Source organism: Mesocricetus auratus, unplaced genomic scaffold (assembly GCF_017639785.1).
Source record: "Mesocricetus auratus isolate SY011 unplaced genomic scaffold, BCM_Maur_2.0 Super-Scaffold_100013, whole genome shotgun sequence".
Classification (NCBI taxonomy): domain Eukaryota; kingdom Metazoa; phylum Chordata; class Mammalia; order Rodentia; family Cricetidae; genus Mesocricetus; species Mesocricetus auratus.
Window position 1 is genome coordinate 25,746,419 of NW_024429196.1, and position 144,179 is coordinate 25,890,597.

The window sequence follows — 144,179 nt, forward strand, 5'->3', positions numbered from 1 at the left end:
TATCTATTAGCTATTTTATTTATTTCAGTGGTATAACCTTTCTGTAGCCATCAGACAGCAATTAAATCTCCCTAGTCCTCAATAGCAACTTCCTTGTGTGTTGCAATTCTCCACTTCCACATTCTTCTCTACAAAAGCATTAACATGCATTTTAGGGAGTTATTATGGTAGAAAATAAACTGAATTCTGTCATTGTTCTCTGTCAAAATAAGTGATTTTTTTTGAGAAACAATGAAAATGTGTAACATAGATCACCTTCTAACTTATAAGTGTTTTCTTAGGCCTGAATTTCTGGGACCATTAGTACACACACACACACACACACACACACACACACACACACACACTCACTCACACCCAACACCTCACACTGATTCATTTCTGAAACTATACTCTGTATGGAACAACTCCCTTTTCTTTTGTCTTCCTCTTCCCAGTCCCTCGATACCATTATTTTACTATATGTAACTCAAAGCCCGTAATGTATAAGGCATGAATACTGTGACCAAGCTTACTTATTCTAGAAATAGAAGCTTGACTTGCTTTTTCAAATAGTTATTTACAGAGTACAACGGAAAATGACCGTCTTATTATGCACACATAAAGTTTTGAATTTTAATGAAAATATAGACATTTACAATTCAAAGATAAAGCACTGGAAACTGAGGATTTAGAAATTTTGCTTTGGGATTTCTGAGTCAAGATTCATGTTTAAAGACCCATATATTTAATGGTAAGGCATGAAAAGAAACAAGACAGGAATCTCCTCATCATTTCTATTTATAATGTGCTTTACTGTAGCAGCTTCAGTGACATACTAATGCCCAGGTAAGGAGACAACACAAAGGCCATCAACACTAGAAAATAAAAGAAGAAGCTTGCATTATTTGTAGATTAAAATAATCAACTCTGCATAAACCAAAAGAAAGTCTGAGAAAATTGGAAGATTAAATCCTGTAACAAAAGGAAGAAAATCCTATCACATACTACAACATGGATACAACTTAAAGATGTCATAGAAGTGGCATAATCACACAAACAAGCACACACACTCATAAGCACACAAATCACACGCACATGCATACAGAATACCCATGCATTCAAACACAAACACACCAAATAGGGTATATTCAGGACTGCCTACCCCCACCCCCATATATCTTATCCACTAGGACTCACCTTTAGTTCCACTTCAAATGCCTCTCTACAGAGTGGACGAACATTTTTTTCAACTTCCATCCTGGTTACATAGATTTGCCCACACTAGGGATTTTATTTAAATGGAGTCAAAAATTATGTCATGTTTTATGACTACCTTCCTTCCGTTTCTGCTTTTTCAAGTTCTTCCATTTTGTGTAGACACAGAGACTTCTTCCCCTTTCAGTATTAATACTGCTTTACTCCATTAATAGTAATTTCTTTGTCTACTTAGCATTTATGGCATTTAAATTGATTCTCTCTTTTCTAAAATTAATTTTATTTAAATTAAAAACAATATTATTTACTTATCAATCCCAGTTCTCTCTTCTTACAGTCCTCCCATTCCCCCCATCCCACCCCTGCAGCATCTGCTCCTCAGGGAGGGTGAGGACTCCCATGGGGGGTCGTTAAAGTCTGACACACTCTTTGGGGCAGGACCTCGGCCCTCCCCCATGTATCTAGGTTGAGAGAGTGCCCATTAGTGCACCAGGGGTAAATTAAATAATGGTTCTACTGCTACAGGTCCTATAGACTTCCCAAGTCTCCCAGCTGACTCCCACATTCAGGGGCCTGATTCAGTCTCATGCTGGTCCCCAGTTATCACTCTGGGTTTCATGAGCTCTCACTTGCTCAGTTCAGCTGCTTTTGTGGATTTCCCCAGCATGATCTTGACCCCTTTGCTCATCACTCCTCCCTCTTTATAACCGGATTCCAGGAGTTTGGTGCAGTGCTTAGCTGTGAATCTCTTCTTCTGCTTCCATTAGCTACTAGCTATGATAGCATTTAAGGTAGTCATCAATCTTATTGTAGGGGAGGACCTTTAAGGTAGAATCACCACTATTGCTTAGATTCTTAAATGGGACCATTCTTGTAGATCCCTGGAGATTTCCCTAGTGCCAGCTTTCTCATTAAGCCCATAATGGCTCCCTCTCATTCAACTCTCATTTTCCTTTTTGCCTGCTGAAAGATAACATGAGCAGAGGGTACATGAAAGGGTTTTTAAGAGAACTGGAAAGGAGGAAATAATATAATTATATTGTTATCTCAAAAATAAAAGGATGAAGAAAAGTACAGTGATGGGGGAAGTCCTGTACATTTGTTAATAAAGCACTGTTGGCCAATAGGAATCTATATGGGTGGGACTAGGAGTCCAGGAGGATTCTGGGAAGGAGAAACACAAAAGAGTCGACATGTAACGCCATGGGGGTAGGAAGCCCGGAACCATTCTCCGGTAAGAGAAATACTTAGATTAACAATTATGGGGTAATTACTTAAGTCAGAGGTAGCCAGTAAGAAACAAGCAAGGCCAACAGCTTCATAATTAATATAGCATCCTGTGTGTTTATTTGGTACGGATGCGGCTCTAGAACCAGGCTGGCGGGAAGGTTTCTCTCAAAGAAAAAGCTTCTCTTAACAGAATGGTGATCAGGAGTGGGATCATGAATTTCCATGCAAAATAACAAAAGCTTTCAAGGAATTTTAGAAACAGAAGAACGGAGAGAAGCACAGATTTTTGGTAGCAGCATTTTTCTCAGGTGTGCTCTGTTTTGCTAGCGACAAGCCGAGATTCATGTGGCTCGCTTACAGGAGTCTTCCTGACTCGGCATAAAAAGAAAAAAAAAAACAGCAAGGTTGTTTTAAGAGACTCTGCTAACAATTGAAAAGTTGTACGTACAGCTGGAAGTGGCAGCTTTTGCTGGAGGTCAGCATGGACTGAGGCGGTAAGCTGGGGTCACGCTTACGCCCGCCATCTTGACGGAAAAAAAAAACCCGGCAGTTTAAAACAGCCGCGGTTTTACAGATAAGACACGTGGCCAGAAAAACATAAACATTTACAGTAAAGTCAGACTTGGATGAAGAAAAACCTCAAAAGGTTTACAGTGTGTTAAAAAAAATACGTAAGATCGAGAGAGAAAAAACCAACAAAGTGGTAAATAAGTAGAGAAGCCAGCTGTGGTGGCGCACGCCGGTAGAAATTGCTCCAGAGGCAGAGGCAGGCGGATTTCCAAAGAGAAACCCTGTCTCAGAGAGAAATAAAGTAAAGAAATAAAATAATAATAATAAATAAGCCACGTAAAGATGGAAAATACACAGAGAGTCTGGATACTGTACGCTATTGTGTTTTTCAGTTTTTTGATTGCTAAGGAAGGAACAGCTGCTAAAGTACACTTGATTATAAATGCTGCTGAATTAATCCAACTTCTATCTTTTGACAATGCCTTGACTTCAAAATTTAAGTATATGGATATGTTACTCGGAAAAGGAGTTTTAGTTTATGTTTCCACAGAAAATGAAAAGCTGAGGATTCCTTCCAGGCTTCTGTGGTTTGACGAACGAAGACCCCCGGAAGCAGTGGGCCAGGCGTTTCAACAATTGAGACAGCTAAGATGATGGAGCTTTACAGACCATGAAAATAAGGACTTATACAGGTTTCTGAGTTTTGTCATGATCCCCATGGTATAAACAGCGCCTCCTTCCAGCCAGGAAAAACACTGCTCTACTCTCCAAGGTTCCACAGATTGCCAAAGCCTCCTCTCTGTCACCCAGGTTCAGTGGGAGGGATGTCTGGATCAGTCCTATGCTGGCTCCTCAGACATCAGTCTGGGGTCAGCTGCTTCTGTGGGTTTCGCCAGCCTGATCTTGGTTCCTTTGGTCATCATTCCTCTTTGCAACCATCTCACTCCCATCAGAATGGCTAAAATCAAAAGCACTAATGACAATTTATGCTGGAGAGGATGTGGAGAAAGGGGTACACTTGTGCAGCCACTTTGGGGATCAGTATGGATATTCCTCAGGAAAATGGAAATTAGTCTACCACAAGATCCAGCCATTTCTTGATATTCTGGTTTTTATTCTTTAAATTAAAGAATTAGCTTTGTGGATACACAACCAAATACCCAATATTTAGTACTTCCATGTCACATGTAGACATGACAAGGTGACCTTTTATATGTTTAGGGTTTATTTTAGATCTCTATTTCTCCTGGCTTGGCCAGAATTAATCTACACAATACCATTTTGGTTTCTATTTTTATTTCTTTCTTTAGCCTAGTATGCTTTTGAGAATCTGTTGGGTGTCCTTTCTACTCTGTATTCTCAATTCTGCACTCTTGTGAGATCATACACTCAGATATTTATTAAGATGGTGAAGGTAAAATTCACATGTTGATAATTGTGTAGAAAATGCATCTGACCAAACCCCAAAAATAAAGAGAATAGCAAATAACCATTTACACCTGAAATATACATGACTTAGTCTAAGACACAGTGTTGGGGAGGTCCTGTGCATTTGTCAATAAAGCACTGTCTGGCCTATAGGGAATCAAGATAGGAGGGACTAGGAGACCAGAAGGACTCTGGGTAGGAGAAACACAAGAGAGTCAACATGTAACACCATGGGGGTAGGAAGCCCGGAACTATTCTCCGGTAAGAAACATATTTAGATTAACAATTATGGGGTAATTACTTAAGTCAGAGCTAGCCAGTAAGAAACAAGCAAGGCCAACAGCTTCATAATTAATATAGCCTCCTGTGTGTTTATTTGGGGACTACAATGCGGCAGAGCCCAGGCGGCTGGCGGGGGATAAACCAAAGCGGCTAGCAAAGGAAAAGCTTCTCTTTACAACACAGAACATAATTTTAAATCAGCAGATGCCCTGTTTCAAAGTTCACAAAATATGAAGCATTAAGCTTTATTTTACACAGTTATACAGATTCTATGATAGATGCCACCACTGTGTTTGTCAAATAAACTCATACTCCTTTCATATCTTGTCTCTCCGGTTACAACAGTTATAATTGGCTTATTGTAGCTTTTATTTCTTCTTGTTTGTCAAGATCCTATTTCTTTTTTTCCTGCTAAAAATATCTTAAGATACTTTATTAAGAACAGGACACTAAAGAAAATCTGACTGAGAATTATTTGAGGTAGTTATGACTTTAGCTAGTTTATTATTAATGTAATGTGAATATTTGACAGGTTATTTCTTATAGCACCTTTGAAGTTAAGAATATATTATAATTATTAACAGGTGTCTGCTTCTCAGGTGTGGTTTAATTTCACTGGTATTTGGATACTCTGCCTTTTTTACGTGATCTCTAATCCTTATGGCTCCCAGTCAAGATATGGACTGAGGAACAGTGTTGCCACCCAAATATCCTGCATATGGCTTTACTTTGTCTTAATTTTTAGTATACTCTTCTTCCATATTTCCTTATAAACCTTCTCTATATACACCAAAACCTTAACATTGTTTACCAGAAAACTTCAATCTCCTTGCAAAGGACTAGCCAGCTGGTTAATTATTGGACATCTCTAGTTTCCAACCCTTCCATTTTCCCACCTTACTGCTCTGTTGTAAAGTCAATCTTAAATTCCTCAGCATCAAAGTAGATCTATGGAAAAATGGATTCACCTCTTGCTGTCACCTTCTGTAAGCCAAAGTATGGTCTCTCCACCAACTGTGATCATTCTTCCACAATATTTACTGACTATAAATCACTAAATTCAGTTCTCTGCTCTAATATCTTCTACTGTTTTGAGTCTGTGGTTTTATGGCCAAATTATTCTTATTTTAATGGAATTCATCAACATGGATGAAATGAAAATGGATAGTGAAGATGCTGTGTAGATGGGGGACACCATTTGTACCTTGATATTGCATTTGCATTATTTGTCTGTGACTCCACTGAGTACCTGTGCAGCTGACACTGTGTGGCAAGGAAGGCTGATTAACTCTGATCCCCCTCAATGCATCTGAACACTTCAGTTTAAAATAGACCAAGTGCTAAGAAAATCTTAACATTCCATGTGTGAGCCTATTATACTTTAATTATAAATTAAGCCATGCCAAGCCTCATGAATAACCTAATCACTGATAAATAATTGCATTTTGCCTTCAAAGGAGCAAGTGAACTTCAAACAGTCACTGATAAGGCCATGAGTCCATTTTGGAATAAATTTATTAAATGAGAAAAGACATAAAACCATGACTTACTAATCAATTTTGATTTTTTTTTTCTTTTTCATAGGAATGAGGTAGAGTGGAGTGACTAAAGTTTTTTCTAGGGTTCATTTTTTGGTTAATAGTTCTAGGTCCTCTTATTTTATATGTGCACCATCTACAGCACCAAAAATACTCATTATAAATTGGAGTTCACTGATTTGCATATTGTACTATATTTTTTCTAGTTCTCACTAAACTGTAAATTCAAATGTGCCTTTCTTTTTTCCTACAACACTTTGAGTGTAGTTTTTGCTATTGTTGATTGTGTGAATGCATGGTGTGTGTGTATGTGTGTCCATGACCATGGGTACAAGACCCACAGAAGCCAAAAGAAGGCATCGTGCCCCTTACATGTGCAGTTACAGATGGTTGGGAGTCATCTAATATTGGTGCTGGAAACTGGACTTTGATCCTTTGCCACTTTAAGTCAGCGAGCCATCTCTCCAGCCCCTCATTGACATTCTTAACTGCAATGCTTAGAGTTTGCCCTTACCGCTTTTCCCTGGTTGCTTAAGTTCCTGCCAATCTCTTTAAGAATTTGTAGGCTACTTAGGAAGCTCAGTCACTCACATTCAAAACTTAGCATAGAAGACTTCTGTTCCTTTCCCTCAGTATTACCTTTCCTCTGCACAATCTTATTATCTGCTGATGAAAACTTGCTTTTGACTAGTGCCCAGTCTGAGATGCCAGCAGCTACTCTCATTTCAAAGTCTTAGAAACTTGCTACCAGCACCTTCTGTCTCCTGTGTCACTGTCAATGCTTCTGTAGCGCTGACTCGCTGCTGCTGATTATTGTGGTGGCAGCGGCATCAGGCTCTATCCTGAGCCACCTGGCAGTTCTGTAGCCTGACAACCCAGCAACGTGTACCTCAGCCGATCTCAGTGCTCACCACAGCTGCTGATTCCCAATCAGTCTGTGTGAAATGAAAAGGGAAATGAATGCTTGCATATGCATTCAGCATTTTGAGATTTCCACGGGAAGGTTCTTTGGGTTCAGGTTGTTACAATGTTCTTATTCCAGGCAAAGCCATTTCTTTCTGTATCATATCCTCTCTCCTTGCCACCCGCCTATTATAGTTTCAGAATAGAATTAGAACCCAGAGCCAACATTTTCATTGATCCTGTTATTCACATAGTGGTATTTTTCAGATGTAGATTGTTTTCCTTCCCAGGAAACTTTTCTCAGAATCCTGACATTTTAGCGGTTGCCATAACATGGAGGTTGGAAGAGGCATTGATTTACTTCTGTAATTTCATCATACAAGAGGATTGTAGGATTGAGGTCAGTTTAGGCAACATACTGATTTCAAGCCCAGTCTGGCCTACAGAGTGTAGTTCTGTCTCAAAGAAAATAAACAAGATTTCTATTAAATAGCTAAACTTTTACCATATTGTAATGACTAATATGGATCCTTTTGGCTTCACAGAAAGACGCCAATATTTTACAAGGGAGAAAATAGATACGAACACTTGGGAAAACACTAAGAAAACCTGATGGTACCATCAAAAAGGGACTCAGTGGGAATGGGTGGGGAATTGAAGCAATGTTATGTGAACTCCATGGAAGGTTGAGACGAATGAGTTAAATAGTCTGTGACTGCTTCCTTCTGTCCTTCCTTCCTTCCTCCCTTTATTCCCCCTTCCTTCCTTCCTCCCTTTATTCCCCCTTCCTTCCTTCTTCCCTTTCTTTCTTCTTTGAAATGGATTTAGGATATCAACAAGCAGAAATAAAATAAATTTACATTCTACTCCTACCCCATCTACATGGAATAAGAACTTGATCATGACAAACATGGAAATGTCTTTGTCTACAGTCTCATCTCTACTTATTTGACTCTTCTTATCTCATTTCCACTTGTAAATATATCATAATGAGATGAAGAAGTGGTGATGACATTTTTATGAAAAGTATACAGTCATGTAAATACCTAAGCAATGCATGTGTCTTCATTTGTTTTTTGTTACTCTTGAACAACAAAAGTATATGTCATGTTGCTGCATCTTTGTCAAAGAACTTGGAAGTGTGAACCTTAGCACATTTTAGTTCAGACTAAAATATCACATTCAGTGAATCTCTCCTTGGTATTATAAATAGATTAAATTAAGGACAATTGCCTGTCTGTGTCAGATGATAGAAGGACAATCCCAGCATATGTAAGTAAGCAGTGAAGAAGGCTGGCCATTAAGATTATCAACTTGTCTGTGTCATGGATTATAGGATTGTTATCCTGTTCTTTATAGCTAACATCCGCTTATAAGTGAGTACATGCAAAGCAGCAACCTACAGAATGGGAAAAGATTTTCATCAACCCAAAATCAGACAGAGGATGGATTTTCAAAATATATAAAGAACTCAAGAAACTAGACATCAAAAAACCAAATAATCCAACTAAAAAATCTAAACAGAGAATTCTCAGCAGAAAAACTGCAAAAAGCTGAGAGATACTTAAAGAACTATTCGACATCCTTAACCATCAGGGAAATGCAAATCTTTCATTGTGTTAAATTTGTCCAAATATGGTAAGTTTAACTGGGTTTACTTTATGAAAATGCAGATGTTAGAGCTGCATTCTTTCTAGAATCTCTAGAGAGTAATCTATTGCCTTGACTAAGATTGGCTAGTTTTGTGGTTATTTCTTTGTTCTTGTCTTTAGCTAGCCATCCTTGCCCATTTTCCTCTTTAAAAACTCTTGAATGTACATTGGGCATAAATCTAGCCATCCTAAATAATTTTTCCATTTTAAGGTCTTAAATTTATTCACATCTCAACACCCTTTGCAACATGAGGTCATACAGTTATAAATACTAGGTATTGAGTGAGACCTGAACATCTTTGGTGGAAATGGTGCACTATTTTTCTGACTATGCAACACTACACATAAAGATTTCTACATGAACAGAAACTCTGCATTTTCAACATCTAAATTATCTTTCATGAAGTTAAGACTAGGAATTTATTTCTACCTCTCCTTCTTCCAGAAAACATATAGAAATTTTCACAGTGACTTTACACTGTTATTCTACTATTCTACGTGATACAGAAGTGCTGAACTATGGAATGCTTACAGATAGATCCTAGCAATGATGCCTTGTAGACTGAGATCATCTATTTATTTTCCATCTTTTTATTTAATTAGAAACAAGCTTGTTTTACATGTCAATCCCAGTTCCCTCTCCTTCCCCTCTTCCCCTGCCCCCCACCAACCTCTAATTCCCATCCCCTCAAGGCTCCCCAGGAAGGGTGAGGCCTGGGTTTGAGTTGTACCTCAAGGTATAACAAAAGACCTGGCAGCTTCACTTCACCCATATACTTGCTATGTCTCTTTTTATCTGCCTTGACTTCAGATTCTCTGATAATCACATTTGTGTCCCCCCCCCAGCTTAATTTCTTTTGTTATTTTTCCTTCAAACACATCTAGTCCAGCTCCATAATTAATGATAAACTCTACTTTTCATTAACTATTGCTTCAAATGCATTGTATTAACTGTTTAAACCACTTAGGAATCCTATACAGTTGCCACATTTATTTTAACCATGGTCACTCACTCTTCCCCTGACACAACTCAGCAGGGAGGTCACTTAAGTTTGTGCTTGATACAAAAGGGCAAGATCAGGCACCAGACAGATCTTCAATGCACTATAAATAACTAAAGAAATCACTGTTTTTATTTTCCTCTTGATAAGATAAGCATGGTGAGCCAGAGTACTCCTGTATCAGTTAAAATCCTTATCAGTAGTTACCATTAATCAGGACTAAAAAACGATTTTGACACTGGCAAGCATCCCTGTGCAGTAAGAGTCTTTATGGGTCACTTTAATTGATATTGGTCAGTATCTACACATTCCTATGTGAATTTTGAAGCCTTTGAGAGATAATTGCATGGTCTAGAGAAAAGATACTTCTTCTAGACAAGTAAGTCACAACATTAGATTTTATTGTTCATTTTCCCATTAGTTCTTTTCCCCCCACTAATGTACAGAAAACTTTAGATTCTGGTTATCTATTTAATTCCATGCTGCACATCTGAGAGTACATAGAATAAATTCCACTTTTGTGTAGACCGACTTAGGTCCCAGTATTGATCTTGTCTACCACTGAGTACCTCAGATACTACACAGATAACTCTTGTAGGCATTTGTTTTCCCATTTGCTGAAGGGAGAGAAACAACATATCTCAATGACTCATTCTGGAGAATATGCTGTACTGTTGGGTAGATAGAAAACAAATGCTAAATCAGTTTTACAATATCACTCTCATTATTGATATGATTAAAATGAAAGAATCACCTTATTGTGTACGAGGATATTGCAAGCAAATGTGACAGAATTTCTTACTCTCATGGCCCTCAAAAATTTTTGTAAAGTAAATTCTACCATTACTAATTATGCGTATTATCAAATTTATTATCATAGATTTATCTTTATTTTACAGTTTTGCCTGTTTTCTAAACCAAAATTTCCCACTCTCTATCTAAGCAAATCATCCCAGCTTTAAGTTCAGTCTCCATCTTTGTGTCACTGGCTTGCTTCTCCTGATATTACTTAACACCCTTGACCCTGACCAATTCCATGTAAGCTCATAATATCTAAAAACCCCCTCCAATCTAGATAGCTGCCTGGAATTAGCTTGGCCTTTCTGACTTTCCTTTGTTCCATGGCAATGAACACCCCAGTGTGACAATACCCCAGGCCCTATGAATATTATGAAACCATAAAGCCAACATGTTGTTTGATCAGTTGTCACTGCCTGAGCTGAAACATTTCTCTGCATCCAATTTTGAATCCTGATGATACAGAGCAAAGCGTGATTTCTTTTTTTCTGTAAAAAGCCAGGTAGTAAATTGGACAGGCTTTGAGGTCCAGATAGTCTCTGTGGCAATTGCTCTGCAGACATAACACACAAGAGGCCATAAACAATGTGTAAGTGATTGCATACAGATATGTACAAATAAAACTATTTACAAAATCAAGTGACAGACCAAATTTGACCTCTGGGACCTACTTTGCCTACCCTTCTTTTAGATCATATTTAATGATATGGTTTTCAGTAAATGTGAAATATCCAAAAGAGAATACAATCTGGATCTAGGGAGAGAAAACTGTAAAAAAATAGTTTTAAAAACAGAGCATATGTAATGTGTGGGGGGGGTGTGAGAGAGAGAGACAAAAACGAGATAGTGTCATTTTCCAGAAATTTGATGTACAACCAACTTAGAAATAGGGTTTCTGCAAGTGGAGTCAAGAAAAGATGCTGGATTAGATAAACCCTAATCCAATGACTGGTAACACACACACACACACACACACAAAATTTGACCACAGAGACAGGCCGTGAGGATATGTATAGCTTTGACAGTTAAGAAATGTTGAGGTTGCTGGCAATAATTAAAAACATGGGAAAGGAGAGAAAGGACTTTGAAGAAAGCTGGGGACAATTGCTCGAAAGCTGTGGCTTAAAAGTGAGAATTTAGAATATCAGGTTGACAAGGAGAGGGATTTGTGATGATGAATCTTGATCACTTGGTGAGGTTTGCATCACTAGGAAGATGATTCTCTCTGCCAGTGCAAGATCAGGTTAACAGAGGTAGGAAGACACACATGAAATGTGACCAGTACTATTCCATCAGATAACATGCGCAATGAATGAAAAAGAAGAGAGTGGTTTAAATTAAGAGAAAAAGGCCAGCATATTTATAATCCTTTGTCCTCTACTAGAAATGAAGAGGCTGTCAAAAATCTTGCCTTGCATTGGACAAAAGAAGATCACTTCAGATGAGTAACAAAGCATTCCATGTAGTGTTATTGATAATTTTAAAGACATTACTATGTAGTTGTATGTTCATATGCACATAGGAATTTCCTACACATACTTGTTTGTTAATTCTTATTACTAAGAAAATATGCATCTGAATAAATTAACATGTTCATTTTTCAGATAGACACTCATATTGAAGAGCTGGTGAAATTGAGAGTCTCAAGTTTCCTTCTTCATTGGGGCTTCATCCCATATTAGTTCAGTACTTAGAGATCCTCAAATATTGACAGAGGAGGAGCTAAGACAATTTTGAATGTTTATGCACCAAGACTAGCATAAGGAGAAGAAAAGTGGATGGTTGAAAGCTGAATCTCCTATGCTTCTGTGACAGGGTTCAGAGCAATAGCTGTTTAGGAACTAGCTTCTTTGCACCTGGTTTTCCCATTAAGCATCCTGCCAGCCCTCCAGCTCTCCTCATTGCTCTGCTTTCAGTAGAGTGGTGATGAATGAGAGAACTTGTAGGAGGCATAGGGTGTTGTATATTTTCTTAAATCCTCAAAGTAAACATTCTTACTTGCCAAACACAAAAACATAGGAATTTGATGTTCATGACAGAAATATACTATGCAATAACCATTGGTTCTTGGCTTCCTGCAATACTCCTTTATGCATACAGTAAATTTAAATAGAAATTGTGCAAATACCTATATAAAAAGATGCCAAAGTAAGTTCCATGGTGTTTCTTGAAGCAAAGCAGTGTAAGAAAAGACATGTCTTTTCATTTAATTGAATTGATTTTATTCATGCTGGGCACAACAAAAGATGAAAAATCCTATTTTCCTAATTTTATTTTTGCTAAAAATTCGTGTTCAGGAAACAATTTACCACTCATGAAGAAAATCAACTCAAAAATATTTTGCAGATATTGAATATAAAAAGATCACTCTAGGTTTTATAAAATGATCAATGAACATAATGGGGGATGGTATAATTATGACTTCTACCAGTTGAGTAATTATGCCTTCAAATAAATGCTGTAATTGTTGCAGATGCAATGTGCTCATTTAAAAAGTGTAAAAGAGAATTAATCATTGCTTATGGGTCCATGTTACTTCTCTGATCATTGGTAATTTTTTTCTTCAGTATACTTGTCTCTACAAAATGTGTATTGGACATAATGCTTTCCATAGGTGGATCTGAACATCCTGATACTACAGTGCATACAACTTTGCAACTTGCCAGACTGCGGCAAAAAGGCAATTTCATCTTAACATTTTATGGTCTATTTCTGCTACTGTGAATAAAGACATTTTTTCTAAGCCTTTTCCAAAGTAGTTGTCCGTAATGGTACAAGTCTATCCAGGAAACTCATGAGCAAATGCCAACAGCATCAAAAGATAAGAGTCATCTTTTCCCTTAACACATTTAAAAAACTTTCGGCATCTACAAAATAACATCTCATAAAGAATGCAAATGCAGTGCCTCAAGAAATGGATTACAGTTTTGTTCTTAAAACACACACACACACACACACACACACACACGCAAACCTAGCATACAAATTTAGTAGCGAATATTTATCCTTAAAACTTGGTAATGTGATCCTATTTAATACACACACACACACACACACATACACACACACACACACACACATGCAAGAATATACAGTCACACATACTAGCTGAAATTTTAGGCTATGAAATTGTAAACACTTTTGCTTGTTATAATATGAAGTAAAGGACTAGGAATGTATTCTATTTGGTAGAATGGTTGCTTAAAATACAGGAGGCCATGATATTGGTCTCCAGCATTGCCTAAAATAGTGTGGAGACACTTGCCTGTAATATCAGCACCTGGGAGGTGGAGACAAAAAGAACAGACCTGCAAAATCATCCTTGACTACACAGAAAGCTTGAAGCAAGTCAGAGTTACATGAGACTGTCTAAAAGAAAGCAAAAATTAAAACAAATTTATACCAACTTCAATATATCCTTTTTCTTAAGAAAAAGAGTTTTCTTCTTTTTATAAATTAAAATTGGATTTAATTAGGCATTAAAATACAAGCAGCACACATGTGTGCACATGTGTAGGCACACACCCCCCCACACACATACGTATACACACACCCCAAATGGTAACAATGATGGCTATTATGTTGCTTTTATAAAACCATCTGGTTTGGCCTCTTCTTTTTTAATATAAATTTTTTATTTTTAAATTTAAATTTAAATTAGAAACAAGGTTGCTTCATATATCAATTCCAGGTCCCTCTCCGTTTCCCTCCCCTCCTCCCGTGCCCTCCCCCCAGCTCCCCCCAATATCCCCTCATTTCCCCAGGGAGGGTGAGGCCCTCCATGAGTGTGTCCATAGTCTGTCATTTCATCCAGGGCAGGGCCCAGACCCTCCCCCCAAGAGCTCAGGGTGAGAGTGCATCTCTCATTGTTGGATGGGAGTCCAAAGTCCATTTGTATACCCGGGATAAATACTGATCTACTACCCAAGGCTCCATAGATTACCTAGACCTCCTCACTGACACCCACGTTCAGGGGGTCTTGACCAGTAACATGCTGGATTCCCAGGCACCAGTCTGGGATTCAAGAGCTAACCCTTGTCAGGTCAGCTGATTCTGGAGGTTAAACCAGCCCAGTCTTACAGCCTTTGGTCATCAGTCCTCCTTCTCTGTCACTGGATTTCTTGAGTTCAGCTCAGTGCTTAGCCGTGGGAGTCTGCCTTTGCTTCCATCAGCCACTGAATGAAGGTTCTGTTTCCCACACTCTCTGCTGGTTTGGCCTCTTTTAAACGGTGTGATGTCAACAGTGAATGCATGACTCTGCATGACACTGTTCAGCACGGAGTTAAATGAAAGAAACTTTTTCCTACCGTATTATTGTGGCTTCAAAATACATTTCTAACCTTTGAAATTAAAATAAAAATGTTCTCTCTATTTTGTATTGTCAGGGAAACCTGTCTGCAGCCACATATATCGCTTTTGGTGCTGCTTCTTGTGACAGGGTCTCTGTGACGGAAACTTTCTAAGTATATCGGAAGGCAGACCCCTAAACCGTTGTGATCGTTTGCTTGGTGACCTCCCCTCAGAGGAGTGCAATGAATTGCTTATTACTTTTCAAGTTTCTCAGAGACAGGGAGAATTTTGTAAGCTCTCAGGAGATAGTTTTCAAAAGGATTGTTTTTAGTTCACTGAAAATAATCAATGGAAGATGACTTCTACTTAATTGCATTGGTGGCAGCTAAATAGCTGGTGTCAGTTTATCAAGTGGAAAATTCATGTGCATACAACTGGGTATCACATGTGCATATAGCTTTGGTTATCAGTGCTTGGATATGTTACAGAAAATAGTAATAAACTATACGGAAATGATGTGTCAAGCAATAATTTTCAATTGGTAACTGGGATCATTTAAGAGTGGACAGTGTTCATTATGTCACCACAGGAATAATAATTTCAGAAGAACAGAAGCTACCAGAAACCAAGGCTTACTCTTGTTTTCCAGAAGAAAAGGAGGTGAGGTAAGATAGAAGACATATCAGGAGGATTAGGTTCATTCTTAATAGCCTCTCGGGCTACTAATGCCAAACTAGTTTCCTAGCATTCCCCTCAAACTTTGAGGCTCTAAAATCATTTTGGAGATGGGCTGCTTCTGGATTGTGGGTAAGAAAATGATTCATTTTCAAAGTCTCTATCCTAAAGCTGTCTGACCATTATATTTATGTACTTATTCATATTTTTTATATAATGGCCCTATATTATCATATGGGAAATTGTCACTGTTCCAAACATTGTCTGATTTCTCTTAAAGCCACCTGCTCCTGGAAACCCAAACCCTGGAAGCCACTCATCTTTTCACTGACTCCAAATTGTTGCTTCTTTGAGGACATTAGTTTGGATTAGGCAGAGTGCATACCTTTTATAGATGTCATACAGGCCTGGGTATTCTTTTTTAATTATTTTTTTTTCAGAGTTGAGATCTATTTTTTATATAACAAAGTCATTTCCCTTATGAAACATATTGCCCTTGGATTTAGCAACCCTATATTTACTGTTATAATATGCTTGTTGTTGTGTTACAAAAAAGCATTCTCACTGTTTTTGCCTTGCCAAATTGTATTCCCTGTTCAAAATGTTCTGTTAGTTTATCCCTTTGTTATATCTACAGAGAACAGACTGTAACTCTGGTTTCTTCTGATCTCATTATGCATCTCTTTACTGTTGTTGGTTTTCACAAATATCCTATTGATGCAATAAGCTGCCATCATAAATATAGCTTATTCTGAGCCACAGAAATCGTTCTTGTAACACATTCAATCTGGTGCCTGTCTTGTTGATCTAAGTCTTTCCTTCCTGATGTATTCAAACTCCATCTTCTCTCAGCAGGATTGTAGAGAGAACTTCCTTCCACAGGACTCTGTTTCATTGTCCTCCATGCCACCATTTTGGTCCCAACACAACAGTGTAATCTTCTAAAATATATAAATGTAAGTCAGAGACTTACATTTTTAGCTACTAGAATTCACCTGTATCCAATGAGCAAAGAGAAAATATGGACAAACTATGGGAGAGATAAAGTTATGGCCTCAAAGTGCTTTAAACAACAGTAATTAAATGAACAGATGCGGAACACGGCGAGGGGAGGCCCTGGGAAATAGAGAGGGGAGAAGTGGAAGAGAGAGTAGGTCGTGGAGGAACAGGAAGGTTGACTGGGGGAGTAGGATAGTGGGAAGAGGGAATCATAGGTTAGAAGACAGATCAGGCACCATTGTGACCACTAGTGATCTAAAGGGATGACACCAATTGTCAAGCTAAGCAATAGTGTAGAGAACACCTCGAATGACCATTCCTGATAGTGAACTTGATGTCTATAGCCATCCTGGCCCAAAGCACAGGGATTACAAGAATGTGCCACTTATCTCAAGTTTCAGACTCAGATTTATATGACAAATGAGATAGAGATTCCATCTTGGCTTTTAGCCTCCTTTTACTTCTTGTAGTATATAGAAGCCTAGAAATTTAAATAGAGAATCTCTTCTGGTGTTGTCAAATGATGGGAAAGGAAAATCAATTAGTTGGATATCAGAATCCAAGAGCTAAGCAACAAGATGAATTAAATCTTAAGCTAGTTGATCAGTTGGATACATAAAAAACATGGAAAATATATCAGGAATATTAGACAGTTGAAGGGCTCAGAGGAAAACGACATACTTCAAGTGGTAGTGAGAATTCTAATTGGTCTTAGTAATAAAATCTGGAGTCAGATTTCAGTTGGAAATTTCTTTTGGATCTTATACTATATGTAGATTGATTTGCACTAAATATAGCCTAAACTTTCCTAAAGTTTACAGCTGTCCTCCTGTCTTCACCTGTTTAGTGCTGGGATTAAAGGTGTGTGATCCCAAGTGCAAGGACCAAAGGAGTGAGCTGTTTCTATTTTAGGCTGATTCAATCTCCCGTAACCCAGCAAGTCCTTAAACTCATAGAGATCTGTCTGCCTCTGTCTCCTGAGTGCTGGGATTAAAAGTGTGTGACACCACTGCCTGGCCTTTATGGCTAACTAGTGTGGCTGTCTCTACACACACTCTCTCTCTCTCTCTCTCTCTCTCTCTCTCTCTCTCTCTCTCTCTCTCTCTCTCTCTATATATATATACATATATATATATATATATAGTATGTTAGATATAAACAGCACCCTAATACATGGATTATGAGAACATAGAATATCTCCTAAATGATAAATTAAAGTCATAATAATGCCAAGCAGGTAAGAAGGAAGCTATAAGTTGCTTTGAAAGATTAATTGTGAAAGCATAGCCAAGTTCAAATAAAACAATAAAAATAGATTAGGTGGAAACACCAATTTAGTAAAAGTTGTTAATACTATCTTAAACAAACATCTAAGACATTTAGACAGGGAGAGATGAAAGGAAACATTCCCTGACATAGAAGACCTAAGCCAGTAAAAAGAAGACCAACTACAACCTTCCCTATACCTTCACAGCATATTTCCACATATAGCTTAACAACATATAAATTCTGTCAGGGACTGAATTGTATCCACCTCCAAACATATGTTCAAGCTCTAACTCCCAATGCAACTATATTTGGAACTAAAACCTCTAAAAAGGTAATTAAGTAAAATGAGGCCATTAGGACGGCACTAATCCAGTATGACTGATGTCTTTACTGGAAGAAAAAGAGACATCAGGGATGGGACACATAGTGAAAGCACCATGTGAAAATTCAGCAAAAAGGCAGAATACAAACCAAGGAGAGATGCCTCATTAGAAACCAAATTGATAACTTGACTTGGACCTCAAGCCCTCAGAAGTGTGGAAAGATATACTTACATTCTTTAAGCCACCAAGCTAGTCTTGTTTTGACACAGTAGGCCTAATATACTAATGGCGCTCTATATCATAAAAAAGTAACAATTAAATAGTCAGTCAGTCAGAGTATCCTGCTCTGCTAAGCCATAAATTCTCTCTATTGAATTAAACAAAGATACAAAGGAAAATATTCGAAGCAGAAAGTAGATACCCAAATGAATGCTCTAATGATTTCTATTTTATAATCTGGCAGTATAACAGGAAGTCAAAAAATTGTAGATAAAGCTGTAATTAGAAAGTGAGTGTACCTTAATGCTATTAATCAGAAATCATGCTATTTCTATATCGTAATAACACAATGAATATAATTTAAAACAAAATCTATTTCTAGATTTTTGACTAAAAGAGAAAGCAAATTAAAATTATATCATTTATAATTATTCTTTGTTATCAAATATCTACATAGAAATATCAGAACATCTGTAAATAAACAACAAAAATTATATAGGTCTACTAAACACTATTGGAAGGAAATTTTAAATTACTAAATAAATTGAAAGATTTATCATGAATTGAACAACTAAATTTTTCTTATATATAATGCATTTCTTTTTATTAATTAAATTTTTTCATTTGTTTTACATGCTGAGTGCAGTTTACCCTCTCTCCTCTCCTCTCTTCTTCCCTAACCCCACCTCTCCTCTGCATCCCCAAATATACTCCTCCTCAGTTTCTGTTCAGAAAGGGCAGACCTCCCATGGGTGTCAAAAAAGAATGGCGTATAAAGGTGAGGTAGGACTAAGCAAGGTGAGGCAGCTCATTATGAGGGATAGGTTCCCAAAGTCAGCTCAAGTGTTTGTGATAGGCCCTGATCCCACTGCAAGGAGTTCCACAAATAGACCAAGCTACACAACTGTCCCTGTATATACAGGGCCCATGTTTTTTTGGTTTTTACGAGACAGGGTTTCTCTGTATTGTTTTCGAGGCTGTCGGTCCAGCCCACCCTCGAGCTCACAGCGATCCGCCTGCCTCTGCCTCCCGAGTGGTGTGCCACCACCGCCCGGCCCATGTCAGTCTTATGAAGGCTCCTTAGCTGTCAGTCCAGAATCTGTGAGCTACTATGAGCCAAGGTTAGTTGTTTCTGTGGGATCCCTTGTGATAATCTTGACCCCCTGGCTTGTACAGTCCTTCCTTTCTTCAGTGAGATTCTCAGGGTTTGACTCAATGTTTGGCTATGGATCTCTGTATAAATGCAATTCTTGTGTATATTCTGAAAAACACATAAGCACAAAGAAAAGTCAACATGGTATTAAGGAAAATGGACCATGCACAGTGATTCTATAATGCAGCAATGTAAGACTAATGAAGCAATGGAATGATAAATCCAAGGTAAATAGGCAAATGAAGTTAAAAGAGATTCATACATACACAGATTCTGCTGAAGAGATATTCACATGGAAAAAAAGAATTTTGGCTTATACCTCATACTATACAGGAAAAAATCAGATAGTTGTCATGTAGATGTGAATGATAACTTGGTGGACTTTCAACATAAATCAGAAGAAAAGCTTTATGATCTTAGAGTAAGAAAAGTCTTACAAGGGAGGATATTATGATAGAAAAGAGAATATGATCAGGAATGATTATCAAAATTTAGTGAAAGGAAGGCAAAAGAAACATAAATAAGGGAATAGAACAAAGGCATGAAAATGAGCAATAAATACATACTTTCAGGAGAAGACAGAGACACCAAGTCATAATAATATGGTTCTGCAAAGAAGGCATAATGATTTGAGTTTGGGAACAGTTTAGCAGTGTGTGAAAGGGTGAGGATTAGTTTACCTTTTGGCTAAGCAAATAACAAATATATCTAACAAGATTTTATGCAGAAAGAGGTACTGCCCCTAGAGACCAAGCAGAGGTCCTTGGCACATGATGATTCTGGAGACAATGTGGTCCATGATGTGGCCAGAAACAATGTGAAAGTCCAATATCTATACTCCTGCTGACTTTAAAGGGCAAGGAAGCTACTTTTGCGATAGTATTGATTACTGTAAATGCACAGTTGAGAGAAGAGGACATAAAAGGCTTATGTGATAACCCTTCCCCCACCCCCAAACTTCCCACCATTTAAGGTAACAGCCTAAAAAGGAGAACTCTTAAATTGTGATAAGGATGCCACCATACATATACACACTCAAATACATACACACAAACAAACCTGACACAGACATATGCACAATTTATAAAGAGTGAAAAATAAAATAGTATCATGAGCCAAAATCTATTATTCCTTCAATATTTGAACCATGACAAAATTTATTAATTTTGCATATGGTGGCAGACTACTGCAAAATGTGTCTTCTGAACATAACATAACTATCACACTTGGGAGCTCAGGGCAGCCTCAGATCCGGAGCATCATCCTCCCAACACAGAACAGAGAGAAGCATGCAAGTCCCCAATCCTGGCTCAGAAATATTGACAGTCGATAACTGGTGAGGACAATCAGTTTTCTCTAGAGATGTGGACCTCTCACATTAGTTGTCCATGCTCCACTGTAAGGGCTTACACTCATGTGCATACAAGTAGCAGTAACTAGACTCACTGGGTTATAAAGAAAACATAAAGATGATAAGAATCTTAGAAGGGAGTTAGAGGATCCAGGAGAAGTTTGGAGAAGTGGGGGAGTGATCAAAATTTTATATATATCTTATTTTTATTTATATGTATGAGGAATTATCAACGAATAAACAGTGTCATGCTAGTCAAAAACAAGAAAAGTGGAAATATAGTTGCTTTTCATTCATCCCAAGGATACTTACTGAGCTTTTCCCCCTTCTTTTATTTAAATTAGAAACAAGCTTCTTTTACATGTCAATCACATTTCTCTCTCCCCTTTTATACCATGCCAAGTATATGTACATATGATGCAAAAATATCAATGAACAAGAAAGATTCACTAACTCCATTAGGGTTTCCATCTGTGAGAGATTACAGAAATACCAATACGCTGGTGTCTTTGTTGGTGTTCATGCACCTCTCTTTCCCCCAACATAATGTTTTTATTGATTATTTGGAAACTCAGAAACAAAGTACCCATGGCCATGAAGGGGTATGACACCCTTAGCATCATCTCTGGTAGTTCTTAACACACAGAAAGGACAGATGATTTTATAGCCATAATAAAACATAAAACCAAGAGCAGCAAAGAGTGGGAGTATCATCACTGGCCATTCCCATATCTAAGTATTTATTGTGTGACTGAGAAAGCATTTTGGTGGTCTGATAAACTACTCCTCTTTTCTCCTTTTTCTCATAATGTGACATTGAAATTGGTCCCAGAATTCCTCATGTATTCCCAAGTCCAATATTGCCTTTTCTGAGAAGTGACTCTAGCCACAGTCAGGTGCCTGCCTTCCTGTGAGATGAATCACTCTTAATAACACATTTCCCAACAGAAAGAAATCTTATTTCACTAGGCATTACACAAACAAGTCATTTCTAATTCTCTAAAGTGAAAGCACCATAAAGGATCTGTGCAAATCCAGCCTTTGAGCTAAGGTGGTGCCATAAAGCTGTGTTATAGATGTGACGAATGTGCTTGCAGTGATGTTTAGGGCTACACAAATACCATTTAGAGACATTTTGCTACTTTCTACCTTTGCAGGATGCAGCGCTAAAAGAAATCATTACTATATATTACTGAAGATAAAACTGTTAGGCTGTAACATTTTTAATGTGGTGAACCTAGGCCAAATATTGAAGCTGGCATTTGCTTTATTGCTTTTGATGTCTCTCATTTGAAGGCCTTCAGAAATGAAAATTCCAATGAAAGTCATACTGATCTTTATGAATGTAATCTCAATAAAGTAAAACCTCAATAAAAATTTGTGCTACTTTATTTAATGAGAAGGCAGGAAATGAAATCATTCCTTAAATGGCTAATCTAGTGTAATTTAACTATTGTCTTGATATATTTATGGTATTGGAGACTGCAATGTGTATTTTGAGAAATGTTTTGAGAATATTTTAGTCTACAGAAGACTAAATGGTGATGATTATAACATAAGAATATATTTATTGTGCCCAAATAATTCTAGAACGAACTGTAGGATTTCTAAAGAATATACTGATCTGATTCTCACCCTCCATATGTCCCAGTGTTTCCCTCCAAATCTCAGTATGTTGGCAAAAATATTTGGTAAGAATATGGATGGTTTATTAAACTTCCTTGAGAGAGATGTTGTTTTCACCCTATTGAACATTGCATTTGAATGATACTGAATTGCATCAAAAGCCGTTTTGAGACATAAGCAATTAATTCTTGCTTTACGTGTCCCTTTGTTCTGGGGAAGTGTGCTTATGAATTTAGAAACAAAATCTCATGTGTTCTCATTAGTAATAGAAGTTGTTTATCCTACTCACAAAAGGATATCTATACTTTATCACAAATAATTTGGGAAATACATGCATTCATATACATATATATGTACATACACACATTCCATATACTAACTAATCTAAAAGATATGTTATACTTTTATATGACAAATAGTCTTAAATGTAAATGTGTTACATATGATACATATATCTATGCATGATCTACTTTCTATATTGATATGTATATTCCTAAGTATGCTAATATTACAAACAAAATTAAATATCAGTGCTTGTCCACTGAAATTTTAGAGAATTTTTCAATTAACAATTAAGTTTTTGTGCATTTGTTAATCAAACTGATGACTTGATTTACACTAATTACTGGTTACCATTGTACTGTAAGGGCCTGCTCAGTAATATTGGTGCTCAAGAGGAATTTTATTTGTACCTGTGGATAATCTTTCTATGTAGTTAAATCCCACATTCTATAACTAGACTTTCATCATGAAATACAAGCACTTCTAGTTTAACTTCAGTGAACAACACATTTTGGGCGCTTTATTAGCACATCAGATTTAGTCATGTGATGCCAAGTTTATTAAGGCAATCATTGCTTAGCATAGATGTCAGAGTTGATTTCTTTAACTGGCAGTTGATTAGAAAAAGTCATCTCACCCAATCTTCCAAGAAAGATGGTGCCTTTTTGTGCCTCCATCTATGGCACTAGAATATAATCATCGTAGAAGCTTTTATACCTACAACCAGGATACAGATTTATCAAGTAAAGCCTGAGATTCACATTCAGCTTTGGATATACATTTATCAGACGTCCACATGTCTGTTTGGCTGCTTGTCTGACTATTGTTAATACATATCACAGGATATTTGAAAAATACACTAAAATTATTACTTCCAAAATTCATGTTTAGTCAAACATTCTTATTTTATCTGGAGATCCCAACTCCAGTGTGCATAGTCTCTCAAATTGGTGGATAACTGAAGGAGGAGTTGAGACATTTGTTTGAGGTATTAAGTTTTGTGTCTTATGCTTCAAGCCTGGTTACTTGACTTTGACTAACGATATATTGCTCATGTTTCACTAATTTAGCTTGATAATAATTTGGATGGCCACAATGAAAATTATATATGAGATCACATTCAATTATTGGGGAAGGAATTCCAGTTTCTCTTCCAAGTATATCACAGAGACTTTCTAGTTCATCCAGGAATGTACAAGTAAAACTTCCTCTCCCCGATTAATACCTACTTTACCTCCATCACGATAGATAGTTATTTCACAAACAGAAATCAAAAAGTTGAAAGTAGGATCTCACCAGGTAGTGGTGGCACATCCTTTTAATTCCAACACTCCGAAGGCAGAGGCAAGCAGACCTCTGTGAGTTCAAGGCCAACCTGGTCTACAAAGTATGTTCCAACACAGCCAGTGTGGTTACACAGAGAAACCCTGTCTCAAGAGACTAAAAAACAAACAAAAAATAGAATGTGAATATGTTAATTGTCAATCTTGACACTCAGATGCTGTCCATGCAGCAGCAATCATTATGGTAGGAACTGTTGACTTCAAACTGGATTGTATCAGTTAACATAAATGTTTAGCTTAGGTTTCTTTCATGTTCTGTTTTGGTTTGCTATTTCATTTCCTTAATGATGAGCCACTTGTGAGTGCATCATCATTAGTTTTTCTACTTTTTGTCCCAAGGTTTCTTCGTTTCTTCAACATTGGTGCTTATGAACAAATCTGCTAGAAGCAATTTGTGTATTCGTGAGTCTTTCCCTTAACTGAGTCAAGTTCTTGGTACAGGATTGATAGATCGTATGATAAAGAAAATAACAAACTTTGCTTCGAATCGACAGTTAACAGCCAAGGCTGCAACTCTGCTTTTTCTAACAAGCAGAACTTCAACTTCCCACCAATAGCAACAAAATTATTTGCTAACTGCTCTAGACAATCAGAGTTTCATAGCATCATTTTACTCCAGTTATAACTTTCAGTGGCCTACTTACACAGGGGTCTTTCCATAGTATGACAAGATTTCTTGCTTTTGTGAGGTAGCCAGGTTTCCTTTTAATGACTTCCAATTTAACATGGAAGCATTTGAACAATGGGTTAATTTTTATGTTGCTTTTTATGATTTGTTCATAGATGCTACATGCTGATCTTAATCTCATTTTGAAGAAATTTCCTTCTTCTCTAAATCTGATGGGTTCATTTACTTCAGCATCTTTTGTTAAGGTTTCAATTTTACATTAGTCATGCTTTTATTATTAGGTGGAAAAGCTCATTATCAGAATCAGACTCAATTTCTTCTAGATTTTCGTAAAAATTTTAGTATTTTACATTTTATACATGGGTCTGTGTTCATTTTGAATTTGTGTATGTGTGTGTGTGTCTGTGTGTATGTGGTATATTGACTATATGTGTATATGTTTATGTGCATATATATTTGCATGTATGTGGTATGTGTCTATGTGCAATATAAACATTATTCAACTTCATAAATTTCCTCACAGTATATCTAGTCATCACAACACAATCTTTAGAAGACAATTTTTTTCCTATTGGGTTAGTTTTCTTTTTGTTAAAAGTCAGTCATAATAATAATTAAAGAAATAGAGGCTCTGCATTTGAGAGAAAATAAGAGGCTTGTATGAGGGGTGGGTTGGAGACAGGAAAGGGGAAAATGATGTAATTATATTTCGATTACATAAAATAAAAATACCACACACATATACCTATGAGAAATTTCAGTTGACTTCCTGTTTAACAATGTATTTCTGGGATCAATGAAATGAATAGAATATCTGTAGGTTGTTTATTATTTCTATATCCTAATTTCTCTATTTAACTAAGTCTTATGTATCTGTACAGTATGTTGGAGTTGAAGAGTAGCAGCTCTCTAGACTAGGCTTTTGTATTTTGATTTTTATTTAGGCTTTATCGCAGGTTTGCAAATATGTATGGATTAATATGCTGTGTCAGATTATATTTGATTCACTCTTTCAATGCTGTATTTCAATAGTCCACTGTTGATTGGATGGAGAGTTCCCAATACCTCCAACTATAGTTTATTATTCGATTCTCAAGACTCAGAAAGGCTATTATAATAATTATGGTGATAGTTTATCACAACAAAATGATATAGAATAAAATTAGTAAAGGACAGAGACACCAATGACAGGATCCTTGGAGAACCTGGTACCGTCTTATATGTCTTCTTTAATGGAATCTCACAGATGAACTTAGTTTTCCAAGCAGCACTATGTGACATGTGACAATATTTGCTGAGTGTGAAATGACGTCGGATCTGTGGTATCCTGCGACTTTGGTATGAGTCATATTGTCATGTAGCTCCTACAGACTAACTTAGCTCATGACTAACTTTAGCCAAATGCCCATTCCCTGAACAAAAATTTGCTCATCATAAATCATATTGTAAGCATGAATTATGTAATTGATTTGGTACCAAGGAGGTTAAGGACTCAAGAACATAAGTATTGTTATTTACTATAAACACATTTTAGCATAAACTACCTAATAAATATTTGTTGCATAGCCCCAGGTCCTGGCACTGAAAATTAATCTCATTAAGGACAATATTCCAAGAATTCAGCACTCATCTCCTAGAAGACAGTCAATTGCCTGTTTCTAATGATAATCCTTTAGAATCCAGCACCCTAGGCCCCTTGAATTAACTTCTGCCCTGTATTAGTCTTCTGTAAATCACATCACATCCTGTAACTTTCCAATGATTATTAGGTCCAAGAGTGTTTTTTGTTGATACTTTTTGGTTTTTGTTTAGACTCCTGAGAACGAGCCCTTTAATTAATTCCTGTCAATTTTGTCTTTCTTGAAAGTGTTGTCTTGTACGTCTAGGATTTCTAGAATATTAAATGGGAGTGGTATGTATGCATTTCACCTCAGTCCTAGTTCAGAGGACAAGTATTTAGTTTTTCACTATCAATTTTTTAAAGTGGGATTTTGCAAGAGATGTTTATCAAACTTGCTAATTCTAAAAATTATTGTTTTTTCTTCATGATGCCACAGACTAAACTTGGGATTTTCGGCCTGCTTGATAAAGGTTCTATGACTAAGCAACACTGCCACCCCTAATCACAAAGCACTTAAGCATGAATGAAGGATGAAAATTATTAACAACATTTTAAAATTCATATGTGTTAGTCTTAAATTTAGCTTGTTGATATTGAAAGACCCCTACCCAGGGCCCCCTAGGAAAAGAAAAACAAGGCCAAGCCATTGCCTAATGGAAAAACCCAGATCAGGTGCCTCGCCCAGCTGGCGCTTCAAACAGGATGTCAAACAGGATGTCTGTGGTCACCAGAGCAGTCATAGGACCCGGATACTTGTGTCTGTGATCACCAGAGCAGTTATGGGACCCGGATAATAATTGCTGAAATGTGCCGGGGTCTTTCATATGGTAATACCAGGAAACCCAGGCCTTAGCAACTACCCCTGCCGCCAAGAGGAACCAATGAAATACCTATTGCTATGCTGATACTTATGTAACTATTAAAACTCTATAAATATTGTGCTTCCCGCAAGCCTGGTATGCTCTGCACCCGTGTTACAGTACCATCCGCAGGCGCCTGTGTACTCAATAAACCACCTCTTGCATTTGCATCCAGTGGTCTGGCCCCTGTTCTTGGGCAGAGGGTTCGGTTTGGTGCCTGGTGCTTTGATAATGAGGTCTTTCAATATCATGATTGCATCAATCAGTCATACACAAAAATGTTGACATGCTCTTTTATAAAGCTGGAATGAGTTTTTGGCCATGGGGTATAATTGTTTATCATGCAGTCAGATATGAATTGTTAATAATTTTAATTTTATTTTTGGGGTGCTAATGATTGAATCTTTAGCCTTAACCATGTAAATGACCTATGGAAAACTATATTCACTCTTCCCTTATAATTCTTTATTTTGTTTTGGTTTTAAAGAAATTCTTATCCTGGGAAACATGTTCCCTAGGGTTTCCTTGCCTTCTCTTTTCTGGAAAAGTTTACTTTTTTTGTTTGTTTGTTTATGTAAATCTTTGGGAGATTCAGCAGTGAAATTTAGCCTGGTGCTCCCTTATTTTGTAAGATTATTAAGTATAGATTAACTAGATCTTTAAAGATCTTTAATAGGTGAGACCTTACTCATGCTACTTTTTTTCTCCTGTTTGGGTTTTAACAAATTGAACCTTTAGAAGAATTTTTTCTTTTTTTTCTGGATTAAGAAATATGTAGACAATGAAATGTTCACAGTATTTCCTGATCATCTTTCAGGTTTTCCAGAGACTGTAGTGACTGTATGGCCCAAGTTTATTTTTAATACAGGTAATATTTTTATTCTTCTTCTAGGTACCCTGGCTAGAGATATATGACTTTAAATATACATTATACTGACCTATTTTATTCATGTGTTGTGTGTGTTTGTGTGTGTGTGTGTGTGTGTGTGTACGTGCTATGGTGTGTGTGTTGGTCAAGAAAATATTGGATATCTCATAAAACTGCACAGAACTACACATGTATACATGCAAATGTTCATACATATAAAATACAAATAAATAAGTCTCTTTTAAAAAGTTGTGGTTTTATGTTAGAGGGAGCAATTCTGTTATATAATATGGGAAGAATATAAAGGAAAGTTAACATTATGGTTTGGACTTAAAATATTTCCTAAAATATTCCTATATTAAATTAAAAGCTAAGTTTCCTACTTGAGGCACTACTGGGAGGATCTCGGATCCTGACTGCTATATTTAACATGGATTAATCTTTGTTTTCTTATATTTATTTTTTGTTAAAAGTGTGAACACTATTTTAAACAAAATAAAATATAATTAGATAAAACAAAAATTTCAACAAGACAAGCCAACAGAAGCAGACCCATAATAAAGTATGAGAATCAGAGGCTTATTCCTTCACACATTAGCAGTCCCATAGTACTAAACTGAAATGTATAACATATATCTGGTGCAGACTTATGTAGGCACAGTTCGTGCTGCTTCAGTCTCTGTGGATTCATATGAACTTTGTCGTTTGATTTAGAGGGCCTTGTTCTCAATCATCTCTGTCCCCTATAGTCCCCTTCTTCCCCCTCTTCTTAAGGGTTGCCTGAGCTTCGAAGGGAGGGATTAAATGGAGAGCTCTCATTTAGAGTTGTGTGTTCTAAGGTCTCTCTCTCTCTCTCTCTCTCTCTCTCTCTCTCTCTCTGTCTTGATGCATGTCTGGCCATAGGTCACTGTATTTGCTCCCATGTGCTAAAGGAGTGTAAAGGAAACCTTTTCCTTGAGAGAAGCCTTCCCGCCAGCCTGGTTCTAGTGCCGCATCAGTCCCAAATAAACACACAGGACACAATATTAATTATGAAGCTGTTGGCCTTGCTGGCTAGCTCTGACTTAAGTAATTACCCCATAATTGTTAATCTAAGCATGTCTCTTACCGGAGAAGTTTCCGGGCTTCCTACCCCATGGTGTTACATCTCGACTATCTTGTGTTTCTCCTTCCCAGATTTCTCCTGGATTCCTAGTCCCACCTAACTAGATTCCTATTGGCCAGCAGTGCTTTATTGACAAATGCACAGGACTTCCCCCCAACATCTTCTCTTTTCTGTTTAAACAAAAAGAAAGGTCTTAACTTTAACATAGTCAAATTATATATAAAGGAAAAGTTATCATGTAAGAACATAGTTACAATATTTTGTCTATCAACATTTAGCAAGATTTAAAGAAAATATCATCTATCACATTCTTGTGAGTCCAAAGTCCTGTATGTAGCTTATCTTTTATCATAACTAAGAAAAACTATAATTATAACTATCTGTCTTCAACTCCATCAAAGACCACAGAAGGATAATATATAAACACTAGGATTGACAGAGACATCTTACTGCCTGGACAGTCACCCGAAGTTCCTCTGTAACGTTGGGGCATCCATCTTCAGCCCATAGGCCACAATGTGTCCAGAAGATTTCTCAGCAAAGCAGGAAATTTCAAACTCTCCATCTGCATTGGCAGTCTGTCAGTCATTTTTCTTTGTCCTGCAGAAAGTCTCTTAGACTCTTCCATGAAGCAGGAACCCTGTAAGACCGAGTTCAGCAGTCACTTTCCTGTGGGTCCTGCATGTCCAGATTATACAGCAACAGTCAAGCATTACAGACAAGAGCAGTTTCTTGCCCAAATGGCTAATCTTGCCATGTTGAAATCAAACTCCATAATGAGTTTCTCTGATGCCCATCTTCCTCTCAGACGTAATAGGTGTTGCCAGGAGCAGACATTTCTCATTGTCACGAAAAACCCTAAACCATTTTAAATGCCATTTTCTGAAGGTCTTTGAAAGGTTTGAAGACTGCCTATCTATCTCAAATATATTTCTGTATATCTAGAAAACCTAACTTACCTAACTATAAGTTCTATTATAAGTAACTATCTATAGTCTGTATTCAATTATGCATTATGTTTTAAAAGATCAGTATAAGCACAATACTTAATCAAGAGGAGAAATATACACATCACAAAATTGACCTTGAATTTGTATCAATAAATGAAAAACAATACCCATACCATAATTCCCCTTTTTACCATCAAAAGGAGATTGGTTGTGATCATTAACCAATTATAAACAATCCCATTTAAATGAAAACAAAGGTTTATAAACAAGATGGGAATTAGGACGTTGCTCATTCCAAACTGCTTCGTGCTGGAAGGGGGCGCTGTTCATACCATGGGGATCATGACAAAACTCAGAAACCTGTATAAGTCCTTATTTTCATGGTCTGTAAAGTTGCATCATCTTAGCTGTTTCAGTTATTGGAACACCTGGTCCACCGCTTCCGGGGGTCTTGGTTCATCAAACCACAGAAGCCGGGAAGGAATCCTCAGCTTTTCATTTTCTGTAGAAACATAAGCAAAATCTCCTTTTCCAAGTAACATATCCTTATACTTAAATTTTGAAGTCAAGGCATTTTCAAAAGATATGTTGAATTAATTCAGCAGCATTTATAACCAAGTGTACTTTAGCAGTTGTTCCTTCCTGAGCAATCAAAAAACTGAAAAACACAATAGCATACAGTATCCAGACTCTCTGTATTTTCCATCTTTGTGTGGCTTATTTATTTATCTATTATTACTCTATTTCTTTTACTTTTATTTATTTTTCTTTGAGACAGGGTTTCTCTTTGGAAATCTGCTTGCCTCTGCCTCTGCAGCAAATTCTACCGGCGTATGCCACCACAGCCGGACCGCTTCTTTTTCTCTCAATCTTATGTATATTTTTAAACATACTGTAAACCTTTAGAAGTTTTTCTTTATCCAAGTCTGACTTTGCTGTAAATCTTTTATGTTTTTCTTGCCACGTGTCTTATCTGTTAAAACCGAGGCTGTTTAAACTGCCTTTTTTTTTTCCAAGATGGCAGGCATAAGCGTGACTCCAGCTGCCGGCTTGCAGATGTGGTCACTGCCACTTCCAGCTGTACGTACAACTTTTAAATCATTAGCAATGCCTCTTAAAAGAACCTTGCTGTTTTTTTTTTGTTGTTGTTGTTGTTTTTTTTTTTTTTTTTTTTGCTGAGTCAGGATGACTGCCTTAAGCAAGCCGCGACTCTGCTCGCTGCTAGCAAAAGAGCCTACCTGAGAAAATGCTGCTACCAAAAATCTGTGCTTCTCTTTGTTCTTCTGTTTCTAAAATTCCTTTAAAGCTTTTGTTATTTTGCGTGGAAATTCAATCCCGCTTCTGACAACCATTATGTAAAGAGAAGCTTTTTCCTTGAAAGAAGCCTTCCCACCAGCCTGGTTCTAGTGCCACATCAGTCCCAAATAAAAACACACGAGGCTATATTAATTATGAAGCTGTTGGCCTTGCTGGCTAGCTCTGACTTAAGTAATTACCCCATAATTGTTAATCTAAGCATGTCTCTTACCGGAGAAGTTTCCGGGCTTCCTACCCCCATGGCATTACATTTCGACTGTCTTGTGTTTCTCCTTCCCAGATTTCTCCTGGATTCCTAGTCCCACCTATCTAGATTCCTATTGGCCAGCAGTGCTTTATTGACAAATGCACAGGACTTCCCCCCAACACAGGAGGAAACTTCTCTTATTTTGGCAAGAAAGTAGATTGATATCCCCAAACTGATAACAGGGCCAAATTGCTGAGGACAACATCCACACAACTCAATGAACATGGAAAGTTTAAGCTGGTCCCTAAAGATATATATATATATATATATATATATATATATATATATATATATATCATCGATCTATCATCATCATCATTTTCCTAATCATCATATAAAAAGTGTGGAAGCAGAAATAAGACTCTAGGTAAGGAGGAGATCCAGAAGAAAATAGAAATTGGAAAGTGGGAGATTAAATAGTGAATATTTGCAAAAATTGTTTGAAAATGCAACAGTGAAGTCTAGTATTTGGTTTCTTAACTAAAAAGTAAGAATAAAATTTTAAGAACTAGAATATTTTTCATATAATTAGTATGTTTATATTTAATTAAAAGTTCCTATAAAATCAAAAGTTTCTAAGAAATAAATGTTTTTGAAACAGAATTCAGTAACTTTAGTATGTATGGGATCATTGTGTGGGTAATAATTTTCATTTCAATGATTCAAATATAAATGATTTTACAAAGTAAATATCGTTGTTTAAAGTGTGTATGTGTGCATGTCTGAGCATGCGTGTGTGCTATGTGTCTGCAGATGATAAAAGAGGGATGCAAATCCTCTGGAGCTGGAGTTAAGATGATTGTGAGAAGTCAGACATAGGTGTTGGGAATTGAACTCCAGTCTTATTGAAGAACTCTCTTAACTGCCAAGCCAGAAATTACTGCAAGTAATTTCAAGAAATATACAAAAGTTACTAAGATTAGATAACAATCCATAATGAATGGAAAGGTTTTACCTTGTCAGTTTTCTTAAAATGATAGCAAGCTGTGACACAATGGTAACATAAATATCATCCTAGTTTTCTGTGGAATTTTATAAGATGGTTGTACGATGTTTATGGAAATATAAAATTCTAAACACTTATACCCTCTGGTAGAATAGGTTGAATGATCTTGTTTCACAGCTAATGATAAAGCTGAAGCTGTGAAGAATGTTAAAAGCAGTAGTGTTTTGTGGGAGTTAAGTGGCTAGAACTCAGAACACTTCAGAAAACTCTCAAATAAACCACTGGATAATTTTGATTTATATTTTGGAAAAAACAACATTTTAGACTAAGAAGGGAAAAGGCATATGCTCATGAATATTTCTGAAACATTGATTATCTATGGAAAAATATGAAATTGAATCTCTCCCACAAATTATAACCTCAAACTAATTTGTGATAGGTAAGAATGACTTATATATTAAAACATATTGAGGAAAACTCAGGATAGTAGTTTCTCCACACTATCAAATATTGTCTCTCAGGATGAAAACTGTAGTCATACACCTTAAAAAACATTATCAAGAAATCTTTTAATATAAGAAAAATAGAACAGTATCCAAGCAGAGAACTTTATAGGAAATGAAGTGGAAATATATGTAAATGTTAAAGGTCAACTTGATGAACAATCTGAGATATTTTAACTTGTACCTTGTTTACTAGTTCATGTCCATTAAAATAACAAAATTAAGTTCATGATAACAGGAAGTATTGGATAAGATGTTCAAAGTCAAGAACACATATTGAGAGCATAAATCGGATGATCCCATTCAGAATACAGTTGAACACTATTTTCAGAAGAATACCCAGTAAGAAATAAACCAACTCTTGGGGTTATCCTCAAAATTGATTTTCATTTCCTTTGCAAGACAGGCTGGAAATTGTACATTATCCTGTCTTTTCTCTTTTAAACTTTGTTTTTAATTTATTCTTTGTCTTTCATGTCAAGTATATCCATCCCATTAATTCCCCATCCATTCATATCCACCCTTTGCCTTTACAGCCCTCAAAATAAAATAAAAATTAAGAGTAAGAGAAAGAAAATGAAAAATCAATCTCAGCTGTAGTGTGACACAATCAGTCACTCAGTAAACACTTTTATCCATATATCTTTACCTCCAAGTGTTCATTGCACTGGTCTAGTTTGAGGCTTCTGGTTTCTGCTACACTATAGAAGTCCTCTTGGTTATCCTGTTGTTACCCAGTGTTGTGGGGATCCTGTAGCTTTGGGTGGGCTAGACTGGTCCCTTCATGTGATCCAGGAGAACACAGATGGGGCAGATGTTGGGGTGGACTAACACATAACCCTGGCTCTGGGTCTGGATAGTTGCAGGGCTAGTCAGCCTACCAGTTCTCTCTTGTCCTTACCACCAGGGTGAACTCTTCCGCATTGCTCTGGATAGTTCACCCCTTGCAGAAATAAGCAATGGGTAGGGCCAGTTCTCCTGCTTTCATGACCTCAGGGTTGGTTCTACCATACCTACATTACTGTGATGTTCTTTGGGTTCTCTCCTGATTCTACTGCAAGAATCTGTCAACTTTTATAATGGCATTTCCCTTGTAAAACCTTATGTATTTTTTAACTCTCTTAATACATTTTTATTTTATGAAAACTCTTGCTTCAAACATAGTGGTCCCTGAAGGTACTTATCTGTCATTCTAGAAATCTCTGTCCTGAATTATTAAATTATTTTTCTGTAAAGGGGCAGACAAATTCCAAGGAAAATGGCATGCACTCTGAATCCAGAGATGTTTGAGCTAAGAATCCCAGATACTCCATTGCCAGCAGAGCTGGGCTCAGTGTGTTCATTTTGTAAATATGCTTTATTATTTTCTTGGTATTATCCAGTTTGCTTAGGTTGATTAAAAGTTTGAAAGCCATGATCTTTAATGTTTTGTTTCATATCCTTGTATATGGATACTTATATCCAAATTAGCACCAATGCTCTCTCTCATTTTCCTCACCTGGAACAGAAGGGCAAAGAGTGTCACATGAAGATTTAAACTCAAAATTCTGAAGTTCTTGTAACATCTTGGAAATTCCCATAAGAGGGATATGACCCACTGGAGTGAGTATAGTATTAAGGGTGTTAGTATCTTTTTACATTGTATGATGAGAAGATTCAGGATAACCCATTTTCTCTCTTTCTATACAGTGTTTGTCTGTGGTCAACCCCTCCACCATTAAGATCTGTAGAAACACAGCAACATGTTTGTCTAGAATGGAGTTAGATGAGTTCATACAAATGTTATAGATACCTCATCTCTGATTAAGTAGGTACAACCATTATTTTAAAAGCTCCTTAGGTAGCCATGAATGGAGCAAAGAAGAGGCTGGGTTTGTTCAAAGTGGGAGACTTGGAGGTAAGTCTTCAGAAACAGCAGAAGTAATAACTAAATCATAACTGAAAACTGTGACTATAGTCTTAAAGGGTCTCAACTATCACCCAACTCTTCTAGAACTTTGCTATGCCTCCATTCAGATGTTGGGTCTAAGTCTTTTCTCTTGAATCCTGCATATACTTTATTGTGCCCCACTTAGGGTTGCTGGGTCAGTGCTAGTGTGTGATTTAAAGATGAGGTTTTAAGAAAATAAATAAATTGACATCTATCTGTCTATCTATCTTTCTATATTGATCATCATCTAGCTTCTATATCATCATCCATCCATCTTCATCATCATCATCTGTATTCTCTATCACCTATCTGTAATCTATCATTATCTGTATGTCATCTATCTATCTATCTATCTATCATATATTCACCTATTTGTTCATCTACATTTTACCATCATGATGAATTCAAATTCGAAAAAAATCATGTCTCTAAGAAAGGATTTTTCATCACAAAGCAAGAAGGGAAACACTAATATATTGTACCAATCAATGTGACTTAGTGGAGTAAAGCCGTGATGATAAATAATTTAGTGAGACATATAATTGGTTTACTTTACAGCATTAGATGTTTGCAAGTTAATTTAAAAAAAAGATTTTTAAATTTAAATCTATGTATTTTGTTGTTGTAAATTTATAGAATGAATACTTTGAAAATTTACTGACTTAGAAGAGAAATTATAAGTATTCAAAATTGAGAAAAATACATAGGATATTAAACAATGTATAAACTAAGCCGGGGACAATGCATTAGATATTTATCATACTCATGAGTACATTTTATTTCCTAAATTTTTGCCAAAATTAATTCAATAAAAATTTATTTATTTTTCTTTATTTTCAAAATCAGTTGCATTAAAAAGTAGTTTATATTTTTCTGCAGGTTTCCAAAAGCAGAAGGTGGCTGATTTATTTGAGAAATGTTGAAGGAAAACAAACATATTCCCAAAGTGATGCTAATTTTAATTAAATATACATAAATAAATCCATGCAATTCTGGGAACAAACTAATTCTTAGTAACACATGGAATTCATTATGAGCCATTAACAAGGTATTCAGTAATTACTAGCAGTATGAAAAAATCATGAAACACATTTTTACTTTGTTTTAAAATGATTAAATTTACCTATATTTTGGGTAATTCAGTTGTTGTTTTCAGGACATTCTTTATAGAATAATTTCAAATTTCCTGCCTTTATTATAGAAAAAGTACTGAAATTTCAACATACAGCAGTTTGAATAGAAATTTTGACAGAAATATTGAGGCTTGAAGCTGCCATATATATTTAATAATCTAAGCCTTTTTCTACTTAAATTATTAAGTCACTTTCATGATCTTACCTAATAATACACTTTGTTCTATGGAGAATATTGTACAATAAAACTTAAACATAGTTTCTAATGATAGCACTATTTATTATCTACAATGTCAGTTATGTCAGTCAACTACTCTGACTTCAAGTCCAACATATAAATTTTCCTTCTTCATCTTTACAGTTGAGGTGGTACAATAATCTGCTCATTGTCATCTCTTGAATAAAGTTGATCTGAAGCATAAACGTGGCAACCCCCTGTTTCTATGAATAAATTTATTTTTGAAAATAGCTATGTCCAGTCCTTTACATACTGCCATGGCCCCTTTTCATTATGGCAGAAGTGAATTTCTGCACCTGAGTCTATACATCCAGCAAAGGAATTATAATTACTTCCTAGCTCTCAAGAAAAGATACTGAGTCCTGCTCTGGGTTTCCTGTTGAGAACTGCCTTTCAAATCCAGGATTGTCTCCTGCTAAAATGTGACATTCCCTGTACCATAATGCATATCAAAGGAAAGGAAGGAAAACAAATCTAAGGAAGATATCAACACTAAAATTGCTCATTAAGAAAAATAATAAAATACTATTTAATTTAATAATTTGCAATAAAATTAGGTCTTAGGAATATATTACAATCATGAATGCAAAGCACGCATAAAAATTCCCATGGACTCAGCTACATCACTTGAAAATTGAAACTAGCAAAATGTGACCTTTTTATGCACTCAGGTCACTGAGGGTAACATTTTCTATCCAAGTCTATCATCTGTCATCTATTATTCTGGAATTCTGATTACCAAGGCATACTTTTGCTAAATCTCATTTAATTAGCTGGAAATGATTTAAAGTGGTTTGCAATACAGTTTTCAAAAGATGATGTAGATAAATTATGATTAAACATATAAAGCCTTCATTTATATGATCCATAGTAGTTCATTTTAAGCCATTGTTAAATATACCACATAATAATTTAATTCAGTATACACTCCCCATGATTTTTGTGAAGTCTTTCTGTGGGTCATAGTAGATTTGTGTTTGCATAGCTATTGATTTAATGTTAGCATCACTTTGACAGGTATGGATTCTTTTCAGGTAATCATATATATAAACATGCATAATATACAAATAAGAATGGCATATTTACTCTAATTGAAAATTACTAAGGAGTTATCATATGCAAATTACTATAGTAAGTGCTAGGCTTGGAATGCTTATATTCTTGAGTAGAAAACAGATTAGGAAACAATCTTAAGTGCTAGTTACATGAAAAGTTTTACAAATAAGATAATGAGGGCCTATGACAGACACATTTTAAACACATGGATTCCGACTTAGACAGGTAGATACAGTGGAATTTTGTTGTTTCTGGGTACTGTAATAATGCTGGCATATTAGGCAGGAAGAATTATCCAGCTGTCTTATACAATCCAGAATATCTAGCAGTATTCCTGTCTTCTTTTGCCCATTCAGTGTCCAGAATTGCTTTGTGATGTCAAATTTAACAACCTAAACTATATCCAGATGTGGAAATGTCACCTGGGGTGCAAATTTTCCTTTCATGAATTAATACTATGCAAATGAATGGCTCCAATTAAGCAAGGTTAAAAACCAATCTAGGCCATGAAAATGGATGAGATGCATGCATTGGTCATGTGGATTTCAACAACACAGAAGAGGTCATGAGAGAAGAGGATATTTTTGAGAGAGAATACTTAGAACTTAAAAGACAATATGGACTGCAGAGGGCTTTAACAGCTCCGTTGGAAAAAAGAATCATTAAGGAGTTTGTTAAAAAGTCTACATCCTGGCATTTGTGATTCTCTTGTTTTGAATTGATTGTATACAATGGAAAATTATGAGAAGAGAAATTAAATTTATGAGAGTAACTCAATTAATGGCAAGGTGTATCTGGAATGGTTAAAAGAGAATATGTAGAATAGTCAGATGCACCAAGTGTGGGAACTGGAATAAGCCTTGATTTCTCCATATAAATGGGAAGAATGTTTTGGCGCTGAAGCTCACTGAGCAAGGAAAGACACTGACATACCTCTCCTTCTCCTTCTAGATGTAATGGCTTGCAAGGCACATCTGGAAAACCTTTAATATTATACCATCTTTATATCCTTCAAGGATTTTGCAGGTCTTGGTTCCTGGATCAATTTTATTGATTTTGTAATTTTAAAATTGTAACCTACAGCTTTCAAAATGATTATATTTCCACAGAAAATTATAATGCACACAGTTATTTGCAAAAACATTTCCTTTTCTTAATCTGTAAGGGTGGAAGTTTCTGTTTTGAAAGGGTGGGAAAGTGAAGAGTTCTTTGGATGGGTTAGTGGAGTGATGCAGTAGTTCCCTAGGTCCTTTGTCATCTGTGTTCATTGAGGTGGAAATTGATGAAGGTGATTTGTTTCTCTGGAAAAACATCCTTGTCATTACTTTGCTTCCCAGGACTGTCCGTGCTTTATGACACATGGTCAAGGGCCTTTTTATTGATATTAATGAAATGATGACTCTGTAGAAGTATACATGATAGATATAGTACTAGAAATCAGATACTAAGGACCTATGATTTCAATTCTTGATTTAATGTTTCAACAAGCATTCACATAGAATTTGCTCCCAAATGCTAAAGATAAAACTTTTACACCTAGTAAAGAGCAACAAGTTATTACCTGTACATATTAGCTTCAATAAATGCAAGGTACGTAGATATATAAAAATGGGTATATGCACATGGGCATGGATGCATGAACATGTGGTGATCATTAGCCAACAATAGTTATCTTCTATTGCCTCCTTCTTCTTTTGAGTCAATATCTCTCAATGTCCCTCATCAGTTCAGCTAGGCTGAACTCAGGCCAGTGAGCACCAGAAATATACCTGCTCCACCAACACCACACAGTGGTTACAAATGCATGCTGCTGTGTCTGACTTTTAGTGGGTATTGAACAAGTACTAGACTGTGTGCTAACGTGGAAGAAACTTTACTGTTTTGGAATATTAGTTTAGCTATGTATATAATGTGTTTCATTTGTTCATGTTCTGGTATATTACTTTGGCTATGTAAAGATGTGTCACATCTGTTTATGCTTCATTTGTTTAATTATATGTTGTTTCACATTGCCTGCCTAAAGCACCTGATTGGTCTAATAAAAATGGCCAATAGCTAGGCATTAGAGGGATAGATGAAGCTATTTTGCAGAGATAATAGGTAGGAGGAGAAGGCTAGGCTTCTTAGAATGAGAGAGAAAGAGAGAGAAACACCCTGGACCAGGCAACTGCTAGCCAGCCATATATAGAGCAGGACATAATGTATGAAAGACAGATAAAAGGCTCCAAGGCAAACATAGATGAAGATAAACAGGTTAATATATTATAAAGTCTAGTGGGACAAGCATAAGATAAGGGCGAGCATTCATAATAATGAGCCTCTGTGTTATGATTTGGGAGCATGTTGGTGGCTCAAAAGAAAGCCTGCTACATTTGGCATTCCACATAGGACCTCAGAAAACTGAAAAAACAAGCAAACAAGCAAGCAAAACTGAAACAAAACTTTTTTGGCAATTATTCTTCTGCTTCTATTGTGTGGAACAATTTGAGGAATATGGGTTTTAGCACTTCTCTGAATTACTGGTAGAATTCAGCACTGAAATCATCTGGCCTTGGGCTCTTTTGGTTGGGAGACTTTTGATGGCTGATTCTATTTCATTGGGGGTTCTAGGTCTATTTAAATTGCTTGTATGCTCTTGGTATAATTTTGGTAAGTGATATATATCCAGAAAATTGTCCATTTCCTTTAAATTTTCCAAATATGTGGAGTACAGATTTTCAAAGTATGACCTGATGATTCTCTGAATTTCCTCAGTTTATGTTGTTATGTCCCCCTTTTCATTTCTGATTTTGTTAATTTGCATGTTCTCTCTCTGACTTTAGGTTAGGCTGGATAAAGATTTGTCTATCTTGTTGATTTTCTCAAAGAACCAGCTCTATGTTTCATTGACTATTTGTATTGCTTTCTTTGTTTCTGCTTTATTGATTTGCTTATTTCCTGGCATTTACTCCTCCAGGGTGAGTATGCTTCTTTTTGCTCTAGAGCTTCTAGGTGTGCTTTTAATTCACCAGTTGTGTGGCTATTCTCCAGTTTCTTCATGTGGGCAATTAGTGCTATGAGCTTTCCTCTTAGAACTGCTTTCAGAGTGTCCCATAGGTTTGGGTACACCTATGTTGTGCCTTCATTTTCATTTAATTATAGGAAGTCTTTGATTTCTTTCTTTCTTCCTTGACCCAGGAGTGATGCAAGTGAACATTGTTCAATTTCCATGAGTTTGTAGGGTTGCTGCAATTTGTGTTGTTGTTGAATTTAAATTTTAATCCATGATGATCCAATAAAATCACTCCATTTTTTATCTGTTGAAGTTTGCTTTATTGCTGAGCATGTGATGATTTTAGAGAAGGTTCCATGTGGCAATGAGAAAAGTTATATGATTTTTTGTTTGGATGGATTATGTATAGATGTCTGTTGAATCCAATTGGGTGATAACTTCTGTTAGTTCCTCTTTTTGTTTGTTAAGTTTTTGTCTGTAGTCCTGTCTAGTGGTGAGAATAGGATGTTGAAGTCTCCCACTATAAGTGTGTGGGGTTTAATGTGTAATTTGAATTTTAGTAATGCTTCTTCTATTAATGTGGTTGCCTTGTTATTGGGGCATAGATGTTCAGAATTGAGACTTCATCTTGATGGACTTTCCCTGTAATGAATACAAAAAGAACATCTTCATCTCTTTTGATTAATTTTAGTTTGTAGTCTAACTTTAAGATATTAGGATAGCTGCACCAGCTTGCTTCTTAGGGCCATTTGATTAGAAAATATTTCCCAACCCTTAATTCTGAGGTAATGCCTGTCTTTGAAGCTGATCTGTATTTCTCGTATGCAGTAGAAGAATGGATTCTGTCTTCATATCGATTTTGTTAGCCTGTGTCTTTTTATAGGTGACTTAAGACCATTGCTATTGAGGGATATTAATGACCATTGATTGTTGACTCTTGTTTGTTTTGGATTTTTTGTGGTGGTATTGTGTGTGGATTTTCTCCCCTTTTTCTGACATTTGGTAAAGTGGAATTATCTATTGCCTATGTTTTTCTGGTTGTGGTTAGCTTCCTTGAGTTGGAGTTTTCCTTCCAGTACTTTCTGTAGGGCTGCATTTATGGATATGTATTGTTTAAATCTGGTTTTGTCATGTAATATCTTGCTTTCTTCATCTACAGTGATTGAAAATTTTGCTGGGCATAGCAGTCTGTGCTGTCATCTGTGGTCTCTCAGTGTTTGTAGAACATCTATCTAGGACATTCTGGTTTTCAGAGTTTCCATTTAGAAACAGGTATCAATCTGATAGGTCTGCCTTTATATGTTATTTGACCTTTTTATTTGCTACGATTAATAATCTTTCTTTATTCTGTATGTTTGGTGTTTTGATTATTATGTGGAAAGGGGACTTTTTTTGGTTCAGTCTATTTGGTGTTTGGTAAGCTTCATGTACTTTCATAGGCATGTCCTTCTTCAAGTTGGTAAAGTTTTCTTCTATTATATTGATGAAAATATTATGCACTTTTGAGCTGGGCTTCTTCACCTTCTTATATACCTATTATTCTTCATTTTGGTCTTTTCATGGTGTCCCATGTTTTCTGGATATTTTGTCTTAAGGATTTGTTGAACTTAAGATTTATTTGGTCGATGAGCCTATTTCCTCTAGTTTATGTTCAGCACCTGAGATTCTCTCCTCCATCTCTTGTATTTCTTTAAGAGGCTCTACCATACAGAGAGCACTTGAGTCACCAGCACATTAAGTAAAAGCCAAAAGCTAAGTAAAAATGCCTGCTCCCTTGCAAGTACCAGATTTCTAGAGCTGAATCAATTAAATGCAGCTACTGTTTTAATGCTTTAACAGGTTTAAGGATTGACTCTCAGACTCAAGGAGACGTGGAGCCAGTACCAGAGCTGTGGTGGATGGTCTAGCTGTAGCATAGATTTTTAAGGATTGATTCATTTGGTCAGAAAAGACTAAAGATATGCAGCAAAAATAGGTCCAGATTGCAAAATAAACTCTGAACAGTTTACAATGTGTTTAAAAATGTGCATGGGATTAAGAGAAGAAAATAGGTATAGACAGACAGTCATAGGAAAAGGTTAATAGCTTTAAAGTAATAATGTAAAGTCTGTAAAGAGAGAGTGAAGTAATACAAAGGTAAAAAAGTGACTTGAAGATGAAAAATACACAGAGAGTCTGAATCCTGTATGGTGTTGTGTTGATTATGAATTTTATAATGCAGACGAGCAAATAATAGCTGGTAGGAGATATGGGACTGTAAAAGGGACTGATTAATTAAATTGACCACATACAACAAGGAGCAGTCTAGGGAACACAAAATCTATATTCTCAAGAGGTGTGGTCCGTGGGTTTTGGTTTTTTGGTGGGTTATGGGTGTTTGTCATTCTTTGGGAGGTTAGTTTCAAATTGTTACTGACCATGGTAAGGGAGGAAACTAAGCAAGAAATGCTGGATTTAAGGATTTCTTTCTGAGTAGAAAAGGGGGATATGGGAAGGAGAGGACAAAAGGGCTGATTATTGAATCTACTTCAATCTAAAAATATCTATTAATCTCATATATTTTACATTGATATGGATTTTTTATATTGATACAAATTTGTGGGTTTTTGTTATAACATACTGTATATATGTTTCTACTCTTGTTTAACATTTTTTTGTATATAGATACAAATTTAAGGTTATTTTTGTTACAACAGACTATGTTTATTCTCTTGTTTAAGATATTGTATCTATACAGTTCATTTAAAAATGCAAGGTACAGCTCTAATTCTTGCAAGCTATTATTATAAACTATATAGAATAACTAAGAAATGAAGGTTAGTAGTTAGTCATCTATAACAAACAAATTTGTAGTTATGTTAGGTATGTTTTCAAGATCATGCAGAGATATATTTTAGATATATAGATGGTCTTCAAACACTTCAAAGACCTACAGATATGGCATTTAAAATGTTTTGTTACCATAAGGTCTTTTGTGATGGTGAAACACATCTGCTCCTAGAAGCACCTATCTACCTCATAAAAAGATGATGCACATCTAAGAACCTCTATATGAATGTTCCTTTAATTTTGGCAAATCTAGTCATTTGCACAAGAAACTGACCTTGCCTTGACTGCTGCCAGCATGCTATACAAATTGGACAAGCAGGACACAAAGGAAAATGTTTGCTGAACTTTGCCAAAACAGAGTAAAACAGTCATTCAAAATTCCTGCTTCACAGAAAAGTTTGCCAGATATTCTAGGCCTGTAGGCCAAAGATGAATAACCCAAAATTGTAGAAGAAACTTGGGGGTGACTGTCCAGAAAGTAAGCTGTCTCTGTCATTTCTATAGTTTTGGAATTCACTTATTTTGTATATTCTGCTTACTCGAGTATTATTATATCCTTCTGGAGTCTTTTACAGAGCTGAAGACCATACAGCTATCATTACAGTTTTCCTCCGTTAAGATAGATGGAAAATTGGGTGCAAAACTTTGGACTCACTAAGATAGGGTAAATAATGGAGTATTTTCTCTGAATTTGCTAAGTACACAAGGACTAGATATTGTAATGTAATTCTTACTTGATAACTGTTCTTACTATATATAGTTTTACTGTTGTAAAGTTAAGACCTTTTTGATTTAGATAAAGGGTAAAGTGTTGTGGAATATTACTTTAACTATCTAATTGTATTTTACATTTATTTACGTTGCAGAATATTACTTCGACTTATGCAAAGGTTTGTTAAATTTGTTTGTGCTGTAATGGTTTGACTAGGCAAAGATATGCTACAATTGTTTATGCCAAATTTGTTTAATTGTATAAAGATGTCTTGCTGTTTTACCTTGCCTGCCTAATGCTCCTGGTAGATCTAATAAAACGCTAAAAGGTCAATAGCTAAGCACTAGGGGGATAGGTGGGGTTTGTGGTCAGACAGGCTTGAGAGATGAAAAGAATAGAACAAAGGGAAGGAGGGAAACAATTTTGGGGCTGGGCAGCTGCCAGCTAGCCAGACACAGAGTAAACGATAAAAAGTCAGAGAAATAGCTTAATATAAGTTATAAGAGCTAATGAGACAAACGTAAGATAATGCCAAGCACATTTGTGATTAATAATAAGTCTTTGTGTCAAGATTTGGTGGTGGTTAGTGGCCCCCCAAAAAAAGCCTGCTACACTTTACTCACTGAGTAATCTTCCCAGGTCTGTTTAAATACAGAGTAAGACATAAGCATATTTCAACATTTTGTTCAACGTTTATTAGTAGTGAGTGAATAAGCAAAGCACGCTACAGAGTGAAGCATGTTCTTAAGTCACACATACACTTTTTACCAAACAAAGACACTTATTGAATTATAATTATTTTTACATTACCTGTAATTCTGTTTAAAACTCTTCAGCAAGGACAGTATGCAATTTGTCTTTAAATTATGTCCCAGTAGAATTTAGTTAACATTTATAGTCTAATTGAATATATACATTCCAAGGCAGCAATGGTATTTTAATTAGCATGCTGGCTATTAGAAATGATTTTTTAATTGTCTGAATTTGCTGATATTAAATATATGCAGATTGTAAGCAGCTAATTATTGTAGTTTTGTGTCATGGCTTGTATCAGAATATTAGTTGAATCTGAGGCTACCTGAAAAGGACTCCTTTTGACTAGTGCTCTGGTCTTAATGTGATTAAATGTGTATGCTTGTGGAAGAGTCAGTCTGAAAGTCATTTCAACAGCACAATCTCTAACAAGTATGTTAGGAAAGTGAACTGATGTCACACTTAACTACTTCTAAAATGTACCTTTAAAAACATTAATATAGGGGCTGGTGAAAGGCTCAGTGTTTAAGAGCACTGGTTGCTCTTGTAGAGGGGTGGGGTTCAGTTCCCATTACATACAGATGGTAACACAAAACCATCTGTTACTTCATTTAGAGAGTGTCTGCTTCCCTCCTCACTCCTCTCTGGGTATGTCATGAATGTAGTATATATACATGTAGTCAAAACACTAATAAATAAATTGAAATAAATAAATCTTCAAGACTTAATAAATAAAAAAAATAAGCCAGGTAGTGGAGGTGCGTACTTTTAATCCAAGCACTTGGGAGTTAGAGGCAGTTGTATCTCTGTGAGTTTGAGGCCATCCTGATCTACAGAGTGAGTTCCAGGACAGCCAAGGCTACAAAGAGAAACCCTGTCTCAAAACAAAACAAGAACCTACCATTTCTGAAATTGGGATGTTTATATAATATTTATTGTCTAAGAATTGGCCAGAAATTATGTTTCATTTTCAAGATATTCTCGTAAAATTTAAAAAATGCCCATAGTTAGCTTTCTTTGTAAGGTAGTTGCTCTGAAATTAGTGATATCACAGGCCCATTCAAAGATGGTTGATTTGATCTCAGTGATGGAACTGAGACTCCTGTTTATACTGAAAGTGATAGTGAGGGTTGGGTAATGAAATTTGTTTTTCTAATTTTTTTGTTTGTTTTTATAGACAGGGTTTCTCTGTATTGTTTTGGAGGCTATCAGTCCAGCCCAGCCTCGAACTCACAGAGATCTGCCTGCCTCTGCCTCCCGAGTGCTGGGATTAAAGGCGTGCGCCACCACCGCCCGGCTTGTTTTTCTAAGTTTTACCTAAATTTAGAAGAGCTAAATTTTGCATGTGAAGATATTTTGGAGACCTTTTATTATTCTTATCAAATATTTTACATTTAAAACATATAGAAGAATAGTACATAACAGTAATTCTTAAATTATAAGTTTCAATTAGATACCACTCTAAGTTATTATATAAAAATCGAAAGTGGTAAGAAACATGGGTTTCTCAGTTTGATAGCTATGACAGCAAATCTTAATTGTCAACTTGATGAGATCCAGAACCACTTAGAAGGCCTGTCTCCCTTAAGTTTTTTTTTAGGTATTTTATCACAGCAACAAATAAATATACCATGACAACAACAGATTAGTTTTGCATACAATAGTTCTACAAGGGTAATATTTCATAGTTTATAAAACACGATTGTTTTGAATGTGGGTATATCATATCTTGGTTGTCTTCCTAAATTATGCCCAGCACACAACACATGCTTCTTCATATACATAAACTGAAGTAATCTCATGAAAGAAAACTTCAAAACTCAATTTCTAAGGACACATGTAGACAGACTATTTTCTTACATCTCTTTTATGAATTGTACTCTTACTCTAACCCCAGGTCAGCTGCATATTGAGTCTATATGAAAACCATAGTTATTCTAGGTGAGTAAGAGAATTAACTTTAATAATGACCCTGGATTGTACTGATTGATGAAACAAGTTTTCAAATTACTTTAGGCTGTGAATTCAAGCATAAAATGCATCTATAGGTTCATAGGTTAAAACATGAAATTTTCTCAGTAGCAGAAGTATTTTATACTCAAAAGAACTGGAAAAAAGTCAATTATTAGCAAATGAAACACTATTGAATATGCAATGCAAAGTCCTTCATTTTGTAAGATATTAATATGTAAATGCTTTTGTGATGTCCTTTTGCTTATTTATAAAAGAACAGTTTAACAGCACAATGTTTTGTTTAGAATATCAGACTTTCTTCTCTTTTTTTACTACTTGACTCCACTTATTTAGATGATACACAGTTTAGGGTGACAGAAAATCAAAAACACAAGTATATAGGTAAAAAAGTAGAAAATATTCTAATGCTTAATGTGCATCTTACTGATACTAAATGTACACAGTCATGAAATGTTTTCTTGAGAGTAAACATGTTTTAAAGAATATAGCTATTTCAAGAATTAAAAGATTATTATTTGGGGAGTGTGGTATGATGTGTGTGTGTGAGTGCGTGTGTGTACATGCGTAAGTATGCTAAAGAACATATGTAGAGGTCAGAAGATGATTCTCTTTTGTTTGTTCTTAACTTTGACTTTTATGCACATTCTGAGAATCAAGCTCAGGTTCTCTTGTGTGGCAAGTACTTTTGTCAGATGAGTCATCTAGACTGGCCCTTTTCTTTGTTGGTTGATCAGTTGGTTTGTTATGAAATTTCCAGAGGAGTTAGAAGTTAATGAACAAGTGTGTTGAAATTACAAACGAAAATCTTATATAGAAGTTAGGATGACCTTGGATCAGGTTGTTTAACCTTCACAATTTGTGAAAAAATTAATACAAAGCAAACTACAGAAGAGGCATTATAAATGTTATTTGGTGAAATGTTTTTTCTTTCCTGTAATCAGCTATTTCTGTAGAAGGTAATGTTGCTTTGGCATATGAAAATATTTAACATTAGAACAATACTATCAGAAGATTTCTGAGTACAGGAACCATGAAAGGTAAGTTCAGAGAGAAAGAAAAATGTTCAGTAGGACCTGAAAGCAAACTTTGGCATTCATAGGAAAAAAGTTAAAAATCTATGAAGTTAGCAAGGAAGAATAAACAAATAAAAACACTGCCTTTATCAAACTAAAGTTGCCTGTGCTTAAAGTTTGTTCACTTTTCTGCTTGAAATATCCTACCTAAGCACTTGCCTATTCATATCTTATCTGTAAATGTTGTTGTCAACAAAGAAAGGTTGGAGAAAATGACCATTTAACTATTAGCTAGGTAACTTAGTAAGTAGGATTTATTTATTTATTTTAATAAGTAGATATATTATTTAAGAAATAAACACTTGGCTCACTCAATAAAGTCTGCAAATAACCACGAGGTAAATGAGAAATTAAGATGTAAAGAAAAGCATCAGGATCCAAGGGGGAACAAAAGAATGTTGCACTTACGAAGCGATTTGAAGCTCACCAACACAAGACAATTAATAACATGCCCACAGACACATTAAGTTAAAAATGATTCTTATTTGATTACTACAACTTGGGAAACACATGACAGGTAAGCCTTAAACATATCCTTAAGCAAGATTATAAGAGTTCCCTGTACAATGTGAGGGAACTGAATTTGTACCCAAAAATGCTGAGGAAGGATTATAGAGCTGGGATCCCACTAGAGGTTAGATGATATGAAAACACAATAATGTATCATGAATTTAGAATTTTCATTTATGTTCCCAGGGTATAAAGACTAAATTATAGCTTGGGTTACAGTGGTAAGGATGTATCTCATTTTTTAAAGGGCAAATTAATCATTTGGAAAATTGCTCGTCTTTTTTTTAATCATTTTTTATTTTAATTTTAAATAGCTTGTTTTACATGTCAATCCCAGTTCCCTCTCCCTCCCCTCCTCCCGCACTCCCCTTCCACCCTCCCTCCCACCCTATTGCCAAATCCTTCCACATAGGGGATGTCTAGAGTCTATCATTTTACTCTTGGTAGGGTCAAGGCACTCCCCTAAGAGTCCAGGCTGAGAGAGCATCTCTCTTTGTGCTATAGGCACATGAAGACAGATTGTATACCAGGGATAGACACTGATCCACAGCTCAGAGCCCCATAGGTTGCCCAGGCCTTCTCACTGACACTCACATTCTGGGGTCCAGATCAGTCCCATGCTGGCCTCCCCACTGTCGGTCTGGGGTCCAAGAGCTCTCCCCTGTTCAGATCAGCTGTCTCTGCTGGTTTTGCCAGCCCATTCTTTGCCAATTTGCTCATCACTCCTCTCTCTCTGTCACTGGGTTCCTTGGGTTTAGTTCAGTGCTTAGTTGTGTGTTTGCCTCTGCTTCCATCAGTCCCAGGATGAAGGCTCCCAGATGGTTATAGACATCAAGTTCATTATCAGGAATGGGCATTCGAGGTGGTCCTTCCACTATTGCTTAGCTTGCCAATTGATGTTATACCTTTAGATCACTCGAGGTCACTCTGGTGCCTGATCTGTCTTCGATCCTATGATTCCCTCTTCCCCCTATTTTACCCCCACCCCCTCAACTTCCTGTTCCCCCATGACCAACTCCCTTCCTCTTTACCCCCTCTATTCTTCCCAGGTCCCACTACCCCCCCTCGCCCTGTTCCCCATCCATTCAGAGGATCTTGTCTCCATCCTCTTCTCTTGGGTACTATGCATATATGCATATCTTTTAGGTTCTTTCCTGTTTCCCAGACTCTCTATCTGTGGAAGTGCAGACTGGCACTATCCTGATCCATATTTAAAATCCATATATGAGTGAGTACATACCATGTTTGTCTTTTTGCGACTGGGTTACCTCACTCAGGATGGTTTCTTCCAGTGCTATCCATTTCCCTGCGAATTTCAAGATTCCATTGTTTTTTTTCTCCTGAGTAATACTCCATTGTGTAAATATACCACATTTTCTCTATCCACTCTTCAGTTGAGGGGCATCTAGGTTGCTTCCAGGTTCTGGCTATTACAAACAATGCTGCTATGAACATAGTGGAGCAGATGCCCTTGTTGTATGAACCTGCCTCATTTGGATAAACCTAAGAGTGGAATTGCTGGGTCTAGTGGTAGATTAATTCCCATTTTCCTGAGGAATCTCCATACTGATTTCCAAAGAGGCTGTATGAGTCGGCATTCCCACCAGCAGTGGAGGAGTGTTCCTCTCTCTCCACATCCTCTCCAGCATAAATTGTCTTCGGTGTTTTTGATTCTAGCCATTCTGACAGGAGTAAGATGGTATCTCAGAGTTGTTTTGATTTGCATTTCCCTGATGGCTAAGGATGTTGAGCACTTTCTTAAGTGTCTCTTGGCCATTTTAGTCTCCTCTACTGAGAATTCTCTATTTAGCTCTGTACCCCACCTTTCAAGTGGATCCTTTGGTGTTTTGGAGACTTGTTTCTTGAGTTCTTTGTAAATTTTGGAGATTAGCCCTCTGTCAGATGTAGGATTAGTGAATATCTTTTCCCATTCTGTGGCCTGCCTTTTTGTCTCTTTGACTGTGTCCTTTGCCTTACAGAAGCTTTTTAGTTTCAGAAGGCCCCATTTGTTAATTGTCGATCTCAGTGCCTGTGCCACTGGTGTTATGTTTAGGAAGTGGTCTCCTGTACCAACTCGTTGAAGAGTATCTCCCACTTTCTCTTCTAAAAGTTTCAGTGTGGCCAAAATGGCCAAGAGACACGTGAGAAAGTGCTCAACATCCTTAGCCATTAGGGAAATGCAAATCAAAACAACTCTGAGATACCATCTCATTCCAGTCAGAATGGCTAAAATCAAAAACACTAATGACAGTTTATGCTGGAGAGGATGTGGAGAAAGGGGACACTCCTCCACTGCTGGTGAGAATGCCAACTTGTGCAGCCTCTTTGGAGATTAGTATGGAGATTCCTCAGGAAAATGGAAATCAGTCTACCAGAAGATCCAGCAATTCCACTCTTAGGCATATACCCAAAAGATGTGTGACGTCTGCTCAACTATGTTTATAGCAGCAGAACCTGAAAATAACCTAGATGTCCCTCAACTGAAGAGTGGATAGAGAAAATGTGGTACATTTACACAATGACTCAGCAGAAAAAAATGGAATCTTGTAATTTGCAGACAAATGGATGGCACTAGAAGAAACCATCCTGAGTGAGAACTCTCATCCAGTTACTGATAGAGGCAGAGGCAGACTCCCACAACTGTGAACTGAATTGAACTCTGGGAACCCAGTTGCAAAGTGGAGTGATGACCAAAGGAATCAAGATCAGGCTGGTGAAACCCACAGAGGCAGCTGACCTAAACAAGGGGGAACACATGGACCCCAGACTGATGACTGAGGGGCCAGCATGGTACTGATCCAGACATCCCTCTCACCTAACCTGGGTGACAGAGAGGAGGCCTTGGCAATCTGTGGGACCTTGGAGAGTAGAGCAGTAGTTATTCCTGGCATACAGATAGACTCTGGGAGCAATTCACATGGAGGGATGCTCTCTCAGCTTAGACATATGGGGAAGGTCCTAGGACCTGCCCTGGATGAAATGACAGACTCTGGAAATTCCCCCAAGGATGGCCTCAGCCTCCCTGAGGAATGATGTGGGCATTGGTAGGGGGTTTGGGGGAATTAGTGGAGCGACATGGGAGGAGTGGTGGGAGAAGGAGCTGGGATTGACATGTGAAGCATGCATGTTTCTAATTTAAATAAAAATATATATCGAGGAAAAAAATAAACCAGCACACACACAAACACACACACACACATACAAAAGAACTAGACAAAGGAGGTGGCATAGTGAGAACAGCTTGTACTGTTCTTGCAGAGTACTGAATTTCAGTATTTAACATTGAAGTCGGGTGACTTAAACTGCCTTCTCCAACTTCAGGGGTGTTCAATGACTCGACAGTCTATGGACATCTATAACTCAAGTACACATGCATCACTCCTACACAAACACATAGACAAAGTTGAAAATCATAAACATAAATGCTGAGTAAAGATGTTGAAGATGATACCAGAAGATGGAATAATGGCCAGGTCACATTGATTGCTAGGGTTAATATTGTAAAAATGGCCATCCCACCAAAAACAATCTACAGATTCAACCCAAGCCCAATCGAAATTCCAATGCAATTCTTCATAGGAACTGATTTTAAAAGTCTTAAAATTCACATGGAAGTACAAAGACCCCAAGTAGCCAAAATAGTCCTGAATAGTTAAAAACATTTCTAGTAATATCAACCTTCCTTATTTCAAGTTATCCTAGAGAAGCTATTTCCAACCTTTGTAATGCTGCAACCCTTTCATACAGTTCCTCATATTGTGGTGACCCCTGGCCATAATTACATCATTGCTACTTCTTAACCCTAATTTTGCTATGGTTATGAATTGTAATGTAAATATTTTTAGAGATAAAGATTTGCCAAAGAGGTTGCGATACACAATTGAGAATTACTGCTAAAAACAGCATGGATTTTTCAGAGCTTCATATCCCTGTCTACCCACCAATAAATGACTATATGGTCAACATTCACTGGGTCATCCAGGAGATAATTTATCCACAGTTGATAAAATGCAAAATGACTGTAATAACTCTCTATTAATAAATGGCAATTCTTTTTCCAGGTCATGGAGTCAAAAAGGGAATTTATTTATTTTATTTAAATATTAACTTGAATATAATAGTATTATTCATCATTCATGAGTGATTACTAACAATGGGGCAAAAATTTTTCCTGGCATTTTCTTATTACTATCCATAAGCCTGTGGGTAATTATTTTCATTATGCTTAATTCAAGCTAAGGTATGTAGCTTTTTCTTTTAATATTTACAATTAAGTGAATTTTTGCCTATTAAATAATCCAAAAATGATTTTTTCTTAAATATCAGATGTATGCCAACACAGATATGAAAGAAAATGGATGCTACTCTCAGTAGATGGCAAGCATATTTCATTTTAATATAGGGAAATAAAAAAGACTTGATTTTAGGATAATAGATGTTTTTAAATCAACAGGAATCTTTAGATTTTACTATGATTATCAATCCTCAAATTAAAAAGAAAAGAAAATCAAAGTAGAAGTTTCAACCTAGGATATAAAAACTTTAATGTCCAAGATGCATTATTTTCAAAACAACTTTAAGAAATACACATACAAAAAGTTATGTCAAGGATGCTAATTCCTTTTTAACATCCTTAATTAATTACTTTAATTTTATTATTGTTGTCACTGAAAAGACATTTGGTGATTTTTAACTTTTATTTCTATTTTTATTTTTTTGCAATTTCTTATATGTGTGTCATGGATTATGGATCCCTATTTAAATCCTTTGAATCTACTTATTCCTAGTTCACCCCAATTTTACTTCAAAAGATTTTTTTGGATCCATTGAGTTTCATCACTTTCTGAACTCTACCAGTTTAGTTCCCATAATTTAAGATTAATTTTATCTGGCATATGTCAGCTGTGCTTAGAGAATCACTGAGTTAAGCATTAAACCTAATTTGATCCTTCAGAAGAGGTTGAAATAAAAGCTCACCTTCTACAGAGAAAGCAAAATAACACTTGGAGTGGGAGATAACAGGAAAGGGGTGACATGGGCAAAGTCAGAAAAAAGTCATTGTCACCCTCCTGTGGGCGTGGCAGGATTGAGAGTTAAAACTTGTTCTACAATTGCATGAGCATGGAGCATTAAACTGATACAATGGGAAGCAGGCTGTCAACTTCCAACTTATACTCGGCAAACACATCTTCATACAGAGGATAAAAGCCAAGTTTTATATAGGTTGCATTTCCTGAGCCAATTTTCTATAAATAACCCACTGATGTCAACTGAATTACAGTTTTCTCCAGCTTCAGAAGCTGTAGGCAAACCCAGAAGCCTATTAAAAAGGCAATGACAAGTTTCTGGAATCTAATTACATCAGCTCATCACCAACAAGACATCGGAAACACAAAACTAGTAGGACTAGGAACAACAGGCCCTGAATCTACCCTTGGATATTTGTCCAATTTCAAAAACTTAGAAAATAAAATCTGTGTATTAGGTTAGTCAAGGACAGCTTTATTTTCTGATTTAACCAAAAAAGTAAATTTATTACTTTGGTTACTATTTCACTAATAATTATGAGAATAGAAATATTGATCAAAAATATGTAAGTTTTTAGAATAAATAACATATTTTCTACCTTTGAAAGAGTTTTTGGTGGCACACAAATATCACATTGGGTACACTTACTCCATCACAATGATCTCTCTTCTCTACCTTCACTCTATCAATGTGCACCCTGACCTGTCTACTGTTGATTACAGTGGGTAACCTGGAGTGTATGGCCTCCTCCTCTTTTGGTTTTGAGGTATCTGTCACCATTTCTAGTGCCTGTGACTCAAGCTTTGCTCAGATTTTCCTGAAATATAGACTTAGTTGATAGTGTCTACACTGTGACTTCTGATTGCATATACCTGATGTTTTCTTAGGCATAGATCCCTTGAGCTGTTGGTAGCATCTAGGCTTCAGGCAAAGAATTGGAACACACTGCATTTTCCTGCAACCCACTTGTCTTCTAAGGTACAGAGGGCCACGGTTAGAGCATGCAGTCCAACACCCTGCATCCCAGCACTTCTGCCTTATTTACCCAAGGTTTAAAATCCTGAAGCAGCTGGGCAGTGATGGCATAGTCCTTTAATCCCAACACACGAGAGGCAGTGGCAGGCAGATCTCTCTGAGTTTGAGGCCAGCCTGGTCTACAGAGCATGTTCCAGGACAGGTTTCAAAGCTACACAGACGAACCATATCTCAAAACAAAAAACAAAACAAAATAAACAAAATAAACAACAAAACAAACAAATAAAAACCATAAAATCTTGAAGCAAGGTTTATCCCCAGACCTTCCTACAGAACCTGGAAGTAAAGTAACTTGGCATAAAATGCCCCTTCACTGATTCCTCTCAACATGGTCCTGCTTCCCCTGCTGAACACTTCCTCTGTAAGTCACCTGCAGTAAGTTCTCTCCTCTTCTTCTTTAAGGGATTTCACTTGAGAGCTATTTCTCTCTTTCCTTGGTTTGGGTATCATGTTTCTTCCTGTGAATGCATATATTATTCAATTATCCCACATTCCAGACATGCTCTAATTAACACAGCTAAACTGCAAATTCCTGTGTTCTAGGAACTTATACTTTCTTTGGCCACAAAGGAAAACAACATTAATCATTTTTAACCCATTCACAAAACTACTCGAGACAACCCTCTCATTCATTATATCCATCATGGAGATCCTTCGATGACCCTTATCCTGGATTACATATTTGTGAAATGAAAGAGGAAGTGGCAGGAATATCCTTATCTTTATAGAACATGATAAGTGACCAATTACAAAAGCATGTGCTAGTCTCAACCAGAATATTTATATAGCTTCTAAAATATCTAGGGATTGCTTAATATAGTAACTAGTAAAATATATATATAAATGACTCATGAGGAAATCTCAACTGAATAAATGACAATATGTTGAGTAGTTCATATTGAACTTTATTCCAAGTTTTTAAAAAAATTATGTATCATTTATTTATTTATGTATTTTGCTAACAGATCAATATATAGCATGGACTATGAGGCCACTTTCATTGAAATTGACAATTCTTCACCACCTGAACTCATGTATACAAATTTGAAAATAAACACAGGATAAAGATTTGAAGCATCCTCTTTCCATTTGTATCTGTTTCCTTCCGCTTAAATGTTGGGTCAGATGACTACTCAATTCTGTATACAGCCATCTTTGTCATTTAAAATGTAGTGTGCCATGAGTGGTAATTGACCATACTCTTAAAGGCTGAAGACACTAAGGTATGAGTTAACTGAAGTACAAGCACCAGTCATTACAAGGTCCTTCTTCAGATGCTTTGAGTGATAACCAGAAGTCTTCAATCATCACTTTAAACCTTCCATACATAGTAAGTAGATCCTTGTGAGACTGACTGTACTAAGCAGGAAAAAATCATTTCATGAATTAACTAGGATCACAGATCTGGTAAACCATGCTTAAAATCAAATGGAGACTTCTACCTGATAAGTAGCAATTTCTTTGTCACCAAATAGAAATTGTTCTTCTCCGTGAGCAGTGGTGATTGCATTGTTATTGGTAAGTTCACATGTGTATGAGATTGAAATAATGATCTAACAGAGGACTAACCAAAGCTCACTGATTATACAGACTTTTCTCCCTCTGCTTCTTACATAATTTGGAGCTCCTGTTAATCCCCCCAGAGACAGGAGTGGGACACTTGACCCTCATGTTTTTGAGACATGTTTATATTGATTAAATTACTTTCCTGCCTGTCATTATTACTTTAGCCCTTGATTTTAGAAGTGAGTAGCTAGATTTGATTTATTTCCCCTCAAATCAGATCTTCTCTGTCTTAGGACTGCAATAACCAGAAGAGAAACCATTTTTACATCGCCCAATTAGAGAACTTCTCTATTGATCATGAGACTGAAATTAGACATGACAACATGGGATACCAATTGTGGTATAAAATGTGATCACACACAGATAAAATGGCAAAAGAGAGTAGTAATAAGAATTTGAAAACAAACCCTTTGGGTTCTGAAATAGTAAATAATATCCTCATTCACACAGTTTAATTGTTAAAGATAGTATTTCTTTAAAACTTATTGTAGGAGCAGAGGAGGAGTGAAGTAGGAGGAAAGTAAGGAGGGGGGATGGAATGGGAAGAGAGGAGGGAGAGGAAACTGTGATTGGGATGTAAAATAAATGAATACATTTAATTACTACTACTATTACTACTAATAATGATACTACTACTACTACTAATAATAAATTATTTGTTTGGCAGAGAAAATTGTTTAATGTCATATTGTCATATTGTCTTCCTAGACATAACAAAGCAACCCACATTTCCTGTTAGACTAAAGGTTCTGTGATTGATGTCTGACCAAAACAGTATAGGTGGAAATTATATGAATGAAATAGAGGCTTGTTTACTTAAAAATACAGCTTAACACTAAACTTATTTTCTCTGTAGGACATAATTGAAAGAGTTCAAAATTATGGGTCATTAAAAAATATCCACTTTACCCCTCAACAAGATTCTCTGTGAGTCAAGTATATGCCTTCATTGCCCAAATCATTGAGGAAATTACAGCTCACTCTTCATCTGTGGATTTTTCAATCAGTAATGACTAACACTGTATGCAAATTTCAGTAATATACATTCTATAAATCCAAAGAAGATTGATTTGACACCAATATAAATTTTACTACATATTATAAAACTTAGCAACATGTAAAAGAATATGGCAAGTTGAAAGAATAATGACAATATCACTGCTGATATAACGTGTACAATAAATCAGACAACATGCAAAATAATATATTAAAATATAAGCATTGCAAACACATACGTTCTAGAAAATAAAAGGCACCTTCTAGAAGAGAAGCTAGTCATGGATTTCATTGAGAGTAAAGACTTCCATAGATGTGGGTTAGAATAAAGTAGCTGAATATTTACTGGGCAGTTAAAAGCCAAAGACATGCTAGGTTAGCAGTTTTCAACATCTAGGAGCCAGCCCCATAGAAAAGAATGTGTAAAAGGAAATGAAAGAAACACTTTAAGCACTGTGATGGCAAATTTTAAGTGTCTGCTTGACTGGATTAAGAGATGCACAGGTAGATAGTGTTTGCTAAATAATTTAACATTTGAATCAGAATACTGAGTAAAAAAAGTGGGTAAGTACCACCCAATATCTGAGGACCAGGCTAGAATAGCTCTTGAAGTGATGTGAACTCTCTCTCTTGCTCGTTGTTCTGTGGCATGAATCTTCTCCAGCTCTTAGATTCTGAGCTCCTGGTTTCAGGCTTTTGAACTCTGAATTTATATCAGTTACCTCCCTTGCCCTCAAGACTGTGATTTATCATTACAACTATGTCTTTCAAAGTTTGTTTTCAGAATGGATGACATTCTTAAGTTTGTAGGTATTACGCACAAGATATATGTTTCATAGTTAAATGAGCGATTTCCACAATAAAGTTCCTTTTACATACTGTCAATTGAAGCTCCCTAAAAATAAGGAATACATATATTGAAGATTCTGTAGGCTGCCTGACTGATTACTTTGTGATTATATATATTTGGAATAATGCAGATTAAGAGCAAAATTTATCTTGGACTATTTTGCACGTATTTAATAGCTACGTATCATTAAACTACATATGACCTAACTAAAAAGCTTTCTAATGTACTAACTTCCATCAACCCAGGTTAAGAAAGTCACAGTATTTGAAATCTATAGTAAAGAGTTCCCACCATCACTGTAACTTGCCTAACCTGATACCCTCAAATGTATTTTGTAAATACGTTTATTTGCATCTTAATTTATTCCATGATTGTCAAAAACAATATAAATGATTCTCCAGTGAGCATGAGATTCATGATAAGCTATGGTCATTCATAGTTGACTCAATATGAACTCTTACTTCCACTGGAACAGGAACTGTGCTTTGTTATATATCCTATTTGCTTCTATCTTTATAGAACTCCAATATAGTAACAAAGGCTTTTAACATTATTAGGAGGCAGTATAACTTGAAAGAAAAAAAAAGAAATTACAAGAATAAAGACATCCAGAATTGGAAGAAAAAATTCTGGAAGTTTCTCCTGTTTGTCATTAAGACGCCAGAGGAGAGATAGAAAATACTAGAAAAGTTATTTGAAGAGAAAATAGCAAATACTTTATTTTAATTAATTAAAAATAACAAAGTTTTTGAATTTTCTAGACAAAAATGGGTATAATAGAAAGAGAACATCATTAGAGATAACATTGTCAAACTTCTGAGACCCGAAGACAAAGATCTTCAAGACAAGATCATCCTGGGAAACTGTCATGAATTTGACAGCTGGCTTTTTGCCAGAATCAATAAGATCATAAAACAATAAAACCTACATTGAAAGGAGAAAGGGAAGCTTTTGATGTGTATTTCTATATGATGAAGAATTCTACAGAAAAAAAAACAGTCCTCTACATAAAGGCAATACAAAGACCATTTCAAAACAGGTAAATCTTAATTTATCTACTGCGGAGATCAGTTATACAACATCTTAAAATAATTCTTTTCATTTTCACAGACACTGTAGCAGAGTAATTCTTGAATTACATTGCAGAATGGAAACATGAAGATAGTAAATATCCTGGAAAACATTACAGAACTAAAACATCTATCAGCTGAAATCCCTCCACCACATATACATAAAAATAAATATTAGCCTAGAGCGTTAAACTTCTTCTGAAGGCCACTAACTAAAATAAAGCCAATATTATGCACTGTGTGTGCAAGAATGCGTGCAGAAAGTACAATATAAAGTCCTAGTCTCGAAATCATGGACAGTAATGAACCACATTTATACTATATTTTCCAGTACATATCTGTGAGAGTTTAATTTTTCAAGTAGGCATTGAAGATAAAAAAGTAACAATAAAATTGATAAAAACTTTACTAACTTTCTCTACTAAAAGCAATGATAGTTAACTCACATGCTCTTTCTCAAAATAGTGTATTGGAGTGTATTCTCAGAGCCTTCTTAGATGTGATTAACTGAAACCATAGACAGTTGGAACTGGATAAAGAGGGGGTAGCTTGTTTGTAATAGTGTAGGAATGGCAGATTGGCAATGTGCAGCATCTACACATTTTCTTTTAAGATAGTGAAATATCCTTTGAAGATAAACCATAATTCATTTAAAAAGGCAAATTTACTATCTCTACAGAAATCACTAAAGTTACCACAAATGGTATAAGAAAAAAGACAATAAAGTGATTTGTATTTGTAACTGAATAGGAAAAATATTTTCTCAGGCTGTTCTTCCCACTAAGAATTTTAAAACGCTGATCATAAAACAGTGAACATGCAGAGAAACTTGTGAAATGTTGAGCAAAGAAAGCAAATAGGCTTAAGCTTTCAGGAGACCAGAGATGAAAGAGTATATTTTGTGAATGAACACATAAAGGGACTATACTACTCACATACTATGGAACACTATCCAATTTGACTCCTGACAACTGAGTAATACAGGCGAATATTAAGGAATTAAGTCACATTTAAAAATCCAACTCAAAAAACTCTGTGTTATTTGACTTAATTTATACAAAATTATTGAGATGTAAAACTCTAAAGATTGAAAATATAGCTGTGATCACCAAATATGGGTAAAGGAGTTGCTGTGAGCATTAAGGGTTAGTACAAAGAATATTTGTGGGAACAACGTTACACACTCAAAGTGTCAGACTATCCCTATCTTTATGTGCTACATTGCTCTGGAAACACACACCTGCACAAATTAGTGCAGTGAATTGGGAAGATATGACAGAATCCTGTGAATTATTCAGATGTTGATCTCCCTACTACAGGTATATAATAATATTTTATTGAAGAAAGCTATAGAACAGTTACACTTACTACTTTTATGACATCTTGAAAATGTTTAATTGTATCAAGTAAAAATATTAAAACAAAGTAGTAATAAATCTTCAATTATCTCATGAGAGGATCTAAAAGAGCAAACAGAAACAGCGGAAGGAAAAAATCTAAAGTCAAAATAGCAAAACAGCTGAGTAGCATACACATATAGCAAAAAAAAAAAGGAGACACAAAAAATTTGGGCCAGGTGAGATATGATTCAACAGCATCCAGTGCCACATTTAGATACAAAATCAGTGACCACATCACAAAAGCATTCTTCTGTGTCATAAGCAAACCAAGAAACATGGACAGAGAGATTATGTGTCCATTTCTTTGGTTTTGAACCAAGACCAAACACCTCCATGATTACATAACTTAGCAAAGTGTTTGCCTGGGAGGGGGTCCCATTTGACTGGAAATAGGCCCAGGGAACTTCTCTAGAGTGATAGGATTAATGGACACCTTGGGAAGTGCGTGGGTTACACAAGTACAAGCATTTGTCAAAACCAATCAAATGCCACTCTTGATATGAGTGCATTTCTATGGATACAAATTATACCTTCGTTTTAAAACATCTTTTAAAAGGAACTTTAAGATTTCTCCCGCACTCTCCTATGAATCACTGCCTGCACTTTCCAAAGCCCACGCTGTATCTGGATCACTGGAGTAGAACAGAAATGTGAAGCAGTTCTTTCAGGCACTTTGAGAACTTTAAATCCAAAGGCCTCCGGTTATCATTTTCCATGGCTTCAGGCTGATCACAGGCTATTCAAGGAGTCAACCTTGTTGTAACCTCTACATAATAAAGACAATACAAAAAATGACAAAGTCCCCAATAGGTGCTTACAAGGAAATGGAGATTTTTTGAGTACACTTTAGTGAAATGCAGACATCTTTCCAATTTCTTAGAAAACAAAATAACATAAGGGAGCCTCAAACCATGGCAGTTGAAGCTTCAGGTAGATTTTAGGAAAATGGAGCAGAGACCATACTGAAGGATTTCAATCAACTTGTTATCTGTCTTTAGAAATAAGCGAATATACTTCAAACAAAACGTACCTTCAAAAACCGTAAATTATGATTAAAAAATCCTCAGACAGTGTTGTTAACCCCTTAAGGTATATTTCTCATTATTTTAAGTTGTGGCTATACAGTCTAGACTTAGTTGAAGCATTCTGCATGATAAGCATTAGCCGGGATGTCTACCCATCTCTTCTATGCTTTTATTTGACTTGTCTTAGAAGGATAGAAAATAGTACAAACTAACAAGTAAATTGGCTTTGGCATAATGTCACTGACAGCTTTTATGGAATTTTATGAAAGATGTCTCATCTTCTGTTAATATTGAAAAAATAGTTGTATTTAAAAGCAAACTATATTTCCAACTGGTTTGGTGGTGAAACTCTGTTAAAGGGCAACTTAAAGCAAGCTCACAATAAAATATATGAGGTTTTCTTAAGTGCGGGCATTTAGGAATGTGCAACAATAACAAACATTAGAACCCCTGTCTAAGCCAGTGTATTTCAAAATGTCAATTGCTTGCCTACTTCTATTCTCTCACTTGAAAAACAGTTGAAGTGTCTTATTCATTCCTTTTATTGGCTTGATGTCCCATAAGTCCTGGCTGTTAATTTTGGTCTACTAAAGTAAATAAACAAGAATATATGTGAGTACATTTGTTGGGCAAATATATTCAGAGTCCAGCCATAATGCTGATGAGAATTTGACCAAAATAAAGCAAGGTCTTAGCTTTTGTGGTAAGAGCATGACTGACAGCCTTCACTGAATAATGAATGTCAACAAATGGCATGATGGTTAAAAAGAACCACTAAGGATTTCAGGTTTCCCTGCCTGAGCCCTGTACCTAATCCTTCAAGTATCACCTCACTGAATCTTCAAGTCCAACCTTGTCTCTTTTTAGGGAAATTAAATCCTTAAAAAAAAAGGAAGAAAGCTTTGTGGATACCAGGTAAGCTTTTAAAGAAGATTGTGTACTTGTTAAATAATCAAAAGGTAGTGATCATTTAGTGACAGTTTACATTGTTGTAAATTTGATATGATTCTAGAATCCCCCAAGAGACAAGTTAGTGATGAATATGACTCAAAATTTTAATTACTTCACACCTTTTTGTGTTTTTAAACATCCATGTTTTCTTTTTTCTTTAAATTAGCAACAAACTTGCTTCACCTGTCATCCCAGATCCCTCTCCCTCCCCTCCTCCCCTGCTCCCCCACCTGCTCCCCAGTCCTCCATCCAATCCTTACTCCATTCCCCAGGGAGGGTGAGGCCCTCCATGAGGATATCGAGAGTCTGTAATTTCGCTCAATCCAGACTGAGAGAGCATCCCTCACTGTGGGATGGGCAGCCAAAGTCCATTTGTATGCCAGAGATAAATACCGATATACTGCCCAAGGTCCCATATATTGGCCAGGCCTCTTCTCTGACAACCATGGATCAGTCTCCCATGCTGGCCTCCCACTCATCAGTCAGGGGTCCAAGAGCTCCCCCTTGTTCAGGTCAGCAGTTTCTGTGCGTTTCACCAGCCTGGTCTTGACCCCCCTGCTCATCATTCCTTCCTCTCTGTCACTGGGTTCCAGGAGTTCAGTTCAATGTTTAGCTGTGGGTGTCTGTCTCTGCTTCCATTAGTCACTGGATAAAGATTCTAGGATGGCATATAAGGTAGTCATCAAACTCATTATCAGGAATGGTCATTCAAGATAATATCTTCCCTATTGCTTCGTTTGCCAGTTGGTGTCATCCTTGTAGATCTCCGATAATCTCACCAGTGCCAAATCTCTCCTCAAACCTACAATGGCTCCCTCTATTATAGTATCTCTCATCCTGCTTTCCTCTATTCTTCCCCCGACTCATCCTTCCTGCTCCTCTATGTTCTTCTCTCCCCTCCTATTCTCCCTCTCTCCTTTTCCAGGCTCCCTTTCCCCTCCCCCCATGCTCCCAATCTGCTCAGGAGATCTTGCCTCATTCCTCTTCTCTGGGGTGCCTTACATAACTCTCCTAGGGTGCTTCCTATTTCGCAGACTTTCTGTCAGTGGGATTGTAGGCTGGCACTCTCCTGATCCATTCCTAAAATCCATACATGAGTGAGTACATCCATGTTTTCTATTGAATTCTACAAATATATAGTAAAATTCTTTTCCAAAAGTTTTTCACTTTGCCCTCGATCATACTCATATCTCTGTGACAAAGTATTAGAGGAAAATAACATAAATGTGCAAAAATGTACGTTGCTATGGTTTCAGAGGATATAGTGTATGCTGCATAAAGCATATAACACGAGTCATTTTTACTTCATATTGAAGAAGACATATTGAAGAAGACACTGCAGCTAGGCCCCAGTTCCCAGAGACTCTAGAAACTCCTTCAATAGCACCACTGTCCAGAAAGCAGCCCTCCAACACATGAGCCATTTGGTAGAATACTTCCTGTCCAAAACCATTACAGGTTACTACTGTATAATTCAGGCTATAGAATAATTCGGTGATTTATCAGTTACTTGTAGTATTTTGTCCATTTCAAAACACACGACAAGAAACTTAGTCAAGGAAGGGTTTGTTTTGGCTCATGTTCTATGGTTCAGTAAATCATGATGAAGAAATTATGGCAGCTAGAGAATGCACACATTCTCAGTCAGGGAGCAAACTGTGATGACCACCCGTGCTCAGCTCCATTTTTCTGGGGCACAATCTCTAAAAAAATTCAGTTTTGTCCACAATAATTGCTGGTTCCTAATTAGGCTAATTTGATGGCTATATAATAATGTTGTTTGCACACACAAATATAAGAGGTACTGTGGTCATTTTGACGTTTCACAGTCATAGAAACCCTAACTAAGACAGATTCCATACACGGGAGGAAACATACACTGGACTATTACCACTTCTAAGTTCATGTACCTATATCTGTGCACATCAAAGCCACAAAGCGATGGGTAACCATCCCAATAACCTCTAAGAACATAAAATAGTATTAAACATTTGTAACACAATTTTGTTTTATAGATAAGATATACTGAATGCTGAAATTTAAGTGATCAGAAAATTACAAAAGAGATGGATTATTTTTGAAAGGGGAATCTGTGATTACTTTGTCCTGTGATTTTTCTCATTTATTCTCTTCCTGATTTTGGGTAAGAGCAATGCCAAAGGGAAATTCTGCCTTGCTGTTGCTATATGCATTTAACAGAGGCCAATGCAGAACTTCATTAAAATACTTCCTGGGTTTGTGTTTCAAAAAATCCCTTTGAGTCAAATAAATGACTGAGTGAAATAGGAAGGAAGCAGCTATTTATTTTTTCACTAGGGTGAAGCCTATAGGTCTTGACACTGGACCAATGAGCCCAGCAACCTCATTTCTGTTCCCTCCAGAGCTGAGATGGAGAACCCCTAAGGTATCCCTCTACAGAGATAGAGCTCCTGAGTCCTCAGATTAACCAGGGACATCTCTGTGTCAGATGCCAGCCAGAAGCCACATGGGCCTAGATATTGAAGAGTTCTTCCTGGAATCCTTACCTTCTTGACTCTTCTGCTGCAAGAAGGAAATATTTCCCGGATATTACCAATGTTAACCTCAGTTCAGGAAGAATCTTGATCACCTAAGATTCACCAATAATTTCTAACTTCCTTGTCCCATGAGCTCACCCCTGATCTAGTTAAAGAAAGTCCCATCCTGCCTACTAACCAAATATATTCCTTCCAGTATTGTTCTCTTCACAGTTTCTACCCTAGTCACACACACTATGTACTCTCCGCTGTGGCTTCTTTCCTTCCTTTCCATGCTATCCTTCCTTCAGTCTTTATACAGAAGTGTTGTTATCATTTAAAGCACATTAGACTAAGGTCAATTTCCATTCAAAACTTCTGCCTCTCACAAAATGTAGACACAAATCCTGATGACCAAATCCCTCCACATTCTGCCATTTTGCTTCTTTATGCTCACCCTGGAATCTTTTTTGCTCATTCTACTTTCTTGGCCTGAAATGACTTTCCCTCCATTTCATTTCTCATTTAGATTGTCTCCAAATAAACATCATCAATGACTTTTTCCCTGGATGAACACCATTGGTAGGTTTGCCTCGCATTTACAGCTAGGAAATGTAGCCGCAGTTTCCGTTGACAATTGTGTGTTGTGTATACCCATGGGATGACCATTTATTAAATTTATTATTAGAATAAAACTGGATCAACTGCTTTAAGGTTACCCAGTTACTTAGTTCTGGGATTTAGATCAAGGTCTAGAAGACTTCATACACTGAGCATCCATGATATCACTTCTAAAGCAATATGTAATGGCTTTTAAAGCCAGATGCTCATAAAATATTAAAAAGAAATGGATGTCAATAAAAATCATGATCAACTAGAAATTCTTCCCCTTTCCATATCCAGGCTCTGTTGGCTCTCTAGGATCTGGCCATTACTCGGAAGAGGAGGCTATGCCCAACGCTAAGAGGGAATATAATGAACTTGGATACTGGGAAGATGTTTGTTAAAGTACAATTAATTCAAGAAGTGGTTTATTTTGAGAATATTTTAGTTTGCAGAAAGAATTCAGTTATCTATGAGTGCATATTCAAAGCCTTAGTATCACTACCTTCTTACTACTACTCTTCATCTCCTTCCAAAGTTCATGTCCAGGTTTTCTGTTCTCTAGATTAGTGAGTTAGGCAGTGTAGGTGTGTAAACAGAAAAGTACATTTCTCACAAAGCTGAACAGAAAGAAGATTTGAAAAACACTCCAAGTCAAAACGGCAGTATCCTGTAGAACCTGGCAAATAAAAGCTGTATAGTGTCACGTGAACTACATGAAAGTACCTTTACACTGATTCTTTCTTATCTAGAATCTTCTCTGAAGTGGTGCTTTAAGTATCAGAAATAACTTGCACTGTCCCTGCAAAGGGCAGGATTAAGGCCCCATTATTAGGAGGAAATAGAGGCTTAGGCAGTGGCAGCAAATTATATGAGGCTTTGGACAAGTGGCAGTGAAAATTACCTTGTCTGGTTTATAGTGTCTGTGGGGCATGAAAATAATTGTGAATAGTACAAGGTGCCCAATACAATGACAAAGTCTTTCTAGGAAACTAATTTAACACTCAAGTTACATCATATTCTTACAGAATCTTTTAAGACAAAATCCATTACAATCTAAATTCAACCTCCAAAAAAAATCCAGCATTAAGAGTATTGCTGTGAGGTTAGTCTGAAATATCAGGGTGTTCTGAGTATGTTTTGTTAGTATTTATGCATTTTTACATTTGACTCTGAGTTCCACACATTAATACAAATTTTACTCTTCTGGGCTTTAATGTGTTTTTACTCTGTATTTTTTATCTTCCACCACTTCACTTGAAAAATAATCCAGGCTAATCAGGAACATGTCCGAGAAAATTAGATAATGTTGCAATTAATTTTCAACCATAAAGTCAGTAATGTACATTTTCACGCAGGTTGCAGTAATTCACAATACATTTAAATTTTCTATTGAATCTTATTTTTTTACAATTTGAAATTTATTTGCATGTATGTGTGTGTGTGTTTGTGTGTCTGAGCACAAATGTGCACACTTGTGCATGCTTGCAAGACACACATGTGGAGGTCAGAGGACAAATTGAGAGAGCTGGCTTCTCCTACCATGTGAGACCTGAAGACAGAACTTTGGTCCTCAGACTTTGCAGTATGTCCCTTTACCCATGAACCATCTCTCTAACCCTTTGTTTACTCTCTTTTAAAAGTGCTAATTATTGAGATATGTGTAATGAAAGATAGTATTCACATTAATCTGCATGCCAGTAAATGCATATTATTTATTCATTGTATTTTCCAAAATATTATATTTTATTTCTAATTTTCCCATCACAAATTAGAGGATTGATTCCATATTCCAATGTTAAATAATCCTGGTCAAGATACAGGTATCTAGTTAGTCACTGATTGACTAGTTAACAGAATGACTTCCCAACCACCACCATTCCTTTATTCATTAAGTGGCAGAGTTCATCGAACCTCTTTATGTGAAGCTAATTTCTCTCTTTAATTTTTTATAATCTTAAATATTGATTATTATTATTTTCTTTTGCCACTAGAAAAATAATATGCTATTACAGTGATGATAGATAAGAATCTGTTAAATTCCACAATTCATTTTTAAGTAATTAATTTTTGTGTGAGTACAGAACAGTGGACTTTAAAACTGCCACTTAAAAAGCTGTCAAGAAGCCAGACATGATATGTTATGCGTGAAATGATGACACTCTGGAAGGGTGAGGCAGGGGACTGACAGCCGTGAGCCAACAGTATGTGAATTCCAGGCCAGCATAGTGAAAGAAGGTGATTGTACTGAAGAAACAACAAATAAGAATTCTATCAAGAGCAAACAATATAGAATATACATGATAACATTATTTTATTAGTTAGGATTTAGAACTCAGTATCTATAGTTAACACTATCTTTTTTTATTTGCTTTGAAAGCAAGTTTAAAAAAATTCAGAAGAGAGTACTCCAATCATATCTGACTGAGGCCTGAATTTCATTCCCAAGAACAACATAGTGGTTTTGATTCCTGAAAGCTGTCTTCTGATCCCACATTATACAGTGACAAAATACAGATAACACAAACATAAAAATAAATAAATAAATGTGATGAGAGAATATGAAGAAAAACACTAAATTTGGACATATTCCTAAAGAATTTCTTGAGGCAAAGAACAAAAGCAATTTCCTGAAAAACAAACAGAACAAAACAGAAAAACAGAAACTGAAAAATTTGCAACCTGATGATGAAATTGATAAAAGATAAGGAAATATATTTACATGTTTACATAATTAACGAAATTAACAGAAAAATATAATGTGAAAAGACACAACTGTAATAAAGAGCCTTTCAGATTGACGAATTTGCTCAGAATATATTGTGGCTTATTCTTTATGCCCCCTGCCCTTACTGATGACCTTCTTGGCCCTACTTACTCCTGCATCCTCATCTCTGGGTTCATGGGCAACCTCCTTAAGTTTGCAATTCACTCCTGTGGTGTCTTCCCCTTTACAACATTTGCAGCTTGACAACAAAAGAAATTAATGTTTGTAGGAAGAAGCCTGTATGCCGCCATTAACCATGTGACTTACTAGAGATGCATACAGATGAGATAATAAAAGAGCCGTTTACCACACCACTAACTACACCCACTTTAGGCATGACTAAAGACATATACAGACAGACGTAAAGACGTATACGTACGTAGGTTGTGAACTACGTCACTAGCTAGGCCCACTTTTGGGCATGGCTAGGGGGCGTTACGGGGAAAGGCATAAAAGACAGCACACAGGAAGTCTTGCTCTCTTTTCCCGGAGTTCAGCTTCCGGTTCGGCAGCAGAAAACTACTTAGCTCATCTGGGTTACTTGTTTGGTATCTTGTGAGTAATTTCTACAATAAATACTTTGTTTTACTTTCAGTAACTGTGCTGTTTATTGTTACAGAATCAAATGTTTTATTTGTTATCTTTCATTTTTTGTTGTTTTTTTTTTTTGAGACAGAATTTCTTTGTATATCCTTGGCTGTACTGGAACACACTCTATAGACCTCGAACTCATAGAGATCTACCTGACACTGCTTCCCAAGTGCTGGGACTAAAGGCATGCATTACCACCACGCACCTTATTGTTTTTTGTTGTTGTTGCTGCTGCTGTTGTTGTTGTTGCTTTTAAAGAAGCTCACAATGTCTCCAGGAAAAACTGGTGGATTACAGTAAAGAGGTACAGGCAACTTAAAAGGAATTTTACAGTCACTGGTTTTCTGCAATTTTTCACTGTGTGTTCTGAGTACCTTGTCCTTGCCACTTCTTTATCTCCATAATGACTATATAGTCTCTGGGACTATTCTATGAATCTTTTTCTTGTAAATCAACTTCTGATGCAAAAGCCTTTGAATTATAAAGATATATTAGAACAAATTTCAAAAGGGGGCATATGCAGCATACCAGAGCCAAGAAGCTGATTAGAATGATCTGGAATCTTTTACAACACTGAATATAATTTAAGACACCATGTTGTTACTTGGGGGGAAGCCTTATTTGTAACAGCAGTACCATGCTGCATAACAGATGCCAGTGCAAAGAGAAACTACGATGAAATTAATTTGACCTTTTTCAAGCCTGCAGAACATAAATCAGATATATTTAATAAAGATTGAGCTTGCAAGAAATAGCTTTGACTTCAGATGCGTAAATGTTTCAATGAAGGCAATAAAGGCAACATTTTGTGCAGTTTTGAATAGAGCTTAAATTAATCTGGAGTGATGGAATGTGTGGTTTTGATATGTGCAACTGTTCCTCCTTCAATGTATGTGGCATATTAAGTAACATGGTCATTCCTCAGCATCTTTTGAGGTCATTAGACACAGAACAGCTATCAGTCTGCTTTGTATGGTACAGAATTAATTTCTGGTAGAAAAAGTTGGATAGAAGCATGTAGGTTTATTTTATCATTTACTTAGGGATTTTTTTAAAAAGTAAATTCCCCTTCAAGTCTATGATATAATTTTTATAAAGTTCTCTTGCACTTTTGAAATCTTTACATATGAAAAATGATAGAACAATCCTTCCTCAAAATAAAAGCAAGATGATTGAAGCTTTTCTGGCTTGAAAAAAGGGCAAAAGCTTATTCTGAAGAAAGAGATTTTAAAGATTAAAGTCAGGTTTGGCTAGAAGCCTGCTTCATTTTAATGAAAGAAAGGACAGGGGCCAGACTCATTACTATGAAATATCAAGCAGCCCCTGAGCAATAAACAAAAAGGGATGATGCCGCACATGTTCTTGTTCGTGTATTCAGGGCCACTAAGACCAGGACAGAGAGGGACCAAGTTCAATCATCCATTCTGCCATTCACCCCTTCTTTCGATTATAAGTCCCTACTATGTAACAGATTCTGACAAAATGAAATGGCTTCAGGAGCTGATGCTTCCTGCAAAATGCTCTCATCCCTTACAGGGATTTTATTTTATAAATTTGTGGTGCACATTTATTCCTAATGAATAAATGTTAACATTATGAAATGCTAAAGATGCTAAAGATCAGAATTCTGCCTTGGGAGTACCCGCATTGGATTTTTAGAGGAACTGAACTATCTTTAAATACATGTAAGAATTCCAAAGGGTGGGCAGGGAGAATTCACTTTCCAAGCAAAGCAAAAATCATGAACAAAACGCAGTGTGGAGTGGGCGTCAAGTCTTTTGGGAAATACAGTCCTAAACCTAATAAGGCAGACTTTTAAAAATGAATTAAAGTCCAAGGAATAGCTCAGTAGGTAAAAAGTGCTTGCTTGGCAAGCAAGACAATGTCCTGTATCCCCAGAAACCAGAAAGCAGAACTGTGAATCTGAAATCCCTTTACTACTTCTGTGATATGGAAGGCAGAAACAGAAGAATCAGCCTGTAGATCCCAACCCAGCTAGCCTGCAGTATTCAGTGTAGCAACAGACTAACAAAATAGTCTCTGCCTCAAAAAGAAATTTGAAAGTTGGAAAAGAGAACAGATTCTCAAAAAAATGGTCTTGGAACTTCTGCATGCATGTTGTAATGTGCATGTGCACATGTACATATGAACACACACAAAGATGCACAAAGTAAACAAATACAAGTATTAGTAAATGAATTAAAGCCAAGGAGGAACATTGTTGGGGAAGTCTTATGTCAATAAAGCACTGTTGAGCTGATAGGAATCTAGATAGGTGGGACTAGGAGTCCAGGAGAACTCTGGGAAGGAGAAACACAGAGAATCGAAATGTAACGCCATGGGGTAGGAAGCCCAGAAACTTCTCTGGTGAGAGACATACTTTGATTAACAATTATGAGGTAATTACTTAAGTCAGAGATAGCCAGTAAGAAACAAGCAAGGCCAACAGCTTCATAATTAATATATCTTCCTGTGTGTTTTTTGGGACTAATGCCGCTCTAGAACCAGGCTGGCGGGAAGTCTTCCCACAAGGAAAAAGTTTCTCTTTACAGAACATAGTTGTGTTTGTTTCATACAAAGGTCAGCTTGATTAAACTATCTTAAGATGACAGGGATTAGACCAATGCAGAGTCAGAGTGGCAGTTGGTAAAGCCAAGAAGTTCTTAGTCTGGATTAAAACAGTAACTATAGAAGCCAAGAGGAGAAATTCATGGATGTGATATTTGCAACTGTGGTTCAAATGATCCATTTCTAATTAGATATGTGGGAAATAAAGACAGAGTTAGTACCATTGTACCTTTTGTGTTAAATTCTTGGACTTGAATAGCCAAAAGAAAGGTGGTAAGAAGTGCAGAAAGATTAAAAAGTCAGGGCCAGAGTGGAAAATACTTATTCCAAGTCTAAACAGTGTCAAAATGCATCAGTAGGGTAAATGTATTGAAGTAACAGGCTGAATGAAGTACCTAAAGTGGATATAGTACAGAAAAAGAACAAGTCCCTAAAAATCGGGAATGGAAGTTTTGTGGGCCCAGTCTTTGATCCACTTGGACTTGAATTTCATGCAGGGAGATAGATATGGATCAATTTGCATTCTTCTACATGCCATTATCTGATTATAGCATCCTTAGCTATCAGGGAAATGCAAATCAAAAGGACACCAAGAGAAGATCTTTCACCTGACAAAATGGCAAAGATCTAAAACCCTAATGACAGTCTATGTTGGAGAGGATGAGGATTAAGGGGAACACTGCTCCACTGCTGGTGGGAGTGCAAACTTGTGCAGCCATGTTGAAAACCAGTATAGATGTTTCTCATAAAATTGGAAATCAATCTACCTCAAGACCAAGTAATACCTCTCTTGGACATATTCCCAAAGGATGCTCAACCATACCACAATACTGCTCACCTAAGTTCAAAACCTGACAAAAACCCTACATGTCCTTCAACCGAAGAATGCATAAAGAAAATGTGGTATATCTACACAATGAAGTATTACTCAGCAGAAAAAAGATGACACTTTTAAATTTGCAGGCAATTGAATGGAACTAGAAAAAAATTATCCTGAGTGAGATAACCAGGATTCAGAAAGACAGATACAGTATGAACTCACTCATAAGTGGATATTAGATGTAAAGCAAAGGATAACCAGGATGTAACCCTCAGCCCCAGAGAAGCTAGGTAACAAGGAAAACCCTAAGAGGAACATGTGGATATCCCTGGGAAGAGGAAATAAATGAGATGTCCTGGGTAAACTGGGAATGAAGGGTGTAGAGTGGCGGATATGGGGGATGGAAACATGAGGGATCAGTATGGTCAGTTTGAGGGGGTGGAGAGAGGGAGAGAGTAATGAAAGACGTATATTGTTAAAGGGGGTCATTATGGGGTTAGGGAGAAATTGATGACAGGAAACCTCCCAGGAACCCACAGGATGTCCTTAGATAAGACTCCTGGCAATAATGGAGAGGGTGTCTGAACTGGCCATTCCCTGTAATCAGATCGGTGACTACTCTAACTGTCATCATAGAGCCTTCATCCAGTACCCAATGCGAGTAGATGTATAGGTTCATAGCCAAGCACTGTACTGAGCTCCAGTTGAAGAGGGAGTAGAGGGATTTTATGAGATATGGCAGGTATGATTATGATGGGGAAACTCACAGAGACAGCTGACCTGAGCTTGTGAGAACTCATGAAAACCATATAGACAGCTAGGGAGCAGGCATGGGACTGACCTGAGCCCTTTGTACCTGCGTGACATTTGTATAGATTGGTCTTTTATAGGTCCCCAAGTGGTGGGATCAGAACCTGTCCCTGATGCATGATCAGGTTTCTTGGAACCTATTTCCTATGGAGGGATGCCTTGTTCAGCCTTTGTGCAGGAGGGAGAAGTTTGGTCGTCCCTCAACTTGATATGCTTTGCTTTGCTGATTCTCATGGGAGGCTTATCCCATTTGAATGGAGACAGAGAATAAGTGGATGCAGGAGGGGTACAAAGGAGGTAGAGGGAGAGAATGAGAGAAAAGGAGGGGAAACTGTCGTTGATATGTAACATAAATAAAAGTGATAAATAATAAAAAATAAATTAAAAATGATGGATAATATCTCAAGAATACACCCAAAATTGTCCTTAAACCTTCACAATGTATGCACCTATTACACATGAACACACACACACACACACATATGTATACACAGACACAAAATATCACAAACAGTTCTCTATGCAGTTTATAATCTACATATCCATGTTTTGTGTGTTTCTGAGGTCTAAATCTAAAGCTTTTCTCACATCTTTCCTGGACTCTACCCCTGAGTAGCCCAGAGAAGCACCTATTTTCAATTTCTCAGTAGTCTTCTTGAGTAGAAAATTGAAGCTATGTACCTGTATGCATGGAAACAACTGCTGAATCTGATACATATTTCTGTATATGTGTGTGTCTATGTTAGTTAGTATATACCTCATATATGTAGGTATCCAGAAGGCCAATCTTGGTCATTGGATGCTCAGACTTGCAGTTGCAAACAGCTGACATGGATTCTGAGGAGTGAATTTGGGTCCTCTAGAAGAGCAAGAAGTGTTTTTAACCATTGAAACACCCCTCCAGCCTATATTTTTGGTTTTCAAATGTTTTAATCCTCCAATCCCTTTGTGAGATAGGCTTTTACAATTAATCTTACTTTTTGCATATATTTGACATTTCATTTTACAAAGACCTACCTGGAAATGCCTGGGTATCCCATTTGAACTACTTCAGAAATAAGCAAAACAGAAGCTAATTTTATTTAATATTTTTTATAAACAAGTATCTCAAAGAGCTTGTTCTATTACACAGGTGCTGAAATCATAGAGAAGCTAAAATATTTATATCAAAAGCAATGTGATCAATTTCAAACACTGTGTGTCCAAAATGCCATATTATTATATAGAATGGTTGATATTGATGTCACATACTACATTACTTTTTAAAGTGAAGTATGATGTATTTGTTCTATTTTTTTCCCAGTTCCCTCTCCCTCCCCTCTTCCCGCACTCCCCTTCCCCCCCCATCCCTCCCACCCTATTGCCAAATCCTTCCACATAGGGGATATCTAGAGTCTGTCATTTTACTCTTGGTAGGGTCAAGGCACTCCCCTAAGAGTCCAGGCTGAGAGAGCATCTCTCTTTGTGCTATAGGCACATAAAGAGAGTTTGTATACCAGGGATAGACACTGGTCCACAGCTTCTAAATTTTTTCATTTTCTCCTCAATATCTTCATCATTTTTAAAGGATCATGCTTTGAACAAGCAGCAGATGTTAATACAGAAATATAGAACATCTCAATTTTCTCACTGCTAACTCAGCTTACTGAGCCAATTTCCCAATTCTCACATTTCTGAGTCCTTGGAGAAAATGCTAATTTAGATTGTTAAAATTGACACGGGTGAGGGTATAAAGGGTAATTAGCATAAAATCCTACACAAAGTGTTCTTAGCACCATTAATCAACACCCACCTAGGCGGACACTTTTTTTTTCCAGTCAGAGCTGATGTTTAACAGAGCTGGAAAATACCTAAAATATCCTCTTCTACTTAAGTAATAAAAGATAAAATGAAATGAAAAAATTCCGAATTTGTTCTCAAATAAGTTTGAAGGATTTTTAAGAAAAATAAAATACTAATGAGTAGCTCAAAAACAACTTTCCTATTATACTTATGACTTTAAGCATGTGACGTATTCTCTTAGAGAAAACACCTCAGATCCTTTTGTTGCCCACATCTCCTGCAAGGGTTGCTGTATTTGTATGTGATTGTTGCTTAAAAGAACACTCTGTGTGTTAGTCTTTTTGTTCCAGTTGCTTGTTGCATTGGCACCATTGTTCTTGTCACTAGCTCAGGTCACTGTGGGTTTGTTTTTAATTGTTCAGAATTAAAACCCAAATAAGTCACAGAGGTGTATTACTGCCTCACAATGCAATGTGTCCATTGAAGCCTTTTTACCTCTTGTCATTGAAGAACATGACCTAACAGTGAAGCACCCATCTTCTAGGGGAAAAAGTGACTCAAGTCACTCATAACTTTTCCTCTGTTTCTTTGTTTGCAAAACAGGAAAAAATGACAAAAATAACATTGAACAGGTGTAACAATGACAACAAAATCTCATTATAAAAAGTACACATGTGATATATAAATTTCTAAGGAGCCAGTCCACCAATTTCCCTAGGGACACTGGTGACACTCTTGTTTGGAAAGTCTAGCTTGGAAACCTGAATGAAGGGACAAGTCTGCGGATATGTTACATTCTCCTCAGAGGTCATTTATTCTGCATAAGAAACTTTTCTTTGTGTAAGACATAGGTAAGGAATAGGAAATAGATCCTGAACAAAGTCTCTAGAGATATTGTTTTTAAAAATTCCAGAACCACAGATAAGTACATGAATAAATGCTAGCAAAACATGAGCACAAAGCAGGGGCATCTAATTTGGACAAGGAAAAATGACTAAAGGAAGGATGTTTGGTTTCCCCTGGTGGGTGAAAATGTGAAGAAAATATTCATTGCACAAAAAAGAGCATGCTTGTTTTGGGGGATGAAAATATGTGACAAATTATAAAAAAAATTTAGTATAGTTGAAACAGATAAACCACAATAGATAGGGACAAAGATGGAACTGTAGGCAAGATATTGGTCATGTATGTTCATGTACTCTTGAGTAACAAACTGGATCTGAAAGACTAAAGGTGGTTAGTGGGGAAGGACACAAGTATTCTTCATTACAGAGCCCACTCCTTGCCTTTCTCTGACCATAGGGTTACAGTATAAAGGAATATAAAGCAAAAGCTCAGTGGGAAAGTTACTTCAGTGACTCCATAGAAGTTCCTACACATGGAGGATAGCAATGGTGGAGAATATAGAATAGGAAAGGAATTCAAGATAGAAGTACTTTGCATATATTGAGTGCATACAATATGTTTTCTATATTGACTTTTAAAATTATGTTTTGGGGTGAATTGTATGTGTATGATGAAAATGTGTGTAGTTGAACACAGTAAGTGCTCATGAAGGCCTGAAGAATATGCCCATTCCCATGAAGATTCAGATATAGTCAGTTGTGAGCTGTATACCATGAGTGCAAGAGTTTCTGTATGTTAATAACCACTAAGAATCTCCTCAATTCCATTCACATTGCATGAACTATATTGCGGTTTCTATAACTGAAATGTTAAAGTATAAAACCAAGAAAGTTTTCTTTTGTCTTTAAATTTAAATAAGAAACAAGGTTGCTTCACATGTCAATTCTAGCTACTTCTCCCTCTCCCTCCCCTCCTCCTATACTCTCCTACCAACTTCCCCAACTCCCCCTACAATCCCCACTCCTTTCCTCAGGGAGGATGATGCCTTCCACGTGGGGTGACCATAGTCTGTCATTTCATCCAGGGCAGGGCCTAGGCCCACCCTCAAGAATCCAGGCTGAAAAAGCATCTCTCATTGTGGGATGGGCACCCAAAGTCCATTTGTATTCCAGGGATAAATTCTGATCTACTACTACCCAAGGCCCTATAAATTGCCTAGGCCTCCTCACTGACACCGACATTCAGGGGTCTGGATCAGTCCCATGCTGGACTCCCAGCCATCAGTCTGGGATTCAAGAATTTCCCTTATTCAGGTCAGCTGATTCTGTGGGTTAAACAATCCTAGTCTTGACCCCTGGACTCATCAGTCCTCCCTCTTTGTCACTGGGTTCCAGGAGTTCAGCTCAATGTTTAGGTGTGAGTGTCTGCCTCTGCTTCCATCAGTCAATGATTGAAGGTTCTGTTTCCCAGACTCTCTGGCAGTGGGACTGTAGGCTGGCATTCCCCTGATCCATGTCTAAAATCCATATATGAGTGAGTACATACCATGTTTGTTGTTTTTTGTGACTGGGTTACCTCATTCAGAAGGTTTTCTTCTAATGCCATTGATTTGCCTGCAAATTTCAAGATTCCATGTTTTTTTCTGCTGAATAGTACTCCATTGTGTAAATGTACCACATTTTCTCTCTCCACTCTTCAGTTGTGAGTAATCTAGGATGCATCCAAGTTCTGGCTATTAGAAATAATGCTTCTGTGAATATAGTGGAATAGACGACCTTGTTGTATGAATGTACCTCTTTTGGGTATATGCCTAAGAGTGGAATTGCTGGGTCTTGTGGTAGACTGATACCATTTTCCTGAGGAATCAACACACTGATTTCCAAAGTAGTTGTAGGAGTTGGCACTCCCACCAGCAGTGGAGGACGGTTCCCCTTTCTCCACATCCCTTCTAGCATAAATTTGATTGGTGTTTTTTTATTTTAGCCATTCTGACGTGAGTAAGATGGTATCTCAGAGATATTTTGCATTTCCCTGATGGGTAGGGATATTGAACACTTTCTTAAGTGCCTCTTAGCCATTTTAGACTACTCCATTGAGAATTCTCTAGTTAGTTCTGTATCCCACTTTTAAATTCGATCCTTTGGTGTTTTGGAGACTTGCTTCTTGAGTTCTGTGTAAATTTTAAAGATCTTCCCTCTGTCAGATGTGGGATTAGTGAATATCTTTTTCCATTCTCTGGGGTGCCTTTTTGTCTTGTTGACTGTGTCCTTTGCCTTATAGAAGTTTCTCAGTTTCAGAAGGACCAATGTATTCATTGTTGACCTCAGTGTCTATACTACTTGTGTTATGTTCAGTAAGCTGTCTCCTGTACCAATTTGTTCAAAGGTACCTCCCACTTTCTCTTCTAAGAGGTTCAGTGTGGCTAGATTTATGTTGAGGTCTTTGATACATTTGAACTTAAGTTTTGTGCATGGTGACAGACATGGATCTATCCACATTCTTCTCCATGCCAGCATCCGGTTTGTTGAAGATACTTTCTTTTTTCCATTGTATATTTTTAGCTTCTTTGTCGAGGATCAGATGTTGATACATGTATTGGTTAATATTGAGGTGTTCAAATCCATTCCATTGATCTACCTGTCTATTTTTTGTGCCAATACCAAGCTGTTTTCAGGACTATAGCTCTGTAATATAGCTGGAAATCAGGGAAAATGGTGCCTCCAGATGTTGCGTTATTGAGTAGGGTTGTTTTGGCTATTCAGTAGGGTTGTTTTGGCTGTCGTGGGTCTTTTGTTTTGCAATATAAAGTTGGTTACTGTTCTTTCAAGGTCTTGAAGAATTGTGCTGGGATTTTTATGGGAATTGCATTGAATCTGTAGATTGCTTTTGGCAAGGTTGCCATTTTTACTAATTGATCCTACCTATCCAAGAGCACAGAGTATCTCTCCATTTTCTGGTATTTTCTTTAATTTCTTTCTTTAAAGACACAGAGTTCTTGCAATATAGGTCTTTCACTTGTTTGGTTACCATTACCCAAGGTATTTTATCAAATCTACTAGATCCTTGTGGGTGATTGTTTTCATGTGTTATTTGATCTGATTTGTCAGTATTTTTTTTTCAGTTTAAATTTAGATTAGAAACAAGGTTGCTTCGCAAGTCAGTTCCAGGTCACTCTCCCTTTCCCTCCCCATCTCCTGTCCCTCCCTCAACCCCCCCATTATCCCCTCATTTCCCCAGGGAGGGTGAGGCCCTCCATGGGAGTGCCCATAGTCTGTCATTTCATACAGGGCAGGACCTAGACCCTCCCCCAAGAGTTCAGGGTGAGAGTGCATCTCACATTGTTGGATGGGAGTCCAAAGTCCGTGTGTATACTCGGGATGAGTACTGATCTACTGCCCAAGGCTCAATAGATTACCTAGGCCTCCTCACTGACACCCACATTCAGGGGGTCTTGATCAGTCCCATGCTGGATTCCCAGGCTGATGCATGGGAATCAAGAGTTAACCTTTGTCAGGTCAGCTGTTTCTGGGGGTTAAGCCAGCCCAGTCTTAATCCCTTTGGTCATCAGTCCTCCCTCTCTGTTACTGGCTTTCTTGAGTTCAGCTCAGTACTTAACCGTGGGAGTCTGCCTCTTCTTCCATCAGCCACTGAATGAAGTTTCTGTTTCCCAGACCCTCTGGCCATGGGATTGTAGGCTGGCACTCCCCAGATCTATGCCAAAAATCCATATATGAGAGAGTACATGCCATGTTTCTCTTTTGCTGACTCAGGATGGTTTCTTCTAGTGTCATCCATTTGCCTGCAAATCTCACGATTCCATTGTTTGTTTTTTTTTTTTTTTTTTTTGCTGAATAGTACTCCATTGTCTAAATATACCACATTTTCTCTATCCATTTTTCAGTTGAGGGGCATCTAGGTTGCTTGCAAGTTCTGGCTATTATAAATAATGCTGCTATGAGCATAGTGGAACAGACATCCTTGTTGTATGAATGGACATCTTTTGGATATATGCCTAAGAGTGGAGTTGCTGGGTCTTGTGGTAGGTTTATTCCCAGTTTTCTGAGGAATCTCCGTACTGATTTCCAAAGTGGCTGAACAAGTTGGCACTCCCACCAGCAATGGAGGAGTGTTCCCTTTCACCACATCCTCTCCAGCATTTTATGTTTTTTATTTTAACCATTCTGACAGGAGTGAGATGGTATCTCAGAGTTGTTTTGATTTGCATTTCCTGGATGGCTAAGGATGTTGAACACTTTCTCAAGTGCCTCTCAGCCATTTTAGACTCCTCTATTGAAAATTCTCTATTTAGTTCTGCAGCCCACTTTTTTTTTTACTTTGTATTTTTTATTTATATATATTATATATTTTTTATTTTTAAATTTAAATTAGAAAAAAGGTTGCTTCACATGTCAATCCCAGGTCCCTCTCCGTTTCCCTCTCCTCCTCCCATGCCTTCCCACCAACCCTCCCCAATATCCCCAGGGAGGGTGAGGCCCTCCATGGGGGTATCCATAGTCTGTCATTTCATCCAGGGCAGGGCCTAGACCCTCCCCCCAAGAGTTCAGGGTAAGAGTGCACCTCTCATAGTTGGATGGGGGTCTAAAGTCCATTTGAATACTGGGGATAAATACTTATCTACCCAAGGCTCCATAGATGACCAGGGAATACATAATTTCCAGCAAAGCCCTGTGCTTTGCCATCTGTGAGTGCTGCGGCTTGAATGAGAACGCCCTCCCAGCCCACATAGCCCGATAAAGTTGAATTGCAGCCCACTTTTTAAATGGATCCTTTGGTGTTTTGGAGACTTGCTTCTTGAGTTCTTTGTAAATTTTGGAGATCAACCCTCTGTCAGATGTGGGATTAGTGAATATTTTTTTCCCATTCTGTGAGCTGCCTTTTTGTCTTGCTGACTGTGTCCTTTGCCTTACAGAAGCTTCTCAGTTTCAGGAGGTCCCATTATTAATTGTTGATCTCACTGTCTGTGCTAGTGGTGTTATGTTCAGGAAGCTGTCTCCTGTACCAATTCGTTCAAGGGTACCACCCACTTTCTCTTCTAAGAGGTTCAGTGTGGCTGGATTTATGTTGAGGTCTTTGATCCATTTGGACTTAAGTTTTGTGCATGGCGATAAACATGGATCGATCTGCATTCTTCTACATGCCAGCCTCCAGTTATGCCAGCACCATTTGTCGAAGATGCTTTCTTTATTCCATTGTATATTTTTAGCTTCTTTGTCAAAAATCAGATGTTCGTACGTGTGTGGGTTAATATCCGGGTTTTCAATTCGATTCCATTGGTCTACCTGTCTATTTTTGTGCCAATACCAAGCTGTTTTCAGGACTATAGCTCTATAATAGAGCTTGAGGTCAGGGATGGTGATGCCTCTGGACATTGCCTTGTTGAACACGGTTGTTTTGGCTATCCTGGGTCTTTTCTTTTTCCATACAAAATTGATTATTGTTCTTTCAAGGTCTGTGAAGAATTGTGCTGGGATTTTAATGGGGATTGCATTGAATCTGTAGATTGCTTTTGGCAGGATTGCCATTTTTACTACATTGATTCTACCTATCCAAGAGCATGGGAGATCTTTCCATTTTCTGAGGGCTTCTTTAATTTCTTTCTTTAAATATTCAAAGTTCTTGCAATACAGGTCTTTCACTTGTTTGGTTAGTGTTACCGCAAGGTATTTTATGTTGTTTGTGGCAATTGTAAAGGGTGATGTTTCTCTAATTTCTTTCTCAGCCCTTTTATCATCTGTATATAGTAGGGCTACTGACTTTCTTGAGTTGATCTTGTAGCTTGCCACTTTGCTGAAGGTGTTAATCAGCTGTAAGAGTTCCCTGGTAGAGTTCTTTGGGTCATTGATGTAAGCTATCATATCGTCTGCAAACGGTGAACGTTTGACCTCTTCCTTCCCAATTTGTATCCCCTGAATCCCCCTTTGTTGTCATATGGCAATGGCTAGAACTTCAAGTACCATGTTGAAAAGGTATGGAGAGAGTGGACAGCCTCGTTTTGTTCCTGATTTTAGAGGAATTGCGTTGAGTTTCTGTCCATTTAGTTTGATGTTGGCAGTTGGATTACTGTATATAGCTTCTATTATGTTTAAGTATGTCCCTGTTATCCCAGATCTCTCCAAGACCTTTATCATGAAGGGTTGTTGGATTTTGTCACAGGCTTTTTCAGCATCTAGTGAGGTGATCATATGATTTTTGTTTTTCAGCTTGTTTATATGGTGGATTACGTTGATGGATTTTCTATGTTGAACCATCCCTGCATCCCTGGGATGAAACCTACTTGATCGTAGTGCATGATTGTTTTGATGTGTTCTTGGATCCGATTTGCCAGTATTTTATTGAGTATTTTTGTATCAATATTCATGAGGGATATTGGTCTGAAGTTCTCTTTCTTAGTTGTGTCTTTGTGTGACTTGGGGATCAAGGTTATTGAAGCCTCATAGAAAGAGTTTGGCAAAGACCCTTCTGCTTCTATTGTGTGGAATGCTTTGAGAAGAATTGGCATAAACTGTTCTTTGAATTTCTGGTAGAATTCTGCACTAAGGCCATCTGGACCTGAACTTTTTTTGGTTGGGAGACTTTTGATGACTGCTTCTATTTCCATAGTGGCTATATGTGTATTTAAATTGTTTATCTGTTCTTGATTTAGTTTTGGCAAGTGATAGCTATCAAGGAAGTCGTTCATTTCCTTTAAATTTTCGAATTTTGTGGAATACAGGTTTTCAAAGTATGACCTGATGATTCTCTGGATTTCCTCAGAGTCTGTTGTTATGTCCCCCTATTCATTTCTGATTTTGTTAATTTGCGTGTTCACTCTCTGCTGTTTGGTAAGTTTGGACAAAGGTTTGTCTATCTTGTTGATTTTCTCAGAGAACCAACTCTTTGCTGCATTGATTCTTTGTATTGTTTTCCTACTTTCTACTTTATTGATTTCAGCCCTCAATTTGATTATTTCCTGGCATCTACTCCTCCTGGGAGAGTTTGCTTCTTTGTGTTCTACAGCTTTCAGCTGTGCTGTTAATTCTCTAGTATAACTATTCTCCAGTTTCCTCATGTGGGCACCTAGTGCTATGAACTTCCCCCCATAGCATTGCTTTCAAAGTGTCCCATAGGTTTGGGTATGTTGTGTCTTCATTCTCATTGAATTCGAGGAAGTCTTTAATTTCTTTTTTATTTCTTCTTTGACCCAGGAATGGTGCAGCTGTGCATTATTTAATTTACATGAGTTTGTAGGTTTTCTGCAATATTTGTTGTTGTTGCATTCCAATTTTAAAGCATGGTGGTCTGGTAAGATGCATGGGGTTATTCCAATTTTTTTGTAGCTGCTGATGTTTGATATGTTGCCAAGTATATGGTTGATTTTTGAGAAGGTTCCATGTGGTGGTGAGGAGAAGGTATATTCTTTTTTATGTGGATGAAATGTTCTATAGATGTCTGTTAATCCCAGTTAGGTCATTACTTCTATTAGACCCTTTGCTTCTTTGTTGAGTTTCTGTCTGGTATTCCTGTCTAGTGGTGAGAGTGGTGTGTTGAAATCTCCCACTATAACTGTGTGGGGCTTTATATATGATTTAAGTTTTAGTAATGTTTCTTTTACCAATGTGGATGCCTTTGTATTTGGGACATAGACACTCAGGATAGACACTTCTTCTAGGAGGATTTCACCTGTGATGAGTATGTAATGACCTCCTTCATCTCTTTTGATTGATTTTATTTTAAAGTCTAGTTTGTTAGATATTAGGATTGCTACCCCTGCTTGTTTCTTGGGTCCATTTGATTGAAAATTTTTTTCTCAACCTTTAACTCTCAGGTAATGTCTGTCTTTGAGGGTGAGGTGTGTTTCTTGTATGCAGCAGAAAGAAGGGTTCTGTCTTTGAATCCATTCTGCTAGCCTGTGTCTTTTTTATGGGTGAGTTAAGGCCATTAATGTTGAGGGATATTAATGACCATTGATTGCTCATCCTTCTTCGATTTTCAATAGTTGTTGTTGTTGGAATTATGTGTGAAATTTCACCCCTTTGTTCTTTTGGCTGTTGGTAGAGAGGGATGTTTTTCTGGTTGTAGTTAACTTCCTTGGGTTGGAGTTTTCCTTCCAAAATTTTCTGTAGGGCTGGGCTAGTGGATACATATTGCTTGAATCTAGTTAAAACTCAGAGTTCTTGCATTACCCAAGGTATTTTATGAAATCTACTTGATCATGGTGGGTGATTGTTTTCATGTGTTATTGGATCTGATTTGTCAGTATTTTATTGAGTATTTTTGCATCAATGTTCATGAGGTATATTAGTCTGAAGTTCTCTTTCTTTTATTATTTTAATTTTAAGTAGCTTGTTTTACCTGTCAATCCCAGTTCCCTCTCCCTCCTCTCCTCCCACACCCACTAACAACCCCCCCAGCCTCCCAACCTACTGCCATTTCCTTCCACATTGGGATATCTAGAGTCTGTCATTTCACTCAGGACACGGTCCAGTCACTCCCCTAAGAGTCCAGGATGAGAGAGTATCCCACTCTGTCTTATGCACACACGATGTCTGATGTCTGTTTATGTGCCAGGGATAAACACTGATCCACTGCCCAGGGCCCCATAGATTTCCCAGGCCTCCTCATTGACTCTCACACTCAGAGGGTCTTGATCAGTCCCATGCTGAGGTCCCAGCTCTCCTTATGGAGTCCAAGATCTCTCCCCTGTTCAGATCAGCTGTCTCTGCTGGTTTTGCCAGCCCATTCTTTGCCAATTTGCTCATCACTTCTCTCTCTCTGTCACTGGGTTCCTTGGTTTCAGTTAAGTGTTTAACTGTGGGTGTTTGCCTCTGCTTCCATCAATCACTGGATGAAGGCTGCAGGATGGTTGTAGACATCAAGTTCATTATCAGTAATGGGCATTCGATAATGCTATTGCATTAGATCACTAGAGGTCACACTGGTGCCTGATCTGTCTTCTAACCTATGCTTCCCTCTTCTCCCTATTCTACTCCCCCAGTCAACCTTCCTGTTCCCCCATGACCTACACTCTCTTCCTCTTCTCCCCCTCTCTTCTTCCCAGCTCCCACTCCCCTCCTACCCCTCACGGTGTTCCCCATCTGTTCAGAAGATCTTGCCTCATTCCTCTTCTCCGGGGGACTAAGAATATCTCTTAGGTTCTTTCCTGTTTCCCAGACTCTTAGTCAGTGGAATTGCAGACTGGCACTATCCTGATCCATGTCTAAATCCATATATGAGTGAGTACATGCCATATTTGTCTTTTTGTGACTGGGTTACCTCACTCAAGATGGTTTCTTCTAGTGCCATCCATTTACCTGCGAATTTCAAGATTCCATTGTTATTTTTTCTGCAGAGTAGTACTCCATTGTGTAAATGCACCACATTTTCTCTATCCACTCTTCAGTTGAGGGGCATCTAGGTTGCTTCCAAGTTCTGGCTATTACAAATAATGCTGCTATGAACATAGTGGAGCAGATGTCCTTGTTGTATGAATTTGCCTCTTTTTGATATATGCTAAGAATGGAATTGCTGGGTCTTGTGGTAGATTGATTCCCATTTTCCTGAGAAATCTCCATACTGATTTCCAAAGTGGCTGTATGAGTTGCACCCTGAAGTTCTCTTTCTTAGTTGTGTCTTTGTGTGGCTTGGATATCAAGGTTATTGAAGCCTTGTAAAAAGAGTTTGGCAAAGACCCTTCTGCTTCTATTGCAGGGAATAATTTGAGAAGAACTGGAATAAGCTGTTCTTTGAATTTATGGTAGAATTCTGCACTGAAGCCATCTGGACATGTGCTTTTTTGGTTGGGAGACTTTTGATGACTGCTCCTGTTTCCACAGGGGTTATAGGTCTATTTAAATTGCTCATCTGTTCTTGATTTAATTTCGGAAATTGATAGCTATCCAGAAGATTGTCCATTTCCTTTAAATTTTTTATTTTTTGGAGTACAGATTTTCAAAGTAAAACCTCATGATTCTCTGAGTTTCCTCAGTGTCAGTTGTTAAGTGCCTTTTTTCATTTCTGATTTTGATAATTTGCATATTCACACTCTGCCATTTCATAAGTTTGGCAAAATATTTGTCTATCTTGTTGATTTTCTCAAGGAACCAACTCTTTATTACATTGATTCTTTGTATTGTTTTCCTAGTTTCTACGTTATTGATTTCAGCCCTCAATTTGATTATTTCCTGGCATCTATTCCTCCTGGGTGAGTTTGCTTCTTTGTGTTCCAGAGCTTTCAGCTGTGCTGTTAATTCTCTAGTGCAACTATTCTCCAGTTTATTATGTGGGCACTTAGTGCTATGAACTTCCCTCTTAGAACTGTTTTCAAAGTGTCCCATAAGTTTGGCTATATTGAGTCTTCATTCTCATTGAATTGTAGGAAGTCTTTAATTTCCTTTTTTATTTCATCTTTGATGCAAGAGTGATGCAATTGCACATTATTCAATTTCCATGAGTTTGTAGGCTTTCTGCAGTTTGTGCTGTTGTTGAATTCTAATTTTAACGAATGGTGGCCTAATAAAATTCAGGGAGTTATTCCAATTTTTTGTACCTGTTGAGGTTTGATATGTTGCCAAGCATGTGGTCAATTTTTGAAAAAGTTCCATGTGGCGCTAAGAAAAAGTTATATTCCTTTTTTATTTCGATGGAATGTTCTATAGATGTCTGCTAATCCCATTTGGGTCATAACTTCTATTAGTTCCTTTGCTTCTTTTTTAAGTTTCTGTCTTGTAGTCCTGTCTAGTGGTGAAAGTGGGATATTGAAGTCTCCCACTATAAGTGTGTAAGACTTTATATGTGACTTGAGTTATAGTAATGTTTCTTTTAGCGATGTGGATGCCTTTGTATTGGGGGCATAGATGTTCAGAATTGAAACTTCATCTTGGTGAATTTCTCCTCTAATGAGTATAAATTGACCTCCTTCATCTCTTTTGATTGATTTCATTTTAAAGTCTAACTTGCAAGATATTGGGATTGCTAGCCCTGCTTGTTTCTTGGGTCCATTTTATTGGAAAATCTTTTTCCAACCCTTAACTAGAGGTAATGTCTGTCTTTGAGGCTGTGGTGTGTTTCTTGTATGCAGCAGAAGGACAGGTTCTGTTAGCCTGTGTTTTTTATAGGCGAGTTAAGACCATTAATATTGAGGGATATTATGGGTGTTGTTGATGGAATTATACATGACTTTCCACCACCTTTTTCCTTTTGGCTGTTGGTAATATTGCTTCATTACCTATTATTCTTAGGTTTGGTCTTTTTATGGTGTCCCATATTTCCTGGATATTTTGTTTCAGGGATTTGTTGGACTTAATATTTTCTTTGGTTGATGAATCTATTTTTCCTTATGTATCTTCAGCACCTGAGATTCTTTCTTCCATCTCTTGTGTTCTGTTGGTTATGCTTGCATCTGTGTTACCTGACCATTTGATCATTTGCCCAGTTTTTCTATTTCTAGCCTTCCTTCAGAGTGTGTTGTTTTTAATTGTCTCTATTTCAGTTTTCAACTCTTGTACTGTTTGAATTGTTTTTTGCAATTTTTGCTTTGTCTTTTCCTCCATTTGTTGCTTTTTTTTGTTTTTTTTATTTTCTTTCATTTGTTGCATTTTTCAGTTTGTTAAGTCTTCCATTTATAGCATTTTTTTGGTTTGTTTTTTCTTCCATTTCTTTAAGGGATTTTCCCATATTCTCTTTGAGGACCTCTATCATTTCCATGAAGTTGTTTTTAAGGCCATTCTGTTCTGCTTCATTTGCATTGGAATGTTCGAGTGTTACTGGTGTAAACTCACTAGAATCTGGTGGTATCATATTTGTTTTTCTTTTGCTGACTGTGTTTTTTGTTGTCTCCTTCTCATCCCTTCTTCTGGTGGGTGCAGATAGATCCTATTCCTGATCTAGTGGTTAGGGGACCAGAACTTCCTTTCAGCGGGTGCATGCTCTGGTATTTCTCCTCTTCCAGGTCCCAGTCCTGGTCTCATGGGTAGAGCAGAAGATCAGGAATCTGGGTTGCAAAGGCTCCTACCAGGAGGGGAGGCTCAGCGGCAGTCCCCAGACAGTCCCCAGGAATTGGAAATCAGGCCTGGATACATGCCTCGGTTTACCTGGTCCCAAGTCAAGAAAGTTTTAAGGCTCCAGGGGCTTTGATATGATTTTCACTTCAAGTTAGATGAAAAGCCCACAGTAACCAGTGGCTGATGGTAGAAGCCTCAGATAGGAAAGGAAAATGTTATCAGAATAACACCTGTGCCTTTAGATGTGGATCAGATGGTTCATCTGTCTATATTAATAGACAGGTCTAAATCTAATGAGAGAGATTCATTCATATTCTATAGTCTTGATAATGTGTTTGACTATGATGATGTGTAAGATGAATAGGCATAGTAAGAAAATACAAGGAGAGTTAGAAGTAACACAAAGAATTAGTAAACATCAAGATTGTGTTGTCAAAATGATCAAAGGACAATGGTCCCTCATGATCAGAAACTCATTGAAAGTGTAAACATCACTGTTATGTTGAGGAGCATGAAAACTTAAAGGAGCTATTTAGTTGTCCACAGATACTGTATGTCCTACCACTATGCTGTCTTCTGCCTTTCGTAACCATAGAACTCTCCTTGTGTGTCACCCCACTTGACTTGTTTCAAGTACTATTGTGCTTTGACTTTTATATTGTTGTATCTAACTCACATATCTGAAACACCTTATTGTTTGAGATCATTGAATAATAAAGCCAGAAACTTCTAAAAGTGATATTGGAGATTGGAAAGGTTCAGGGTGTAAGATTGCTTGTTCTACAAGCACAGAACCTAGTGTAAAACTTTCAGTGTGTGTGGACATGCATTCTTGTAAGGCAAGCTCTGCATGGAGCTGGTAGAAAGATATATGGGGCTTGTTGGAAGCCAAACTAGCTTTAGATTCAGTAAAAGACTGTCTCAGAGGAAGAGACATATATACGTATATGTATATACAACTCACATATATATATAATTGATAACCCTATTCATTCAAAGGGCATAATTTTTCCAAAGGAGAAGTTGACAATCTCCTGACCTCTCTGTGTCTTCCTTCCTTTCTCTAAGATCTCATGAATCAGAAGTTGTGCTTGTACCCTTGTACCCACCATGTAGCTCAGAAAATTCATGAACATCCACCTCTCAAGTGCTGAGAATTCAGGTATGAGCCATGAAACCTAGCATTCTTCATTGCTGGGGATGTGACCCAGGATTCCATGCATATTCATTAGGATGCTAGCAACTGTGCTACATCCCTGGTGCAAGATAGACATTTATTAGAGAACTTCTTCCCGGATTACTATTTTATTTTTAGATTCCATGATTGACATTCCTTTTGTAATTGAACCATACTTAGGAGTTGATACTAATGGTAATGGCTTACTGTAAGATGATCCCCAGAGGTAAGTTATGAGATGGTAGGAGGGAAGAAAATATGGAACTATTTTTCATATAGAGCAGTACTGTGGAATTTTCCATATGTCTGATTTTTGAGTGTTTTTTCAAATTCTGAGATTAATCTAATTTTTTAAAACATCCTTCAAGCAGAAAGTGCTGAGCAATTAACAACTTATATATACTGTTGGGAGGCTTAGTGACTATACCCATTCTATAGGGGATACCCATTTACTAAAGGGAAATGATGCATTGTATTACTTACTTCGCGTCACTTGAGATGCCACTAATATAAATGAGTTAGAAATCAGAAAGAATGTGTTCCCAGACACTAATATTGTGATTTATTCAACTCTGATACTTTTGATTTACCTCCTTTGAAAAGAGGATTAACAAATTTAGTTTTCTTGGAACAGGAAGATAAGATTCATCTTATTTCTTCTGCCTTTGAAATTATGAAACTAAATTCAGTGTCACAGTACATTACATGGAAACAAATCAAGCCCATTTACTATATAAAAAGCCTCTCTTGGCTAGTAAGTGTTCACAGGATGAATGCATGGAACAAAGACAAGTAATTTATTTTTTATTTAGTCCAAGAATGGCAATTAAAATTTTTATAAATTTCTTCTTTGATGGAATTGCAAAATATGGGTCAAAGATCTATATAACTGTATATTTTATGTCTATATAAAATAAACAACAATCTGGCTAATTGAGTTGTGGCAAATGCACATGCTTCACCATGAGGTTAGTATTAGTGTGTGAAACTTACACATACATGTACGCAAAAGCAATTCATGAACCTCTAAACTTTGTAACACCTTCTAAATTTATGGAGAATTAGGTGGATCACATGTGGAATGTTATATCACTGCACATCAGTGTGTCATCAATGAACTTACCTTCTTGATGTGGACTATATAACATGCTTCATTTACCTGTGTGTACCCACACCCTATGTGTGCCTGTGGAGGCGAGGGGATCAATGGCTGATGTCTCCCTCATTTTTTCCCATTTTTTTCTTCTTTTTTACACAAGGTTCCTCACTGAACCTAGGGTCCACTGTTTTTACTAATCTCCTGGCTCATCAACCAGCTTTAGGGATGTAATATGGAAATATTAAGATACAAAAATTGGATGTTCTATGATATTTTATTGAGGGAGAAATCAGTTTTGTCAGAAACCAAGAAAGCTGAGAAATAAAGGTCCTCACACTGCTCTCCGGATCACAACCTAAACCCAAAGAGAAAGTGTCTCCTCTCCCTAGCTTTTTATACCCTGTATGTTCTACATACCTGTGAGCATACTCAAACGGACATGGTCAGTGCTACAGGTATGTAGATCTCTCCCTACAATTCCCCTTTTAGTGTAAAGAAAAGATTTAGACTTAAAACAGAACTAAATTCTGTCAATATACAAAATGTCTCAAACATACATAGAGCATATATACACAGTAGATGATAAATAAATTATAATCTACCTATATCCTATCTGAAGCATATCTATTGCATCTAAACTACAAACTTATCTGAAAGTGATGCCCAAGTCTGAACACTTCCTTTCAATTCTAACTCTAAATAATTGAAAACTAAATCTGACTGGTATAATGTCAACAGTATGGAAAGGGGGAGTAGTATTCTCGGAATTAGTTCCTGCGGAAATGGGATGACAATAGCCTCATGGGATCCTGTAGGAAGAAAATGTAAGTGTTGTGAAAGTCTCAAGTGGACTAACTACAACATTTGTACCCAGTCTCTGTTTGGCAGGAGATGCTTGATTGAAGTTCTTATGTTGAAAAAAGTTCCTGTCTGAGCCTCTGGCCAGAGTGTAGAAGGTGCACCATATCAGTTTAGTCTAGAGGTATGTAGAGCCATGTAGTCCCAAACTGGTTTCAGAGGCATACTTGTCAGTTCAGATGCATCATGTCGGATTAGGAGGAATTGATGAGGTGGGACCCCATATTCTCTCCGGAATGTTCCAAGATTGCTTTTAGGAAATTCCTTTTTCTTTGTGGAAAACTCAAATGTTAATGTCAACAAAGAAATTTCAACTTTTATATGTATGCATACTGGGAAAGGCAACAATAAGGAAAATAATAAATATGCAGGAAATTAGACTTTCAGAGAAGAACAGAGCATAAACAGATGATAGTCCCTAGATTTTGTTTGCTTCTGTCTTACATCAATTGGCTCCTTGACATAATATAGAAACTCTGAATTTTATTTTAACAACGTGCTTGGATTCAGAGGAGGAGAGCCAAATCCTACTCCAAAGCCAGCATTAGTGTAAGTGAATTGGTAACAAAAGAGTATTAGGAAGTAAAGAGAAACAGATATTATAATGACAAAGTTAAGAGAATTAGACATTGATGACAAATATTAGATTCTTCTTTGATTGATGGTCCTTTGGGTAGTCATCCTCTTTTCTTTAGGTATTCACACTTTCAGTATTGTTTTGCTGTTTGGAGAGGGGTCTTCATGTGAAAACAAAAACAAAACACTTCCCTCTCCTTTTGTAAGGACTCCTTACACATTGTAGAATATGACTTTGAGGATGAGCTGTCATCTTTCCTCCTCCTGAGGTTTCTCTTGTTCGGATCAAATCTTGATCGGTTTTGAAGGAATCCAAAAATTTCTTATTCTGCAGAACTAAAGGCAAATCTCCTTCCCCAATGTAACACATATCCTGGTTCCCAAACTGAGGACATAACATACTTGAGATACACTGGATGATTATGTTCCTGTTTTGTTTTTTTTTTCTGTAGTCCAGTGTCTTTCTGCAGCTGTTTGTCCTTTCTCTTTAGTATTAAGCAAGTTTAATGTTAATAAAGCATTATGTAATCTGTGTTTGGGGGTCTTTATTCCCCCTAGCTGTTTATGGAGCAATTCTTTTAAAGTACGGTTACATCTATCAACCACTGCTTGTCCTGTGGGATTGTATGGCACACCAGTTATGTGTTTTATGTTATACTATTTGAAAAACAGTTCCAACTTGCAGGAGACACATGCTTGGAGCATTGTCAGTATACCCACAATGGCCATCACCTCTAAAAGGTGTATTCTAATAGAATCAGCCTTTTTATTGTGACTCCCTGTGCTTCTCCTTCCCAGAGTCCTCCTCGACTCCTAGTCCCACCTATCTTGCTTCCTTATTGGCCAGCAGTGCTTTATTAAACAACCAATAAGAAACAGATTTCAGAATGACATCTCCCATCACAGTAACCCATTCCCTGCTTTTTTTTTTTTGAGTTAGGGATCCAATCCCTAAAAATTGAACATTTACTTCTTATAGGGGACATTTTGGAAGCCAAGATTCTTGAGTTATAATAGTAACATTCACTCCTGTGTCCACTGAGCGTATTAGTATAATGTTATTTATCTGTACTCTTTTTTTTTTGGTTTTATGAGACAGGGTTTCTCTGTATTGTTTTGTAGACTGTCAGAGCAGCCTGGCCTCGAACTCAGAATTCTGCCTGCCTCTGCCTCCAGAGTGCTGAGATTAAAGGCGTGCACCACCACTGCTGGGCTATCTGCACTCTCAGTTTTGGTCTTTTATCATTTATGGAAGTCTGCCAAAATATACATTTTTTTGTTTCCTCCAGTTATGATCGGTTCATCCTCAGTAGCTAATCTATCATCTAGAGTGGTATTATTCTTTACAATAGGCAGTGGATCTTCTCATTGTCCTGGGAGAGATTGTCCTCCAGAGTAACTGGGAATGACCATACCATTTTTGACATGGGGACCTTTGAGAGGCCCCTTGAGAAGTTACTTTGTTTGTCTGTGGTCGACCTACATTCATTGATCCAGTGTCGGCCTTTGCCATATCTCCTAAATAATCTAGTAGGCTGAGGCCTTATGTTTGAATCATTCCTAGGGGGAGCATTATTTCTAGGGATACTTTACCTACATTTCCTGCTTAGATGTCCTATTCTACCACAGTTAAAGTGTCTGATATTTTGGTGTCTTTTGGGCGGGGATTGAGACAGGGTTTCTCTGTATTGCTTTGGAGGCTGTGCTGGCCTGCCTCTGCCTCCCGTGTGCTGGGATTAAAGGCTTTTGATGTCTTTTGAAACCTCTGGAAATTGCTTCTCCTACCCAAGTTTCTATAATCTCACTTTTAAGGCATTTGGTATCTTGATGACTCTTCAAAGCTTTAGAAATTGCCTCTCCTACCAAAGCTTCTTTATCTTGATCCTTATACTCAATATTAGCTGTATTCAAGACCCATTTGTCCAATGGTGCTGATCTGATTTTTAATTTCCAATGTACCTGTTTACATGGTGGATTCACATTCTCATAAGCTAGATATTCTATAAGGAGTCACCTAGAATCTGAATCAGTTGCTTGTAATTCTATTTCTCTGGACAATATTTGTAATAATTCAGTGAATCTTTCTCTCAGTCCTTGTACCACCTTCTTAAAAGGTTGTATTTTCTCTCCTGGTCCATGAACCTTATTCAAAGTGTTCAGAGCTGCTTTTTGCCATATCAACCTGAGCCATAGGTTAGCATAAGTGGCCTCACCAACAATTTTATCCTGGGGAGCTTCATAACCTTTCTTTAGGCCTTGAAGCTCAAGGGCCTTTGCTCCTCCCTCCATAAAGCTCTCCATTGTATTTGAGATGAATTTTCCATTACAGCTGAGATCAACTGACTTTAATCCTAATGGGTCACTCTATTTCTTCTTGCCCAAGAGTTCAGAAGTTCCCTAAGAAAGAAACAATGGCTTGTTTGATTTCCTTCCGGTCCTTCATCTGTGTCAGTTCCCACTGATAAACAACAGAACTATTAGAATATGTCTTCATTGCTGCTTTTTCTGTCATAGATACTGGGAAGGTCATAGGAGATAGATGGCACAACAACCTTAGGAATATCTTCCCTGTGTCTGAGAAGTGTAGGTAAACCTCTGTCATGACCTGTTATAAGTTCATCTGAATCTGATGTATCAGATTGTAAGTTGTCTAAGATCTGTAGCCTAGAGACCACTGTTTCTCTGAGTGATTGAATTTCCTGGGTCAAATTTTTTTCTAAGGACTTCATATAGTCTGTCAGTTTCTTGGATTCATCATTTATACATGATTCCAAGCATTTAATAATTCTCATCCTTAGATATTATCTGAATGGCATGTAAGTTGCATTCTAGGAAGAGTGTTCTATCTGTTAGCCAGTCATTATCCTCAAACATGGAACATGTTTCAGTAAGTTTAACAAAGTAAGTTTGGTGTTCCAGCATTTGAGTTTTAATAGTTGAGTAAACATGGAACAAATTATTTCTGCCAGTCTGATAATGTCCTGCTGTATCAATTCTATTTTGGCCATAAGGACAGTGGGCATCAAATCAATTCTGTCTTGTAAGTTGTTATGTTTAAGTCCCATTGTATCTACTTTATTAGACATTTCTCCATTGACCTGAAGATTTTGAAGTTTTGACTCTAATTTTTCAATCATTTGTACAATTTCCCTGTTTTCTGTCCTGTTATTAATGCATCACTTCCATGCTATTATATGTATTATGAAGCTAATTGTTAGCATCAGACACAAATACATTTTGGACATGTCATAATTCTCTCCCAGGATGTTATTCATGAAATAAACAATGAGATCCCTACTGTTCTGCATCGTTAGACTATCTGTCATGGTATAAAGCAGGTAATCTTATCAGCAGCTTAAACTACCAGAATGCAAAACTCACCTCCAGTGATCTCGGGTTGAGGAAAGTATTTTTACCTGCAATAACTATGCTTGACCAGCGGGTGGCAGAAGTTGTGCTGTCAAACACAGCTCCTCCACAGGTGCTCTGTATTTCTCAGTGGAATCTGAAACATCCTAAGTAGCTTTTATAGAAATCTAGCGAGGAGGATTTTGTTAAAAGGAAGAGAAAGAGGCCTGCACAGATTGAGGGAATTTGCAGTTATGGAGTGCTGTGGAACCTTATAGGGGGAAAGGAAAGTGAATGCCTTTTGGCGTGCTCGTTTCAGCACCCGCTGAGAGACATGGATTGCTACCAGTGGAAGCTGCAGTATTTAGTGCCTACTCAGGGGTACTCATTCTGCAAGCTCCCTGGGGACCAGGTCTTGTTTGACTGGCTCTGCGGGAGTGTAGATTTCTGGGTGGTTAGGAGGGCTGCAGAGATTTGCTGTCTTCTGGAACACTGGTGGTTTTGGAACGCAGGAGATCTTTGGCGTGGCCAGAGAACAAAAGGGATGGAACCCAGTTCGGTGGAAGACAACTGCAAGGAACAGGAAAACAGGACTGAGTTGGGAAACCAGGTGACTTAGGAGGGCCTTCAGCTAAGCCAAAACGTACGGGGCTGTAGGTTATGTGCGTAGGCTGGCAGCTGGCACCAAGTCAGCGAGAGAGGTGGAGGATGGGGTAGCTGGGTAAACTTACTTACTCACACCAGATAATAAGAAAATATTAAGCCACACAAAATAGTGCTGTCCAATGATATTTTATTGAGGGATAAGTCACTTACGTGAGAAGCCAAGAAAGCTGAGAACCAAAGGTCTTCATGCTCCTCTTCAGATTGCAACTGGAAACCAAAGAGAATGTCTTTCATTCCCCTAGCTCTTTCATCTCCAGTACATTCTACATACCTGTGAACACACCCAAGTGGGCGTGGTCAGCATTACAGGTACGTTGATCTCTCCCTACAGGGATGTACTTGTCTCTGCCTCTCTAGTTCTCCTGTTACAGACTCATGCTGCCAAAAATGATGTAATTTTTTCTGGGTTCATGGGATCAGATTCTTGTCCTCATAGTTGTGTCACAAACTGTATATTTACCCATTGAGCCATCTCTCTAGATTACAACATTATTTCTTTCTGTAAAAGTCTAAAAAACAATATAAAAATGCAAAGAACTGTGAATAAGAATTCTATCAATTTCAAACTTGAAGGGATTTTAGAAAATATCCAATCAGAGCATGTGTTAGTTAATTTTATAAGCAACTTTAAAAGGTCCTAAGTAAGAGCATCCTGCATTCACTCTGACTTCTAAATGTCCTTTATAAATCTTAATAAAGGATAATGTCTATGAAAGAGCACTACATCAAAAGTGACCCACACAGACAAACACTGTGTTCTGGGATGACTGTTGAAAACAAGGAAAGCACAATTTCCTTTAGTATAGAATGCTCATTAAGTCCTTTCATGTCTTTGAAACCTGACAAGAGGAGGATGTGAATGTGTGTCTGAGGTAGTTTTGATTATACCAAAATGAGAAGTGCATGCTCCAGCAGCATTCTCGACCATTAATCACCCAGACATACCTCAGAACAGCTAACATCAGAATCTGTTTCTTACAGTTATCATAAAGTCATAGCAATCTAATTTATCACAGTGGTATTTAAGGCAAATTTCCTCAATTTCCATTTTAGACAAGGTATATTACAAACATCTACTTTTAACTGGTTGGTAAAAACAACCCTCCAACTTTTCATATCTATGTTCATTGTACTAAATTATCCTAATGGCTTTCTTGCTAGTTATCATAGCCATATATACCAAGATAGAGAAAGTCTAGCTGCAGATACTCAATGTGGAGTCATCCATTTACTTTTTATACTGCAATCCCCACCAAAGAAAAGAAATACATCTTTAGAAAGGGCATTCAAAACTGCCCTATAAAAAACAATGCTGCTTTGTCCACTACTCCATTGCCACATTTCAGCATAATTAATTAATTAAAGTAAGCTGTATTACTTTTCAACTTCTCTATTTCACTTTCTTTCATACTTCTTATTCATCTCTTCTCTCTCCCACTCATTATTTTTGCTTATTTTGGAGGAATGTACAATTTCTACTTCCTAGTAGCATATTGATGATTAGAAATGCAGTGTAAAGTTTTACAACCCTTCTTTTGGCATTTGTATTTTAATAGGGATAGCTGGGTGTGTATCAAATGAGTTCAGGGATTCTGTAGAACTCATGTTCCCTACTATTACTTTGGTACAGCAGTAGCTGCATCTTATCCCTACAGGATGTCGATAGAGCTATGACCTCTGTTATTGGGAGCTTCTCTTTGAAAATAAGCATGAAGAGTCACCCAGCCTATTGTGAGAAGGGAATTTTAAGTTCTACAATATTTGTTCAATAGCAAGAGAGAAGTATTGAGAGACGAATATACTTACAAGAATTTTGATGAATTTAAAATAAATGAATACATCTACATTATCTATTATCCTTCTATCTACTTATCTATCATCCTTCTCTCTCTCTCTCTCTCTCTCTCTCTCTCTCTCTTTCTCTCTCCATCTATCATCTATCTAAAATATCCTGGCATATAGTCTGTGCTTACTAAATGCTAGTGCTTTCTTATTTCCAAGAGTAAAGATTTATACTATTGTCAAAGTTTAACCAGTTATATAAGCAGATATTGATTAACAAAAATATTAGTCATCAAAAAGTAAGAATAATACCTTCAGCTTTTTTCATATCCCAGGGAATAGATTTGGAAAGTTATTTTGACAACTTTAGTCACAGACAGGCTTAGATGTACAACTCCAGTGATTATTCTATATTTGAATAACAGAAGAACTTTTAACCTAGCAATTACACTTTTAGAAATGTAGCCTAGGGGCATAATGATATCAACAAGGACACAGCTAAAATTGTGCTCATTATAGGATTGTTTATAAGGCAATAAAAAAGTTAGAATCAAACTGAGTGTTTAATGGTATGTATTGCATTTTATAAATTAGTCTAAAACTCTGCCAGAAAAACATTAACAACAAGGACATATCTTCATATGTACTTAGTGCAAAGGAAATGCAGGTTATAAAATGCAGAAAGTATGATCCTATTTTCCAGATTTTTTTCTACCGGAGAGGGTAAATGCCATTGTTTATTTTACCTTGCCTCATAGGAACTAGTGATATGTAAATTATTCCTTGATATCCACCCATTATTTTGGTTTACTTAGCATGTTCCTTCTTTTATTTCATCCAATGATTTTGAACAGCCACCTAAAAATTTCTTTGTAAACCTTCATCTTTGTCTTATCCATTCAATATTTACATGCTTCTATCCATGGTCCCAGGCCTCTCATTTCCTCTTTTCATCCTCTACCTTTGAGGCATTTTTACATCATTGGATTCAATTACTATCTATACACAGATGCATCTTACGTTCATAATTTTCATCCCAGGCCTCCCATTTATGCTGAGACCATATGTTCAATAATGTAGCTGTGGCGCTCTTGGTTATGTAAAAAACACTCCAAACTTGACATATCGAAAATGAGACACATTATTACTCCCTGAGTCACCACTCCAACTGATCACAATCTGGCTCTCTTTTAGAGGTTCCTTTCTCTTAATGGAATTGCAGTCCATTCACTTATTACAAGATGCAATTGATGTCATTCTTTCTACCATTAGCTTCATTTCCATAAACAAAAGCAATACAGTCCCATTCATTTTTTCCTATTTTAATGTCACAATGTAACTGGAGAGGTAGCTGGGCATTTAAAACACTGGTTGATCTCACAGAGGACTTAGGTTTGATTCTGAGCACCAATATGGTATCCCTTAGCAGTCTTTACCAACCATTCCACCATCCCCAAATCCGTCTTCTAATATCTTTGAGCACCAGTCATGTACGTGGTGCGCAGACATACACACAGGCAAAACACCCATATTCATAAAATAAAACTTCAACAGAATTTAAGAGAATGAAGACATCTCTGATTTGTCCATGCTCCTTTGCCTAGTCAGTTATATAGTGTGGTTATTTCAAGTATTGCTTATTGATTATACTTCACTGGTTTATGACAGAATTCAGGTCAAAATATGCCACAGATATTTTATCTGTTGATTGTTGTATCCTTTGTACCTGTAATGTCTCCTGTAGTCTCATGTACCTGAACACTTATCCCCAGTTTGTGGCATGGTATAAGAGAAGGCTGAGCTGGGATGATACACATGATTCACTATGGAAATCCCCTGAAATGTGTGGCTGTCTTTGCTTCTGATTGTGTTCTCTACTATATCATGTGTCTGCCATGTGAGCAACTCTATCATGTTCCCACACCTATGAACACTAGCCATGTCTCTCCACACAGGTGAGCTGAAATCCCTTTGAATCCAAAAGCCAAAACAGAATTTCCTCCATGAAGTTATTGTTAACATTCTGTTGCAGTGTTGTAAGGTGGAATTAACAGAACTTGTCTGGTACCATGCTTCACCTTTTTTCTCCTCTAGAATACATAAATGTGAATGTAGACAGGAAGGATTAGCAAGAGATCCTTAGGTAAGGGTGAACTGATGAGAAGGATGGATTCCAAGCAGTGATAGGCTTGTATGAAATATATAGATATGGGGAAGTTTATGACATCCTTCTATGATATTATTTCCATTACAGGGGAAAACTGGAAAACTGAGGTAGTGAACTCAATAATATCAGGATGGCATGTCTGCTGCCACCTTGGAAGCCTTTCAAAGAAGTTTAGCCACCCTCAAATGATGGTGGAGAATCAAATAGCATATTCATAACTGTGTTCAAGGAAGTTCTTCCTGAAAACTCCAATAGAGAATGAATATTTCTAAAAAGCCACAACTCTGGGCAAATTAACACACACCTTCTTCCAGTATTTAGGAAACTGAGGCAGGAAGACTTCAGGGCCAGCAGGTCCTGAAAACTTTAAAATAATAGCAAATCAAAAGATCATAGCAGGGGCTGGAGAGATGGCTCAAAGGTTAAGAGCACTGGCTACTCTTCCATAGGTCCTGAGTTCAATTCTCAGCAACCACATGGTGGCTCACAACCATCTGTAATGAAATGTGGTGCCCTCTTCTGGTCTGGAGGCATACATGCAGACAGAATACTGCATATATAATAAAACATTAAAAAACCATCATAGCTATCTTCCATCATTAGCTATAAGTATATAGTAGACATGTGTTTAATATTTTTCCAAATCAATGAGATTGTAATATTATAAAATACGTTAGTAGACAAAAAAGAACGAAGTATATAAAACCATGACTAAAGAGTCAGAAAAATGGGAGAAAAATTAATTGAAAAATCTTAATTCTGCCTCGTTGGACATATAATTGTACAATTATTAATCTTTGAAATAGTACATGAAACTTTTTCAGATTCATCTTGATTTTTCAGCAAAACAATGTTATGTTTAGAATTGACCACTACAGTGAAATAAACTTTACGTACCTAAAGTTTAAAGTAGAACTCTCCATAATGAAAAGCATATTATCAAGAGAAAAAATGAAAATTTATTGAGGAAATCTTCTATGTAACATGATCTCTTTCACAATGAAACAAAAACTCAATGCTATAGGTAAACCTGATTTGCTTGTTAGGGTTGAAGAAATTGTTTTAATCCTGGAGCAATTAGAATGGATGACAAGACGGTGTGACCTCATGATAAAAAACCTGGGAAAACTTAGTAAGCCCTGTTGTTCAGGTTCCTCTTGAAAAATGCTATTTTCTAAAAATGTAGCAATATCATCTCTCCAGTGAGGATTTAGTGGCTACCAAGGCAACTGAACATCCTTCTCTTGTTTGTGACAGAAACCATCCTGACTTTGGTATCTGCTTAGATGTCAGTGGGTCAGGACTGGGGTTTATGTTTCCAAACACCATCAGCCACAAAGATCATCTTAAAATTGTGCAAAGTTTAAAGTGTCTATCAAGCTGTATAGGTCTAATACCACTAAATAATTCAATGTTATTTTTCATTCATTGTAGCACATTGGACACTTGAAACAAGTTGACATAGTTTTAGTAGAAACTTAATGAACTGATTTAATCTGTCAAAATTCTTTTGGAGATTTAAAGCAGACTATTTCAAATAATGTTAAATAAGAGTGTGTAGTCACTTCAAATATTAATAATATTTTTGCAAGCCAAAGTTTGGTTTGGTTTTCAGATATCCTAGAGAATCAGAGTATTAAATGAGACAACAGGGGAAACAGGAATGAATCAGTTCCACTTCAAATGATCTCCTGGGTGCAAGCTAATCATTAGATCATATATTCAAACCAAAAGAAAGTAAAGATATGATATATTACATTGGACACATTGTAAGCCAGCTCATAATCAAGAGACATACAAAAACCCTGCACATAAAATCAAATGAGTGATCATTCCTAAGATCCTGTAAGTGAGAGTCCCTAGAGGTGTAAGTAAATAAATCTAAAAACTTAATGAGTCATGAGGCTGACATTTCACACACTGATTTCCTATCTTCTTGTTCCCATCTTTATTTAAAATGTAGAAATGGATAGAAATGTTCTCCAACAGATGTCCACATAAGTAGACATGGACTCTCTGCCAGCAGGAATGAGGACATTCAGTTGCCATCTTGGTTTGAATATCTAGATGCCAACCATTTGCATACAATTGGAGTAAAGAGCAAGGGAAGACATCTGGGTAACAAGGAACAGAAATGACTCACTCAGCTTACTATAAGTTAGTGCTTTTGGATACAGAGTTAAAACAACTCTGTTCCCAGAGGTTGGTTTGATATATTTGTTAACTCTACTTAAATGAACAGCCTCATTTTTATTTACCTAACCATTCACTTCTATACTTTAGAAAAGAAATTTTCCCTCTTCTTTAAGAGAGCTGTTTTAGTTTTCAACAACTTGATTACTGTGAATGTGCTCTTCTCGTATCTGCTGTTTCTTCTGGATATTTTCTTCTTTCAGTTTCCTTGTTCCATTAGCCTAGTGTGGCTCTCCCTGCTTCCCACTCATGCCCTGGGCTTGTGTATATTGCCTGCCCAACTCATCTCAATATTGCGTATCACTCCCGTGTGGTGTTGCTAGACAAGTGTGGGTATTTGTGTGGAAAAGATGGTGTCATTGTGATTCTGTTTTCTTTCTTTACCTTAAGCATAGTATTATCAGTGGTCAAGACATATCTTGCTCTGTCTCTCTACTTTCCTGAATGTGAAAACTTTCATTTTCTTTCTTTCCTTCCTTCCTTTCTTCATTCCTTCCTTCCTTCCTTTCAGCATCAAAGTTTTTATTCATATGAATTGTTAAAAATGGGCATGTATACCAGTGTCAAATAAGCATGGGAGAAGGCATGCAGGGCAAAGGGGAGGAAATTCTGCCTATTCATCATAAAGCTCCAGCTTCATCCTATCATGAATTTCATAGTCTCTGAGATGTGTGCTTATTAAAATCTGTTTACCACTTTGTCATACTCTAACAGGTGCCATTTTGGACCACTATCAGCCTCTGAAAATTACCGACCAAGCCTTAGGTGTTGCACTTGTCTCAGACTTTCATTTCTCAGATGGTCTTGGCAAACTATCTTGGCTATTGTGGTTGGAACTCTAATACCCTCAAACCTATTGATGTCATAACCACAAGCTTATAAAATTCTTTCAATAGTTACCACCCCCAATGAAAAGCAATTTATTCTTGTCTCAATTTTGAAGAGTACCTAATTGACTACTTTTAGGGGGACTAAACATTCTTTTTCCTCCAGGGTTGTTTTAATTTATTTCCACTGCCTTACTGCAAGCATTTAGTTCACTCCATTTCATTTTCAGAAGCATATGATTTTGAAAGACAAATGACTTTGTGCTTCTAGGACAAAAGTGAAAACAATATTGATGGGAAAATGAGAAATGGCAGTGCAATTTCAACTGTATGCATTGCCAGCTGTAAGCTGTTCGAGGCAGTCTAGAAGATTATAAGGGGAGGATGTTACCAAGAGTAGCAGCGGCAGTACTGAAGTACTTGGATAGTGGGGTACACACAGAGAGCAAAAGGAACAAAATCTTGTCTCTGCATCTAGAGGATCTGGTTTCTTGTTAAGATGATACAGTTATAGCGTTTAGAACAGAAATTTGCATGTTAATTTCCACCTTGATGGAGAAAGACAGGAAAACCATAGGCAAACTGTTCAAGATCCCCCCAGCTCCCAATGGAGACACACAGACATGGGTTTGGGGGAAGGTATACAGAAAGAGTGAGTAGAGCACAAATTCAATGACTGGTCCAGTGTTCTCGTCACCACTTCTCCCAATACAATTTAGAGGCTTTATTTTTCAGGGTGCACTGTTATACACGGTGATTAAGCTCTATAATTCCATTAGCAGACTACTAAGCTTCAAATACGTTGGACTTAATTAAGCTTTTATAGAGAGGCCTGGGGAATTAACCGCCAAGTATAACACTATTCATTTGAGAAAATGTATTCCCCAGTGCAAAGCTTATTCAACCAACTTTTTGAATGCAATTCCATGGAAAGAAAGTTTTGGATTACAAGGTCTGAGGCCTGATCAATGCTTCTCAAGAAACACAGGCCACAGCTTAATACTGCCACAGTTTCTTTGTTTTTGTTGGCTGTTTGTTTGTTTAATAGTGTTTTCCAGGTTCCACAATCAGAAATTCTAATTTAATTGGATGCAGGAAGAGTTGGGAATTAAGAATTTTGCTAAAGTATTTTACGTGAGGGTTGAAAGGCACTGAGATAGTGTTACTTCCATCTAAATTTTAGGAAGTGGAGCAGAAAGACACCCTGTCACTGAGAGGGGATGCTTTTCTCACCTTAGGTCTCTGTTTCCAGTTTCTTTTTAAAAGTACTTTTGAATCTGAAGTAACCACTATAGCTTAGCCTTTTCATAGTTGATGGGTATATTGAACATAAACATATACATACATGACTAACCACACAGAGTCACCAATGAGTTCTCTAAAAACACACAGTAGATGTGAATAAAGAAATAGTGTGCAATACACAGATAATGGAAAGTTTAATAAGAAATTAAGTTCATATATTTGAAAGACTCTATTCCTTCCCAGTTCCCTCTAACAAGATCCTGGCAAAATTCTAGAGTGGATTTGAGTCATAAATTACTCCCTGAAGGAACCTGAACAAGAATTCACTGTCCAGCCAGGCGTTGGTGGTACACACCTTTAATCCCTGAACTCGGGAGGCAGAGGCAGACGGATCTCTGTGAGGTCTACAAAGCAAGTTCCAGGATGCCTCCGAGACAATACAGAAAAACCCTGTCTCAAAAAAACAAAAAAAATTCACTGTCCTAACAGGGACCAGGTTTTTAGAAATAAGATTTACTATGTACACAAGCTTTAAATTTCAAGATGAGGGATTTAATAGCCCAATTCTTAATTGCCCAATTCTCCTTCTATCAATAAGGTATAATACCCAAAGACACAGTGGCTATCTGAAACTCCAGAACATCAAATCCTTATATACTAATTTTCCCCTGATAATGTTTAATTTCAAATTGAGTACATATTAGCTTTACTAAATTATAAATTCTCTTTAGCATATTCAAGTTTTCAATATCACCTTGTATATCGAAGCCATTATTAACCAAGGTTAGTGTTTCTTGAACATACACATGTACCCCTCTCACATATACACAGCTGATGTGATAACCACAGAGATGCTTATTAAATAACTTAAGGGTAGGTGGTGTATACAGCATGGATACACTATGTGATTTACCTATTGGAAGAACAGAACAAAATTACACAGAATCCCATTATATTATTCATAAGACCATGACATTTTTAAAATATTAAAATGACTGTTTATGGAATTTCCATTTAGTTTTTCTGTACTAATGTTGATGACAGGTACCCAAAACTATGGAAAATGGATCTGTTTCTCAAAATAAGATGGGATGACTGAATGAGGATGAGGCTTTTGAAAGAAAAAAGATAAGAGTATTATCCTATCAGCAAACTCTGAGATTGTCTGTTCCTGCTTACAGACCCTCCAAGTCACAAGTTTCTTCACTGTTGGGGCAGTATCATTATCATGTGTACTGGAATCCACAGTTCCTGTTTTACTATCCAGTTGTCTTTCTGTGGTTTCCTCATCAGCTAATTTTGTTATTTTCTATCAAAAAAGTATAGTTGGTAACATATGAAAGATTGCCTAAAAAGCAAAATTCCATATAGTGATGCCTTTGCCCACCTCAATAGCCTCCACTCAGTGCATTCAAAGTGTGTATCTAATTGTTTGCAGGTATTTGATTTTTGTATAAAACAATGAGTCACTGTTTTGAATAGTAAAGAAGAGGCATATCTATTTGATTTGTTTTTCAAACTTAGGCAAAGTGTAGGGACTTTGTCACTTACCCTGTATGTACAAAGACACAGAAGGCTGGCTCTTCTATGTCAAGTTACAAATTTTGGCTTTATATTTGTAACATATTTTAACTGAATTCCCAAAAAATAATTGTACATACTCAGTATTCTTTATTTTCAATTGCTGCTTAATGTGGTTGTAAATTAAGTAGTAAACATACTACAGAAATTCCTAGGGCTGATTTTTATTATCTCTAATATATATTTCTGTGAACATAGTATTTATTGGTATTTTGACAAGCAGAATGAATTAAACTTGTTTGCCATATTATGATTTCAACAGGACAGCTTATTAAAATGGTTTATTTGTTTAACAAAATCTCTATAAAAACCTCTCATGTGACAGGTATGTCTTCTAGACACTAGTGATATAAAAGTGAAGCAAGAACTGCAAACTGACCTTGGGAGTTCATATTCTAGGGAAAACTTAGTTCTATGCCCTAATGCAACATGCTCTTGAAAATCTACATATAAAGATTTTTCACAAAACAAACTTCATATCAAAATTCATATTTATACTACAAAACCCAGGTAGAGATAATGGGCATAAATGATAACACAAAGGAAATTATATTAGATGGGGATGAAGGAGAAGAAATGGGAAATCAGAGTCTTAACTCATACTTTGAGTTACTACACAGAATGCTCTAATACAAACACTATCAGGACAAAAGTTGTCTGCGTAAGAGTAAACAGTAAATATTTCCCTTGTGTGTATGTGGAGAAAGGGTGTATGCTCCTGTACATTGGGTGGTTCCACATGGAAGCAGGGGTTGATGTTCAAGGGAATTATTTAATGGTTTATTCATGTTAGTTTTTTTTGTTGTTGTTGTTCATACAGGCCGATAGCTTTATTATTGCTTGCATTCAGGGCGTATTTTGTTAAGAGAAGCTTTTTCCTTGAGAAGGAGCCGTTCCACCAGCCTGGTTCTAGAGCCGCTTTCCCGCCAGCCTGGTTCCAGATCCGCATCAGTCCCAAATAAACACACAGGACGCTCTATTAATTATGAAGCTGTTGGCCTTGCTTGTTCCTTACTAGCTAGCTCTGACTTAAGTAATTACCCCATAATTGTTAATCTAAGTATGTTTCTTCCCGGAGAATAGTTCCAGGCTTCCTACCCCCAATGGCGTTACATGTTGACTCTCTTCTGTTTCTCCTTCCCAGAATCCTCCTGGACTCCTAGTCCCTCCCATCTTGGTTCCCTATAAGCTCAACAGTACTTTATTGACAAATGCACAGGACTTCCCCCAACAGTATTTTCCCCAAACTGAGTACACAGATTCACATGTAATTTCTTCTGGAGAATTCTTCACAAATATGTGCAGGACAACAAATCATTCTAATATAATCATCTTAGTTTTTAAAGCTCCTTAAAGAAGTTGTTGGTGGCTAGAATGGGTGGTCAAGAAACCCCAGGAATCCTACAATTCCCATCTGTCTAGTACTGGACACCTTACCAAATGAGCCACCCCCAAACAATGTTTTTAAACATAAGATCAGCACATATTAAATGGGGTTTGAATTTTTTCTTCACTCAGACTTGCAGGTCTTAGAAAATGACTTTTAAAACAAAATAAAAACAGTGTTGTCCTGTATATACCTACTAAATCATGATACAGATAATAGAATTCAAGAAGTATTTTCAAAATTGACAGCCAAGTAAATGGCTTAACAATGAATGTGACAGCACTTTTGAGGGAGAAATAAATAAAAATTAGGTGGAAGAGAACCTGAAGGACAAGCAAACAGTTCAATTTAAGAAGAGCTAAAAAAGACCCTTGTCTAATAACACAAGGGGAAGAAGCTGGCTGCTAGTGAGACTGCAAGACAGTGTAACTATCAAATGAAAGAGAACAAAGAGACTATGCAGTTCTCCCTACACCAGCTTTTATACAAATTCAAGACAATAAAGACTTGTATCCCTTCCATCTGACAAAAACTGAATCAACACTCATTGCGAACACAACACCTGCTAAGGGCTGCCAGTGAAGTTTCTACAAGAAGTAGTGTGTTTGAGTTTCCTCTGTGGCTTGTGATGTGTGCATTTTCATGAATCTCTGCATTTTCAGAATATTAGATTGCAAGGTATTAAATTGCTTGTAAAGGAGATCTTCAGTATAGCGGGAAAAGCTGCTAAAATCTCGATGATAAAACACCTTTTCCTAAATGGACCTTATCATAGCAATGAAAATAAAGCTAATACTATAGAAATACACTTTTAAATACTGCACAGATCTATCTGTTCTGTATTTGGTTCATAGTTATATTTGACAAGATTGTATAAATAAAATACTTTTATGTTACATATATGAAAATTCTGATGGATGTGTTCAACATGGAGACATAAATGATTTTACATGCTATTGGAGTAGTTTTAACCATTAATTTGATACAAAGCTGAAAAATTTGTCTCAATGTTTGTATGATATAGAGTTGTAAACTTAGCATTGAATTTTCAATGTTTCTCATATAGTAAAATATTAAGTTCTAAATTCAGATTTTTATTTTAAAACTGTAATAAATCATACAATAGAAAACAGAGGCTACTTTTTTCAGACAAGTGTACAAAAGATTTAGATTCCAATAGAGTAAGATTATTTTGGAGTTGAGTAAGGAGAGATGACTCAATAGCTAAGAGAACTTGATAATCATCCAGCGAACCCAGGTTTGTTCCCCAGCACTCATTTAATACAGCTCACAACTGTCTATAATGTTAGCTCCAGGGGATGTACTAGCCTCTTCAGGCCTCTACAGAAACTTGCATTCACACACATATACCAAACTCAGATATGAATACACCACAGAAACATCACATATATGAAATTAATTTTAAAAGAGAATTTGTGTATAGAAAATCCCTATTGTTTTTATTTTATAACATATCACCATAACTATCATATATTTTTAGGTTGTGTTTACCATATAAAATGAATTAAATTCATTGAGATATTTTTAGGTCGTTTGTATAGCCCAGTGGTGGAGCAGCTGCTTGGTTGTGGGAGGACCCATAATGTGAAGAATAGAAGAAAAAGGTCCTAAAACATTAAAATCTCAAAGACGTAAAAATTAAGAGAATACAGAAAACTATAAAATGATATTTTAAAATATAGTCAAGATATTTTAAAATGTTCTAGTAAAAGAATCAAATTTTACTTTTCTATTGATTTCAATACAACTCAGTATTCATTTGTCTGAGCTGTCTTTATGAGTTTTTTGTAATGTAGTTATTTTCTAAACAGGAAGGACACACAGTTTAGTGCACTGAGAATGCTTCAATGTAATTCTTGATGTGTCTTTTTTCTCACATAAGGGAGTACATGAAAATTTTGTCACTAAAACTAAGAGATACCTTAGTATTGCATTGCCGAAGTCTTACATACTAGAACTATAGTTTGGAACTAGCATTTATAAGTGCTTAATCTTGTGATTCCAACTATATCAGTTCCTATTACTACTCTTCAGAATGATGGTTAGATATTTCATCTAAATGTTTGATTAAAATCAGAAATATTCTTCCTATATCTACCATTCCTTAAATTATTTCTAATCTTAGGGGTCCCTATAGTAAGATCGCTTCCTAGAGAAAATTTGTTTCTACAATAGCAATAGCTGAGATGTGGGGTTCCCTTAAGACCTATAGTGACTAACACCAATACATTCAATTTCTCAGATTCTTAAGTTATTATGTGCCCCTGCATGGAAAACCCACTCAATGACAAACTCCCTCAGAGAATCCTGATTTCGCTGAATGTCTGGGCTTTTCATGTTCTCTTCCTTCTCTCCTGCCTTGTTTGTCTCCTGGTTCCTAAAAGTGTTCCACTGTTTTTCATGAATTACAAAGACATTGATATCTCACCAAGGAACTGATTATTTTCTGTTTAACAGTCATGATATTAAGACACCTAAAGACTGAATTTTCCAAGCTTCCCAACTGGAGAACAAACTGTCCTCTCTTTAGTTTTTAGGTCCACGTAATTTACAGATTATCTGACCTCCTCTTCAGTCATCTCATAAATCCAAACAAGGGGAAATAGCAGAGGTCTCTCTGTCTCCAACATCATCCTACAGTATTCCTGCTTATTCTCTAGCTATTACTGTTCATCAGTGTGGAACTTCTTGTAAAAAACTCAAAGAATTGTATGTGTCAGTCACTTTTTCACTTTGTCTTATCTGTATCCATTTGAACCTAACAGCTTGTCACATTTAAGTTTTTAAATTCTATTTGAGGAAGAATACAATTCATATAGAGGTGACTATAGGACTAATGAGACATTACCCATAGTTATAACTCCCCCACCTAGATACCAAGGTTCTAAATATAACTGCATTTGTGAGTAATCCAAAAATTAAAGGGTTTAAATATACAAAAATTAAATAATATTTAGATAAAAACAAGTTAGTAAGGAAGAAAACACAAGAGTGAAGAGAAAAAAAAGGAAACTAGGAAAAGTGATCTGAAAAAGTCAAGAATGAGGATGAAAGATGTAGTGCAGTACAACAATAGGAAGAAAGAGTAAAGAAGTGAGCAGAACGAAAAGAAGGTTCTAGAGAGGATGAAAGAAAGCAATTTTCATGAAATAATTTCTCAATAAAAAAGAAACAGAAGATTGAAGAAGGAAATCCAAGTCAATAAAAAAGTTAATTTTTAAACTCCTAAGTGACACAAGAGGGGTAGCATGGAATCTTGCATCCACTGCTGTTACTGCTCCCACTTGCCAATATGTTAAGTAAGAACCATCAGATGAATCTAGAGAGTAAAATGTATCTTAAATTCTATACTCTATAGTCAATACCTCCTTTTCTACCCATTTTAATGGTTATTTGGCTTCACTTACTAGATCTAAAAGGTTTATCTACATCATCTCATGTGATTCTTGTAACAACCTTGAGGAAAATGTGGTTGTTTTACCAGCTTAGAAAAAAAATATCCATCTTGTGACTCTACTATTTTCCAAGTATGTACAGGCTGCAGTGAAGCCAAACCTAAGTCAGACATTCTAAGCCCAGATCATCTGAGTCCTGAATTGCTTATTTACAATTTCATATACACAATTGCTAAAATATACAATCTATCTAAATCACTTTAATTCAATATATTGTAAAGGAGTAATGTAAGTTATGATTCAGTCTAGAGTGTGGGAAATTATTAAATTTTGGTGGTGTTTGATTCCTTGTTGAATGGCCTAGTTGAAAATCCAAATTCTAGTTTTTGCTCCAATGACCATCATAGTTTGTAGGAGTGGTCTGACATGAGGTCTATGTCATACAAGGGAATTCATGCTCAAAAATGTCTAGAGGCCAGGATCTGGAAGCAGGAGATGGTTCACAGATATAGGATATAACCAAACACAACTGACAAAAGTTTCAATGAAATGATTCTTAATGATATTATCCTATACTCTTAGGATCAGTTTTGTTAGAGTAATTTAGCAGAGTCACTGTAGGGGGTAGATACAATACTGAACAACCATTGTTCAGAAGTACTTTGACCTTGAGGAATCCTTGTGGAAAAAATGATTGTTTCACTTGATCAGTAAAATTGTTTTGCTAAAGGGCCATTGTATCCATCCTGCGACGTTGGTAACAAGATGACGCAGGTACACCTGAGGCTCTTGTATTATTGTGTATTTCAAACCGTACATAATAAAGGACTAGCATCATAGGGGTATGTGATGCTCTCCTTTAGTAACACATGTAAATTAGATTACGGACCTTGTTATGAAGAAATAGTTTGTGTAACAATCAATAAATATACTTTCATATGGCTATTTGTTGTTCAGTACATCACTGAAGCTGGAATTCCTGCTGCCACATAGGCCTTAAAATTTCATAAAAAGAAAGGCAGGAAGGAAGGAATAAAAAAAGGAAGGAAGGAAGAAAGAAAGAAAGAACAAAAGAAAGAGAAAGAAAGGGAAGGGAAAGGAAAGAAAGATACCTTTGGAATTTGTTCAATCATTAAGCAATCTCATAAATGCTTATTTTGAAGAAATATTTTTAAAACAGATAAAAAGAACAGGAGCAGAATTGCTGAGACTGCTCAAAGATATTTATTGGTTGCAATGTGGTAGAATAAACACAAAGTTTATTACACATTTTCTACACAATTTTTTTTCTGTGTCTTCTAAGATACCCCAATGCTATGATAAATATACGTTTTTTGTATGACCTTTATCTCATTACACTGCCTTCAACCGATCTGGGCCAGCTGGCAATCTACTCAAAGAAACTTGGTTTCCATTTCCCACTTATTAATTTTGTTACATTGCCAACATTCCTTAAGCTCTTAAAGTTATAAGTACACAATTTGTAAAAGAGTGGAATAGTTGCTAGCCTACATTGTTAGAATATTCATTGAATTTGGTATGTAAAATATTTACTTTAGTCAGTTACTATAGCTAACAAGTGAAAGTCAGTATTCTTATTAGTAGTCCCAGAACCTGTCATAACATTATGCATTAAAATGCTCAAAAATAGCCAGATATACAATTCTAAAAATGAATTAGTATAGGGAAATTATTTTTTAAACTAAAAACAAGAAACAAGGGACTGGAGACATGGTTTAGGCAGTAAAGTGTTTGTTGGGCAAGCATGATGGCCATAGTTGCAGTACTAGGGCCAATGGAGAAGCCAAGCATGTGTTAAGCAACTGTAGTTGCAGCACTGGGAAAACTGAGAGAGAAGAGTCCCTGGAACTCAATGACTGAGGAAGTCAAATAAGCAAGGTTCAAATCTAGTGAGAAATCCTGTCTCAAAAAAATAAGTTACAGGAAAGAAATTGAGGAAGACACTCAATGCCAGCCTATCCTCAGTAGACATCTATAGGCATACATACACACACATATGCAAACACACACATACACAGACACACACACATGCAAGAACACACAAGCACACATGCACACACACAATTATGTATACCTACATGCAAAATTACAATAAACTATAAGATCAAAACTACATTTTCTGCTAGCTTGAGGATTTCTTACCTTTGGAAAACACCAACAAAATAATCTGTCATGATACTTAGCTTATTACTTCACTGTTTAAAACTAAGGTACAAAGTAAATATGTAAAATTGTGGTAACTTAAGGAGTCTGTTTGTTTCCTTCCACCTATAGAAAGTTTAAAATGGGTGGGTATTCTAACCAAGTCAATAACAGAGTAGACTTTTTGGATTCATTCATTTCATCTGACCAGATGATGTTTATCAAAGGTTTTGCAAAATAGGTCTGTTCCTTGCTATCCCTCTTCTTCACAAATGAATAACAAGAAATGCACTTAGTTAATTCATTCTATTGTGCAATAATTAAGATATACACAGGAAAGACATTCTGGGTAAAACTCTTCTGTTGCTCACAATATGAAAATTATATTGCATCAGTCAACCACAATTGAAGATCAAGTCACAAATGACTACATAATTGTCTTAGAGCCTATTATTCTAAATTCTTGGTTTGAATAGGAACAAAGCATAACTGAACATTGTTTTCTCAGTACACCTGAACACTTAACACTCATTCTGTGTTAGTTTGAATGTAACTGGCCCCCATAATCTCACAAGGAGTGGCACTATTAGGAGGTGTGGCTTTGTTAGAGTGTGTATGGATTGTTGGAGGAAACTTGTCACTATGGGGTCGACTCTGAGATTTTCTATGCTTAGGATACCACCTAGTGTCTCAGTCAACTTCCTGTGGCCTTCTAATCAAAATGTAGCCAGCACCATGTCTGTCTGTTGCCATGCTGCCTGCTTTGATGATAAAGGACTCGACATCTGAACTGTAAGCCACAACCTCAATTTAATGTTTTCCTTCATAAAAGTGGCCATGTTCATGGTGTCTCTTCACAACAATAGAAACCCTAACTAAGATATCTTCCAACTAAATTATGTATTGCAAAACGTTGATGCCATTTGGTTTCATAATGTTCATCCCTTCCAAAAGTGCATGTCATATTGGATCCACTAATATATACTCAAATAATATTTATTCAGGTAGGAAAAGTGTATGGGCTGATTTTCTGTGATGGTCAAGAAAGGAAAACATACCTTCCTTTCTATGTGTGATAATTTGATGAATTTTGAATTTGGAGGCAAATGCCTTCTAATTTTCTTCAATGCTTTATTTATTCAAATTAAATGGTAAGATTTGTATATTGCTAGCTTTGAAAGAAGCATGTGATTGTACTGTGTTTGTGTGTGTGTGTGTGTGCCTGTGTGTGTGTGTGTGTGTGTGTGTGTGATTGAAATCAGAGTTTTCAGAGTTTGTCATTGAAAAATTTCTGTACCCTGATAAACCTACCCACTATTGCAGGAATCCAAAGCAGAGCAAATCAAATTATAAAAATCCCAAGTTTAATGGCTACAATGCTCTTGGATGGCCTTCCAGTCCCCTAGAGAGAACACAGGAAAGGAAGACCAGAAAACCACAAGACTGCTTTCTGGGGGACAGTTTAAATACTCTGTGGGAGTGATCTTGAGCATCTCTGGGGGAGGTTGTCATCATTTGCTGGGTTTTCTGTGATGCAACAGGGTTTGGAAGGAGATAGGGGAGGGGAGCTTGGGTGGAACTTCTACCATAACTTTTCAGACTCTTAGGGTATGTGTATGCCAGGGGCTGGGGTGAACCTTCCACCATCACAGTTTTCTCAGAATGTCAGCAGCCTTGTCCTTGGAGACCTGGTCTCTTGCTTTTAGCTTTGTCAAAGCGAGCTTGTAAAACAATCCCCAGTGATCCATCTCCCTTCTTATTCCCAGCACTTAGATTACAAGTGTTCCATAGTGTGTGGTTTTTCTCCAAGGGTTCTGGGATTGAAATCAGGTACTTACGCTTGCATAACAAATTATTTATTACCTGAGTTATTTTGCCAACCCCAAAGAAGGATATTATTTATGGTATTATTAACTTATTGTAATTCTACTTACTGTGACTGTAGGAAAGCATAGCTTTCTTTTTATGATATTTTATGTAATTTAGAAACAACCTTTTTTATATGAAAATCCCAGTTATTTCCCCTTCCCCTCTTTCCCTCCTCCCCTGCCTCCCACCAACCCCGAATTCCATCCTCTCTCTGTTCCTCAGGGAGTGTTAAGCCTTCTGTGGGGATCTTCAATGTCTATCATATCATTTGGAGCAGGATCTAGGCCCTCCCCCATGTGGGCAGGCTGAGAGAGTATCTCTCTATGTGGAATGGGTGGCCAAAGTCCATTCTTATCCTAGGGGTAAATACTGATCTGCTACCAGAGCTCCCATAGATTCCCAGATCTTTTAACTGACACCCATGTTCAGGGGGTCTGGATCATTCATATGCCGGTTTCCCAGCTATCTGTGTGGGGTCCATGAGCTCCCCTTTGTTCAGGTCAGCTGTTTCTGTGGGTTTCTCCAGCCTGGTTTTGACCCCTTTGGTCATCATTCCTCCCTCTCTGCACTGGATTCCAGGAGTTTGGCTCATCATTTAGCTGTGGGTGTCTGCTTCTGCTTGATCTGCTACTGAATGAAGGCTTTAAGACGGCATATAAGGTAGGCATATACCCAAAAGATACACATTCATTCATCAAGGACATATGCTCAGCTATGTTCATAGCAGCATTATTTGTAATAGCCAGAACCTGAAAATAACCTAGATGGCCTTCAACTGAAGAATGGATTAAGAAAATGTGGTACATATTTACACAATGGAGTACTACTCAGCGGGGGAAAAAAGGAATCTTGAAATTCGAAGGCAAATGGATGAAACTAGAAAAAAAATCTTGAGTGAGATAACCCAATCACTAAAAGTGAAACATGGTATGTACTCACTTATATATGGATTTTAGACGTAGAACAAAGGATTACCAACTTACAATCCACAACACCAGAGAAGCTAGGAAACAATGAGCACCCTAAGAGAGACATACGTGGTCCCCTGGACAATGGAAAAGGGTCAAGCTCTTCTGAGATTATTGCAAGCATGAGGGAGGGTAGACGGAGTTAGGACACAGAGAAGGGGAGAAGAGGAGCAGAGAGGAAGACAGGAGGGAGGAGGAAGATAGAGTCTTGGAAAGAATAGAGGAGAACAGGAAACGAGATACCATAATAGAGGGAGCCATTATAGGTTTAAAGAGAAATCTGGCACTAGGGAAATGTCCATAGATCTACAAGGTTGACCCCAACTAATAATCTAAACAACAGTCCAGAGGCTACCTTAAATGCCCTTCCCCTATAATGAGATTGATGATTACCTTATATGTCATCCTAAAATATAGGTTTTGTATATATTTACAAAAATCTTTTAAAAGGAGATGCAAATGTCCATAAATAATTACTTTAAAAAAGGCTAGAAAGTCACCTGCATCCATAATATACTTATTTTAGTTGTATGAATCCAAAATTATCCCACAGCTACTTATCTAAGTTCTCCTTACAAATTTTAACATGCATTGCTCATATGCAAATTATTAAGATCTTGGAAGATAGTCCATTTCCAGACTGGAGGAAGGCACCACTGACAGATACAGCACTGACAAATATAGACTGAGGCACTTTGTCTCATAAAATTAGCAGTGAACTCCTTCATCAAGTAGGAACTCAAGAATGAACAACTATTTATATTCCAGGTCTCTTTGTGGGTTGTCTTGATTGTATCCTCTGTGGAAAACACACCTCCAGACAGAGATTAGTTCTGGGTTAACAAGGTCACCAAATAATGATCCGTGGCCAGATTTTCTTGTGATTAGATACTAACTTCAATGCAAAATAACCTTGGGTATTTCTTGTCTGATCAAGAGGGATGAATGGTTGTAGAGATGTCTAGGTCAGGGCTCACTCATAAGTTCATTTCTCCACACTGTTGATTTGGTTCTTCCATAAGAATGTATAGAATGATAACCCAGCTGTACCCTAACCATATGTTCAAGCTCACACAAAAGTCAAATAAGCTTTCTTTTCTAAATTACTCCTTTCCTTGATGTATGGACCTTATTTATAACCTCCCTCTGTATAGCCATAACACTATCACAGAGGGCTTAGTTTCTGAAAAGCATAGCAATTGCCTGAAAATTGATTTGATGTCTTTTGCCCATCCCTCCCTTAGGTCCCTGAAGACATTTTAATATGAGCCCTGACATTATGATGGATGAAAGCTGGCATTTCACTGTAGCAAGGCCACTCCCATATGGGAAATAACAGCTTGTTCAAAAGCTAGTCTTCTAGGCAGACTTGGGATATACAGGAAGATACATTTCAAATCTTGTACCTCTTCTTCCTTTTAAAAATATCTGCCCTTAACATCTCTGTGTTGATTATTATAAAATTCCCTAGGCATCACAGGTTAGAGCTAATTGCAGGTCACATACTGAAAATAATAAATGTCACTGAGTAGTAGGGCTAATTGTAGAGAACAAACAGGGTAGATTTGGAAAGCTGCAATAATACATTTATTTTTCAGTACAAGTTCCCTTCTTCAAAAGAACTAACTTTCCAATTATTTGTGAATTGGAATATTAAAAAGATATTCTAAGGATAATAAAAAAAACCTCCTATGTCTGCCATGCCAGTAGGCCAGATGCAAAATAAATCCAGGAAGTTTATTCTACGATAAAGCATATGTTCTTGTGAATAACAATTCATCTAACTATGTTAAATACCATAGTCAACTCTTTTAAGGTTAATAAAAAATTGACTAGAAGACAAAAATATTGGTAATTATATGCATTACAATCAAGATTAATATTATTTAATTGTCAGGGTATCATGTGCCAGGAGATTTTAAATAGGATATTTTCAGACCTTTGAGACAACTAATCTATGTTCTTTTTCCCTAGGGTCTTCTATTGGTTTATGTTACCTACTAAAACAATACAGATGGGGATGGTAAGATGGTTTGGAAGGTAAAGATCTTGCCTTTATCCTGGGGATTTGAGGTCTATTCCTGGGACCACATGGTGGAAGAAGACAATGAATTCTATGTAGCTGTCCTCAGACCCCTACTTGCACTTCTTGTCATGTATTTTTGTCTGTATACACATACACATGCATATGCGGGCACATGCATGCATACTTACATGTGCATACATGTGCATACACATAAAATTAAAAATTAATTGTAGTTAGAATTAAAGCATAAAATATATGTGCACACAAAGAAAAGAAGTAAATATATCTTAATAATTGCATTGGACTTTCATAAAGGCTCTAACCATTTCTGTTCTTAACCAGTAGAACACATTTCTTCAAAGGCCTATAACATTGGGCAATTGATTAGCATAGTGGAGGAAGAAACTCTGAAGCCAGATTTCCTTATGCAGATATAAAGTGCCAGCTGTTTGTGAGGTGGATACAAAAGGGTTTCAAGTTTAAAGTTTTTCTGTTTACAGGGAACCAATTGGATGAAGTAGTAAGACTCTGTCACAAAATACCAAGTGAAAGGGTGAGGGATGTAGTTCTCTCATAGAGCACTTATCCAGCATGGACAAAGGACCCAGGATCTGGTCAGTGGATGTTGGATTCATGACTTTTCAGTCCCCAAGTGCAAATGGGTGCTATTTTATTAGAAAACAAATCAGAACTTAACATTTCCCACACTCACTCATGGTTAAATGATAAAACAAGGCAATCGTTGTCAATAAACATATACTTCATAAATTATTCAGCAAAGGCATAAATTTAATGTTCCTATGAGACTGGACTTAGGATAATATATAGTTTATACCAGGGGCATTTTGTATCAGTCTAGTTTACTTTGTGTGCATTAATGTGACTAGATTTACTTTTCAGTTTCACTTATATTTTTCTTTCATTTTTTGGTAACTACCTCCTTCAAATTCCTTTGACAACCTGAGAATATCTTGCAGCTGAATGCAATATTAATTACATTTCAAAGCAAACCTTTATTCATTTGGGGGCAATCTGTGAAACAGAAATCTGTGACTGAAGCTGCTGCCAAGCCAATTACTGCAAAATAACTCAAATATGTCTGGACAGATTGCATTTCTCCTATTGTTAGATTGTTTATTCCATAGATCAAAAGGCTATATTCACTTTAATTAAAATGAGCCAGCTCACAAAGTTAAATATATCACAAACTTCTTCTGATTGTATAAGGGATTATGTATAGACAGACTGTACTAATGCAAATCTGTTTTGTCTTGAATTTACAGCATAATTTATGTTCTTTTTCTAGATTTTTCTAGGCTTTCTTTATGTCAAATCTTCCTTCATATGAACAAGCCAGAGAAGAAATAACTTGTCAGAGGCGAAGTACACAGCAAAGGGAAATTATTCAGTACTGAAAGCAAACCACATATCACATCACATCACGCAGGCAGAAGAGATTGGCAAATTGCAACAGGTTGGAAGGTGCACTTGACATTCAGATGCTCATCTGAACTTTATCTGAACAACTCAGATGCCTCAGTTCTACAACACAAAGCTATGGATTTTATTATTCTCTTCTGAAGCCTTTGAAGTGCTGTTGCATGAAGTTTATAAACATCCCTTTTTCTTCAGGATGAAAAAAACATGAACCAATATATTGATCTACAGAAAAAAGTATAAAGCTTTACAACTTTGAAGTCAATCTGTCAGTCTCCAATATTATTATATCATCTATCTGTTGTCCAACCATCTATCCATTTATCTACCTATGTAGCTAACATATATCTATCCTTCTACTTATCTACCAAGAAAACAAAGTTTCTGCTGAAATCTAAAAAGATAAATTTATTAATTTGCCACCAACACCCCTTCATGATAAAGGTCTTGGAGAGATCTGGGATAACAGGGGCATACTTAAACATAATAAAAGCTATATACAGTAAACCAACAGCCAACATCAAACTAAATGGACAGAAACTCAACACAATTCCTCTAAAATCAGGAACAAAACAAGGCTGTCCACTCTCTCCATACCTTTTCAACATGGTACTTGAAGTTCTAGCTATTGCCATACGACAACAAAGGGGGATCAAGGGGATACAAATTGGGAAGGAAGAGGTCAAACTTTCACTGTTTGCAGACGATATGATAGTTTACATCAATGACCCAAAGAACTCTACCAGGGAACTCTTACAGCTGATTAACACCTTCAGCAAAGTGGCAAGCTACAAGATCAACTCAAGAAAATCAGTAGCCCTACTATATACAGATGATAAAAGGGCTGAAAGAGAAATCAGAGAAACATCACCCTTTACAATTGCCACAAACAACATAAAATACCTTGGGGTAACGCTAACCAAACAAGTGTAACCAACCAACCTGTATCGTAAGAACTTTGAATCTTTAAAGAAAGAAATTAAAGAAGCCCTCAGAAAATGGAAAGATCTCCCATGCTCTTGGATAGGTAGGATCAATGTAGTTAAAATGGCAATCCTGCCAAAAGCAATCTACAGATTCAATGCAATCCCCATTAAAATCCCAGCACAATTCTTCACAGACCTTGAAAGAACAATAATCAATTTTGTATGGGAAAACAAAAGACCCAGGATAGCTAAAACAACCCTGTTCAACAAAGCAATGTCCAGAGGCATCATCATCCCTGACCTCAAGCTCTATTACAGAGCTATAGTCCTGAAAACAGCTTGGTATTGGCACAAAAATAGACAGGTAGACCAATGGAATCGAATTGAAAACCCGGGTATTAACCCACACACGTATGAACATCTTATCTTTGACAAAGAAGCTAAAAATATACAATGGAATAAAGAAAGCATCTTCAACAAATGGTGCTGGCATAATTGGAGACAGGCATGTAGAAGAATGCGGATCGATCCATGTTTATCACCATGCACAAAACTTAAGTCCAAATGGATCAAAGACCTCAACATAAATCCAGCCACACTGAACCTCTTAGAAGAGAAAGTGGGTGGTACCCTTGAACGAATTGGTACAGGAGACAGCTTCCTGAACATAACACCACTAGCACAGACAGTGAGATCAACAATTAATAATGGGACCTCCTGAAACTGAGAAGCTTCTGTAAGGCAAAGGACACAGTCAGCAAGACAAAAAGGCAGCCCACAGAATGGGAAAAAATATTCACTAATCCCACATCTGACAGAGGGTTGATCTCCAAAATTTACAAAGAACTCAAGAAGCAAGTCTCCAAAACACCAAAGGATCCTATTAAAAAGTGGGCTGCAGAACTAAATACAGAGTTTTCAATAGAGGAGTCTAAAATGGCTGAGAGGCACTTGAGAAAGTGCTCAACATCCTTAGCCATCCGGGAAATGCAAATCAAAACAACTCTGAGATACCATCTCACTCCTGTCAGAATGGCTAAAATCAAAAACACCAATGACAACTTATGCTGGAGAGGATGTGGTGAAAGGGGGACACTTCTCCCTTGCTGGTGGGAGTGCCAACTTGTTCAGCCACTTTGGAAATCAGTATGGAGATTCCTCAGAAAAATGGAAATAAACCTACCACAAGACCCAGCAACTCCACTCTTAGGCATATATCCAAAAGATGCCCATTCATACAACAAAGATGTCTGTTCCACTATGTTCATAGCAGCTTTATTTGTAATAGCCAGAACTTGGAAGCAACCTAGATGCCCCTCATCCGAAGAGTGGATAGAGAAAATGTGGTACATCTACACAATGGAGTACTATTCAGCAGAAAAAAATAATGGAATCATGAGATTCGCAGGCAAATGGATGACACTAGAGGAAACCATCCTGAGTGAGGTAACCCAGTCAGAAAAAGAGAAACATGGCATGTACTCTCTCATATATGGATTTTAGACATAGATCTGGGGAGAGCCAGTCTACAATCCTATGGCCAGAGAGTCTGGGAAACAGAAACTTCATTTAGTGGCTGATGGAAGAAGAGGCAGACTCCCTTGGTTAAGTACTGAGCTGAACTCAAGAAAGCCAGTAACAGAGAGGGAGGACTGATGATCAAAGGGATTAAGACTGGGCTGGTTTAACCCCCAGAAACAGCTGACCAGACAAAGGTTAACTTTTGAATCCCAGGCATCAGCCTGGGAATCCAGCATGGGACTGATCAAGACCCCCTGAATCTGGGTGTCAGTGAGGAGGCCTAGGGAATCTATTGAGCCTTGGGCAGCAGATCAGTACCCATCCCAAGTATACACACGGACTTTGGACTCCCATAGAACAATGTGAGGTGCACTCTCACCCTGAACTCTTGGGGAAGGGTCTAGGCCCTGCCCTATATGAAATGACAGACTATGGACACCCCCATGGAGGGCCTCACCCTCCCTGGGGGAATGAGGGTATAATGGGCGGGGGTTGGGGGGGAGGGCATGGGAGGAGGGGAGGGAATGGGAGAGGGACCTGGAACTGACTTGTGAAGCAACCTCGTTTCTTATCTAAATTTAAACTGGAAAATAAAATATTAAAAAAATTAAAAAATGTTAAAAAGAAAAAAAACAAAAAAATGAAGCAAGTAAATCATTTAGGTTGAAGTTAGAAATGATGACATTTGGACTGGAGAGAGGTTGTGTTAGAAATTGAGATGAAGAGATTCTATATTGAAGGCAACCGTCTGAGAGACTTAATGGTAGTAAGGAGTGATAAAAAAAAGGAAATAAAGACAGATTTCAAAGTGAAAAAAAAAGATAAATTTATGGTTTTTATTGTCACTACTTTTACTTTTTATTAAGGATATATCAGTCTTTAGAGATGTAAATGGTACACTCCAGGTCTATAAACTATAAAATGAAATGAAAATGGCATTACTATAAACCCCAAGATACCCATTTATTTTCATGATACCACCAAATGCTTATTTTGGTTTTCATGTCACAAGGTTTTAAGACTGTGGAATGGAGGAGGTGTTCTCAGGACACTTTGGTAAGAGAAAGTTCTGTGAAGTTTCAACTCTGACAGGCATGACCCCAGGCAGGAGAAGAACAATAGTGACCATGTGAATAAAACAAACCAGAAAAGAACAGACAATCAGTAGATGTTTTTAAAACTTCATACACTTGATAGAACACTGCTCATAGTGTGGTCTGTTTGTCAATGGTCTGAGTGAGAAGAGGAGAGGCTCTCAAACACTCAATGCTTCGATCAATGCTATCACCAAGACTCCAATGGAGTAAATTTTCCCAGCCTGTGCCCACCTTGTATTATCTAGCCCTGTTTCTCTAAACAGCCACATTTACTCTTCAGCATACATTGCAGGCCAACACTATGGTTGCCTTCCAGGGTTCCTTCCACTCACTGCACAGAATCAGACTCAGAAAATCAATGTATTTTTGTCAGAGTTCATGTGAGTCAATCATGGCAGGTTGTTTTATACTTTCTGTAGTTTCTATGACACAGAGATATCTCTTGTTGTTATCTTGACACAAAAGGCCATAATTTGAGTGCAAGAAATAACAAATATCTAATTTTCATAGTTCTGCAGATTGGAGTAAAGATCTGTGTGGCCACCATTTTTGTTTCTGGTGCATTCTCTGGATTCCAGACAACTTTGTCTCAACAAAACACCTAGTGTCTTGTACATCTAAAAAGGTACTAATCTTACCACAGGCCCCACAGTTATTGCCGCACTTAAACATAATTGTCTTCCAAAGGATTCCTTTCCAAATACCATTGTTTTGAGAATAATCTCTTTTACAAAGGAGCTGTGATATTACAAAAATATTCATTCCATAACAAATTACTTTCAAACTGTTTCCTTGTATGAATTTGGCTATTCTAGCTCTTATACAAGCCAAATTTGTCTTCTGGATTTGTACCTCCCCCCTCTCCATCTTAGAAGAAGGAGGAATTTTGGAATTACAAGTAAATAAGATGAAAATTTGAAACTGACAACTCTGGTATAAACTATTCTGATCATAACATATTTTGGATTCTGGTAAGCAAAGAACTCCATGTAATATGTGTCAACACACAAGAAGAGTCCGTGAATAAATCATGTATTTTTCCAAAGATGTGTTGTGACTACTACCCTACTAGGAAAATACAGTCTCTATTGTACACAGTGCTAAAGTATGTAAAGTACTTTCAGGTGTACATAAGTTCTACTTTCAGAGTGCACATCACTTTTCAAAAGTCAAGTTAATTATTTCAGAGTACCAAAAAATTTTTAAAGATGTGAGGTTCAAAAATAATCCACCACAGGTTCAAAAAGAATAAGGAATAAATACAGATAGATTTATGTATATGTGTATATGTGATCGCATTGACCTTGCAGTACTATATTTATTTTCATGGGAGGGATGCTGCAAGGATGATAAAATGAATAGCTCTCTGGTGGTGAGTCTTCAAGATCCAGCCACAGAATCAGATCAAAGGATAGTCAGTCTACTCCCAGGCAATGACTAGGCTTAGAATGAATACCAGAGTCATCCTTGCAGAGCTATTGAATGGACCACTATTGCAATTTCAAGGTTCCCTTTAGCCTATTCCTGTTCCTTTACTCTTAAAGATTTTTACCCTAAAGCATCCATCTTAGTATAAGTTACTTAATGGATCAGATTAATAATGTATGCGTGTTGTTATTCACACCCACTTACAGGTTCCTTCCTGTATGTTTATAGTAAGATACAATTATATTTTTCCATTTCCATTTCCATTTCCATAGAAACTCACATTTTTAAAATTCCTCTGAGAGATTATCAATGTTTTCCTCATTTGTTAATAAATTCTGAAGTCACATGCTACATGCTACACATTTTATATGATGATATGTCTATGAACATAGACATTTCAATAAAAAACTATGATTTTGTAACTGTAATATGTTGAATAAGCCCAGAAATAAACAAAGATTATTAATTCCCAATAGGGTCTTTGAGAGAACATGTCAAGATATCATATAATTCTATATTTCTATAATGTCACAATCTCTGTGAGTTCTTGTCCTGCTGCGTCTTTAAAACACTCTTGCCTTAATTATACTCCACCTGTAGCTCTGACACTCATTCCTAGGAGTGTACATTTGTAAAGGTAGGGAAAATGAAGTATAATTCATATAATTCCAGTAGCCTTCCTAAAGGGGGGTGTGTCTAAAAAGAACAAAACTTCACTGATGCTTGTTGATTGCTAAAGTTTCAATAAAGTTTTAATTACATAAAGTAAGGTTGCTATCATTAGGTGTTTTGTTGATGCCACTACAAGAAAAAAATGTGTGTTTTCTTTCCCTTGTAGTTCACTAAGAATTAAATTATGTCTGCATGTTTACAGTTGATAGCTTTTCAAATAGACTCGGTTAGAAAAAGATTGAATGGATAGATAATGGTATTATGGGAACTGCGATGCTCTCCTATCATGCATTATTCTGAAGTCTGCTTAACTTTCTTGGTTGGTTTACAGAGGCTAATATGATTGGGACCATGTAAATTAGAAGGAAGACATTTACAATTTTTTTTGAGAAAGAAAGAACATACTTTAAATCTAGTAGAGTTTTCATCTACTCTCATCTTGGACTTCAAATCGTTCTTCAAATATTAAAATGTAAAGATTGTGTGAAACAGAGATTTCATTTCCCTTTAATTTCTTATTTTTTAAAGTTATTGATGCAAAACATGTGAGCAAGCCAATCATGGAATAAACACCAAAAGGCCTAAGGGAAATGAGCTCACCCATTTACTTACTCACTTTTGGAGCCATAAGTAGCTGAATATTCTCAGACAAGGGCTGCCAGACAGACATGTTCTCTTGAAGTTCATGGACTGGAAGACTCCAAAGAAGCTAAAACTGTTAGAAAATATAAAGTAGACATCTAATAGCTTATGTACAAGTTAAAGTTAAAAAGAAACAAAACAAATGTTTCAGTCTGTTAAACATTAGACTCACTCAAATACCTAAAGTTCTGGAGAATTACATCAAGATAACCAGAATGTGCTGAGCAAACATGGTGAATGTCTGCCTCTCCTTTACAGCTGAAATACAGAGCCAAGTACCATTTAATGCTTCTGTGGTTTGAATTTTACCCATGCCATTCACCAATATATTGAAGATGTGATAGTATTTGGGACAGATCATTTTGAAGATGGTTAGGGTTAATCAGGGTCATAAGAGTGACAACTGGCACAGTGTATTAAAACCCTGAAGGAAGGAACAGGAGAAACAATGCTTGATCCTCACAATATGCTCACCTCCCCCCAACTTTCTTCTCTCCTCTGCTTCCATTTCCTCACCCTCCCTTCTCCCCTCTCCTTTTTCTTCTCCTCTGCCTTCCCTTCCTCTTCTTTCTCCCCCCTCTCTCTGTCTCTGTCTCTGTCTTTCTCCCTGTCTCTGTCTCTCTGTCTCTCTCTCTCTGTCTCTGTGTGTGTGTGTGTGTGTGTGTGTGTGTGTCTGTGTCTGTGTCTGTGTCTGTGTCTGTGTCTGTCTCTCCTCTCTGTCTCTCTCCAGGATTAAAGGAAGTAATACTCAGTCCTGTGAGGATACAGCAAGGAATCTAATCATTTAAAGCCAGTAAGAGATCTAGTCATAACCAAATGGAGTTTCCAAAAGTATTAGAAATGACATCTGTTGTTTAAGTCACTGAAATCTATGGTATAACATGGCCCCAGGTCCCAGGTTAGTCCCAAGAAGGTCCCTGGGCTCTAACAGCAAGTTTATACTAAATATTCCCCAGGTTTTGCTTTATATATTAGTTGCTGTCGCCCAGATTGCTATTTATGGATAATGTCCTATGTGGCTCTACACTTGCCAGTGTCTTACTGATATCTGTAGACCTCACATAAAAGGTTAATCATGAGGGAATTATGCCACATCCAACGTTAGTATAATTGGCTATTTGGGTGAAAATAACCTATAGGTTTGTATATTTCAATGCCTGGTCACCTGTTTAATAACATTTCAAGGACTACTAAGTGTAGCCTTGTTTGAGTAAGTGTAGCCTTTTTAGAGGTGGTGGTTTACCAGAGGTGGACTTTGAGGTTTCAAAAGCCCATGTCATGCCCAGTCTCTCTCTCTTGGCCTGCAGATCAAGATGTAGCTCTCAGCTACTATTCTCATAGTATCTGTACTGCCAAGTCCCCGCCATGATAAAAATGGACTAAGCCTCTAAAATTGCAAACAATCCCCATTTTAATTTTCTCTTTTAAAAAAATATGAGCCGGGCGTTGGTGGCACACACCTTTAATCCCAGCACTCTTGAGGCAGAGGCAGGCGGATCTCTGTGAGTTCATGACCAGCCTAGTGTACAGAGCTAGGTCCAGAATAGCCTACAAAACAATACAGAGAAACCCTGTCTCAAAAAACCAAAAAAATATAGAAATGGAAAGAAGGCTTTTTACAATAATTCCTAATCTAGGAGATGTATATTTCCCTTGGTTTGTCTATTTATATTTCTCTTTCCATACCTAAGCTAAGAAAACTATTTGATAAACATCATAAAAGGGGAATCAGTAAGTTCAAGACTTTTTGGTGACAGCCTTGATTCAATATTTAATGTATCAAGTTGGCCAAATCATTGTGTTAATTGAAACACAATTAGATTGCTGGCCTACCTGAGGTGTGGATGACTCAGGTTGTTTCTTGAATATTCCCTTCCAACTTATCTTCCATATTTTACCAAGACAACAGTAAACATCCTTAACTCCTTGCTTTAGCTTTAAGTCCAGAGCACAATTGTGCTTGCTTCCTCTTTGGAGAGCTCAGAAAGATTCTCAAGATGATTTATAGTCTCCAAAGAGATTACATGTCTAATCAAAGTCTATTTCTGTGGCCCCCAGGCCCCTAGGCTCTGACGGACTTTATTTGAATTACACACTTTTCTTGGATCCCTGAAATCACATTGAAAAAGGGGAGGGGATTTCAGTATGAAAAAAATGTTTAGTAGTTCATGATAAGTGCAGAAGTGTTTAATCTTGAACTAATATTTTCCACAGTCTAGTGGCTTTTGTTATCTCTTAACATGTATGTTTTTAGCTCTATCTCTACAAAGAGACTTCCATTTTTCCAACAGTGACCATGTCATGGATTCCTGAATTTATGACCTGTAAGTAATATTCAGTTCTGTTCATCAAATACACAAGGAGTTCCTGAAGTGATTCTTAGACAGAAGAGAGGTATCCTACCAGGGTTATTATTGCTGTGAAACACCATGACCAAAATAAACTTAAGGAAGAGAGGACTTATTCTGTTTATACTTCTATGTAACAGTCCATCCTTGAGGGAAGTAAAGACAGGAATTCAAATTGGGCAGGAAATCAAAAACAGGATTTGATGCAGAGGCCATGGAGGAGTAATGCTTACTAACTTGCTCCTCGTGGCTTGATCAACTTGCTTTCTTGTAGAATTCAGGACCACCAGCCCAGGGTGAACCTACCCATACCAATCACTAATTATGAAAATGCCTTACAGGCTTTCCCATAGCCTGACATTATAGAGGCATTTTATCAATTGAGGGTCTCTCCTGTAAATGATTCTAGCTTGTGACAAGGTGACATAAAAACTAGTCAAGACAGAGTATTATCTAAAACTTCCTATTGGATTCTTCTGGACACAAATAATAAAAAGTTACCAAGAAGAGAGGATGTCTAGTGGGTTCTCTTAGGGTTTGCCTCAAGTACTGTTTCTTGCTCATTATCCTTCCTTCTAGTGTCTAAAATAATCTGTGCCTATGAAATATTTGGCATACAATGCACAGGAAAAAACAGCATAGTTCTATTAGGAAATAGCTAAGATGGATAATCAGATACTTGATAGAAACAACCTAATGAAAATATTAAAAATTGTGCAGGATATATAAAAAATTGAGATAGATAAAGTCTTAGGTGAGAGAGAGGAGGCTTGAAAGATGGCTCAGAGGTTAACAGCATTCTCTGCTATCCCAGAGAACATGGGTTCAAGTCTCAGCATTCAAATGGTGGCACATATCAATAAGTAACTTCAATTCCAGAGAATCCTGTGGTGATATTTTGTTTGTGCTTTAGCAAACAAAGCTTTCCTGAATATCCCAGTACAGAGCTAGCCACTAGATAGTCATAGAGACTAGGGAGTGGTGGCACACACCTTTAATCCCAGCACTGAGGAGGCAGAGGCAGACAGATTTCTGTGAGTTCAATGCCACTGAGGCTATAGGAGATTGATCTAGTGTAAAAGAGAAACAAAACTCATACATTTGATCTCAGAACTTAGAATCACAGGCTTTTAATCACAGCACTAGGGAGATCGAGATGGGAGTGATATGGCTGGGTGGAGAGAGTAGTATAAGTGGGGAGGAGACAGAAGCTCATGACATTCACCCTGGGGATTCATAGGGACAGGGTCACACATTCAGTCTGAGGGTTCTGCAGAGCTAGGAACTAGTGAATAGCTGCTCTGCATCTCTGACATTTCAGCATTAACCCCTCCGTTTAACTCTCAGTTTTTGAATTAATATCAATGAGAATTCATGCTACACGATCCAATACCCTCTTTTGGCATCCCTGAACATGACATGCACAGAATAAGAGACATACCCATGGGCAACCCTCCCATATAGAAATTAACATTTTAATTAAAAAACAAGCCTAATCTTTGTGAGATAAAGGAGAAATATTTCCATCTTTGAATTATATGGTGTCTGAGGCAGATTTGAAATAAAAAATGTTTAACATGTCCGTAATTAACAAATTAAATAAAAATATCTAATAATGAAGACAAATATTAAAAAATTAATAATAATAATAATCCTTTGGTTTGGTGAAAATCAAAAAATAAAGGTAGGAAATCCAGAGAATCACCAGGTCATACTTTAAAGACCTGTACTCTTCAAAATTGGAAAATTTAAAGGAAACGAATGATTTTCTGAATAGATGTCACTTACCAAAATTAAATCAAGAATAGATAAACAATTTAAATACACCTATAACCCTTAAAGAAATAGAAGCAGCCATCAAAAACTTCCAACTAAAAAAAGTTCATGGCAGCATGGTTTCAGTGCAGAATTCTATCAGAAATTCAAAGAAGAGCTAATCCCAATACTCTTCAAATTGTTCCACAAAATAGAAACAGAAGGATAAATGCCAAACTCTTTTTATGAGGCTACAATCACCTTAGTATCCAAAGCAAACAAAGATATAACTAAGATAGGGAACTACAGACCAGCCTCCCTCATGAACGTTGATGTAAAATTATTCAACAAAATACTGGTAAATCTGGGAAGCAACCCAGATGCCCCTAAGCTGAAGAGTGGATAGTGAAAACATTGTATATTTACACAATAGAGTACTACTCAGAAGTGTGAAGAGAAGCCTTCCCACCAGCCTGGTTCCAGAGCTGCATCAGTCCCAAATTAACACACAGGAGGCTATAATAATTATGAAGCTGTTGGCCTTGCTTGTTTCTTACTGGCTAGCTCTGACTTAAGTATTTACCCCATAATTGTTAATCTAAGTATTTCTCTTACCAGAGAATAGTTCTGAACTTCTTAACCATATAGCAGCTACATCTTGACTCCCTGTGTTTCTCCTCCTAGAGTTCTCCTGGACTCCTAGCCCTGGTATACAAATTGACTTTGGAAGCCCGTTTCACATGCAGGGATACTGTCTCAGCCTGGACACATAGGGGAGGGCTTTGCTGTGCCAGGCATACTATGACAGACTTTGAAGATTCCCAGTGGAGGGCCTCACCCTCCCTGGAGAGCAGAGGGGAATATGGTGGGGTGTTGGAGGCTTGGTGGGAGGTGGGAGAAGAGAGGATGATGAGAGAGCTGGGATTGACATGCCAAGCAAGCTTGTTTCTAATTTAAATAAAATAATAAATGGAAATAAAATAATAAAGATAGGTATATCTATGCATAATGATAAAATTTTAAATTCTATGGATAAAGAACTGTATGTCTAGGAATTACATGAGAAGGAACCCACAGGACATCTGGCAGCTAGACAGCCTGCAAGGAACTGACTGACCTAGGCCCTCTGTATGTGGGCAACAGTTGTACAGGTTTGTCTGTTTGTTGGGGAGGGAATGAGAGGAGAAGAGGGGGAGAAAACTGTGGTTGGTATATAAAATAAATGAAAATATTTACTAAAATATTAATTAAAATTTATTTTGGGCTGGGCGTTTTGGCTCACATCTTTAATCCCAGCAATTCGGAGGCAGAGGCAGGCAGATCTCTTTGAGTTCAAGGCCAACTTGGTTCTAGCACAACCTCACAACCAATACAGATAATTGTCTCTAAACCTCACCCCAATTATTTTAGCACAGAGAGTATCTTGTCTTTTCATGAAAATAAATGTAAATTATAAACTTCACTGAAGTAAACAAAAAAATTCAACACATAGCAAAGTAGTCTTGAATGCAAAGAAGAGGAGATTGATGAGACAATTAAGCATATATGTTCAGCTAATATTTCAAAGTAACTGGAATTAGTAAAATGAGACTAAGAATACAGATTTAAAACAAAAAACTTCAGGTATAGAATGGGACTTTTTGTGCATTATTATGGTCCAAGGGTTTATACACCTTTCATTGTTGCAAAAAATCCTACCAAGCAAGCAGAGATTTGTACTGTAATTTAACAGGTGAACCCAGCCATAATTCAAATCATAAAGGCTACAAAGCTGGCACTTAGGATATATATATATATATCAGGACTGCTGAGACACTATGACATATACCATGCTGATTCCAGAATTTGCATGACAGTATATTAAATAACTGTGAGGATAAAAGTACAATTCAAGGTCATAAATTAATTCTAATAATTGTGGAATATTCAAAAATTATATTTGTTCTTCCTGTGAACCAAGGGACTTTTAAAGTCAATATACTTATTAGAACATGTATGAAAGGGTTGCACCTGTCTACATGAGTAATGAACTTACCTAACAAGCTTGTAGATCTGAGTTTGGATGTCCATAACCCATATAAACTGGATGCAATAGCACATCTGATATATTAGCAGCCCTGTGGCAAAATAGATGATGGATACAGGAGGGTCTCTAGAACCTCATGGGCCAGATACCATGTTAAAGTGGCAGACCCTGTCTCAAAGACAATGGAAAATGAGAACTGCTACCCAAGTTTGTCTTCTGACTTTACATGATGCCATAGCATGTGTGTCCCTTCACAGACACACAGGTGAACATCCTAGGGAGATTTGCCAAAAATGCATTAACGCGGATATCTTTCAGTAAATAAATCATTTATGTTTCTACATAGTTGTCCATATTTTCACTTTGTATTGGTTAATCAAAACTTCCTTCACTAGAGAAAGAAAAAACTGTGTTTTGACTCTAAAGAACAATAGCTGAGCTCTTGTAATGCCTTGGTATTTGTGCAACTTTTCTTATGGTGCTGTCTTTTTAATTGGAATCTTAGGATAACAAAGAGGGATTGCCTGTAAGCTTGTATCTTTCAGTCAGTGAACCATTGTCAAAGGGTCTGTGATATCAAACACCACAGCCGTCTTGCCTGTGCACAGTCCCTATTAGGGAACTCAGAAGTCAAGCACGGGTGGATTTCTGTGGACAGAAATTTTTGGTTTTAGTATCTCTTTGATATTTTCTTTGTTTGGTTGACTAATTTTGATTTGTTTTAGATACATTCATCGAAGGGCAAAGCCTTTGCAAAGGGTAAAACCACAAGGCCATTTTCCTAATTCCATTTTCCTCCTCCAGAAAACAAAGATTTATCTAAAGTAAATGAACTAGTCTAATCTTACCTCGAATCAAATTAATACTCATCTCAGCTGCCAAGGTAACAATGCCAAAATGAACTTCAAAACAAAATTTGTAATCTGGATTTGCAAAATAATATGTGTTTCTATAAAGATTACTTTCTACCCTTGGTATTTTTTTGGAATAAGTTGTCACAAAGTCCCCGCATGGTCAATAGGCATGCAAAGACACAATATGGTTGAAAGGAGCTCCATGGGACCTGTACCATGTCTAACACCACTGCAAGACAGATGAGGATAGATGCTACCTACTGATCCCTTATTTTAAAGTGCATTGTATTAATAGTAAACGAAGAATGTTTCAAAGACTTTATATCCAGTGTGCAATCAGATCTATGTGTATACTAGTAAATTCAGTTTGAATTGGACTTTTCCACACACAAAAATAAGGTGATTGAAAAGTCTTCCATTTATTTATAAACTAGTGATTTCTTCCTGAACTTAACTCTGATCATTTTGCTGCATGAGGTATCTTATTTCAGTTCTTACTTTTGGAAATTTTATCTCAACTAGATTATTACAATAATGACCATCTTCTCTGATAATATCCCTCTACATAAAATATAAAAATTATGTTTATATATCTTGGTTATTCTCTATAAATTTATTTATCAAAGTCTGCAAAATGGGAAAATTAAATATATCTCCATATTTGTCTATAAATAATATATGTTGTCTGTTTCTGTAAATTATTTGAAGAATATCAGTTTAGTATACTATGTATAATGTAAAATTATATGTATACATTTTTATCCTTTGAATTGTTATACTGTAGTACATAATAGAGATACGTTCTACAACAGAATAAACAAAAAGTTCTCCATCTGACATGAAACTATCTTGGTAATTAAGAAGCTTACTAATGTCAAGATATACAAAGCTAATTAGAGAATATCATCTCATATAAGTAGCAAAAGACAATTCTAAGAAGATACCTAATGATGAGAATTATATCCAAATGCCATGATACTGTGTCTACTCCAATGCTTTGAAAGTGTAGGCAGGCAGTCCAATTATGTGATTTCAATGTGTGAGATCAGAAATCTGTAGTTCAGACTAACTTCAAACCAACTTAATCTAATAGGAGGAGATGTGGTGGATACAGGGCACCCTCCCCATGCAGTCATGTGCAATTTAAAACAAAACATTGTAAGCAGCAGGTGAAACCTAGATAAAACATATGTGTTATTGTATTGTAGTACAGGTAGGGCATGAAGAAATCTCCAAGGAATAAAGCACAAAGTAATGGCATGGGAATGAAAAATAAATTTTTGCAATAAGAATATAGAAATATCATGAAAACTGAGCAATATGTTGCTTACATATAAGAAATATAAATGAAATATAAAAAGTATAAATATGAAGGAGAAAATGATACACAGAACTCTCTCTTGTCTAATATCAAGATGTAGCAAGTCTGCATAACTCTCTTATTCTGAAACAAAAAAATAGATTTAAATACAAAATCCATTATTAAGAATGAAAGCCGGTTCTGATCATATTACCTATTTAATTTTCACAGGTCTGAAAGATTCTAAAAATAAAGTAACAGTAGATAGATATATGAGAGGAAATAGAGAAAAACATGGTCATATTGAGATATTTCAACACTTTTAATAAATATTTTAAACAAGATCAACATGGAAATAGTAAACCTAATCTTTATTTCAATATAATTTGCATATTATGCATATGAACTATACATAATTGCCACATTGTAGTGAATTTTGCATATTGTTCTGAAGCTTAAGTACATATTTTTAATGTGCCTGTTTATATGGCTGTAGCACAAGACAATTAAATTCAGTAGAATAGTTATGCACAATGTCCATCCTGCAGGGATAGATATTAATGCTAAAATGGTATTAAGTATAGTTGATAACTTTGGAACTCCTGAGTAGTTACTGTAGAAGATATAATTTCACATTTTGAAACACCCTTTGATATCAATATTTCAGATTGAACTGAAGAGTAAATTAAAATAGGTATGCTAAGGCTGTATCAAATTTAAAACATCAGGGATAGGCAAGGATAGATAACAGTTAATTAGACATGAAATTTGTTTTTGAAATTAATAAAAATATAATATTGAGCAAAATAAAGATAAGAATATAAATTAATGGATAAGAACAATAATATCAGGTAGTCAACAGAACAAGCTGTTGGTATTTTCTGAAGACTACTAAAACATATAAATATCCACCAAGATGAATAAGGAAAAAATAAGATTGGCAAATGTAAACTAAAATAGGAATGAGATTGCAAGGTGTGAAAACTTTTCAGGCTCCTACATTTTAATATTTTATATAATTTAAATTAATATTTGTCTACTTTTTTGTTTGTAATCTAGACTCACAACATTAATCTAGTGATAGACTTTGACTACTTACTTAGAGATAACATGTTTACCATTTAATAATCACACATATGCACACCAACCACTTAACAAATTTTTGTGTATGTTGTGAGATACGATCTGTTCAACTGATCTATTATTCTGTCATTATCCTAATGTCAAATTGCTTCATGTGCAAAACCATGTATATAGGCTTTGATTTATTTCTCCATAGGATGATTATAAAATATCACCAAAGGCAGATACAGAAAAACACATGAGTAGATACATGATAGATAGAAATAGGTAGCCTAGAATATTTTAATCTACATTTAGTTTTAGTATTGGCTAACACTTTTTTTCAAATCTTTGTCATATTTTATATCACAACTGTCACATAGTGCTGTCATAAGTTATAAATGTGGCATTACAATTCAAGAGCTCACTATAATAATGGTTCATTTCACATGTCAGCTGGACTAGAATAAGGGTACTCATGAAGCATTAGTTATTCTCAGTGCTTCACCAGACATGAACTCAATCCCTCTTCTGCTAGGAGAGGTGCTTTTGCTGTCTTGGCTTCCGTTTATAATTCAGGAACCCCTGGTACTTCTTCGTTTCTTTAAGGGAAACTTAAAGACTTGATTTATTTTTTAGTTTAAAGTATTATGTAAATTTCCCCCAATTTTTTGTCAATTTTAGTGTTATTTTTCTAAGAATTTGATTTTAGTTTTCAAACTTATTAGTATATCATATTTATTGATATTTATCATACTCACTTATGCTCGTGTCATGCTTAATATACTTGTTGACTTTCACATTTCCCATCTTATAACTTTGTTATATTAGAGTTTCAGAAGTCATATAACTATTTAAACTGACTGTATATGCACTTAATGATTTTACCAAAATTGTATTTTAGAATTTCACTCATTTTTCATTACAGGGGAGTGAATTCAGGACTCCGTGCATGCTTAGTATGTTTTCTCCAACTGAGAAGCATCTCTAAAACCCAATTCTGTGTTCTTTCAAAAAGTTCATTGTGTGTATTTATTGTTAATGCTAACATATCGTGTAATGTCATCTCCATACCACTGCAAAAATGAATGCTGGACATCTTAACTGGGATTCTGACAAATAATTGCATTATTTTTCCATTCTTACTGTGTATTTAAGGCTGTGAATTTTCCTCACAGGAAAGCTTTAGCTTCATAAAATGTGACTTAATTAACAAGTGTATTAGGTGTCATTTATTTCTTCCTTTAAACATGAGTTATTTAGAAGCTTAATTTGTTTTTTCTTTTCATTTCACATAAACACAGAGTTGTATAAGCTTTATCTTTTCATGGTCATATTTTCATTTATACTATAGTTGGAAATCAGTAGTTAACCATTTGAATCCATTAAACTACTTTGAGAACAGTATATGTCCAAGCATCAAAGTCACATTTCTTGTGTACTGGACAGATGTCTGTGGATTTTAATGCCTTACCTCACTGTTATTTTCAGAGCTCGTGACTACATCACTTTGTAGAGTCAATATTTATTTGGAATTATCCATGTCTTCCTTTTATTGCTTCACTTTGCTTCTTATACTTCTTAGTTTCAAGAGCCATTTCTTTTCCGTGCAATAAAAGACTTCGATGAGTCCATCTCTGTGTATTCTCTGGAAGGATATTTGCTCAGTTTTTCTTTACCTAAATGTTTCTTTTACATTAGTTTATTTTACATATTGCAAGTATGGTATCCATTATAAAACAGTCTTTTTTATAGCTTATGTTTTTATTTGAGGAGATATTTCCTAGCATTAGTGGTACTTGAAGACTATGACACTATCTTTGCATTTGAGACACTATGACGTTATTTGTCTAGTCTATAATAGCTTAAATATGAATATAGGATTTGAAAAAATCACCCCTACAAACACATAGTTTTTGATTCTGAATTTTGACATGTCATATCAATTTATGAAAAGTAGAAAAATATAACTTATTTGTACCTTTTGTCCAACTTTGTTCTCTCTACCCAGTTGGGAATTAATCGCATGACTGTCATGGACTCCTAGTTCCTCTCCATCTGACTCTTTCATGCTTTCTGTCCCTACTGCATTAATTTTGAATATTTTACTTCAACTAATCTTTCATTCAAGCTGTCCTTCTAAAAGATGCTAAATTCTCTTTTTAGACACTTGATTTTGCTAATCCTCTTCTATTTCCATTTACTTTTCCTAGTTTCTAGTTCTATCCTTCAGTTTTAACCCTCTGTTTTGTTACCTTGTACAATATATGTTAAACATTACATGTGTGTGTGTTTGCGTGTCGATTGTGTGTGCGTGTGCACATGCGCGTGTGCATGTGTGTGTGTGTATCCAAGAACAATTAATACCCAAACATAACAGGTGTCACTAGGCTGCTCACTGTTTTTCAGTGGCAGTCTCAGGTTTGATTGGGCACTTGGCATAAAAGAGGAATAATTAAGGGCATATTTTCTTTGTAGAGAAATGTTCTATCACTCTCTCATCCTCTCTCTCCCTCATAAATTTAGGATAATAAACATGTTAATGTAATTCATTTTGATATACTAAAATTATTCAAAGGAGTCAGTTTCTCTCTCACTGATTGTCTATCTCTGGATCATTTCATTCCTATTATACAATTATTTGGTATCTCATTTTAATTCTCCATACTCCCTGAACATAACCCTCTGCCTCCCAATGTCTACCTTGGCTCCGAATTATCTGTTCTATTCAGAGTAGCCAGATCTATTTCATGGACTCTCTTATTTAAACGTGGTTACATGTCTTCCAAAAACTTTTTTATGCTTTCCCTGACATATTTAGTACCATGTATCATTAAGAAATTCTTTATATGTGTTCTTTGTCCCTATAATTACCTATGCTTAATCCTTAAATTTTTTTCATTTCTAGAGTACCTTATTAGCTATGGAGTATTTAAAAGTTTCACATATTTACTTATGAACTACAAGTAATTTTTGTGTCTTTGACATGGCCAGAATTAAGACTATGGAAGCATTAAAAATGAGTTGGGATAATGCCATAATTTCGTATAATTGTGAAACAAAATTAGCTATTACTCAGCAACTGCAGAGGATGGCTTCCAGGAACCCCACAGATATGCAAATTTGCAGATGGTCAATATCCTTATACAAAATGGCACAGCACTTTCATGTAACTCAAATCTTCCCACATACTCAACTCATCTCTAAGCACTATGAGAATTCTTGCCAGAAGAAACCCTGGGTGTGATTAGTAAGAATGCAGGTTTAATTTGACCCCTAAGTTTATGATCTGAGTTCAATTAAAATCATAGTTTTGAAATCTATAGACAGATATTTCAAACTAAATTTAATTGCCTGATATTTACTGTTTTTTCACTTTTTTAATTTTTAAAATTATTACATAAGTTTACCACTAATTATTTTAGCTTGGTGATATTTTTCATTGGCCCTATAACTTTGCTTCCTTTTATTTATTCTCAGCATTGTTTCTTTTTCTCAATTAAGTTTGCAGGGTAAGAAGTCTTTCTCTGTCTCTTTCCCTGTCTCCTTTTTTCATCTCAAATTGCTTTTTACCAATACAATCCATCGATTTCACTTCATATATTAATTATTTATGGAGATATCAAACTCTCCTAAGTTTGAAATGTGAATGCTGTAACTCAAGAAAAAGCAAAATTAAAAGTTGCTTTCAGAGATATGTCAAATTTACAACATGGAGTCGATCTTTATTCTGGAAAGTGAATGTGAAAGGGGCTGTCAGCACTGAAAATCACCTGTCCATTTTTGGTACAAGGGTCTCAGAGCTCACTTGTTAGAATAAGACTGGGATAGGGGTAGGATGTGAGAGTGACAATAGATATACATGTGGAGACAAGCTGGACTCTCTGAGAGCCCATGAGTGCAAAGTGCCAGAAGGCTTCAGCTGCCTCCTTCCAGTAGTCTGCCTCCCAGACAGCAAAATGCCCTCTCTGCTCTGTGGAGAAGTCAAGGCCCGATAAGCACTGATTTACTTCTGTGTCCAGTGTTAGATTCGTTCTATTCAGGTTGTTCTACTGTGATGATGGGAGAGATTAGAAGAAAAGATGATGGCTACACTGTATTAGGCAAATAATCTGCAGTTATACTGTATTTACTGTGTTTTGTTTTGTATCTGTTTTCTCATAGGAGGGATATCATTAGAAATTCTGCTAATGGCCATCCCTTTCAATTCATTTACCAGGTTAGTAATGCCGGAATTATTCCTGGCAGAAACAAGGGGTCAGAGGTTTATGGGGGTAGAGTCCTATGTGTGGAAGAAAGCTTGGCAGTATGGATCTCTGCTGTCTGTGGCGGCAGAATTCCAGGGATTCTTGTATACACCTCAGAGGATAAGGACACAGAAAACAGAGGTTTTAACCAGAACCTAGAATTACTAAAACCCTTAAGGCTGCCCCAGGATTTTTTGTTTTAAAAAAATATATGAGCCTGTGGGAGACATTTTGAATCCAAACCCTGTAAGGAGTGTCTGTAAGTCCTTTTCAAAATACATGCTGATCTATTACAAAAATACAGTCTAAGATCTTCCCGTTCAGCCTCTTCCTTAGCAGATGTTTGTATTACCACTTTCTCTCACTTGTGCAGGACTCACAGCCAACGTCCTAAGAGCAACAAATGATTTGTTCCTTTCTTGGTGGTCAATTTCAATTTTACTTAGTGTTAACGTTTTCATGCTAACTGGGATGATATTTAATATAAAGGTTGCCAAAATATTTCTCATCTTTATAACAAAAGTATAAAAAATTACATGAATATATTTTATTTGGAATGTATAAGTTATCAGCAATCCATTTTTTATGGTGTTGTGCATTGTGTCAAATTTACATTTAATTCACAAAGTAGCAACCCTTGCAGTGGCATAAGTAGAGTGTGTAATAGCCTAGAATATAAATGGATGGAGCACTGGGGCTGTTCACAGTAATAAATCTCTCTAATTAAATCAATCTAGAAGAATCCCACCAACAAAAATAATCAGGAGTGCTAAGTGGTCATTTAAAATGTAGCAAGCAGAAAGGTAAGTTTGAGGTTGTCACAAAATCAGCAACTGGACTGAGCAAAAAGCATGACTGCAAGCCAAAAAAATCAGGCACTTATTACCATATTGCTCCTGTTGGGGAAAAGATAAACGTGAGAGCCCAGCATCTGTGTCTTGGCTTTGCCAAGTCATTCACCGAGTGACCGTTCTCTTGGCTTAGATAATGAAACATATTGAAAGGGGGTGCAAGTGGACCAAACCCCGCAATGCCAGCAGGAGTGGAGCTGCTGGCCAAGCATAGATCACCCTGCAATGTAACAGCCAATTAGTTCTGTAATTGCATTTTGCCAATAAAAGGCAACACTGTCTTCAGAACTCTGCAAATGTTCTGCATCTTTACACAATGTCAAAACAGTAAAACAGGTTAAATCAACTTTTTATATTATCATTCTTGTTGGGAAATAATGATTTATTTCAAATAATTAAACAGGTACAGGAGCAAACATAGGTAGAATAAATTGCTATATTAGCTTTTGTGTATGAAAACAAAATGGCTTAGAATTTGATCAGTTGATTGTTAGAAACTGCAGGGAAAGATGATCATGTAATTTTTTGTTAATAAAATGTTACTTTTCTGTATGGGAAGCAGGTTGGTTAATCGCTTTATAGAGGATAATTTATACTTTATCGGATACCTAAGTACCCAGGACTAGGCAACACACAGATAAGAATACAACAGGATTAATTTCAAGTAGTGTTCCTTTCATTCATCTTATTTCACTAAATAATCTCAAAGTCCTAAATAAGAGGAGGAGAAAGGTTGAGATAACACAAAAAATAAAGTATTAGGGACTTGTTTCAGAACACCCTCTGTATTAGATTTGGACTGTGTATTATGAACTTTTTATGCAATCATAATGGAATTACTAAGCCAGAAATGAAGTCAGGAATAATTTAGAGAAACCCTTACCAATAATATAATAAAAATATAAGAAAATCAAACACAGAAAAAAACTGCAAGGGTGCATACATGGATCTCTCTCTCTCTCTCTCTCTCTCTCTCTCTCTCTCTCTCTCTCTCTATCGCTGTGTGTGTGTGTGTGTGTGTGTGTGTGTGTGTGTGTGTGTGTGAATGCACTCAAGCAAGTGTCCCGTGGTATGTTTGTAGAGGTAAGAGGAAAATAGTGGGTATCAGTCCTTGTCCTCTACCTCGTTGGAGGCAGAGTAACCTATTGTAAACTGCTTCCAGCAATGCTGGTTTTGAGAGAATTGACTGTCTCTGTCTCCTTTTCTGGTTTTTCAAGCACTGCTATTACAGATACACAAGATCTGGCTTTTACATTGGTCTTGGGGATTTGAACTCCAGTTTTCAGGTGTTTGAAGAGGTGCTTTGTCTCCTAATACATCCCAAGTTCTCTATCCTTTTTAAACATGATCTGTGTGCCAATATCCAGTTTGTAGATCTGTACCTTCTCAGATCACAGATTCTGAAGTACAGGCTGCAGTTCACTGGATGATGTAATAGCCACAAATAAAAGGTACTTCTCCAAAGATGTTTTTGGAATTTCTAGGATGGAAAGCTAGGGTAATCAGTGCATGAAGCTAAAATTGAATTCAATGGTGAAAAATTGAGAGCCTTTCCTCCAAGATTCATAAAAACACAATTCTCCTTACTACTTCTGTACAAATGGTAAAGTCTCATCACAGAAATTAACCGAGAGTCTTAGACATGGAGCAGGGGATTGCCAGCATACAATCCCACTGCCAGAGAGTATGGCAAACAAGGAGGACCCTAAGAGAGATATGCATGGTACCCCAGAGAAGGAGAATGGGATAGGATCTCCTGAGAGGCTTAGGAGCATGGGTTGGGGATGAGAGGGGGCCGGAAGAAAGAGAGAGGGAGAAGAGGAAGGGAGAGGAGGACATACGGGAGCAGAAAGTTTGAGTTGGAGGAACAATAGAGAGCAGGATGATAAATATCAAAATGGAGGGAGTCATTATAGGTTTGAGGAGAGATCTGGCACTAGTGAGATTTCCAGAGATCCAGAAGGATGACACCAACTAGCCTCAAGCCGGGCATTTGTGGCGCACGCCTTTAATTCCAGCACTCGGGAGGCAGAGGCAGGCAGATCTCTGTGAGTTCAAAGACAGCCTGCTCTACAGAGCAAGTTCTAGGACAGCCTCCAAATCAATACAGAGAAACCCTGTCTCAACCCTCCCCAAAAAAGCCCTTCCCCAATAATGATATTGAGGAGTACCTTATATGCCATCTTAGAGCCTTCGTCAAGTGACTGATGGAAGCAAAGGCAGACATCCACAGTTAAACACTGAACTGAATTGGAAATCAGTTGCAGACAGAGAGAGCAGTGATGAGCAAAGGTGTCAAGACCAGGCTGGTGAAACCCACAGAAACAGCTGACCTGAACAAGAGGAAGCTTAGGGACCCCAGACTGATGGCTGAAAGGCTAGCATGGGACTGATTCAGACCCCTAAATTTGGGTGTCAGTGAAGAGGTCTTGGCAATCTATGGGGCCTTGGGTAGTAGATCCGTATTTATCCCAGGCATAGGAATGGACTTTGAGAGCCCATTTAGCATACAGGGATGCTCTCTCAGCCTGGGCACATGGGGGAGGGCCTAGGTCCTGCCCTGGATAATATGACCGACTTTGGACATCCCCCATGAAGGGCCTCACTCTCCCTGGTGAGCAAAGTGGGAATTAGGTGGGGGGTTGGGGGTTGGGAGGGTTGGCCGGTGGCAGGAGAGGTAGGGAGGGAGAGGGAGAGGGAGCTGGGATTGACATGTGAAACAAGTGTGTTTCTAATTTTAATTAGAAAAGAAATTAACAAAAATAATCATATATGAAGTTACAAACAGAATAAAAGAAAGGAAATGTCTGTTTGATGAGGACAAGTTCTTTTATTGTTATCATATTTATTATTTTTATAAATAATATTTTTATAGAAAATGGTTTTAATTTAATATATACTGATTGTGGTTTCAGTATAGATATGTAAGATTTGACATTTACTTGGGTTTTGGGGATCTGGACCCCAATTCCTCCCAGATCCTCCCCACTTCCCATCTCACCCAAATCTTACCCTTTTTCTCTCTTGTTAGGATATAAGCAGACATCTTAAAAATATAATAATAATAGTAAAGTAAGAATATTTAAAACAGAAACGGACAGGATAAAGAGAGCCAAAGAAAAAGCTTAAGAAATACACATATGGACACTTACACTCACACACAGAAATATCACAAAAACATGAAACTCCAGAGTCATAATATATATGCAAAGGACTTGCAAGGTAAAGAAAAAGAAAAAGGTCCTGAAAAAGCATTATGAGACAAAAAGATTCCAAAAATGTTCTTGTGTTTGTTTTGTGTTATCCATCTGCTGCTGGGCACTGGGCTTGGCCTTAAGAGTGGTTTGTATACCCACTGAGACTCCATTAGAAAAAAAACTAATTTTTCATTTGTGAGCTGTTAACAATGGGACATAGCTTCTATATTAAAAGTGTGTACCTCCTTGCTCAGTGTTGGGAGCTCATAAGGTCCTTATCTATGTAGCCCTATACATGTTGACACAGTATCTCTGAGTTCACATGTGCATCAGCCCAGCTGTGTTTGATGAGAACATGTTCTTCCATTGTGAAAATCCTAACTCTGCCAAAAATCCATTGTAATCAATAAGTGAACACAGCAAATTGCAGGACACTAAATCAACACAAGGGAATCAATAGTATTCTATACAGTAACAATAAGTTAATCAAAATATAAAAAGAATAATTTTATTCACAATAGCTTGAAAAATTCCTCAAAGCTGTAGAACTAAATTTTATACATAAGATTAATTATCTGTATATTGAGAATTACAAAACTTTGATGAAGGAAATTAAATAACATATATTTTTTAAATCTCATATTAATAAGTTATATCCTTATTGCTCCCATCCAACAATGTGAGATGCACTCTCACCCTGAACTCTTGGGGGAGTGTCTAGGCCCTGCCCTGGATGAAATGACAGACTATGGACATCCCAAAGGAGGGCCTCACCCTCCCTGGGGAAATGAGGGGATATTGGGGGTTTGAGGGGAGGGCACGGGAGGAGGGGAGGTAAACAAAGAGGGACCAGGAAGTGACTTGTGAAGCAACCTTGTTTCTAATTTAAATTTAAAAATAAATATTAAAAAAGAAAAAAATTCCTACCCTAGTGCACTAGTGAGATCTCCATAGATCTACAAGAATGACATCAACTGGCATTAAGGCTACCTTAAATGTCCTTACATGATAATGAGATTGATGACTACATTATATACCATCCTAGAACCCTCATTCAGTGGCTGACAGATGCAGAGGCAGACATCCCCAGCTAAAAGCCAAATTGAACTCCTGGAACCCAGTTGCAAAGAGGAGTGATGAGCAGAGGAATCAAGATCAGGCTGGAGAAACCCACAGAGGCAGCTCACCTAAACAAGGGGGAATGCATGGACCCCAGACTGATGACTAAGAAGCCAACATGGGACTGATCCAGATCCATTCCCCCAACCTGGATGTCAGAGAAGAGGCCTTGGCAATCTGTGGGACCTTGGAGAGTAGAGCAGTATTTATTTCTCACATACAAATAGGCTCTGGGAGCCCATTCCATATGAAGGGATGCTCTCTCAGCCTGGACACATGGGGGAAGACATAGGTCCTGCCTGGGATTATATGACAGACTCTGAAAAATCCTTCATGGAAGCCCTTACCCTCCCTGGGGATCTGAGGGGGGATGGAGTAGGGTGGGGGATTGGGAGGATTGGAGAATGGGGGAGGAGGGGAGAGAGAGGGAACTGAGAGTAACAAGTGTAAAAAGTTAAATAAAAAAATCAGGTAATCTATTGAGCCTTGGGCAGTAGATCAGTATTTATCCCGGGTATACAAATGGACTTTGGACTCCCATCCAACAATGTGAGATGCACTTTCACCCTGAACTCTTGGGGGAGGGTCTAGGCCCTGCCCTGGATGAAATGACAGACTATGGACACCCCCATGGAGGGCCTCACCCTCCCTGGGGAAATGAGGGGATAATGGGGGGGGGTTGGTTGGGGGAGGGCATAGGAGGATGGGAGGGAAACGGAGAGGGACCTGGAACTGACTTGTGAAGCAACCTTGTTTCTAATTTAAATTTATATTTAAAAATAAATAATAAAAAAAGAAAAAATCTACACACAAAAATTATTCCTACCCTACTC

General features: G+C 36.9%; 1 long non-coding RNA gene across 2 annotated transcripts; it reads left to right on the forward strand.

The window, feature by feature from the left end:
* Positions 1–68,874: 68,874 nt before the first annotated feature.
* Positions 68,875–118,788, forward strand: LOC121143520. Of its 2 annotated transcripts, none has more exons than XR_005880749.1 (3): positions 68,875–68,995; positions 116,813–116,878; positions 118,171–118,788. It is a non-coding gene; the product is annotated as an uncharacterized LOC121143520 (long non-coding RNA). The 2 variants fall into 2 exon arrangements; XR_005880750.1 differs by lacking the exon at positions 68,875–68,995 and adding an exon at positions 114,497–114,530.
* The last annotated feature ends 25,391 nt before the right edge of the window (positions 118,789–144,179 follow it).